This window comes from Salminus brasiliensis, chromosome 4, assembly GCF_030463535.1.
Source record: "Salminus brasiliensis chromosome 4, fSalBra1.hap2, whole genome shotgun sequence".
Lineage (NCBI taxonomy): Eukaryota > Metazoa > Chordata > Actinopteri > Characiformes > Bryconidae > Salminus > Salminus brasiliensis.
The window spans coordinates 32,577,137-32,720,769 of NC_132881.1; the positions used below are offsets into that span (position 1 = coordinate 32,577,137).

Sequence of the window (143,633 nt, forward strand, 5' to 3'; positions counted from 1 at the left end):
TCAGGGGACCTTTGGCCTCTTTTTTAATGCAAAGTAGGGAAAATCCCATGCAAATCCTAGGCTTGTTCGCTGGTGTCATTATGGTCATGGTTACTGTCACAGTCTTGATATCTACAGTCACGTTCATGCGAAACAAAAAGTCCAACAAGATCTTGCCTTCCCAGCGTATCATAAGAAGGAGAGCCAGACATCGCAAGCAATGGAACTTTCAGAACCCCTTCAAACCACAGAACAATGGAGAAAATTTCATGATGAAAGAAACTGAAGTTCCAACCGCAGAGAACATCAACTGTAACAACAACAGTGCCGGTGCCCGATGGTCCCCTCCAGCACCTCCCAGTGCCCCCTTGCCTCCTCCACTGCCTGGCTATTCCAGACCAGGGGATCGGTCATGGGCAGTACCCACTGTTTCTGCTGCTGTAGCTTCTAAATCAAATAGAAGGTCTTGCAGACATAAAGAGAACCCGGTTAACACTGCGCTGGTCTCTGAACTAAAGCTAAGACTGGAACAGAAGAAGATGACAAACCGGTACTAGTGCTTTAACTGTGTGTATGTGTTTGGGACATGTTTGGATGAGCTTACATTTGATGTCCAGTTGGGTTTAAGAAGCGTGCAAACTCCCGTGATAATCTAGTCACATATCACCTGAGCAAGCTTTGCTCAAGATCTGAGCCTGAGGACACAATTCCAGCTAGCAGGATTGCACTCCTGTGTCACTGCCAAGCATGCAATCTACTTATTGCATGTTTTCTAAGTCTTTCAATCTTGAGCCAGGGCAGCAGGTGGAGCCTGGCAAGGCTTTCTGACCCAGGCACATGTTCACGCAGGGCCAGTTGCTAAGCCTGCTATTTTAGCAGGCTGCTAAAAGTACCACCCTTTTACAGCTACAGTCTAAGGTAAAAATAAGGTTCTTTATAGTGCTAAAATTCAGTTATTTGATTGTAACCTTTTTTGGTGCTGTAGAGAACCATTTTAAGAAGAACCATTTATGGTACACAAGTGTTTTCTTGCATTGAAGAACGCTTTAACCTGACCAAGGAACCATTTACACATTTGAATGTTTCTTTAAATGGTCATGGTTCTAAAATAGAATTTTTGCCTTTGCTAGTGAACCTTTGAAGAAGCTGATTTTAAGGGTGTAGATTTCATCCAGAAATCCTTTCAACATAATTCCCAAACAAATAAGAATATTGACATGAAAATAAAAATACAAACACAAGCAAAACAAAAATAATCCAATAAAAAAAACAAATTTAAAATCCTTTGTGAATAAGGTATCTTAGATCTCATTATTGGAAAATTGGATGATTCTTCACAATGCCAAACAATTTACAATGATGTGCTGGTTTACAGGAATTTTGTTTTATAGAGACTTCTAGACATTCAGATGAGGTGCAATGGTGAATTATATGTGGCTTTGTTACCAAAAGGACTTGTTTTGTTTATAAGCATTCTTTTTTATATAAATATGTATATTCAAAATATCTCTGTTTTTGTGTAAATCAAGGTACGTACAAGGAAATATAGACTTCCGCTATGTAAAATAAGATGAAATCTATTGGACATCACTGTGTTAAATATCTGTTTATATATGATATTTTGTAAATAAAATCCTTTGGTGAATATTGATTTTATTAACATGAATTTCTAGCATAAGTTTTGAAATGCTGGCTAGACTGAGAATCACTGTATGTATGTTTAAACCCATCCAATACTATTCAGACACTTTTTTTTTTTTTAGGAAATACCACTAAAAGCTGCCAGTAGTTTACAGTGTATAATCAGAAGCATTTATAAACTAAAGAGGAAGACATTGTTGAACATACTCATTATGTAAGTGTAACTACTGAATTTACATTGGCCGATCAACCATCAGAATGAAAAACAATTTCAGATATGAAATCTGTTTTTAGTATGGCATTTATTTATTTGTACAATTTATTTGCATATTCCAAAGAACTGTATATATTTAAAAAGTTGGAGCTGACAGAAAGTCTGTTGTACAGGTAGGAAACAATAATGGTCAAATGACTGGCAGCAATGGCTGTCAAACAAAATCCGCAAAATTGAAATCAAATATCTAATTTGTGTTGAGTGGGAAACTTCTCTACAAGGACTATCCAAGCTGTGTGTGTGTGTGTGTGTGTGTGTGTGTATTTCCACATCTGTGTCAGCAATGGATTCAATTAATTAATTAAAAGGGGTGTCCACAAACATTTGGACATGTAGTGTATGTCTATTTAGCTACATAATCTAAAAGTACCAAATATATACAAATAATACAGGCAGAGGAGTTGCATTTAATTATTTAATAATTGTAATTTTAACATTTGACAGTCCTTTTGTGATTTGTGTGAAATTGCCAAAAAGCATAGCTATCACTCTTAAGCACTCCATTGCAAGACAAAGTACTTGCATAGCGAGACTATTATGAATTCACAGTGAAAGCAGCACTGCAGGGAAAAAAAGCACAAATGGCATGGAATTATGCCATGTTGGCAGTGAGTGGGATTACTGGGTTTTTAAGAGAGGATTACAAACTTGTAAAGTGCATTGATGCACCAGGATAAAAGAAAAAGCACAGCATTCAAAACAAAGATGGGCATATTTAGTTTGGGCTTCCAAGTAGTTCTTTGGAAACCTTTGGTTGAGGTTACACAGTTTTGAGCATGACATTATCGACGACCTCATAGTACCACTGACCACTGGCAAAGGTCATGTGAGGATTAAACTGGAGGCGTTCGTCATAGAAAGGCATCAAAATGCGTCAAAATTTTTTAGCGACTTTACCATAAAGGTAAAAGCTGCTCAAGTGCTTTATGAGGCTACTACTGTAATACTGAGCAGGTGAACAAATTGGTAAATCTTATACAGATTCCAGTACTGTGTTCTGCAGAACAGTACAATAAATACATGCCAGCACATTTCTGACAATTCACGTCACCCATCAGTGACAGCTATGCCTAGCTAAAAATAAACCCTTGTTTGTTGAAAGTGAAGTGTTCTAAGTATAGATTGTGGCAGAGTAAAGCACTGCAGGAGGAGCTGGGGGTCCTCAATGAGCCAAACCGAGAGAATTAATAGCGCATGGCTGTTGTAGCTATTTCATCAAGTGAACAATGGCTTGGCTCTCTCAGTATTTCCCTGAGCCAGATGGTTGTGTTCGTCATCACGTAGACATCTGACGCAGATCTACGCTGCCTATCCCTCTCCCTGCTGGACAACAATGTCCTACATGTGGACACAGTGTATAATCATAATGTAAATATATAAGACATGGTCAAATACAGATGCAGAACAAAATATACATGTAAAGATTTTTTTTTTCTTTCTCAGAACGATTAAACTGAGACTGAATGCTAAAATCCTCTTCACTGTTAAATACATTTTATTTCAATTCATTGTCTCACATGTTAAACTGTCTGTAATACAAGTGAATCAAGCTGCCAAAATGTCTCAGGCCTAGGAGACCTTGATCTATGCATTATTTGAATGTTGCACAGTGCATATCGGGGAGTCCACCAGAGACCTGTGCCCATTTTAAGAGATAAGGATTTAGGCAGCTATTGGGTACAGATGATATGGGACAGGCATCAAAAATCCTAATCTTCTTTTATACTAGTGCACTCGTATTGTATGCATTAAAATAAATCTGTTGCATAATAAAGCCCTGGCCCTAACAAACAGTGAACATACGCAAACGTAAATGCCAGGAAACAGCAATCACACAAATGTATCCCAACCTAAAACAAGTCAGTCATGTTCAGAAGAGCAGGAGTGCTCACCACTGCGTACAGAATGAATAAGACTTAACATGGGCTATCTTTTCTGGACACCTGTGTACCTTAGCCCAGCAGACGTTTCTGACCGCTGTTGTAAACTAGAAGATTGTTTACATCACATAATTATTACCCACATTACAGAACTCCATAAGCAGAAATCACTGAGGTTAAAACACTACAAACCAGTGCTGTCCAGGTCTGGAGTGTTGTGGTGGAATCTCACACATTACAGGTTAGATGTTCTGTTTTTCTAATTGTTATTTATTTACTTGCTTACGTATCCCAGGAGTGTTTCTGTACCTTTATGACTGATATATGTAAGTAATTATACATTTGTTTGTATTACATTTCAGTTGTAGTGTTTTGGCTGATTTAGTAGATATTATAGCACACATGTAAACTACACCTAATAATGAATGGGATAAATACAGTATTTTTCAGCACTGTTACTTGCAGGGTCAGACCAACAAACTGAAACTCTTTCAGCTCAGACAAATATATGCCCACAGTTATTACGCTGCACATATCAGATTTTTTGCGTCAGTGTTAACCATGGAAATCTTTTATCTTATCATGATAAAGTTTGTTATCATGACACACAGTAGGCTTTTTTTCTGGCCATTTCGTGGATACTATCAGTGCTTAAAGAACAGGGACCAACTACAGTATTAATTACAAAGAGTGTAATTAGTCCTGTTTATTTGGATGGAGTGCAGCAATTTTTTTTTGTATGCTACTGGTGCTTCTGTCAGAATATCACAATAAATATTGTGTATCCTGAAAATGTCTATGAATATTGTGATATTTTTACCATATTGCCACCCCACATTTCCTCTCATTGGCAGTTTTGTATTTGCTTGAATTTTAAATCAAATCAAATTCTGGGTTTCCATGATATGGCTCCCTAATGTCTTGCATTCCTCTGTTCATAACCAGGTTCAATGATACAAAATGGAGACACTGTAAACAGCAAAAAAAATTGTTGAAGGACCAGTAAGTGGTAAAGTGATATTCTTTGGCATAGTCATCATTTATTGATTGAACTAAAGGACATCTCAGTGACACAGCACATCTTATTTGCTTCTGTCTTGGTATCACTTCCAGGCATCAACCCCAAGTACAACAAATAAAACCACATGGACAATGCGGGGTGAAAGAATACAGGGAATTGAAGAGAAAAAGGGGTGGGGTGTACAAAACCATTTAGCCACTCTTCTTGCTAATGGGGATTACTTTATTTTAAAACCTTTAAAGTCTTTTCCTTAAGACAATTAATTGCATAATTGGCTACTTTCATGTTTTGTGAGGGTGACTGTGACTCCTACTAACTGTTAGCCATTCGCAAGAGTGTGTACAAGGGTGAGTAGACATCTTGGTAAGCTGCATAATTTTTGAAGTTTCAATGAGACTGTTTGTCATCAATGCACAGCTCTCCTCATGTGATTGAGAAAATTACCTGTAACAGTTGCAGAGCAGTGATCACTGGTCAGTGTGGTCAGCAGTCACATGCAAAGCTTTTTCCCACTCGATTGTTCATTGTTCAGTTCAGGGACTGGATCACTTGAGCATGATGAACACCTCACATGCTCAGAAACCAAATTCAGGTTGATTGTCATTAGTGGTCTAAGTTTCTTAGTGTGTGTGTGTGTGTGTGGAATCAGTAGAGCTGTGTTGTGGGTTTATGGTCAAATTTGCTTTTCTGTGTCCTGTCATCAGACCTCCTGCGGGTGTTGCGTCCCTCACCAGAATCTTTGCAGAGGCCTTCATCGCTGGCAGCCTGGAGGCTGTCAAAGGCCCCCTGCCCCTCATCTGGCTTGTGCGTTTCCTCTGCCCGCCTCCAGTTCCTCCACATCTCCATACCACGGTCGAAGCAGTGGAACTTCGTGTCAGTGGTGCAGGCATACATTCCTGCTGGCACAGCCAGCACCATGGCTAACACAATGACCACGATATGAATGAGTTTCTCCCGCTGCTCCATCTCGCTCATGTCACTGCCCGTCACAAACACAATGCACTGACCACTTCGGGGTGCTTGGTTCTTCAGAGTCACGCAGATGTCATACTTAGTGGCTGGCAGCAGGTCTGTAACTGAGTAGGTGTTGATACCTGGCCCGATGTAGATCAGCTCCTTTTTGGGGGTGTCGTAGCGGCCAAAGTGGATGGTGAACCAGGTCTCTGATGGTTTTTCCGTCACAGCATACCACTCAATAGTGATACCATACACAGTCTGCTTGGCAATACGGATATCAATGTAAACATTCTCCTCGGTGTCTGCAGCAGAAAAAGCTGGGGAACGGGGATGTGACTCATCAGATTTAACGGCCACCAAAATGCTGACTGACGCATTGCCGATGAAGTTGTTGGCTGTACAGGTGTAGACTCCACCATCGGCTAGGTGGAGGGATGGAATGACCAGCTCAGACTTGACTGTCTCTTCATCCACATGAGTCTGAAGCTCTTTGGACAAATGACACAGTATTTAGTCACAAAATTAAGCCAAAGACAAAACATGACTAGACTAGACATGACAAGCTACACACAGCCTCTGTTAGAGCTTTAATATAACAATGCGTCCCAAGAGGTCTATGTTCACATTACAATAGAAAGAGAAAAGGGGAACTTTTTTCATATTGACCATGTCTGGAAAAGTATCTATGGCTTTAGCAGGTTCTATACTAAAAATAAATAAATAAATCAATAACAAAGCTTCATTAATCAATTACATTTTTTTTGCTCAGATTTGGCTGTCCAGACTGTTCACATTCATTAATATAAGGCTATATGTGTTCACACATAAAGTAAACATGGCCCAAATCCAATCCTTTTCATCAAATGTGACACAGATATGTTATCTGTATGGCAGATCTGCCAGCCCAAATCTGATTCTGGCATATGTAGATTGCATACAGATTGATGTTTGATAGTCTGGACAGCCAAAATCCACATGAAAGACTTCTGAAAATTGGATCCAAACCACATTTGGAGGTTTTGGCACAAAGTCTTACCCTCTGCTGCTTTGCTTTTAATAAACCATCCAAGCAAATGTTCTTTAGGATATATCTAAGTTTTAAAAGTATATGGACAACATGAGAGTGAACACAAAGTTTCTTAAGAAGTGGTGGGGCATCCTAACTGAGAACATGGACTCTAGTTTAGAACTTTTAAGGGGCCGGTTTGGGTCCACGGGCCTATGTTTACTTCCTTTGGTCTACAATTTTGTATGCAAAGCCATGAAGCTATGTAGATGTCAGTCACTGAGCATGTCTTTAGTAGTCAGTTTCATTACTTTGTGCACTCTTCTAGAAAAAGCTTTTTACATTGTTTTGAAACATTTACATAACGTGGAATTTAACTTTAAAATCTTATTGAAATGGTTCTTTGAAGAACATTTAAGAGTGTGTGCATTGACGAGACAAGATAAAACATAGTTCAGCCGGGGTTAAACATGTTCCCTGATTAATTGCATGAGACATTTTGACCTCATTAGATCTTTCCCAAGGAGCGTCAAAGGGCAAAAGTCACATTCCAGTAAAACTTCACATCCATGTAATATTTACACGCAAAATAATTGTACAGGAAAGCCTCTCACCTACATTTCTCCATCTTGCTTAATACTGCACATTAAATGCCTAATTTACAGTGCAATATCTGCTCGTCTGTAAAGAAAACCTTTGCTGATATGTTGACAGGGAAATAAACCTTACCATGAAATCCTCTTAGTATCTTAAGACCATATGTCCACCAGACAGCTGGTTCTGGTCTGGCCATAGCAAAGCACGTAAGAGTGACGTTTGCTCCCAGCGGCAGGGTGATGTTGGTGGATGGGGTGGTCGCCACCGGTTTCGTGCACGTCTTCAGCTCGATCTCGTGGAAGAATTTGCCCGCCATGTACTCCGGCCCACTGCACGTCAAGTAGGAGTTCATCAGAATGATGGGTGGACTTAGCGAAGTGACGAACTCGACAAACCCTTTGAGGCGGCAGTCGCACAGCCAGGGGTTATCATGGAGCGCCAAAACCACGTTGGGGACCGCAGTTTCCCGCTCCGCGCTTTTGAAAACAGTGTCGTAGAGAGGCCATTTTAGGAACACGTCTTTAGACGTGACCGTAAGCTGATTGAAGGATAAGTCTAAGTAGGTCAGACCTGGCAAAAATTTCAGAGCGTGTTCAGGAAGAACATCAAGACGGTTATGCTTCAAGTCCAGGATCTTGAGGCTGGGCGTGTCTTCAAACGCTGTCCATGGTACTGAGCGCAGTTTATTGCCTTCCAGCCTGAGCTCCGTCAGATTGCTTAATCCTTCCAGGCTCTTGATATTGATTATAGTGATGTCGTTGAAGTTTAGCCAGAGATGCTCCAGTGACTTATAACGAGAGAATGCACTCTTAGGTATTTCAGTCAGGTGTGATTTCTCAATACGGATTTTAGAGAAATCTTCAGGAATATCTTCAGGTATACCTGACAAAGCTGTTTCCATGCACAAAAGAGACCTGAAAAGATCAAAGTAAATGTTTCAAAATGTGTATATACATATTTTAAATATACCGCTCTTTTATCAACTGGCTAATTTTGAGGCAAATTGGGGCAAATTTTGTCCTCACAGTTATGCCCAATGATTTTGATGGAGTGCTGTAATTTTTGATCCACACTTCAAATTTTATTTTGCTAATCAATTATACATAAGAAATCCTATACAAATATCTTCTAATGGATAATACATAAAGGTTATCTCACCAATAATAGGTTTTATTTGTAAAACTGCAGATTACATTGGAACAGATGCGAGTAAATTTTAATACAGTAAAAAGTAAAAACTTATTTGAATATAAAGAGAGTAGGTGATATCTTTTTAGATAGTTTAGATAACAAAGCTTGGTTCCAGTGACCTAAAACCAACATTTTTGTAGGAATCTTGTTTGTATTTATTCTTATATCAGTGTTTTAGTAAGCAAATAATCACTGCCCAGATAAGGAGCTTTTTCATCCTAATTTTAACAGGTTCTATAAACCTCTGTACAGTACTGTCTCTAGAAAGAAAAAAATAGGGCAACAGTCACATCGTTCTGCTTCAAGTCATTAGTCTAGTAAAGGCAAAAAGGACTAACCTTCCATGACGACTGGTCGTACAGGTGCATCCAGCCAAACACGGTACACTGCTTGAGTTGATGTGATTTATTGAAAGGAGCAACAATCCCAAACCAAGAGCATTACAAATGGTATCCATAGTCCCGTAAAAATCACATCCACTCTGCTTTTGTATAGGACATGTCTACAGGCACAGTCGACTAAATCCTATTAACAATAATCCTTGACGTGCTTCGTAAGGTAGCACGCACTGTTTACTCACTATTGAATGAATATATCATTGATTGATCAAGAACTATTCGTATAGTCCCTCTGTTGCTAAAAGCAGTAAAAGGGGAGTAATCTTAGTGGGAAATCGAAGCAAAGGCCGTGTTGACAGCAGAGAGGGAAGTATCGGGTATTTTGTTGCTGCGCCATTGCTTGTGGCCTACTTGTACCATACTGTCATTCAGTTTGAGGTCAAATCCTGAAATAACTCAGACTTTGTAAGCATTCATATAAAAATCTTTATTTCTATGTTATGAAACACACTGAGGTTTGGGGTATAAAACAAAGTTTACAAAGTCAAATTGTCAGGGTACATCAGTGGCACAGGTTATACATATGCTATTAAACTGAATACAGAAATGTTGCCACATCTAAAATCTCATAGAGTTTCATAATTCAGCAACATGATCAGAATACTGGTAAAAGTACAGTTAAATAGTTATTTGTGTTAGTGCAAATTATTCAGCTGTCTATTTAAAGTTGACTCTAATATATGTACAACCCTTAAGCTACATCGTTGGTATGCAAAGATGAATAAATTTTAATATACACAGGATGTATATACATATATACAGTACAATACATACAGTCAGTCAATTACTTATAACAATAGCAGTTTCCCTTTAAACTTGGATCAATATCTGAAAGGTCAGTAGTTTGTGTGTGTGTGTGTGTGTGTGTGTGTGTGTGTGTGTATGTGTAGTTTCGGGATTGCTCAACCACAACCCCACCACCAGCCAGATGGCTTAGTCTTTTAACTAAGTCCATGAGAATAGCAACCAAGAGCACAGCTGATCCAAAGAAGAATGACTCTTCCTTTTGTGCACGTAGTTGCTAACTCAGAGTATCCATATATGTACTTAGGAATGCTCAGCCAGGTACTGTTGGTACAGATTGTGTGCACTCAGATACTGTGGCTGAGCCTGGATACTACCTAGGCCGTGTGGTGGAGCAGTGGCTGAGGGAAATTGTCAGCAGAAGTATTCATTTGGCTGTCCTTCAATCTTAGCGGTGGACTCTGAGTCCAGACTGGACCTGGCTGACAGCAGTCTGTTGGACTCTTCTGGGTTCATTCTGTTCAGGTATTCCCCCTCCAGGCCTTTGGCCTTGGTGCTGGGGGACAGAGTCTCAAACGTCACGTACGAGTCCTGAATGTCTTTAGACTTTTTGCCCAGAAATTTCTGGATTTTCCTCTTAAGCGCCCCGCAGCAGACGATCACAGTCAGAGGCACGGCTATCACACAGGCAACCGTGATTACAACTACATTAATGAGCTTTTGGGTCCCATTAGCGCTTGCCGCCGCATCTGTTGAGAAGATTACGCACTGCTCTTTTTTGGGGATCAGGCCTTTTACGCACACGCAGGCAATGTATTTGGTTTTTGGAACCAAGCCCTCGATCATGATCCGGTTGTTACCGGGACTGACATTAATTCGCCGCATGTCCCTCTCCCCAAACACAGCATAGAGTACACTGAAGGCAGTGGTGTTCTTAGCCTTGGGCGCTCTCCAGTTCAGACACACCGTATAGTCTGTATCTCCAATCACTTTGACGGAGCGGACTACTCTGTCAGGGTCTTGCTGCAGGGAGGATGTGTTGGCTGCGAGGTTGCTCAGATTGGTCTCTAGGAGTCCATCAGGACCGGTTGTTTGGGCATTTGTCCCACTGTCTGCAGTGCTGTCACTGTCCATGCCTGGATAAGGGCCGGTGTAAACCACGGGGGCTACAAGTGCAGAGGCAGGGGAGGGTCTTGGAGAAACATATCTGGCGATAAGTTTTTCTTGATATGCTGCCTTCACAACAGGGCTCGGCTTCTTTCCTTTGGCTTTCTTGGCATTCACAGTTTGATTTTCAACCTTTGGTGCATCACTTATGATCAGAGAAATAACTGCCTCTGCACTCCCAGCATAGTTTGTCGCTTTGCAGATGTATTTCCCAGAGTCACGGAAGGAGACCGCAGGTACACTCAGAATAGACCAAACAATTCCTTCTTTAGAGTTTTCTTGCTGAACTGAAAAACAACATAAGAGACAAAAACAATCTGAGCACAAAGGCCGGCCAATTTTAATAAAATGCAAGCAAGCAGTATTGTGTAATCACATTCATTACAACAGTGAGCTCCCATGCCAGCTCTCTGTGTAATTATGTTGTATTAGTGCTGCAGGCTAATGCGCCTTAACAACCCGCCACTGTGCTGACTCACCTGTCCCATTCAGTGGCTTTCCATCTGCTCTCCTCCAGGACAACTCAGGGATGGGGACCCCGATGGTGCCACAACGCAGTAGCACGTTGTTGCCCACTGCGCTCCTGACCCGGGCTACAGCCGTATGAACCCTGGGGCTCTGGCATCGTCTCAGCTCTGCATCACTAAACAGAACCCCCGACAGACTCTCGGGGTCAGCGCACCTCAGTCTCGTGTCAATAAAGGCCACAGAGAGCGATGGGGACTTCTGGAACTGGACCAGGTCATACAGCCGGCAGTCACAAAGCCAAGGATTGTCATGGAGCCCTGTAGAAAAAAAACAATGGGAATTAAATTCACATTACAAATAATTACCAGGCCTGTGAGTATGTTGTTACACTACATGTGCTTGAATGTATACATCATCCCCACATGTGTATAAAATGCACACAGTTTGGTCTTTCCTTTTGATTAGTTTTTAACCAATAACATTTATGTTTTTTTCTGTGGAAAAAATGTAGAAAATCATGTGTAAATTCACACCACATAATGCAGAGCCCATCAAATATTATCCAATCCAATCCAATCAAAAACAAAGAAAAAATTATAAACACTAAAGCAGGGTTTGTCGAGTTGCTCACCAAGAATCATTTTTGAACTCTCTGCTCCTTGGACAGTTTTGATCGTCAACCAAGTAGCCAGGACCTCCGATGGCACCGTCAGCAGGTTGTTGCTGGAGAGGTCCAGGTAGGTTAAGTTTTTTATGTACAGTGTGGCCTCAGGCGGGACTGAGGAGAGCTGGTTGTTGTGCAAATCGAGGAGCCTTAGGCTCGGCATATCCATTAACGATTCCCATGGAAAAGAAGTGAGGGAATTACCATCCAGCCTAAGCTCCTCCAGACTGTACAGACCACGGAAACTGTCCGCGTTCAGGGACGATAACACATTGAAGGACATCCACAGAAATTCCAGATTGGAGAGGTAGTTAAAAGCTTCGCTGGGAATCCTCTTGATGGCTGTTTTTTCTATTCTGAGTTTGGAGGTGTCAGCGGGGAAGCTGGCAGGCACCAGGGAAATCTCAGGGTCATTACAAATCACACTCCTACACAAATACAACAGAGGAATGGATTTATTCATGATGAACGTGTACACTATTTACATGGCTTTATACAGTCTGGCAGTAAAATGTCAAAATGCATGCATGAAGAAGAAATACTATTGTTCAAAGTACTATTTTCACTACCACTAATAATAATAATAATAATAATAATAATAATTGTATGCAGATTTCATGCAAATAACTCCACTATTTGGCATCACTATGACACAATTGTGCAAAAGTATAGACAAAGGCAGTGAGAAATTTGAGATCAGCAACATTGTACAGTCAGGTTACTTTAAGTCAATTCATCATGTAGAAAAAGTTACTTTTATTTTGAACGGGAGAGCAGTGACACTCACCTGGCTCTAGATCCATCACTCAAGCTGTGGTAGAAACAGCTACACTGAGAAGGACAGGAGCTCCACACCAGCGGGAATTCGCCGGACACAAGCAAAAGCCCCAGAAGAACAGCGAGCATCATGGTTTTATCTGCTGCACTTCAGCAGCTAACCCTCAGAAACAGACTCAGAAACGAAGAAGCTTCCCTGCGCCTTTATCGAGATATCTGCAGCATGTCGTCGTCCCTCTGCCTCAGCGTCCCATAGTGATCTGCCTGCCGCCAGTCCCCCAGATAAAAAGGATAGAGGGGGATTAGTGAAAGGACGCGCGTTATTTTCATTTAGATGCGTATTGCATCTTGGAAGCCGATAGGCTAAGCAGAGACGTAGCTGTTTATAATAGGTCTAAAATACTTCCGAACTGCTCATAATGCATGATTTTCCCCATCGCTCTTAATCCGCCTCTTTCCATAACACACACACACACACTCCTTTCCAGCGCTATCGTGACAGTTAAGCCCATAATTTCGCTACATATTTCAGGACGTGGCTCAGACAGCACTTGTAAACAGAGCTGGTGGACATTAGTTCAGATGTGTTCACTGCTAGGAGCTTTAGATGTGGCATTGCCGGTGAAACTGGACTACACTACTGAACCAGGACAACACAGTACACTGTAACAGTACACTCTTCAAAGGGGTTCCTCAAAGGTTCTTTACCTATTTAAAAGCATAACAACTCACATAACCATTCGGGTGCTAGAATGGTTCCTTGCCTGGTAAAAAGGCTCTTTGCACTGGTGGAGAACTATTTATTGCTTAGAGCTGATGGAGTTTAGAATCCCAAACAGACAGACAGACAGACTGAAAGCTATTAACTTTAGGCTTACATGCAAAAGCTGCATTGTTCGGATGTGAACTCGTGCTCTACAGCGATATTGGAACAGATCCCACATCTCTCATTATAGTTCTCAAAGCCCTGTTGTTATCTGGTTTATAAATAAGGCATGTTGGATCTTGGCAGCAGTTTGGTCTGGACTGAAATGGGTTCCAGGATATAAAAATAGACTTAAGAACTGTGTAACAGAAACAGTCATACGAGGTAAAGGCATGCTTCTTCTTATCATTCTTATAATTAGATCCAACCCAGGAACTCCTATTAACATGCCTTCATTTTTAACTGAACTATAGCATGAGAACATACAGCCATAAAGACAAATATTATATTTCATATATAATGCAGCATACTCTTTGGGTATATTTTGTGCAGAATTGCTTTGACAGATGCAGTATGTGCCCTATGTCAACTCAGCACTGAAAAAAAAAAAAAACAATAATGAAATGCATTATATTTTTCAGTATTTTTCAGCTGTTTTTATTGTTTTTTTCTCTTGTAGTTTTCATCTTAATTGAAAATCAAGGGACAAAGAGACAGGGCCTGTCTAAAACATGGTCTACTTCTGTTTTTCTCATCTTTTAAAAGGGAAGGGGCTGACATTGACCATCGCATAATTTTATTGCAAATCCTTAATCAGTTACGTTACCTTTACCATAAAGCTCAAAGAGATTAAAAGTTTAGTAAGAGCACTAAAATAAACTTGTAAGTACACCTCAGTGACTGTTCAACTGGACCAAGAACCCTTTATATTTTTCTCCATATTTGCCAGCAGTGTCTACCGTGTGCTTTCTGTACACCGTGCTATAGATTGTGAAAATTTGCATGACATTTTAGCTTAGCACTGTGATTAATAAAAGCCTAAACCTTCCATTTAACATGTGTAGCAGTCAAGCTCTTTTCCCACAGCCAAACCAAAAGCTGTTTATCCCAGTTTATCTTTACAAGAACAACATGTACATGTACAGAATTGAAATAATTTCGTAAAAATATGGTAAATCATATACAAATAAAAAGTTATTTATAGCTTGCCAAGATACAACTAAGCATTATTGACATTAATGAATTTAGTCCAAATCCTATCGCTATATGTTATTTATTTATTTTTTTTCTACAAGCCTTGCATCCTCTTAAGGGCATTAGCACAGTTCTCTTTCATGGACAGAAGTATTAAACTAAAAAATTAAACTAAAAAAACAAATATTAAACTAAAAACAGCTATTTTTTACTTTAAACTATTAAATCATGTATTAAAGTTGTTTTCAGAACATCTTAATATACACTCACTGGGTTCTTTATTAGGAAGACTATATGGCCTCCTTTTGTTCTCTTTGTTTTTCAGAAGCACCTTTAGTCTGTGAATCCCCTCTTCTACCACATTCCAAAGGTGTTCTATTGAATTAAGATCTGGTGACTGGGAAGGCTACAGTCTGCACTGCAGCCTCGGCTTTCTGTTGTAGCCCATCCACCTCATGTGTTTGATGTGTTATGCATCCTGAGATACGTTTCTAATCCCCACAACTGTACAAAGTGGTTATCTGATTTACTATAGCCTTTCTGTGAGCTTAAACCATTCTGCCATTCTCCGACGACCTCTCTCATATCCCATAAATGGCTGATGAGTTAATTGCAAGAATGAATGAATGAATGTACAGGTACTTCTAATAAATTGCTTGGTGAGTGATTATCTGAATCTCACCCTGCGCTAGTGTGTGTATGTAAAATCCCCAAAACCGTTATGTAAGAAGTACTACATATAAGAGAATACAATGACACCCCCCTTCAACCATAAGGGGTTTCCTCTGCTTTCTCGCTAACTTGTTAGCCTATTTGGCCTTGGCTCTGGGTCATCTGAGAGAGAGAGAGCCATATTGGTATTGGAGGTCACTTTTTTGATGTTTTGGTGGCCTTTATTTTGATGGTCACTAATATCAGCAGTGTCAGAAGCTTTTCCTTTATAATCAATATATTTCTGTAAGATGTAAGGTGTGTCTGCCAGTTAGGGCTATCTATACTAACTACACTTGCATGATGTATGCTTTGCTTTGCTGGAGCACTCTATCTGAACAAAGTAGCTTTGGCACTGTAGTAACTTTTTGCTTTCCTCCTATTTAGCATTTCTTTGCAGCAAAGTGAAAGGAAGACTTCTTTATCTTGAGTTTTCCGTGTCACTGAGCAATCACACATGACCACATGTTAAACAGAAAATGCCAAAACCAGAACGTTTTACAGCTACAGGAACTTGGCCTGGTAGAAGAGGCTTTTGACTTAGCTAACAACTGATCATTTGTGATGAAGAGAGGGCGTAGGGTGAGAACAGAGCAGGAATTACACCGCAGGAATTTATAGACCTCATTTTGGTCTACATAAATCTGGTATGTTACAACAATCTATTCTGAATTCAATGCACTGAGAAAGAGTGCTTGTTTATAAGGCACATTCATAGCTTTTTAGAGACAGGTCAGAAAATCTCAAGGACAAATGGATCTATTCGTTAAGTTCAAAAGAAAAGTCTTCTGTTACAGCCTTTTTCAGCCTTGGCCAAATAACAATTTTTTATTTCAGTTGAGAAGTAGAAAACTATTCTATTCCAACATAAAACACAACACCTTAAGCAAATCCCAATACAGTTACCCTGTATTAAAAACAAAAAATATATATTTGACCTGTGCAAAGGTTTGGGACTTAACACCCCTTTGGGAGAAAACCACAACCTGCAAAAGTTTTTTGTAGCCAGTAAAATTTCTTTCATTTTTTGTAGTTGGATTTTCCTTTGCTCTTCTTTGCAAAAGATCTAACATCTAAGATCTATCCACTACATGTCTATGATGTTTAGGTCAGGTGAATTCCAAAAGCTTCCGTTTGTGCCACCGTGGATTTTAATGTATATTTGTATGATTTTCCTTTTGTAGAAGCCATCCTCTTTTCAACTTCAGCCTTTTAACGGATGGTTTTACATCTGCAGCCAGCATTTGCTGATACTTTGTGGAAGTCATTCTTCCTCCCACCTGTCCAATAATGCCAATGCCACTAGTGGCAACACAACCCAAATTGATAGAGCCACCCCATCATTCACAGTTGGCAAGGTGTTCTTTTCATGAAATGCAGTCCCCCTTTTTTCCACATGTGCTTTTGATGATTGTGGCCAAAGAGTGTTATGTGAGACCACAGGTAAGGCTTCCTTCTTATGATTGTACCATGGAGATAATGTATGTGAAAGCAGCGCTGCACAGTGGTACAGTGCACCGCCCTCTTGACACAGCTGAACTACTACGGTACTTGGCAGATTTTGGGGTTTTTTGATACACATTGTATGAGCAGTTATCTCATAAAAGGTTTTATGTTTTTCACACACTCAACTAGCCTGTGTCTGTTTAATAACCCAGTGATCATAATGTGTGGCTCATATTTGGCAAACACTGGCATCTTTTGGGATAATGCAGGCAAAATAACCATTTTTATTCATTTTTATCATCTTATTATTGTTGTTAATGCTCTCTATATGTGCCATATAACATTTGAGCAATTCCCTGTTACCTGACCCAAACATGGCTACAGTCCCAATGACCCCATTGTGCTCAGCCCCTCCCTTCTCCCCCCACCAGAGTTTCATATTGAGCACAAAGTCTATTCACCTGCAGTTTATCATTAACCCTTAGGCAGACTTGCACAATACCTAACCTCTGATCTGTGTTGAGTGATAAGCAATCAGTGAATTACTGCAAATCTACCATGTATGTTTCTAAGTCATACGGCAAGGAGTGTGTGAAAGAAACGACCCCCCCCCCCAAACACACACACACACACACACACACCGCCACCTGTTGTGCAGGCCTGTCAGGCGCAAAAGAACCAGAAAACAAGAATGTGATTTGCTGTAGGCTGGGCTGCTTCTCATCCCCAACGAAACCACGGAGGACACAAAGGCTCGTTGTGTAACTGAATGAGCGCTTTAGGCTCACATTGTGCAAAACGCGTATTAGGGGGCAATGGCTGATGCTGTTAGGTTCATTAAGAAATTCCTCTGCGGATTGAGGCAGGGAGAGGGCTTTACATAATGACGTGCACGCTTTTTTCTCGCGAAATGGCCCTTTAAAAGTAGGCTTCTTTTGGTCACCCCTGAGGCACAGGCTATCGAGCGACCAGACGGTGAATCCTGAGGTGTGCTCGCCCAGATATTAGCAACATGGTGACCGCTTATCCGCTGCCAGAGGGATTCTCTGAGCTCGATGTGTTTTCACTGGGATCTTGTCTACTCGTGGAGGGTAAGAACTGAACTAAACGACGTTCATGCTTCCAGTGCATCGGCGGTCTACATGCAGCTACACTGGAGATGTGCTTCGCGGGCTGAGAAGCATCTCAGCCGAGGCGAATTAGCTTAGTGCGCGCTTTGGCTAAGGCGAGAATGTCTGTACTGACCTTAAAGCTGAAATGTTGTGTAACTGTTGGGCTGTGCGCTCTTTAGAAGGAGCTCAGGGCGCTCTCTGAATGATACTGTTTCTGAATGTCTTCCTAAGGTCTCCTTGGGTTCCTCCTGAATGCTGTCACAGTTGTTGCTTTCCTTAAAATACGGAACCTGCGGACTCCCAGTAATTTCCTTGTGTTCAGTTTGGCTTTGGCAGATATGGGGATTTGTATAAACGCCACTATTGCCGCATTCTCCAGCTTTCTGAGGTGAGCTCTTCTGGTCATCGAGGGACCTTCATATCTCATATAGGAAATTAGGATGACATACAACATCAGGCTGTTACAGCGGATGACCTGTTGGTTGTCTTTCACATGTTGTGTCTAGTGATTGAATCAGCATGGTCAGATGTGCATTGAAAGCAGTGGGGAGTGCGGGTTTATTCTCAGGCGCCCATGTGATTAGACGTGATTAGAAGCAGATGCTGTGGATGGGTTGGGAGGGTTGGGAGATATTGCAATGAGAAGCTCTGCTGACATGCAGCATCACAATAATACAACATTGTCTGTTTAGACTTTTTGCTCTTTGCACACACAGGACAAATGTCCAGTCAATGTCCACTTAAAAATAAAGGTGCTACAAAGCGATGCAATAGAATTTTTCTAAAAGAGGCATATGTCTGGAGAACCGTTTACATTCACAACACTTAAAAAAAGATTCACTAAAAGAAACCCTTTGTAGCACCTTTACTGTTAAGAGTCTATTGAAGTGTAAATAATAGCAAGTCCCTGTCTGGCTAACTTTCACCATTCTTTGTGGTAAACCAAATCCATAGATACTGGCCCTATGGATCAGAAGGGTGCCAGACCCACGGCTTTCACGGATTCCTAACTGCCCTTTCCAGCATCCACTTCATTGCAGCCATTGCTTGGGACAGATACCACCAATACTGCACCAGTAAGGAGCAAGAAAAAATACATTTTTTCCATGGACCTGCAGTATACTGGATTTCCTTTTCCACCAGCTTGGACAACACAGGGTTAAAAAACTCTATCTGTCACTTCCCCTATTTACTGGCCTTTTGCTCAACATGACCACAAAGGCTTATCCTCAGGCCCATTCAAACACAAGTCTCTGGGAAATGCTGCTATTTTGAATTCGTCCTAATTAAGACTATTCAAAATAGAGCCATTGTCAACCAAGTGTTAAGTTTACCCACAGAGAGCATTCTGAATGCACATACTGTCTGTGTGTTTGTGCAGGAAGATTTGAAAGCCTCGTTCAGCCTTAAAATCTAGCAACCAAATGTAAATTTGCTAAATATCTGGACACAACAAATATGAATATACAGCCCTGGAATAAATTAAAGAGACCACCCTACATTACTTTTTTTTTTTACTTTTTATAGACAATGTGTTTAGGGAAGTTTTGTATTTTTTTATTGAAGCATTGTATTTCTTAAACCATGTAATGTAATAATGTAAAATTATTTGCAGAAATGACAGCTCAAATAATGCAAATAAATTATTATAATAATTATAATGTAAAGAAGTTATTATTAAAATTTAAACAGCACAGTACTAACATTTGAACTTATAACATTCAAAAATCACTATGGTGAAATAACCTTGACTGCCAATCACAGCTTTCATGTCTTGGCAGGCTGGTAGTTTTTCACATTGCTGTTTATGTCAATCATAGTCTGCAAATTCAGGTAACTCAGCTTTGTTTGATAAAATGCCTGGAATAAAATGGCTACCATACAAGTAGAGATGCAAATGTAAGAAAAAAAAAAAATTAAGCAGTCTCTATTTTTTTCCAGAGCTGTATATAAAATGCTAATATGAGCTAACATACCTACAGTAAACATTAGACAACTTTGTTGGTCTTGTAGTTACTGAAAGTACATGGGCAGCATGTTTACATGACCATGAATGCTGAATAAATGGGAAAGTGTCTGACTCGCTGATGTATTTCATTATTAAGGAACAAAGTTGCAGTGGAGCCGTGTCATCTCCCTGGCCATCTTCATCTGGCTCTTTACTGCTTTCTGGGCTGCCATGCCTTTGATTGGCTGGGGAGAGTATGATTACGAGCCACTGAGGACCTGCTGCACTTTAGACATAAGCAAAGGAGACAGGTATCTTAAAAAAACTAAACTATCTCTGTTGTCAACCTTAAATACACTATATGGACAAAAGTATTGGGACACCTGCTTGTTCACTGCTTTTTTCTAAATCAAGGGTATTAAAAAGGAGCTTACGCTGTCTCTACTGTCCAGGAAAGGCTTTCTACTAGATTTTGGAGCATTGCTGTGAGGATTGGATTGCATTCAGCGACAAGAGTGTTAATGTGGGCAGGATTGTGGATGCTCACCACCCCACCTCATCCCCAACTTTAGCTCATCCCAAAAGAACTAAATGAGGCGCCATCATGCCCCTCTAGCCCAAACCTGTCAGTAGGTTTGGTGCCAATGGGTTCATGTTTATCTGCTCCAGTGTAATATTTTCTTTGTAATACTTTTCTAAAGGTACTAGTCCATGTGTGTGTGCATTTGCACAGTACTGTCAGTAATGGGTGTGACTTAAAGTTGCTAAATGCATTTATTTGAAGGGGTGTCCACAATCATTTGGTCATATAGTGTATGTTCCATAGGGATGACTGTAATTGTCTGTGGGATACTATATTGTGCAGCTAAATAACAAACACAAGCTGCCACAGAAATGATAACAATAGTAATCACCATCATCATCATTACTATACTACTAAACTCACAAAGTTCATGTTACGATGAGTTCACCACATGCTATACTGTTGTGTCTTTGGACATTTAATTCATATTTAATCATATTTAAAAGATCATAAATCACTGCAAGATTGACCTATAAATCAAAGAACAGGATATTCACAATGTGACGCTACAGTATCAGAGTCTTATGATGTCATGTGCCCTTAATTTACCCCTTGTACATTTGTGTCGTTTCAATTAGAAACTATGTCTCCTATGTGATTCCAATGGCGATCTGTAACATGGGAATTCAAGTGTTCATTGTGATGTCCTGCTACAAATCCATTGACAAGAAATTCAAGAAGACAGGCCAGGAAAGGGTAAGCTGTGCTTTCTTATATACTGTTTCAATGATTTGATATATGAGAATGGCATCAAGATCCCTTAGTTAGTATAGGCTTCCCTCATGTGTTGCATAAACCCATTATTTATGGTGTTTGAGCTGAGAGACCTTGTGCCTCCGAGCACAAAGGCATCTCCACATTGTAAACAGTGAGGTCTTCATTGGAGCAGAGCCATTACGTAATTCTAAAACAGAATTACACACAAGCTGAAAGCCCTACCAAGTTATGGCTCAGTAAACATCCACAAAGTACCCTGCTAGTATATTGTTAATATTGTAAATATAGGCCCGGAAAAGAAAAAGGAAAAGCCCTAAAGCTTTTTTGTTTTGATCTGAACTAATACATTGGAAGTTGATGAACAGAAGTAGTTATCACTGTACGCTGCCTAACAATTCTACAGGTGTAAAAAGTTATGTTGTATTGCAGACCTCCATTTACATCTAGATGATTTATCATTTAGCTTCATTATTCCTTCCCATGGCCTAATGCACACGGAAAAAACACAGGACCTGAATGGCCCAGACTAAGTTCCATTGTATTCAACCTTGCTTTATTTCTTCCTTATCATCAAGTGTTGATTTTTAGTTCAGTCTGTAAAATGCATATAAAATATCAATGCAGTAATAATTTGATATCTATGATATATGATCAGATCATTATTATTTGGCATTAACTTGTTTTTTTGTTGTTTTTTTTGCATCAAAATGTTATTATGGAAGAACCAGTAGAAAAGCACCAAAATGATTTTTGGAGATTTGGTTTATGCATGAAAGTGACTGTATTTTATATATACATCACACAGTCATATTAGAATATTATGGATACCCCTGTTTTGGAGTGAACTTATTATAATGAGCCCATTAAAATGAACCCAGCTCCACTCACCATATAGGAGCACTTTGTAGTTCTATAATTAGACTGTAGTCAGTCTGTTTCTCTGCATACTTTGTTAGCTTCATTTTACCCCACAGGCCACCACAGAGGTACTATTTGAGTATTATTCTCAGCACTGCAGTGACACTGACGTGGTGGTAGCGTGTCAGTGTATGTTGCGCTGGTGGTACATGTGGATCACTCACAGCAGTGCTGCTGTAGTGTTTAAACACCTCAGTGTCACTGCTGGACTAAGAATAGTCCACAAACCAGAAACATCCAAACTCGTCCTGTGGGCAACGCCCTGTGAACCGTGCTAAAGGACCAGAGGATGACCGATACAAACTGTGCAGCAACAGATGAGCTTCTGTCTCTGACTTTACACCTACAAATGGGCCGGCTAGGTGGGAGTGTCTAATAGAGTGGACGGTGAGTGGATGCAGTGTTTAAACACTGCAGCAGCACTGCTGTGTCTGATCCACTTGCACCAGCGCAACACACAGTAACACACCACCACTGTGTCAGTGTCACTGCAGTGCTGAGAATGACTGACCACCCAAATACTACCTGGTCCAGGTCTAGTGTGCAATGACTAGTTTTAATCTTTCTAAAATGCTGGTCCTATTCTATTTGTGTTTTCTTGCTCTTCATTGTATTTTTTAGACAATGTTATGGAAGTACGTGTATCAAGTATCATGTCTGCATCTGATTTATATCCCCGGCTTGTGACTAAGATATCACATGATGTCAAGCCCCATGACTACACTGACTTTGCTTGCTTTCTGTGTGCAGTTCAATTGTAGCACTCCCCTGAAGACCCTGCTGTTCTGCTGGGGCCCTTATGGGATTCTAGCCTTCTACGCTACTCTACAGAATGCCAACCTTTTGTCTCCTAAAGTGAAAATGGTAACAGTGTCATTAAGCTTCAGTTAGTTCAGAAGTCTAATCTGTACTGTGTTAACCATGACAATTAGGCCTGGGTATCCAACTATTACTACTACTAACTATTACTATTACTACTACTATTACCATTTTTATTACTGTTACTACTTCTATTACTGTTATTACTACTATTAGTACTACTGTTACTGTTACTACTAATATTACTATTACTGTTACTACTACTATTACAGTTGCTACTACTGTTACTGTTACAACTACTACTACTGCTACTACTACTATTATTTTTACCACACAAATTTACTACTATTACTACTATTTACTAGTATTACTACTAGTACTAATATTACTAATATCACTAATATGAGAAAATACATTAAAAGAACACTACAACTACTACCACAATACTATACTACTATATTATTACTACTACTGTTATTATTACTACTGTTAATATAACTGCTATTACTACTTCTACACCTGTTTACTATTATTACTACTATTACTACAATAATTACTATTTTATTACCAATGCTACTTATATTATTAATAATACAAAATACATTAAAGGAATACTGCTACTACTACTACTACTACTACTATTACTACTTTTATTATTAATGCTACTCCTAATAATAATAAAATAATAATACAATGAAGGATAAAAAATACATCCAACTATAACAATACTACTACTACTACTGTTAGTACTACTACTTTTATTACTAATACTACTCTTAATTTTAATAATACAATGAAGAATAAAAATACTGTTACTACTATTACTTCAACTGATACTACTACTACTATTACTATTAATAGTAATAATAATAGTACTGCTGTTATTACTACTAATAGTATTGCCACTGCTACTGCTATTGCTAATACCACTGGTATTACTACTACTCATTTTACTACCCTGATTATTACTACTATTACCATTTTTACTACTGTTATTATTACTAGTTATCAATCCCATTACTGTTACTGCTGTTATTATTACTACCACTCCTAATAATACATTGTATACAATATGCAAACACATTAAAGGTATACTATTACTATCTCTACCACTACTATTACTACTACTACTGCTGTTATTGCTACTACTACAACTATTTCTTCTACAGTTACTACAACTGTTACATGGTTATACTAATTTATTTAAAAATGTGTATATGATGTATTTTAGAGATGTATTAGATAATGTAGATATTTAATGTTGTTTTATTTATTTACTCATTTACTTAATTAATTTATAAAATATTGTTGAAGAATTGGTATTGAAATAAATGTAAATTTGGAACAATATCCATTTCTAGTCATAACAATTTACCCATTTTTTTATAGAATACATAGTAAAAAAAACTTACTTACATAGATGTAAACCTTTTTTTTCTTCTGTCTTTCTAGATTGCTCCTATTGTGGCAAAGACCTCTCCTCTATTCAATGTCTTTGTATATGCTCTTAGAAATGAAAACTACAGAGGAGGAATCTGGCAGCTGCTCACTGGGCAAAAGATTGAAACTCCTTCCATTGACAACAAGTCCAAATAAACCAAGCACACAATAACTGTGTCTGATGTTATGGTGATTTCTGACAGGTATGACACATGCTTAAGCTCATGCCGTCTTTGTGATATTTTTTGCTCATTTCATTCATCATGTTTTTTATATCACTTATGAGATTGTTTCTGTGTCCAAGATAATTTGGTCTGTCATATTTAATGCATGTCATTCCATCTGGCATGAGTGATAGCTTATTCAGAAATGCATTTTCAACATAGCGCATGCAGCGCCTGCTTTTGACGGATCATGTCATTTATGCCGTCGTAATGGGCCGTGCCGCGGGAAGCACTTTGTTCAGTCACATAATACGGGTTACGACACTTCTATGTTCTGATTAAATAACAGCACACGAGTATTACACATGAGGTACGAGTAAAAAGCTATGCTGATATTTCGTAACTACTTATATCTAATATTTCATAACTACAGCAGTTGTGAAATAACGAAACTGATGTTTCATTATGGCAGCACAAATCAGAGAATATTAAGGTCACAGTGCAAAATGAAAAGGTTTTTGTCTAACTTGATGAAGCACAATATATTTCAGTTGTACCATTAGTCCATTTTTGTGGGCAATGTAATGTTTTCACATCTGTGATAGAAGAGTATTTTGTTTCCTACCAGGGGCCGTGCCGACTTATCCTGCAGAGTGTAAATCATGAGTAGCCATGAGATGATGTTCATGTTAAGCCAGAGACAGAATTAGACAAGCAACATTGTATAATCCCAGAAACAACAGTGCTTTTCATGATAACACATTCCCCCAGTGCTCAAGATTAGCAGACAGGCGGAGATTACGTACAAGACATACTGCAATTAGATCTGCTTTCCGCCCTGCACAGCTCCACTTCTCCCTCCCTCCTGCTCATGCTTCCACAGTCCATCTCTGAAACCACTCCCATATGTACAAATTACAGGATAGAAATAATATATACATATAAGTTGTGTGTGCTTGTCTCATTATGACTGTCCAAAGATTATATAAAATATGAAATTAGGATTATTTGCTACATGATTAATTGTAACAGGAGCAAACATAGGCTTTTGTAGTATACAAGCAGTAAAAAATAAACAACTATTGAAATAGCAATTACTACTAACATGCACAACAGTGTAAATTACAGTGCAAAACTACTGAGATCAAATCACTCAAAACCTCACAACATACTAACTTAGCATTATCTAATGATGTCATGCAAAAATTACTTTCTAGCCTTGATTTTGTCTAAGAAAAAGGCGTTCTTCATCCCAGACACATTCCATACTCAGTCATCTGCATTTCTCAGTGTCATGAGTAGAAAGATAAGACATTATTTGATTACTGGAAAATTGGCATGTGATGTAAAACATAAATGTTAGATCATTAATTCATTCATTAATGGGATTAATATACCCTAATATTGCAAAAACAGCTCTGGCTCCAATTGCAAGTCATTCTTGAAGTGCAGCAATCATGTGCTGAAAGCTTGTTTGTAACAAGTTGTAACACTGAATATTCATGCTTTTGTATGACTTTTGAATACTGTGTATATGGGCTATGTGTCTTTGTGCTCTGGACTGCTGTCATTATTGTTAGCTTTTGTAAATGATGATCATCTGTAATATAAGTATCAAACAACACTGTGATTAAAGGAGTGGTTGGACTGTGTTGATGCTGTATGTTGTTTATGAATTATTCCATTTTCTGAACATAAATGATGACCATTGTGCAGTCCAATCAAAAGAAAGTGCAGTAAAACTTTAACTTGTGTGAAGAAAAGCACAGCTGAAAAGTATTTGTGTGATTATGTGATAGAAAGAAAGCAGGCAAGCAAATGTTTATATATTAATTTGATACTTGATGAAAGTGCATTACATGTGATTTGTTGGCATGGCTGTGTATGCAGCTGGTTACAGTGCTGTTATTGTACTTCCTCAAGTGCATTATGATTTCCATTTGTCCCTGCTCATTTCGTGCCTCGTCAGTAACAGTGGGTTTCAGCGTCACTGCCAATAAATACATTTCTCTGGGATATTTTGTTGCTCTTTACCAGGCCTTAGATATCACGAAGGAATCCCGCATTCTCACAAAGACACCCGATCCTTGCCGCTCTGAACAATGTTTCTGAACCGAATGTTTCTCTGGATGTTATTTAACATTTCGCAACAGATCACTTTCACTGGGCCATCTTGTTCCTCAAGAAGCTGATTAAATGAAGGCCTTTCTCTCCAGAGTTGAGTAATGTTACATAACTCTTCACACTAAGCACATTTCTAGTCATCAGAGCACAGTGTTCTTCTAGATGATGTAGACGTGACATGAGGGTTAATAGACCTAACTAAAAATGGTCGTAATGGTCATAATCTGTGTGATGTAATTCCCTGCAGTCAAAATGGATTGTATAATAAAATGCAATCTGTTGTTTGAACATTTTTTTATGATCAGACCTTGAACTGATCATTTAACCCCAGAAACACTGTTCATTTTTTGATAAATATAACTCTAGTATCTAAGTTTATGGAAAAACAGGTTGAGTCAGGCTTGTCTTTGCCCTGAAAACAGTCTGAGCATGAGCTGGAGTGGATGAAGGAACTGGGCTGGATTTCTTGTGTCCAGCAACCCATGTAAGCTTCCAGATAAAATAAGCCTCTGTGATCATCTCTTGATCTTTGTGGCTGAAGGCCAAAGCACATTTGCTTACGGCATTTAATGTTGGGGAACTATTTTCAGGGTGTGTAATATTTACTCAGAAAAAAACATCTACTATATTTATTTCATATAAAGCAACCATATTACGACTATAATGTTGACTTGGCCCCCTATTCAAATCTGAATAGTGTTCAAAATAGCACAAATGCCTCTGCTGTCATAATGGACGATACACATTGATTATTTCTGGGTCTGAATAAAGTAAATAAGGTGACAAACTGTCTGACTAAATAAACAAATGAAGAAATGTCATTTTAAATTTATCTCAGAAACAAATGACTGTAAAAATTTGGTACTATCACACTTTATGCATTTATTGTGTGAATGCAAAATAAAATGAGGACTAATTCAGTTCTGAAGGCATGTTGTTTTTGTGTGTAGTCATGTAGTCTGGTCTCTGAGAAACACAGTAAACTAAACTATGTAAAAGTACTACTGCAACTGTGACTAATTGTTACACCAAATTTGAATTCAGGCCTTATTGACATCTTCAATGTGCAGATAATTACCCAGTACTTTCGTAGTAGGAAAGATGTCAGAGCTCTGTTTAGAAGATGACCTCGAGACTGCAGGTCAGTGTTGTTACTGTTACATTCGTTTACATTGGAAAGCACATGCTTGTCAGTGTTTTCAGCTTCAGGCCCCTGTTTAGACCGTGAGTCTTTTTGCTGTTTTTTTTTTTCTTTTTTTTGCTGAAATGAGTTGAAGGCAGGGGACAACATGCTTTTAAAATATGACAAATCTTCATCATCCCAGATGTCCACTTAAAATATGGTGATTTGTGTTTTTGAAAGAACATCATCAAGAGATTTTGTGGGGGCATTCAAGTCTCAAAACTCCCAGATTATACCATACTTAGATTCGAAATCTCTGGCATGAGATGACAAATTTGTCCTTTTCCTGATTTCCTATTTGCGTTTCCTCTCTCCTCTCCTGTCCTCTTCTCTTTTGCTGTTTTCATCAGCACTGCGGCTCATACATCAACACGGTGGTACACTGGCGAAATTCAGGTATTTACTGTTCTCCCTGGATTACAGAGTATAAACCAATGAGCACTTTTATATGGGCTTTTTAAGAAGATTACGCTGCAATATGGTATCTCAGTGTCAAATGAGGTAAACTTGAAAGGTGACAAATGGTGTGATACTACAAATTCTCCCCAGTGGCTATAATATCACTGTACAGTAAATAAAGGACCCTGCCTTGAACTCGTTGCCCATATCAAGACGTGAATAAGCATTATTATAAACTATGATCATTTGGCATTTTTACAGACATTGTAAGGTTTTGGAATTGAATCAGATTACGAGCAGTAATAGAACAGTTCAAAAATACAGAAAAAGATAAGAAATGTTCATTAACATGTACAGTACTACATGTTGAATTAAAAAGCTCCTTATCTGGGCAGTACATTTTTATTTGCTCAGTGAAACACTAATATTAGAATAAATACCAACAACAGTAATACACACACACATAAACTGGTGGATTTACATCACTGTGTCCACTTAAGCTATATCCAAGCTTTCCTCATGGGAGAGCTCTCATCCAAGCTCTCATCCAATGGCTGGTGATGGAATTGAACAAATACACACACTGGCTGGAGACCTCCATGAGAGATCTGGAACCAGGTTTTTTACTGTATTTATGATTACCTGCATCTGCTCTAATGTGATTGGATAATTAAGCCTTTAAAAAATGTCTTTGGACTGCCAATGGACCAAAAGTGTTATTACAAACTTCTATGACCGGAGAATAGCCCCACCAGTTTGTACAGAAGTCTATATAAGTCCAGTAATCCAGTAATAAGCCTTTCTGCATTAAGGGGTTAAAAAGAAACACTATTACTGACCAGATAAATGGTTTTAAATAATGTGATAATGTGCCTGAAACCTCTGCACAGTACTGTTTGTCTTTCTCAGACACTGTGAAACCTCTGAACGTTCCAGACATTTGTCTGAACATACCATTATAGTGTGTATTGTTTGTACAGGCAGTGAATCCTGGAGCTGCAGTGCTTGACTGAAGGCAGAGGAGTAATCAAACAGTGCACTAAAGCCTCATGATCAGCTGCCCTCAGGCCCCAGCTCAGAGTGAGGAATCAGCCGCACATTCCGTTATGTGATTAAAGTGCTTCCCCTCTCATATTTACAGCACATTATGTAACTTCCACCCAAGTATGCGTCAACGTTGTGAAAACTATGCCAAAAAAGTTAGTTTACGTCAATCTTAATCGTTAAAACCTGCATTCAGAACGACGTCACAGAGGATTTTGCATTTTTAAAGTCTAACTGATCTTGTAGATTGGTTTCATATCTTCAGCAGGGATATCAAACATTACTTTGACATCATTTCCTTACCTATTTAAAAGGTTTAATAATTAAAAATAATTAAAGCAGGCTAAAGACTCAACATTAAAAATATAAACATTTTATGTATTTAAATAAAAAATCACTGTTTTTAAAGGATTATGGACAGTGCGTAATCTGGATTAATGATGCACTGTACACGTCATTGCTCTTTATAGAACTCCCTGTTTTGGCTCATTTCAACTGCAGATACCAGGCCATGACCTGAAATGTGTTTAATCACTGTCCCATGGTGCTCAACAAACTATTAGACATCGCTTAATATAATTTTAAGAAAATAAACCTGTGCTTTAACATAAAAGCCAGAATGAGTAGAATCTCATTAAGGTTTTACTAAAAAAGGCAAAGACGGAATTTAGTGGTAATTTAGGTTGAGCCTTGAATGTGGGTCATTAATAATGATAAAAAATGATGCATTACTTTGCAAAATTGAAAGAATAAAGTCTTATAAATGATCTCTCCATACTCTCTATGACTATTAGAAATAAAGACTGAAAGTAACTGTTGTGTCCTACATAATTATAAACCTGACTTGGCTGGTTTTTATTTATTTATTTCATTAATAAAATTGTGTGTGATTCTTCATTAATGAAACTGTGTAATTATGAAGATGGACAATGTAATCCTTTGTTTACAGATGGTTCAGCCACATGGATTATACCTTTTTAATTAATCTTTGCGTGCTTCAGTTTCAGCACACTGAATTTCATATCTACCTATTGTGCCTGCAGTTTAGTAAGCAGCTTGTATATTACAGTGGTACTCGATATGCTATTTATTGGCTTTAAAATTCTTAATACAGCAAAAACACTTATCTTAACCCCTCAAATCCTAGGTGTGTTACTCTTTTAATAATCTGATTAATTAAAAGTCTATATCATATTATTCAGCAGCTAATTTCAATTATTCAGTTACTACAATGTAACTAATAGGAAAGATGTAGTAAAGAGTTTGGGCCTGTGGGCCTGCATATAGTAATATTATGTTAATATATTAAATTCTTATATTCAATTTATGTATGGTGAAATTATTTGAATTTACTTGCATGTAAATTTGATCATCATTTTAATGTTCAATGGACATGATTGTAATGGCAATATAAGTATTTTAATTATTTATTTTGGAGAATGAGTGTACAATTTTAAAAAACATAAATGTGGTGCACAATTTGGGGGGGGGGGGGTCTGGAATCAACACAGGATCAAAATATTGGAGGGTCAAAAGAATTGGTAGAGTTCCGTTCAATTTGTTGGCACTGACCTGATTTTCAAGCATAGTTCACATATTTTTAATGGGGTTTGAAAGGTCATTGTAGAAGCGTAATGTTAAACTGCTTAATCCTACCCACAAACACCTCCTATCTGTGTGGAACACAGTTGTGTCCAGGTTTCAACAGCCTAGCTGATGGTTTGCTGATGAATTCTAACTTCTAAGGCAGTATGATCCACTGTTGAAACAAAAGAGAAAACATCTGTTCAAGGAAGGTTAAAAGCCCAATATTGCCATTACATGTATTTCCATGATGAGTGTATGAGGGCAGTGTTGGAGTCAGATCGGAATGCAATCTCAGGAAAAACAAGGAAAACAGAACAGACAGAACCAATCAAGTGGAAGGGTTGAAGTGTGACGCATTTCCCTGCCTTCTCACCTCTGTGGCCGCAGACCAGAACGAGAATTAAAACCATATTATATCCAGTGAATCAAAAGTCTGCCAAGACAGACATAAAGGATTAGCATCAGAACGAGAGGGGGAGCAGGCAGCAGCAGCTTTGGCTGTACATCAGCAGTCATTATTGCATATCCTTTTTTTAGCATGTGATGCAATACTTTATATAAACTCATCATTACCCAACATAATACAACATTACACTGTACATAGTCTGTACAGTCTGCACACACTGTTACAAGTTACATTACAGCCATAAGATAATGACATGAGAGACAAGCACCGCCACAAAAATGTAATAATTGACTTCAGAAAGATATTATAATAACAGCGGTCATGCCTTATTAAGGATCTGTCATTAGTTGATGATTTGCACATGTAGGACTTAGCATTATCTTTCAAAATGTTTGCATTACTAGCATTTGGACACATTTTATTGTAACATGAACAGTAGAATGAATCTCTCTGACACACATTGTGTTGCTAGGACATCTGATCAAAAATCCGAACACATTTTATTCTTAACAGGCCATGAGGAACCCCTCCTCAAAAAAGCTTCATGGCCATCTTGGATTCTATCATGCTTTAAGCAGTGAAGAAGACTGTAGCTCTTACTGTTATGCAGGGAGCTGGGATTGAAGTGACAGTGAGTTGCTAAGCCTCACATAGGACTGCATGGAAATATTCTGGCTTTAAAGTTGACAGCACTTTTAGGGACATCTGCTGGTAGAAAGGAACACAACGAGTATCTTTTCCCAGCAAACATGCGTAAACAGCCAAGACATGTTTTGTATCCAAAATGTGCTTATTTAATAACTGAAGTGATGTAATTCATACACATACTAAAGTTTTTTTCTTATTAGCTGTGTTAAGCGTGTTGCTTCAGTGCAGAACTAAAGAAGCTCATTACAGACACCTGTATAACTGATAAGCTACATTTGGTGTAAGGGCAGACCTGTGTATATATATAAAAAGTAGCTAACCATTATTTTTATGTCATTAGTCTGCAGTCATCTTCTTCCATACAAGACAATGGTTAGTGACCCCAGGGCAGGGGGCCTCATTATTGGGGAAAACTGAGGAAAAACGTTGTGTCTCCACAACAAGTCAAGAGATTTCTAAACTGGTATTTCTGGAGAAATGTAGAATTGCAGTGCTGTCTATTAACCGCTAGATGCCAGCATTGCTCTGTAAACATGAAGAGGGTCTGACTCGTTGATGTTAAATGCTTTTACAGAAGATGGCGCCAAATCTTCACTCAGCACGTCCACGGATCACGTTCAGCGTTGAGATGAAATTACGCAATTTTTGTTCAGTATAAAACGTACGTTTTTATTTATAAGATCCAATTTTAGTGACAGTGTATCAGTGAACATCTTATAGAACTAGCCCATTCATCATTCATTATTGTCGCAGTTTCCTAAAAAGGCTAATGAAGACTAATGAAGGGAGCTGTCCGCGTGGCGGTGGTGCTGAAGCACAGTGATATTTGATATGACTTGGGATAGTTACATTTAACGTAAAATAAATAATACTTTTAAAACAGGTTAATATGAATGAGCCCTGATTAAATTCGTCAAGGTAATGCTGTAAATTGTTAATGAATTAATGAATGTATGGTTCACTGTTATATTCGTATTTGTAACAATATTGTCATATAATGAAACAAAATATCTCACGACATTAATTAATGATCATTAAATAATAATTGTTTTGTTTGGGTTTTTTTTGTTTTTGTACATTTAAAACTATTTAGAAATCGTGCTTGTTTATGTTTTAATAGGTGTCCAAAACGCAAGGGTGCAGAAAGTGTTTCTGAATAGTTTGAAGTGTCTTGCAAGAGACCATTAACTATAAACAAACGCCAGAACTGAGCTGTTAGAACTGAATAGTTATTTGACATCGAGGAGACTAAAAGTACTGGCTTCTGACAGACGAGGTGTTTAAAAGTAGCTTGAGGGAAAACTAGGTGTCAGGCCTACCTTCAGCAACAGTTAAACAAGGACACACGCGACCATGTTTAATTAGAAGACGGTTGAAGGACGCCTGTATTTCAAACCGTGTATTTATTTCTTATTGAAAAAAATAATGTTAATAACGAACAACGAACCGTATTACTGTTGCTTTTAGTGATTACTTTTAATTATATTTATTTCAAAACTCAGTAAAGAAAGACATATGCGTGTAACAGTAATAGCAAAAAATCTTCTCTTCTTTTTGTTGTGAAATCGCCCTCTTACCGTGTGAGTGTGCTGAAAGTGTGATTTCAGAAAATACATGATGATCAGAAAACAACCAGATGTGCTCTCTAACTCTAACAGCTGCGCGTCCGTTGTTAAGGTCTTCACTTATTGGCTTTCGGTGTTGGTAAGAACGCTCCTCTCAGCTTTTTTTGGGGCATCTTTAAGGAATTGTTTTTAAGAACTGGCGAACATTTGGAACTGACCTGCCTCTGTAATCACAGAGAGTGTCTGTAATTGACTGCACTGCCACGTAAAATTAGCTTAATAAATGCGGCTGGTTGGGGAACCACTGGGGGGCAAGCAAGCAGTGCGTCACATCCCTGGGAAAAAAAGAGGAGAGATTTCAATGGAATCAACAAACATGCGCGTGTGTCCCCCTACCAGTGGCCACAGTCCCGAGCCTGCTGGACTGAGATGATGACCTGCCTCGTAGCGTTACAGGTGAATGAATCCGCTCAAGTGAGAGCTTTTACCTCCCAAGCTTTTTAAACAGACGGCTCAGACCATGGAGGACGAACAGGTGATTTTCTGACCTGAGCGCGAGTTTTCCACTTCTCTTCGTCACCTGAATGACGGCGCGCGATACAATGAAACTCTTCTGGCCGTCAGCGATAAAACGCGCCCAAGTCACGAGAGCGGAAAAGCAATGAAGGACTGCAGCATGCGAAGGTAAAGCAGGGGAAAAGTTCATCATCTAGCCGAGGCTCGGCTGCTCAGTAAGTGAACAGGCGCACAGAGAAACCAATGCGCACAGGCGATCCACGGTCTGCGGGAGTGTAGCACAGTGAAGGGAAGAGTTTGACCGTTTATTGTGAAAGAAGAAAAAGAGTCAATCATGGCTACGGAGGGATCTGGAGGCTTGGCTCAGTCTGCCGCGGTTAAACTGTCAGAGATGGGCGAAAGAACTAAACAGTTAGGCACTGCTATCCAGGACCCCGACCGACAGCGGAGGATCATTCTAGTGATTGTCTGTGTGGCACTTTTGTTAGATAATATGCTTTATATGGTGATCGTACCGATTGTACCCGATTATTTAGCCCATCTAGAACGCCAATCAGAGCAGTCCCACCATGTTGCGCGCGCCAATTCCTCCGACAACAGCACACAACCCCACTTCCAAGCCGAGAACTTTGATCTGCAGGTCGGTGTCCTTTTCGCCTCTAAAGCCATTCTGCAGCTCATTGTCAACCCTCTGACAGGGACCTTCATAGACCGTGTCGGATACGACATCCCACTTTTAATCGGACTTTCCATCATGTTCGCGTCCACCTGCATATTTGCCTTCGCTGAGAACTACGCGACCATGTTCGTGGCGCGCAGCCTGCAGGGTCTCGGGTCAGCCTTCGCTGACACTTCTGGGATTGCTATGATAGCAGACAAGTACACGGAGGAGACAGAGAGAAGTCGAGCCCTGGGCATCGCCTTGGCTTTCATCTCCTTCGGCAGCCTGGCGGCGCCCCCCTTTGGCGGGGTGCTGTACCAGTTCGCGGGGAAGCGGGTCCCGTTCATCGCGCTCGCCTGTGTGTGCTTAGCTGACGGTATACTGTGTTTGACTGTGCTCAAACCGTTCTCCAGCCGGACTAGAGAGAACATGCCCGTTGGCACCCCGATTTACAAACTCATGATTGACCCCTACATAGCCGTAGTAGCAGGGGCGCTGACCACGTGCAACATACCTCTCGCGTTTCTGGAGCCCACCATAGCAAACTGGATGGAAGAGACCATGGACTCGTCCCAATGGGAGATTGGCCTAACCTGGCTGCCGGCTTTTTTCCCGCACGTTTTGGGGGTCTACATCACTGTGAAGCTGGCGGGCCAGTACCCACACTTACAGTGGTTCTACGGGGCTCTTGGCATGGTCATAATCGGGGCCAGCTCTTGCACTGTGCCAGCATGCAAAAACTTCGAGCAGCTCATCATCCCCTTGTGCGGCATTTGCTTCGGCATCGCGTTAGTGGACACGGCCCTGCTGCCCACCCTCGCGTTTCTGGTCGACGTGCGCCACGTGTCCGTGTACGGCAGCGTATACGCCATTGCGGACATTTCCTACTGCGTCGCCTACGCGCTGGGTCCGGTCGTGGCCGGAAAGATAGTGCATGACCTCGGGTTTGTGCAGCTCAACCTGGGGATGGGCCTCGCCAACGTGCTTTACGCACCGGCGCTGCTCCTGTTGCGCAACGTGTGCCTAATGAAGCCGTCCCATTCCGAGAGGAACATGCTGCTGGAAGAGGGGGCCACGGGGCTCTACGACACTATCAGGATGGAAGAACGCCAAGCCAGAAAGCACGGCTACAGCACCGCGGGAAACTGCCTGCCTGTGGACGAGAACGGCACTTTTGCTGGGAACTCGAGGTCGTACTCTGAAGAAGAGACGTCTGAACCTGAATACATCTAAACTCTCGTTCTCTCTCTCTCTTTTACACACACACATCACCCAGTGTTTAATGTTGGGCCGATTTCCCGGACACATGTTAAGGCTAAATATGATGTTTCACTGAAGAGCCCTCCCCAGAGTGTATAGACTTAAACTGTGTCTGGAAAAGCAGCCTTTAATGTTGTAGCCCATAGCTGTAGATTACAATCCTCTCAGATTGGTGGAAAATGTACAACCTCCAAAACTTAGAAGGTATATGATGTATAACTGTAAGTCATGACATTCTTATTACAATTAAAATGACTCGACATATTGCTTTTTTCCCCTTCGTTTTCTGGAGCAGACTGCAGGTCAACACCACATCTGTGACCATGTTCATAAGATTTTCTTTGAAGTAGCTTAAGCAGTGTAATGATTTATCCTCAATGAAACACATCTGTATTGTATCAGTGTATCAAAAACGCATTCAGGGATCTAAACACGGTGTGAATGCACATGTGGAAATGTGCGTCCGAATTCCAAGAAGGCTTAAGCTACTGCTGTTCCGCCAGGTTTTGTGCTGCTAATAACTAATATGCAATGTCACTTGACACTTTCATGGATTAAATGGATGGATCTAGTGTGTGTAGCCTATCCTGCGTCTCCACTGTCTGTGTCATATGTAGCCTGTTATATGGTTAGAGTTTATTTCTGGAATGCGTCCGTGTATATTATGAAACATAAACTGTATATAATGTGTATATCAGGTGTATATAATTAAAACATTATGCTGGAGACAACCTTTTCCTTGCACTCTTGTGTGTGCGCCCATTTCTTTCCACTATTACAGTCATTTTTGAGGAGCAACTGATTATAATTGTCCCTCACTGAAGTGATGAATATAATAACATGCTATAGCTTTTAATAACACGCCAAATATTACTTTCTGTGACATACATAAACCTAACACAAAGAAACAAATAAGCAGCAAAGAAATATGTCTTCAATGAGTTCAAAAATATAAACACATTTACAAGTTTTTTTTTTAGATTACCCTACAAAAGGAGGGGTCAGTAATGCAATGCTCTAGCACTGACCCCACCAACCCCTCATAGCATCCATATGAACCCAGGTCCACACTCCAAAAGACTATTTACTGGGAGAAGAAGATTAAATAGGAACACAAATGTTCATAAATCTCTAAATTGGTGAAATCAATGGAATTGGTTCATTCTCTGGGCAATGACCTGTAATGATGACCCTAAGCGCACTAATGGAGGACATCTAAGAGCAGGCATCATGAAGACATGAGCTGCTACAGCATCTTCACCATCCCCGTGCTCTCCTCTCAGTTCCTCTGTAGATGCCAATTTCAAAAACAGTGTGATCACGAACAAAAGGTCCGGACGTCCTCTACGAAACATGTCAAAAGGTGTAAACTTTGCCCAAAGACGAGGCGTTCAGTCTTTGTGAGGTGGGGCTGGAGAGGTAAAGAAGCCATATAACGCTGCCTAGTCCACGAATGAAGCTCGATGGGAGGAGCTTCGCCTTCCCACCTTGCAACTCTTGCGGAGCTTAAGGGGGATCTCATGGTTTTCAATGGAGAGCATGCGAGAAGTCTTCTCGAGAAGGGATTGTGGTTTTCATTAGCACCACTTTTCTTTCTGAGAGAGCTTTGAAGATCAGATGAACCTGGATAAACTTTTTTAGGGATCTCCAGATCTCCAGGACGCGACAGCAGCAGTCTGGTGAGTAGACGCATGGGAAAAAGTTGTTTCAGCATGTAGATGTAGTGTTTTTCTCTAGTGTCAAGTATGCAGTGAAGCTTTAGTGGAGCTTTCTTATTAAACTTTCTTATTAGCTATTTATGCAGTTCCTTTGTTTTGTGGTGTGTTGTGTAGCTTATAGACTGGGGTTAACATTAAATGTGTTGTGCAATATACTTATTAATGATTCTGTAAGCCAGTGTTTTATTTTAGCTGTTATTTTCGAAAATATATTAATCAATGGCATCACGAACCGCTGGTGAAAGGACACAGTCTCACAACAGGGCTCAATGTCTCCCCGATTATTTCCTCCAAAGTCTCCAGGGCACAGTGGGCAATCTACGCAGATTTCTCTCGCCTGATTGAGCTCTGCAACTTCGAGGATGCCGGTTTTGGAACGGAAACCATCTAGAGACCAAGAGGATCTCAGTGTAAAGCGTATATTCTTCTTTATCCATTATTCAGACAGATCTCTAAGCTTTAAAGAGTGTTGTTTAGAAGGCTCAGTGTCGTTACGCACATGTTAATGGGCATTTGCTTGTATTCAGATTCCGTCTAATTGGACAGTAGACAGTATTGTTGAAAGCCTGCACTACAAAAAAAAACGATACTTGGTCAGGGCTTTCAGATTTGATGAAGCTGGGGACTTAACGAGAGTAGGCACTACGTACAATGCAAAAGAATTTGAGCAAATGAAAGTTATTGGGCTTTCCTCCAGCACTACGCTTTGCCAACCTATGACAAAAAATGGCCTAAATGAATTCTTAATATGACCCGAAGCAGTTCAGGCATGAAAGATTTAGTACAAGCCTTGAATACTCTCTAAAAGGCAAATTACAATTACAGACACTCATTGGTTTATGGGCAAATGGCATGGGAGAATAGAGGAGAAAAGCTATTGAATTATATGTTTTCCCTAATGTGTTGAAACAGAAATGAATGATTCAGTGCTCTCAATAAGGCTCCAGTTTCATTTGTTCAGGGCCTGCCCAAGTTGCCAGTCCCAGCCTTACAGCAGACTCTGGACTTGTATCTGAAGTGTATGAGACATCTGGTTCCTGAAGAGCAGTTCAACAGGACCAAGATCATCACAGAAAAGTTTGGAACCCCTGGTGGGATGGGAGAGCTACTCCAGAAAAAGCTGTTGGAAAGGAAAGATGTTAAAGCCAATTGGGTAAGGCCTGTTACTGAATTAATTGGTTACAATTGTGCATATGGTGAGGTAATTCTTTGTGCTGTTTTAAGGTATTTCATGTGTTAATTTGTAACCTAGATATGATCATTTAATTTTATAAATTTGCTAGTCAAGCTAGGTCCAGCTTACTGTATGAACATCATTTTTAAGTGGTTAGGAACCTCCTTAAGCGTCAAACAAAACCTCCTTTTGAAAAATGTTTTGTCCTAATGATGATCCATCTTTCTTGATCTTAATCTTTAATGCCTTAAATGATTGGATGTTTTCCATTATTTACATGATTTACATCTATGAGATGGTCCATTCAACATGGTGCAGTGTAAAGCTGATACAACCGATACTCTACAAAATCCCTACTGGCTACTCAGCCAACATACTACTTCCGTTATAACACATGAACATAAAATATTCTCATCTTCTCAGGTATACGACTACTGGCTTGAAGATATGTATTTGAATAACAGATTAGCACTACCTGTCAACTCTAGCCCTGCTATGGTCTTCCCAAAGCAGAACTTCAGGGCTCAGAGTGACGCACTCAGGTATTGGACCCTGGGGCTGGAGCTGGGAGCACTTCCATCTTGATTTCAGTGCTTAAACCATTCTAACACTAACACAAAAGTCCAACACTAAAGAAGTGGAATTGAGATGGAAATGATCCCATCTTTAGTATTTTACACACCTTCATCTGTTAAACTGAATGCATCCATAAAAAAATAATAATACAAACATGGCATGTCTAGAAAATGTTTGGAACTTCATCAAAATTGTGCAAACGTGTCAAGTCTGTGTTCTGCATGTTCTTCTTCCATCAACTGTGCAGCTCCATATGTGTGGGTTATGGAGGGGCATATTATAACACTCAAGCTCATAGTCATCACACTATAACTGTTAGAATGTGTTAGTAACACAGGCCTTGACTTAATAACGCTTTATTCAAAATCAGAATGAGAAGACAGGGGGATGGAATTCATGGAAAAGAGATTGGTCTAAATTGATTGATCTAAATTGATTAGTCGAAATTGATATGAAGATGGCAAAGTTATTGCATTATCCTAGACTGCATATTTGGAAATGAGTTTGCCAAACTCTGCCGAACCTGACCATGAAGTTAAACATGCTTACGTATACAACTAGGGATGCTTTTGGCTTCATTCATGCAAAATATATATTGCTGCTGACCAATGAAAAACATGTATCTCCATATTTGTTCATTTTTAGTTTTCTCCATTGTTTGAACTATGTAGCTGCTCTTTACATTTTACATTGTGTAAATTGTAATTCTGGATAAGATAATCCTTTATTAGGGAAATTCACAGGATGAATGGACTAATAGAAATGCTCTAAATTACTTGGAATAAGCTATTTTACATTGACTTCAATTCAAAGCTAAAAACATATTTGCCTTCTCTTGTTCAAGGCACAATTTTGGAGATGTTTTTTCACTGGGCAGCAACAATATGTCATACTTCATGAATTCTTCATGAAATGAGGGCAGCAGATCCTAATCAAGGAATCTTATATGGTGTATTCTGAGCTTATGATAAAGCCATTCATGTGACATTTATACATGATCAAACCCATAAGTGAAATAATCTAGAAAACATGAAGATTTTCCAAAGGGATATACTATTTTTAAACTCACTATCCCACATCATATAGCGGTGATCATAGCAGTTGATTAATAGGGGCCTTCTCGGTGGGGCAATACAGGTATACAGTTTATGGCCAGGGGGTGCAGCTTCTGTTCAAAGATATTTCTTATAGCACTAACTCACTCCAAATCCCACAATTCCACACTGCGTATCTTTGCTTGCTCATTGCAAGATTTTATTCTGAGATATACCGTTGTTTTATAGTTGGATTACAGTTGCTCTTTCTTTTTTGTCCGACAGATTTGCAGCTCATCTAATTTCAGGGGTGTTAGAATATAAGTGTCTCCTTGATGGGTAAGTCCTACTTTGTCTGTTCTCTCTTGTCAGTAGCAGTGGCTGGTCTTTACACCCTGGGAAGCCTGTTCCATTCATTAAGGGTCTCTTGGTCTCCCTCTGTGTGAGTGATTACTCTTGCTTCTGCTTTGCAGACACGCCTTGCCGTTGGACTATGCCCGGGGGCAGTTGGCTGGGACTCCCTTGTGTATGGAGCAGTATTATAGGCTCTTCACCTCCTACCGTCTACCTGGACCGAAGACGGACACGCTGGTGGCCCAGAAGAGCAGCGTAATGCCAGAACCAGAACATATCATCGTGGCCTGTAAAAACCAGGTAAGGCCCCATTACAGGAGTGTAGAGGAACCAGGATATGTTTGTTCATCCATTTGGCATAGATGCAAGCAATCTACCAGGGGACTATGCCAGTGTTGATGTACAGCTCCCTTAGGCATTTTATTTTTTGTTCTACGACATAATTAATAGGCAAGGTCCTCAAACAGGTGCTCACTGTTGACTTAATGAAGATGGCTGTGAATCATTTTTATGCTTGAGATCTTTTTAATTATGTAAAAGACAATCGCTTTAAATGTCATAATCAAAAGTTACAGTCACTTATTAAAGAGCTGCACTTCTACTCAACATGGCTGTCAATGTTTTTATTTGATGTTATTTATACAATAATTCCTTTTTATACAATTATGCCTGCTGTTATTTTTCCAGTTTTTTGTTCTTGATGTGGTGATCAACTTCCGGCGACTCAATGAGAGAGATCTGTACACCCAGCTGCAGAAGATCAGGAAGATGGCAGAAAGCGAAGAGGAGCGCCTGCCTCCTATTGGAGTGCTCACCTCAGATGGAAGGACAGAGTGGGCAGAGTCTCGCAGTCTCCTTGTTAAAGGTCAGGTGTCAACTGAAGCTTTTTGCACTATGAAAAATAGGGATACCATAAAAGAGTCACATTTAATTCCCTATATATGTTTCAATTGATGGTTCTTCAAATGACAGAAACTGACCTGAAACATATAAACTAATCAAAGGTTCATTGGCCCCTTTCTATTCTACAGAGGGAATTTTCTATAATATTGTATAATAATATATAATAACCTTTTGGAATTTTCCTGGAACATTCATCCATGTTCAGTATTCTCTCTTGAGGCACATTCATGGACTGAGAACTCAGTTAAACTTTACAATAAGATACATGCCACTTGTTTGGATTAGAGCAACAATATAAAAAGTCCTGTTTGCACTTTATTACTTCACACTGTTTTGTAGTTTGTCCACATTGCTTATATAAAGATGAACTGTTTGCAGTTTCTTTCTAAAAATTAATTAGTTGACTTAAGCGGTTAATCTGAATAATTAGCCTACAGTACCAACAGAAAATGGCAAACATTCAACAACGAATACAGGCTCATCAAACACCAACGCATGCTGATTATGAGCATCTGCTGCAGATTCCACCAACAGAGATTCTCTGGATATGATCGAGCGCTGCCTGTGTCTGGTGTGCTTGGATGAACCTTGTGGCATGGAAATAAGTGACACAAATCGAGCCATGCTGATGCTTCACGGAGGGGGAAAGAATAAGAACGGAGCAAACCGCTGGTATGACAAGCCCATGCAGGTACAGTATCTACATAAAAAAGAGGCATATGAAATAAAAAGATGCATGTGCTTAATGTGGGGATTACATCTGCTGTTAAGATACTGTGAATGTCAGTTTGTGGTAGGTGCAGATGGATGCTGTGGTGTTGTTTGTGAACACTCACCATTTGAGGGAATCGTGCTGGTCCAATGCACTGAATATTTACTGAAGTACATGTAAGCTATGCAACATAAATTCTACTTTTATCATATTATTAGCATTATTGTGATATCAGTCTTTCAAATCCCTTTTCTAATTAATCATAACTTTTACAAAAACTGTGTATTATTGTGTATATTACTGTGTACATCTTGTTTCTGAAACAAGACATTCATGTAATCCAGCAAAAATATTATTTTTTTTATTATTTATAATTTGGTAAACATAATGCACTAATACACAGTACTAGTATTTTTTCTATATGGTGCATCTCTATGGACAACATACTCAGACTATACTATATTATATTCTGAAGCAAAGGACCTTAAATCCAGTTTTCAGTCCTGGACATTGTAATCCTTGGCAGGTTGTGACACTATGTGGCCAATCAGTTACATTAACTGTTTGCTTAACTTCCAGCAAGAACAAAATCCAGGACCGGTAACTGAATTCAAGGTCCAGATTTGAAGACCTGGCCTGTACAGTATAATATATATTATCACTGTCATGCAAAACCTTGTATCCCAATTTTCTTGATAATCTATCAGTTATTCTTAACATTGTGTCAAGAACCAATAGACCAGTAGAAATGCAAAAAAAAACTTTTTACACTGACTTCCATTGAAAATTGGTCTCCTGTAACATGGACATTCGAAGATGCAAGATACAAGGTTGTATGATATCTACAATTAACTACTCTACACTATATTATTCTATGCTATACTATACTTTATAATTCACAGTATAAAGTATAGTATGGCAGTGTATACTATGGTTTTTACAACGCATACGAATCGCTATAGCAATCGGTTAATCGAATAGTATCCACATATATTTAGGCTTTATCATTAAAGGTAGAAAGCGCTCTCTTCCAACGATCACTGTGATACATTGGCTGTGTGCATTTTAATTTTAGGCAATGAACATATTTGTTAAGACATAAATAATCCAGACTTGCTGACGCATAAATACAGGGCCGTTGATGTTTCAAACCTTTATGTTTTGCTTAGTCAAGCAATACTCAGTTATTCCAAAATCCGCAGCGAATCTGTTCTGTTCATAACGCCTGAAGGTCAGAGTCTTTGCATATCCTACCTCCACAATTATACCTAAGCGTCAAATGAACTCAATCAGTAACAAAACCTAGAAGAGAAAAACGTGGACCAGTTCTGGATTTGAGCGCCAGGTTTTTAGCTTAGGTCTCTTTGTTTGTGCAAATAAATGTCACACAAGTAATACAGGAGACTAAAGAAATTGCTATGTGTGGGTGTGTGTACCACTCTTAGGAGAGGCAGCCCTTCCAAGCTGGTGAGGGCAGCCAGTGTGAGTGAGCTGCCAGCCCCAAGGCGCCTTCGCTGGAAATGCTCGCCAGAAATCCAAGCATGTCTCACTGCCTCGGCAGACAAATTACAAAGGCAAGCCAACAGGACACTGACTTCTCTTGAACAGTAAAGTCAACATACGTGTATCTCAACAATCTGAAAGCTGTCATCTACATGTATAATGTATTACGTTTAGGCTTGTTGAAAATCTTGACATGAATGTCCACAAGTTCAGTGGCTATGGGAAAGAGTTCATCAAAAAGCAGAAAATGAGTCCTGATGCCTACATACAGGTAGCTCTGCAGTTTACATTTTACAGGTGGGTTTGCTGTGTATGACCTATATTCAGAATATATGCAGTGACATTAAAACACACCAGCACATTTGATTCCCACCTTTTTATTTTATGTATACACAGATGTCATGGAAGACCTGTGCCAACCTATGAGAGTGCGTCAATCCGCCGCTTTCAACAGGGTCGAGTGGACAACATTCGCTCTTCTACAGCTGAAGCCTTGGCCTTTGTGAAAGCCATGACTGATAAAAAGTCGAGTCTGACAGTATGCGATCACACATGTTCTCATGACATAAAACTGTTCTCAGAGCTCAACACCTAAATCAGCATAAACAGTTGAAAGTGATTCATCCATCAGAATAAGACTGATAGCTTATGCTTCAGCTCAAGTGATTGTATTGTACTATTTGTTTAGGATGCTGAGAAGATGGAGAAGTTACGGGATGCTATTAAGGCACAAACCAATTATACAATCCTGGTAAGTAAAGCTGAGGCTGCTGTTGCACAATTGCCTTTTTCTGCTTAACGAATTCATAGATCATCTTATGATAATATGTCTCAGCTTAAGTCTCGGCTTCACAATAACGTATTGCTTGTGCATGGGAACAACACTCTGTTTTCACAGGCTATCACAGGGATGGGAATAGACAATCACTTACTTGGACTGCGAGAGATAGCTAAGGAGCTCAACTTGGAGAAGCCAGAGATTTTCGCAGACGAGACGTACATCATCAGCAACCAATTCATCCTCTCCACAAGCCAGGTACATTGAAAAGGTGTAAATATGAATGAAACAGGGCAGGTTTTACTCCAAATAAAATGATCATTCATCATAAGAAATCACAACTAATGGAAATTACAGGACATTGCTTAAAATGTTTAACAGGATTCATTGGAATACCCTCTACATTGGACACTGCTGACCATTAGGTACACTTTAACGGTGTGATTTTTGGATGCAGGTTCCTACGACCGTGGAGATGTTTTGCTGCTATGGTCCTGTGGTCCCCAATGGCTACGGAGCCTGCTACAATCCCCAGTCGGACCACATCATGTTCTGTGTGTCCAGTTTCCATGACAGCCCTGAGACCTCTTCAGATATGTTTGTGAAAGCTCTGGTGGAATGCCTGGGGGAAATGCAGGATCTATGCCAAATATGCAACACTCAAGCCAAACCGTGTAACTCCACAGAGAGGACAGAGGATGCCTCCAAGGCAGTGAAGAATGGTGGAAAGACATAACACACCTGAGAAGCAGGAGACCATCTGGGGTTTCTAACATCACTTCAATTAATCTTTTCTACATTCTGGTGCATATTGTATTTAAAATATTTTGTCCATAAGTCAGTTCATGGGTGTATAATATATAAACGTGATGTTAATCTTATTATTAAGAAGATATTAAGTACACAAACCTACAAAGGGAACCAAAAGGGAAGTCTGTGCATTTCTAAAGAAAACAAACTGCACATTGCAGGTCACGGTTCGAGAAAATACCTTTAAACAACAGCACTGCAGAAATGTGGCCACTAAAAACTCCATACCTACGAAATCATACGTACATGTAGTGATTCATACTTACTGTGACCAACTCTATAGTAAAGGGTCAGTTAGGGCACTGTTTCTGAAACACCTGACTGAAAATGTTGCTATCAGTCAATACTAAGACGAATGTATTACATATAACTCAAAATTGCCACCACAGGTTGTCAACATAAGAAAATTTATCCTAGCTGAAAGGAGGGGGGTGCCTTAAGACTGACATGTAGATAATGCTAACCTGAGTCAATGAATCTACACGCTGAATGTTGTACTACTGTATTGTACTGTATTGTGTTAGAGTTCTAAAAATATTGTCAGGCTAAGGAACAAATCCTAACTGGCACAAGCTAGTAGAATATGTTCAGCATGTACTCACTCCATCAGTGAGGGAACTGTGAGTGTTTGGTCTTGTTTGAATGTTTTAACAGTTCTGTGTATTTCCTATGCAATATCAACTGCAAACATGCATTAGTTAACTGTAGCTCTAAATATAGTTTTAAAGTACCGTCTGTATCCAAATAAAGATATATATTAATGGTTTAAGATGCACCATGTGCACTCATACAGATTAAAATATTGGGGAAAATACTTTATTTTTCATGGAATTTGTCAGATTTATTGTCATGCATTCATATACAGAGTTCTGAAAATGTATCTGCAATAATGTAAATGTTATTTATGTATTAAATACTGTCACTGCAACATAAACACATTAATATAACAAACAAACGCTATGTCTGTATGTAGTCTTGAGCATTTTAAGCACTTTTTAAATATAGTGTATTGTACAAATATTATTGCTACTTATTTAGTACTTATGTTTTGAATATATATTTTAAATTATTTATTTGCTAATTATGAAATATCTGCTTGTACTTGTGAATTGTGCTCCAAGTGTTAAAATAGTTTTGTTTATTTAACAAACTAAAATATGTTATTTTTCTATTTAAATGTTTTCATTAAAACATGCATCAAAAAGAACACCTAATTGGCCTTTTTCTAATGTGTAATATTTAATTATATTTCTCTTCTTTAGATCTCTTCTTCTCACCTACTTTACCAGGCTTAACCTAGTAACTTTGTAACCACTTGTTGGGACCAAAGTGTGATCAAATGATCAGTTTTCCTCATCTGAAAATGTTATCACATCCTGAAAGTTTTATTATTATTATTATTATTATTACTAATTATTATTTTATTAAATGAAATGGGGAAGGGTTAACTCTATCCCTCAGCTATCAAATAAATAGGATGCTTTAAAAGCATGTCGGTAAAAGACTCATGTTGCTTACATACACAGATGTTGTGTTTAGATGCAAGAAAATCTATAGCAGGGTACAGGGTTTTCTTATTGTATATTTGACTTGCAATTTATTGCAATCTCGCCATAGTACATTCATAAAAAAGAATGTTTAAATCAGTAAGCACCTTCACATCAAGTGAAGGTTCATTAACTCTCTCTGCTCTCTCTCTCTCTCTCTCTCTCTCTCTCTCTCTCTCTCTCTCTCTGATGACATTGTGATCCTTCATATATTTTACTTAATGTTCATAGAAAATGTATGTATGTCAGGCCAAAATAAGCCAGCAATAAACTCCTAACAATTAATCTAGAACCTTTAATATGTACAGTTAAGACACTAATTATAATTTTATAGTTTTGTTTGAACAATAGGTTTCCTATAGCTGTAAATGACATAAACCATTGACTAAGGATAGAAAAAAACATTGAGATGTTAATGAGAACTATTAATTCTACTTAAATATAAATTGAGAACAGCTGAGCAGTACTGCTCTAGTCGGTTACTAATGAATTGCAAGTCATTGCTAAAACCAAAGAGCTTAGTAGGGACCTCCACTTGTGCATTATACATTTTATATAAGGTATTCAAATCTGGTACCAACTTTTTAAGGCAGATACTTCAGCAGACACTGCACATGGCTGGTCTATATTCATGCCGACCAAGGAATACACTTCTCCAAGACAGGCACGCAAAAGCTAGCCTAGCATCTGGAGAAAGAAGAAAGCTTTTGGTCACCAGTTCTGTGCTTGGATAAGCCAAAAACAGAGTTGTCTGGAAACACAGGGACATAGATTTCATTTGGTGCAAGAAAAGAGAAGCATCCAACCCCAAGAACACCATCCCCACGGGGATGGACAAAGGAAGCTTGTCAAAGTAAACAGCATCATGAGAAAAGAGGCTACACAAAGAATCTGGACGAAAACATCAAGCAGTCTGCAGGCAAACTTGGCCTTGGGCAGCATCTCAAACATGCAGCCAGAATGGTCAAAAAATGATTAATAGAAAAAAGTCAACATTCTGGAGTGGCCCAACCTAAATACTATCGAAAATCTGTTGAAGAAAACTAAAGACCAGAGTGATGACAAGGAAACCTTCCAAACTCAAACATCATCAGAAAAGAGAGGATCACAAAAGAGGAATGGGCCCAGTGCAGATGTGCAAAAAGCTTGTCAGAAATAATAAAAAAATTGACTGATTGTAATGGCATATTAACTGATTACTGATTACTGAGAAAGGGTATGAAGAATTTTGATCACACATTTTTCATTGAAATATAAAACAACAAACAGAAACAGTTACTCAACATTATATCTCAAGTACAGCGTCTTACCTAATGGTCAATGTAATTTCCATTTGTCAAATGAACATATTTCACTAAATATTACAATTCAGCATAGGCATACATCATTTTGGGCTCAACTGTATGTGGGCAGTTGTTGCCTTCATGTTGTATTCCTGTATAATGGGCAAGTATTGCTTAGTGTACATTTCCTCATTTTAAATACATACGACTGCAAAACAAATTAAAAATAAGAAAAGTATTTTGCCCCAGTTTTTACATAACATTTGACAAAGTGGAACAATTACAATTTGTAATTTAATTTAATTTAATTTAATTTAATTTAATTTAATTTAATTTAATTTATTTTATTTTAATTTAATTTAATTTAATTTAATTTAATTTTAATTTATATTAGACTGTATGAATACATAATAAACATCGTCGTAATTTGTATTTTAATTATAATATTATGTTATTACGGCATTTGACAGATTTATATCCTTAACATTAACACGTCTGTCGTTTCTTCTTCGATTGATGCCCCGCCCCCTTCTCTCGCATCACAGCCATTACGTCACGTGATTTCACTCCTCCCCAAATAAAAGATTCCTGTCTATTATTAAAATAAACAACTAGCTACTTACATTGTGTCCTAAAGAAACATGGCTCCTTATTTCGCCTGAGGATAACCTAGTTAAGTGTTAGTGCTACAACGGCTGCTGCTTTGTCCGGGTCCTGAAACCTCGTGACCCTTAGTTGTTGCTAAGGAAACAAGGCGCAGGCCAAATAGCCCAGATTTCTGTGTACTAGTCAAAGCAGAGCAGGGAGACCGGGCGCCACTTTCGTGCTGGAGTAATTAAAGAGTTTTAGCACAGGGATCTGAGATTATGGCTCAGACTTCTCTGGTCATTATTCGATATGGTCCCTACGAGTCTTGTGGCGTTGTTGACCACCGGACGTTCCGTCTGGAAGGCCTGCAAGGTGGTACTTTTTATTTGGTCGCTGAGCAGCGCGCGGTTTATCTTCTCTATACAGGCACGATTCACTGTGTGGAAATACAAGCATATTAGCTTTAGGACTGTTGTCCAGACCTACACCATTACCTGATTCTGCTTCTCTCTCTCTCTCTCTTTCTTAGCGGTTCTGAAAGGTTGTGGTCATTCCTGTGTTCTTGAGAAAACCCCAGAGTGGAACCAGGTGGAGCTCGTGGTCAACGGAGAATGCGTCTATGAATGCAGCCTCAGAGATCTGGAATTTGGTAATGACCCCACTTTCAGAAAAAAAATATTTTTACGAACATAAAAAGTGGGACATCACCATTGTAGGCTATTTTATTGGTTTGGGAACCAGCTTAACATTTTGGGTTCATCTGTTCATGCAAATGACTCAGCAAAGACTCAAAATATTCATCTTTTGCATATCATATGTAAAATAAAATAATAATAATAAAAAGCAAATCCTAAAAAAAAAAGAGTAACTTTACAGGAGATGGAAAAACATGAGGAAGCATTCTTAACTTTAAGTGTAAGTTAATGTGAAATGTTTTATTTCTTTTTTAATTTTATTTTGACAGTCACAGTATAGTTTATGTTAACCATTAAAGGGCAAAATGTACTCTTACATTTACAGCTCTTATCGTCACTGTACAAGACGTTAAGACAAACATCATAATTGCAGCTCTCCCACATACTGAAAATAAAAGTACAGCTGCTATAGTTGAAGGGTTGGAGTACTAATGGAAACAGCACAGTTTAATCTGCAGTAAAATATAAGATTTGCATATCCCTGATGAAGTTACATATTTTGCATATTTTATATCTGAGGGTAAGTACAGATATACAGAGAACATGCTTCTGTACATTTGAATACACAGTTACTGTTTATTGACTTCATTATTTCACATATTGGACTGTAAATATAATGTAGCATGTATAAAGGTAATGGATCAATTTTACTTAAAATTAAAATATGTTCAATCTGCCAAATTAATAGAGGTTGTGCTTTAAAGTTTACAAATGACCTCTTTGTTTCCTCAGTCATTTGAACAGATGTATACAGGGCAGTTTAGTTCATGATCTTCTGGCTGAAAGTGTTACTTTTCTGCTTTCTCTAGGTGGTGACGGACAACTTGATCCAATATGTCAAGAGGCCACAGAAGCAGTAAAAAATGCATACCAGCAACACCAAAAATGACCTACAAGGGTTTTTGTAGAACAAAAAAAAACAAATAGACCAGTTGTTTGTGATACTGACTTTATTACATTATTGCCAAGTAGCCTAGTATTTAGACATAGTCAAGCCTGCATTTTATGATGTATGTGGTAGTAGTCTGCAAGATGTTTACCTAAACTATGTAGAGTTTTTAACTCTTTTCTATCTTTACCTCATTTTGTTAACTATGAAGATATATCCTACTTAATTCACACACACACACAAACACTAGGCTAACTACTCCAGGTAATAAACTATAGAACATTCACCAATATACACTGCTCATTTTTAATAGAGACTTCATGAAAGGTTCAGTATTGCTCAAGTACACACATGGCGTAGCACAGCCTGCTTCACCAGTGTTTAGTTTTAATTCAAGTGCCAACAGTGCAAGTGTGCTGGTTTCTTTGGGTTATGAGATTTAGCTGTTCGGTCATAGATAAATGAGTAGCAATAAAATAAATATTTTTAATTCAATTGAAAGGATAGCGATTCCTTGTTGCTAAATCTCTGCAGCAAATGGAGACTAGTGTGACATATGCTTTCTGAAATGCGCTCTCTTTTCTTCAGTTATTACATCATCTTTGTGTCCCGACATGATGTACATTCCTGCTGTTAGACCTTCAAAATATCTTAAGAGTCCCAAAAGGGCGAGTGTATTTTGGTGGCAACAAAGAAGAATAATGCGCAGCCATAGAGAATATTGCTACTTGTCGCTATGCCATCTGTTTGATGTCTCAGGATGAAGCCAGGTGTGACAGTAAGTAGAGAGAGATAAGGGAATAGGAATATGGCTTAGTCAGAAGGATCTTGTGTTCAAAACAACAACTTTGTGAACTGTGATAGAGAACCCTAGTATTGACTGATCCCAGTGTTGACCTACAGTACATACACACATACATATATTCCAGTTTGCTGTACTATGTGCATTTATGCTTATCAAGGTTTCTTCCGTACTTACAGACATCTTATATTATGCATAATAACACTTTACATAATAACAGTGCTTACGTATGTTTTCTGCTAGACTGACAAATGATTTAAATAGATTGTCTAAATCTAAAAAAGTCTCAATATCGTGAATGTAGTATATCTCTAAAGAAGCTACATATGAGCAAGTTATTGTGCGTTAAGAGCGAGGCGTACGTGAGGTCAGATCACTACAGCTAAACAATGCTTGGAGTAGCATCAAAAGCTCCTTCCCTCAAAGGCATTGAGGTCAAATGCTGTGTCCATGAACCTCTTGAGCTCTGCCAGGTGAGTGAACTTGTTTCCTGTGGCAGGGGCTGCAGCAGGGTCGCGGCCAACATACCTGAGAGGGAGATTGAACACAACGTGTGTTGCTTTGCTCACACAATGATCTGCAGTGATTGCTGCTGGCAGTGGGTAAAGGAGCACACTCACCATATTGGTTTCTTGTTGGACAGCACAGTGAGGAAGCGTGGTCTTACATAGTCATAATAACCCATGTTCTTATGTTCTTCCTGACACCAGATGAGCTCCGCATTGGCATACATCTCAACTTCAGCTTTGATGAGGTCAAAGGGAAATGGTGATATCTGAAAATGTCAATATACACAAAATAGTCAGAATGTAGAGTTGCTGAATGCGAATGCTATCAGAACTATCCCACCAACACTATATGGGCAAAATAAATGGGACACCTGCTCATTCATTGTTTAACTTCCACTACATTTTTGAGAATTGCTGTAAGGATTTGATTGCATTCAGCGACAAGAGCTTTAGTGAGGTCAGGATGTTGGATGACCACAACCCCACCTCATTCCCAACTCCCAACTTTTAGAGAACAGAGAACAAAGTTCCACTGCTCCACAGTTTAATTTTGTGTTGTTTTTATATCCCTCAATAGGTTCATGTTTATCTGCTACAGTCCTATTCTATTGGCAGTACGTCTCTACAGAGACTAGACGAGCTGTGAATGTTGGCATTTGCACATCTGTGTCAGCAATGGATGCAACTTAAAGTAGCTAAATGCATTTATTAGAAGGGGTGTCCAAAAACATTTGGCCATATAGTATTTATTTATATTATTTATAGTATTTTCCATAATTACAGAATAAATTCTGCCAGGTAAAGGTTACACCAATCTCTTGAGATTCTTGTGCATTTTAGTCCAATTTTCCACAAATGTTTGTGTGAGACTTGAACCTCAGACATGACACTCTGACACCTGATTTAATATGGCAAGTGGACGTGTAACCAAGTATTAGAAAAGATTTGTTACAATTTTTTTTGTCCAGTGAGCTTAAACAATTTCAAATAAACACTATGTGCACTATATCTGATTATGTACTTGACTTTCCAAGATATCATTATGCAGAGCACATTGTCTAGAGGACGAAGACTGAACGTGCTGCACCCAAAATGTGTGAGCTCTGCCACTGAGAATTTCTCAAGCTATTAGTCGCACAGTGCTGCTGAATACTCGTCTCTGAACACTTGTAGAAGAACACTAACGACTCCACTTGCTGTGCAACTACATGGATATCTAGCTTAATCCATATGTTCCTTTACATTCCTTGACCATTATCATTCAACATCATCCCTTAAAAGTGTAACCAATCCCAATCACCCTGCACTCCCCATCACAAGCGACACATGGCCCTGCTCAGACTGGTTATAACCACTACTTTTGGGATAGTAGTCTTACCAACCAGTGTGACCTAGTGTACACAGAAACAGCTGAAGAGACAAAAGCTGGTTATTGACCGTTTTAGAGCATTTACAATTTATTATTCTAATAATTACAAGTATTAAATGTAATATATTTTAGACGGAACATTGAACTACAATTCAACATTAATACTACTAACCTGTTCCAGTCGAACAATTGCAACTGTCTCTTCTAACTTGAGCTGTTTTCTCTCTTTTGCCAGCTCATAGTAGACTTTTCCAGTGCAGAAGATGACTCGCTTCACTTTGTCTGGATTTTTCGATGCAGGACCTTCATCTGGTATGATTCTTCTGAACTTTGTTTCTACAAAGTTGACAATTTTATTTCTCCCCATTTTCCTAAGAGGAAATAAGTGTGATCCGTCCAAATGGGACAACATTTATCATGTAAAGTGATTTCTGACCCACCTGTGGTCATCTCATCAAAACTTGAGCGGGCCTCAGGGAGCCTCAGCAAGGACTTGGGAGTAAAAATGATTAGCTGAAGATAAAAATAAATTAATTAATAAATAAATACAGCCTGGTGTCAATCATACTGGGACAGACCTGTCACTCCTACCAGTTCAACTTTCAGAAAAGTGTAGTGTAAATAAACTTCTGACAGCTGTGAATCCAAACAAAACAATAAATGAAGAGGACTTTAGTACAAAGCAAACAGCAGCGTCCCCAGACGGCCCACTTAATTTGCTCAGGAAGAGATTTTCTCATGCTCCACAAAGCACTGCATTTATCTGCAGCTGGGGAACACTTTAGACAATTACTGTAGCAGAAAACCACAAGTGTGTGGGGAGCATCCAGAAACTTTAAGTTCAAGCTGCTACATCTCAAGTTTTATACCCATCAGAACTATCCCCATTCCTTCTGTTTATTACAGTACCTTAAAACTATGGCGGCACTTCTCATGTGGCTATGAATAGAGCATTTGGGATTAAAATGGCAATTTATTTCAACACGTTCCTACAAACAAATATCCAGATAATGCTGTGACTACACATCCACTGCCAAAATGAAAGCTACAAGAAAACACGCTAATGAGTACGCAGGAGAGGATGAGGGTCTATGCTTACCGGCTTTCTGAACGGTAATAAGATCTGCCTCCTCAGCACATGAAAGTAGTTGGCAGGTGTTGAGCAGTTGACCACGATCCAGTTACAGTCGTAAAGCTGTTGGACCTCAAAGTCTCCAGTGAATTCCTTAATTAGAGGTAAATAAAACATGTCCAATTAAAAGTGGTAATTAATAATACATCACACATTGCACTCCGCATTGAGATGTATTCCATAATGAACACATTAATAATCTTTCACAGAATTTAACACATTTTTCTGTGACTTTCCTGAAGTCAAGCCACAGCATTTTTTTGATCTAAATCCTTTAGTTTCAGTACACCAGTTGAATTGTATGTTGTTTGTTCATTTATTATTTTTTATTATCCAGTCAGTTCTCTCCCTCATTTTAGTCCTCTTTTTAGCATTGTACAATAGCCAATGGCCTGGACGTAGTGTTGATCATTCCGACCGTAATTCAATTAGTCAGATCACTTGGCTCAGCTTACCAGTAAAAGCTGGCTCTTCATGCCCCAGCACTGCCAGTTTTGTTTTTTTAAGTTTTTGATATAACAATATATACAAATTTTATATCAATATTATACCAATATTTTTGTATATAACAATATATACAAGTATGATTGATTGTTTATAGCCATCTAAATCCATTTCTGTGGCATCCATATTTCCTTACTCATTTGATAAATAATTTTTAAAGACGATATACATTAGATGGACAAAAGTACTGGGACACCTGTTTAAAAAGAAAAAAATTAAAACTGTTTATATTTTTGTATTAACAAGAAATTATTAAAGGATGGCAGCTGATCCATCTGTCTGCAGCATCTAATGTCAGAGAAAGCTCAGTGAAGTAGAATGAGTGCAGTAGATTTATGCAGTTTGGCCTATATTACCTAATTAACAGCCTTGACTGGTTACAGAGAGAGAATCTTTTCTTTCACCCAATGACAGAATGATCATTTGCAAAAAATGGATTCCCAGACAGATGACAGTGGCATCACTCTGCATCAACTCTACCTTCCACCTTAACAGTAGAGAACCTGCATGAATTGAAAAAAACTGTCATGGACTGGTTAAAATTCTGTTCAGTGCTACTTCTCAAAAAGGTCCTTCCTCGTTTATTTATAGTAAGTCCTGCTCGTGCAAGTACTGCCCTTGGGAATGACAGTTGAGTACCAAAGCAGAAGACCTTTACAATGGTCTCTTTAAGCATTAACTAAATGGGTAATCAGGGGAGCTCCAGCGAAGCGCTTACAGGTCAGAATCTCTGTGGCCATCAGCATGAAGCATTATAGAAGGGCCCACTCACCGGATAGCGATCAGGGTCATCCTTGCTCATCTGCAAGAAACGCTCAGGCCGTGCTGACGAGTGTTCTGGACCCTGGTAATCACACACACGTCCATCACGTTGCAAGTTAGGTTAAAGAATTATGGTCTCATTTGCAAACGCCCTGACAAACCTTGAGTCATCACTATTGATCTCTATACAATTACTTTGCCTTAAAGAGTAGACTGAGGTAAGAAACAAGGCCACCCTTTTTGGTTCAGCAAGTCAGAACGGAGCTGATACAGCCCACATAATTGAGAACTCTTAAAATAACAACTGCAGCCTTGTAGCTTTGCCGTGGCTTAGTGGGGCAAAGTCAAAAATAACCCAGCGGTAACCTTTAATAATGCATGATATTATTACACAGCTGTCAAACATGATTTCATATGCGTGTAATATTGTAAAGGCTTCAGTTCTAAATTATGTACAGTGTCAATACATGCTTTTTCTTATATGTACTTTCAAAACCGATGATAAGGTCATTAGCGGTGCTTCTCATAAGAATATGACCTGGGTGTTTTGAAGGAAACAATTCAGACGTTCCTTAAACCTGCATGCTTGTGGTCTAGCATGCATTCTATGACACTATGTTTGCACTACCTTGTATTGATAAAATTAACATAATAATAATAATAATAATAGCAATGGCATCAGTGAACTGACCATTCCCTCCATGCCATGGGGCAGAAGTAGGACGATGCCATTGTTGCGGACCCATTTGGCCTGGCCTGGACTGATGAACTGGTCGATTATGCACTGTGCTGTGTTGTGGAAGTCCCCAAACTGAGCCTCCCAACACACAAGGGCGTTAGGACTAGCCATAGCAAACCCCAGCTCAAAACCTATTACAACACACATACATCAATCACATTACACAAATAATACGAAGCAACAATCACTTTTCCTTTCCCACTGTCCAAAAGGTTCTATGAGATATGTCGTGGTTCCATAAACAACCGTTTTTGTAGAAGAGATGTAAATTGTGAAATTTAATTGGGCCTTTTATATCAACTCCTTCAAACCTTTCCTCACTCATACATCTCTTTTACAAAAAACATTCTTTATGGAACCAAAAATGGTTACTCTATGGCATCGCTCAAAATAATCCTTTTTAGCATCTGTATTATTTAAGAGTGTAGTAAAATACCTGAACTAAGGTACTATGGGACTACTAAGCATCAAATATCAGATTTCTTTTTTTTTTCTCAATATAAAGAATAATAATAAAAAATATATATCCTACTTGGATTTGCAAATTATAAACTGTATGTAATTCTACACGATCAATAATAGCCATGACATTAGCACCACTAATGGGTGAAGTGAAAAACATTGATTATGTATCTACAGTGGTATCTGTCAAAGGGGTGGGATATATTAGATGCAAGTAAACAGTTAGTTCTTAGAGGTGATGTGTTAAAAAAAAACAAGAAAATGGTCAATTGTAAGGATGTGAGCAACTTTGACAAGGGTCAAATTATGATGGCTAGGGGGACTGGGTCAGAGCATCTCAAAACAGGTCTTGTGGGGTTTTTCTGATATGCAGTGGTCAGTACCTGCCAAAGGTGCTCCAAGGAAGAACAACCAGCAACAAGGTCATGGGGTACCAAAGGCTCAAATGCCTCACCTCACAACTTACAGGACTTAAAGGATCTGCTGATAATGTCCTGAAGGCAGATACCACAGGACGCCTTTAGAGGTCTTGTGGAGTCCAAGCCTTGAATAGTCAGATTTGTTGTGGCGGTGCAAGGAGACCTACTTAATTAGGCACAATAACATTAGGTGCTAATGTTATGACAGGTTGATGTACATAAGAAATAAATGAAAAGTTCATAAGGTAGCCTACTGGATAGTATTACACTTTTGGAAGTAATGTAATAAGGTCAGTATCAGTGCCAGTGTTGACCCAATTGATCAGATCAGTGTATTACTAGTTAGAGAAAAAAACAAATTAATTGACAATTGAGCACTAGTGGTTTCTCACCCAAAACTCCATACTCAGACAGGGAGCTGTTGCACACAGTGTAAGGGGCTTGGTTCGGCCATAGATGATTCATTGGAACACAAAAACGTTTATCCACTTCCTGGTCATGCAGGACATGATGACGGTGACTGCAAAGTCAAAGGGCACAGTCAAAGAGACACCAATAGCAGGGAAAAGGAATAGAAACTGCACAATTACAGTGTTATGGTGTGAAAATGTGCCTTGCCAAATGCAAGAAAATTGAGTAGTACACTTCCTTGCAGAACCTTCAACCAATTTAACTGGAAACCTTTCTGTGCAAGACCTTTCAGATTTTCAGGGGTCTATCACAGAGCCGGATTATGCACTCTCCTCTCTTCACCTTTTCTTCATCCTGCCACAGTGTCAAACCACAGCCTCTCGCTCTTTCTCTCCAATCAGAGTTAGAGATGGAGAGAGGCAGAAGAAAGGGAAAGTGATAGGAGTTAAGACTAGAGACGTGATGTGTTTTGCTAGGTCACTCGGATGCGATGTTTAAATCAGCCTTCAAGCCCGATGCAATGAGACAAGCATTTAAAATCCCTCAAACATCACGGTAATGATGCTGCTGGGGTGCAGCCACAGTCAGACTCCAAAGACTATGTGCTTATTGGATAACAATCCAATGTCAGGTGGCTTCAGAGGGAGGGAGAGAGAGACTAGAGTTTAGGAGAGAGAGTTTAACTAGATAGAAGTGACTTCACAGAGAACTGAACATGCTCCATTGTCCTTTCTGGTTACGCTAAACCATCTAATATTATGTAATAGGGAATATATGGTCCTGGTGGCCCTTTAGCTTCTCTTCATTGTCTTCTCCTCCATTAGGCACACATGGTTCTCTCAAAGAATGAATGAATCTGAGTAAATCACATTGTTAGATAACAGTGTGAAATGAAGAGTGTAGCCAAGCCACAGCAAAAAAAAAAAGAAAAAAAAAGAAAAAAAAAACACAAAGAGGGAATTAGCTCAAATTGGAGACTGTTTGCTGAGTTCTTTTAATCACAGCTGTGACTCGAAAGTGGCTCTTTGTGCTACAGAGCGTTTGCCCTATGGGGTAACCGTGGAAACACAGAGACTTGTGGAGGTAAACACGATCTCCTCCCCTTGGCTACATCAGTCAGGAGACCGAAGCACAGGACGAATACATTCACAACCACAGCTGACTGAATCAATTACTCATCGCCATTAAGTCTCTAGGTAATGACTGTAGGAGCAGCAGACTGGAGCAAGGCGATATGTTCCCTCCCCTGGCCTCTGCAGGAGGCTGGCAGAAAGCAGGGTGGCACAGGATGCTTTCACCAGCCCACAGACAGTGCACATCAATAAACAGGCTTACGAGACAGCATCTGTTTTCTCTTGACTAACAGTTTCTCTTGGAAACATTCTGCCCTAAAGCCTGCATCTGCTGAAATGAGGATAAAACCGCTGGATAGAGTCCATTCAGGAAAACTAGACGTGGAGCAGTAAATGATGCTGCATGTGGTGCAGTAAACTGGGGAGAGAGAATTGTGGTTAGCATGTCTCTGGGACTGGCATTCTCACTTAGAGGCAACGACAACAAGCTGGCTGACAGAGTCCCTCTCACAAGACTAAATGAACAGACGTGGAACTGTGTGTGTGTCTGTGTTTTAGTCCTGCTGTGGGGTGTCGTCAAACGGGTTTCCTTCAGCGTCAAAAGAAGCAGTACCGTGACAACACCATGTGGGCATCTATCTCACTCCCAGGAGACTCTGTCTGAGACAGACTGACGTCACCTGTCACTGTACAGACATTAAATGAAGCTGCGCTGCAGAGATCCTTTACAGAGAGAATGTCAGTCTGCCCGTTCTGAATGAAAAGGCGGTTGGCTCGTTGTTTTCTTTTGCTTAATGGAACTGATGATGGAGATTTCTGTCCTCAAGGTACAATAAACCTATGCTGGCATATATGTTTTTCTTTTGTGTCACCTTAAACTCTCTCCTTCAAATCTCAAATGTAATGAAAGTGGCTTTACATTTTAAGCAAAAATAAAAGCAGAGCTCCTGAGTGGGTTAACCACACACACACTGATCAGCCACAACATTTGTCTCACTGACAAGTGGAGTGAAAAACATTGATTATCTTCATCTGCAGTGGTGTCTGTCAAGGGGTGGGCTATATTAGACATCAAGTAACCAGTCAGTTCTTGAAGGTGATGTGTTAATTAGAATCTGAGACACTTTGACAACGGCCAAATTGTGATGGCTACACAACTGGTTCAGAGCATCTCCAAAACAGCAGACAGGTCTTGTATGCAGTGGTCAGTACCTACCGAATGTGGTCCAAGATAGGACAACTGGTGAAAAGGGGACAGAATCATGGGCATCTAAGACACTGATGTGATCCACTGAAGCCCCAGCTCACAACTTACAGGACTTGATCTGCTGATAACATCTTGGTGCCAGACACCACAGGATGCTTTCCAATGATCTGTTGTGGCAGCACAAGGGGGGACCTACTCAATATTAGGCAGGTGCTAATGTTAAGGCTGATCGATGTTGGCCGTATCGTTGTGATGTCATGGACATCTATGGCCAGGAGTGTAATAGAACATAACTGGGCCTAAGTTTCCTGGCCCTCCCTCTCCACCATCACTAAGCACAATGCTAGGCAGAAGGTGTGCGTCTGTTAGTTGATGTTACAGAATTGCCAGTAAGCGTTGCTTAATTCACGCTGTGTAAGTGGCAGGTCGGAAAAAAATGTGGTGGTTGGCTTCCCATGGCATTTTGGGATATGAGGAAACCCCGGTAGTTGATTTCTAAATCACGTTTGGTCTCCACAGGACTCTTTCAATGTATATTTATTTAGACATAACGTAAAGGTTTTACACTAATTAAATATACAAGCCAAAAACAGGTAAGAAACCTTTATTTTCAAGGGTGTAAATGCTGCTGCAGCCTGTTTGCATTCCTACCTGAAGGTTCCTCTCTCCACGTCCTGTCCACTCAGTCTCACATGAATCCCATCTTTCAGCAGAGAGCCAAAAGCCATATACTCTCCCAAAGCCCAGTCCACTGTCCGTTTGCTAACCATGTCAGCCCGGCCTCGTAAGATCCTTGACACTCCTGGAATATGACAAAAAAATCTGACTGTAGAATGAAAGTAAATCATAACATTTCCAAAATGATAAACATTCAGGTATATTCTCTTATTAGTCTTATTTACTACAGATAAAATGCTGACAATCTTAAAAATAAAAGTGCCTGAATGGTTTTCGACGATTCCACAGGATAATCACATTTGACCACCCTAAAGAACTTTATATGACCATGTATTCATATATGTATGAACCTCACACATTTCATTTGAAAAATCTTAAAAGAATTATAATTTATCAGGAAACCTAATGTGGTTCTTCTGTTGAACCACTTTTTGCCATATTTATTTTTAAGTGAGTATTAGTACCAGCTAACGGCTCCTTACCACTAAGACCATAACATACAGCTTCCCACTAGAGGAAGCTCAGGCGACCTGAGTAACAAGCAAGAAACCACTCCAGTTTGGTACATTTTTATGATAGTGTAAAGTCTTTAAAGAACTTCTAACTACAGTTCATCAGCTTAAACTAAGGTAATATTTATGCACTGGTCATACATAGTAATTTAATCCATAGGGGAAATGTGTTTATTGATGGGGAGTTTTTTTTTTTTATGTATTGACTTGTGACTGCTGACTTAGCAATTTGTACTTACAGAAAGTGATAAAATAAGGATTAACTGAAATGATTTGGAGGTTAGAATGATTTGTATGTGTAGTTTAAAGCAAGTGGGCTGAAGCGAGCTGCTTTAGTTTAATGGTCCCTGAGTGCACCACATCTTTTCTAAGACCATGCTCAGTGGAAGAGTGCTGAAACACTCCAGCCTGGCTGCAACACCAGACTTACAGCGAGCGTTGCTAATCATCCACAGCAACACTATCACCATACAGCACTCTACATTGGGTGAAGTTATTATCTGATGAGCATTATCTGATGGACTGAATAACAGAATCTGACGCTCACCACTGTGAATGGAGAAGTCTTGCAGAGGGACAGAGCTGGCAGTCTCACCAATGTGCTTCAGGTCCTCCTCTGGTAGTCCAGTAGGGGGATAGCTCATACACTTGGGTTCGCCTTCAACTGTGAAGAAGTCTGAACAGAGAAGCAGATCAATAAATATTAATAAAAACCACTGCCAAATACTGCTCTTCAGTTTATCATGCATATGGATAAAAGGAAACAGCTGTACTTGGCCAGGGTGAGTCGAGCCAGTGGCGGATGTGTAGTATCTTTTCATCTTTGGAGCTGGTGTATGCTTCTTCACAGATTTTGTCATATTTAGCCACTTCCTCCTGTAAAGGGTTACCAGTATTCATTCATATGTACTGTTTCGATGGTGTACAAACATCACCTACTTTTAACCATCTTTATTAAGAAACCAAAGGATTGACACATTTGTGATAAACGATCCATTAGAAATGGCAACTACAGTGTTCTGGTGTACAGAAAACAGTGAGCTTCAAGTCACAATTTGTTCTCTAAGTGAATTCCCCTGAGCTATGGCAGTGAGTGGAAAGTGACAGGGACGCAGTTGTAAATAAAACGAGCTGTCGCCGGGCCAGACAGAATGTCAGCTATACCCGTTGGAAGGATGGCTATGTCCAAGCTTTGTGGTTCCTACAGCAACTCTAACTGGAGGTGGGGGGGGTAAGGGGCTGATATGAGTTTGTGGGAATAGCAGAGCCAGAGTGAATGGGTGGAGCACAGTACAAATGTGGCATCAGCAGAGCGAAAAGACACAGCCTGAACAACTGAAAACAACCTCCATCAACTGTCAGGATACACGCACCCATGCAAAAGGGACATCACTCACTAATGATCTGTAAAAAGACCTGTATGAACGAAGGTACAGGATACACATAGACTAGGCTGAAGAAGTGAATTAGAATTAGAACTGCTATGATATGACAACATATTTGCAATATACAGTATTAGAAAGACAACAATCTTGATGGACATAAATCAAGCCCTGGGTTATACAGTATTATTCTGACAGTATTGTATATCAGTATCACTCAGTTACAATCATCATACAAAGTCATGTGAAAAAATAAAGTACACCCTCTTCAAATTCTATGGTTTTATGTATCAGGAAAAATTCTAGGCAGGTCTTATAATTAGGTAAACAGAGATGAACAAAAACACATTCCACAGTGTCATTATAAGTACACCCCTACACCCCATGAATCAATGACGTGTAGAACCACCTTTAGCACTAGAAGTATTGGCTTTTTCTATGACTATCAGTCTCTCACATCATTCTGGAGGAATTCTGTCCCACTCTTCTACGCAACGTTGCCTCAGTGGAAGTTGCTGCAACAATTTCTTCTCAATCGGATCATTGTCGATACGTTTCCTCTTTGGTAGTGTGTTAACACTATATAGAGGTGGTCACACTTGCTGATGATCTATTAATCAAGGTCATTTGATTTACCCTCTTCTTTCGTATGGAAGCAGTAAGGTTGTAATTCTTTACTGCTTTTGCATTTGGCCTAGTTTTTGTTAAATAAATAATGAACCTGTGTAATCTGTCATGTGTTGTTGTTCATGCATTCCCCTGGTTTTAAGACCTACTAAGGACCGGATGTTTTTTATGATGATGATGCTGATTATTATTATTATTATTAATAATAATAATAATAATAATAATAATAGCATACATAATAATAATAATAATAATAATAATAACAATATGTACTAATATGTTTAATCATAGAATTAAAAGATTTTGTACTTTGTATTTCATATTCTATTTTATCCCAAGACACAAACCTCAAACTCCTGCAGAGTAACCACTCCCTCAGAGATGAGCTTATCTGCATATTTCTTCAGTACATGCTCTTGCTTGCGAATCTGCTTGTACATTAGAGGCTGAGTGAACATGGGCTCATCCATCTCATTGTGCCCAAAGCGCCGGTAACACACCTGCAACATACAATGATCATTTATGGAATTATGTGCTGACCAGCCCATTGTGTATGTTCTACATTGTGTACCTTTACAGATGCATGATATATAAAGCATGCTCACAGTTTCCAAAAATGATCATGTCTATAAAATATTGTACAATTGATTTGAATTTGATTACAATGCTAACACCCAAAACAACAACTCTTTGTCCATGGAAAGGATTCATCTTCATCTTTACCTACTTCTGTTTAAAGAAAAGAGTATTACATTTGGAGTGATATTACTGAAGCATCTTTGTTCTCCTTTCATTAGGCAGTTCTTTAAAGCAGTGGTTTCCAACTCTGGTCCTGCACATTTTAATGGTTTCCTGCTTTAAAAGTCTAATCTTTGCTCAGGAAGAGCTTGCTGATTAGCTGGATCAGGTGTGTTGGGAGCATGTTAAATGCTAAACAGGGGGCAGGGGGTCCTCTATCCTTATTCTTCGAAAGAACGTGAACGAACCTCGAAATGCATATACAAACCAGGAACCATTTAGGAACCTTTTTAAATATTGATAATCCAGATAATTTGCTATTGCCTAAACTTTTTAACTAAGCTATTAAATAGCTATTTAAATTGAGCTATTAACATGACATCACTCTGTTAGTGTGCGCTATGTACAGCTAGGTTTGTTATAGGATTGGACGCTAAGTAAAAATTTCTTTTTTATATAGCACTTTTCACAATAAATGTTGTCACAAAGCAGATTTACAGAGACCTGGTTCCGAGCCTCTTTTGAGCAAGCCAAAGGCGACAGTGGCAAGGAGAAAACTCTCTCATATTGAGAGGAAAAAACCTTGAGAGAAACCAAGACAACCTTAAGAGGAACTAAGATGGATTGGATCGGATTCATTGTTTCTTTCCTCCAGTATCTAATTCCGTAGATTCTGCTGATATCAGCTACATACCGATATGCCATCACAGTGTTAGGAATGCAGCTCACTTAAGACTTTGCTCACCAGGTCTATGACCACATCCTTGTTAAAGGTGCTTCTCCATTCTGCAGCCACTCTGCACACATGCATTACAGCCTCAGGGTCATCAGCGTTGACATGGAAGATGGGTGCATTGACCACGCGAGCCACATCAGTAGGGTAAGGAGAAGAGCGTGCCATTCGCGGATCAGTGGTGAAACCAATCTGGTGACAAAGATAATCAATATAATACATGAACAAAAGTCAGAAGTTCAATTTGTCTGTAAAGACAGCGCCTCATTTCTGAGATCTGCTTTCAGTATCTTCAGAAATCAGTCACAGTCTTCTATGTGCCATTCACTGAAAGATCGGAATCTTTACCTGATTGTTGACAACAACGTGGATGGTGCCCTGAGTGGTGTATGAGGGGAGCTCACTGAGATGGAATGTTTCATAGACCACTCCCTGACCAGCAAATGCTGCATCCCCATGTATCAGAATAGACATCACCTAAGAGATTGAAAGGGGAGAAATATTAAAGCATCACATAGTGAAAACAGGCGACCACCCTCAATGAATATACAGATGTCCCAATACTTTTGGCCATATAGTGCATATATATACATAACTCACAGTGAGTGAATTATATCTAAAGTGCAGCCTTCACATGGTGGTTTGATTTAACACAGTGACTGTCAATACCGCTCTTCTTCACCCTCATTTTTACAATACACACTAATACACACACAAACTTACCATACACATCATGCACATAACATATGCGCATGATATTAGATATTATATTTCACTTCTCTTGTTCTCTTATCACTTATTTCTATATGCACACTGATGAACATATTTATATGAATTAAAAAGCTGTTCTGTTTTGTATAGATTCACCAAATGTTTTAGTGACTGATACATCCTTAAAAACAGGGGTCCGTCCTTCAATAAGAACACTGTTATTTTACTGCTCAAGTGGTTCTTCCCTATAATATCGATCTAATTGTTTAACAAGAATGATTCGTTTAGAAAAGTCTAGCAATAGTGCTAAAGTGCTAATACCTCTGGTTCAGTCTAACTTGTTGGCTATGTGGCAGCTTGCCCACAAGACCTGTTCTGATATGTGAACTGGAAGTAGCACCTGTGATACCCCAGCTAACTGCTCTTTTTAGGCAGCTCTTGTTTGGCTCAGAGCAGAAATAGATACATTCTTTTCAGGATTTTGCTCACTTGACAGCCCCTACCTTCTTCCCCTCAGTGTCTCCTCTGTAGAACTGTTCTGCTTTAGTTTTGCCCTGCACTACAGGGTCCACTGCCTCTAGGTGGGAGGGGTTAGCCATGAGGGACAGGGTGATGTCCTTATCCGTCTCCCTGTTGATCCGTTCGTGATACATACCCAGGTGATACTTCACATCTCCTGAGCCCTGCAGGAACAATAATAATTCACTCTGTCCATACTAAAGAACTGACTGATTTTAGGCCCAAACATTTTTTCATAATACCTCATCTGCAGCTTCTAGTTTGGGATCAAACTGGCAGAAAATCTGATCCAGATCTTTCCGAACAACATTAGCCAGCACGTTCAGGCGACCTCTGTGCAGCAGAGATGGTGTTATTGCTGTTGATAAGAGCTTGTAAACAAGGGTGAGAATGAATGAGTAGAGGTGACACAGGCCTACCTGTGGGGCATGCCCATGATTACGCTCTCAATACCAGCTGCACTAGATTTGTCAATGATCATCTTCAAGGCAGGGATTAGGACTTCACAGCCTTCTAGGCCAAAGCGCTTCTCTGAGGACCATTTACGGGCCAGGAAGTCTTCAAACCTGCATAATCAGTATGAGTAGGTATAACATCAGAGGCAAATGAAATGAATTGCTTAGAAAAATTATATCTTTTTTTAACAGAGATGACCAAGTGATTTTGGGGGGCAAGGGAGGCCAAAGTACAATGTTTGTGGTGGGCCAAGTTCCAAAAAGTAAATGATTAAAGATTAAAGACTTTTTGTTACAAAATATGGACAAATATTTTATAATCATATATAAGGAAAAATGTGCATGGGGTTTGGGTAGCAAGGGGTACTTCAGTGAACATTGGAGAGCTCCCTGCTTTCAACAGGCTCTTGGTTTAACTCACAGTTTCCCCATAGTAAAATATTATAAAGGAGATGCTGAAGCCCATTGAGACCATTACATCAATCATCACTCAGTCCAAATGTTGCTACACTGTTCTACTTTTCAGCACTATTCTACTGTTCAGCACATACTCACCGTGTTGAGCGCACCAGCCTGGCCAGCAGTGTCCTCTTCTCTCGGTCAGTAAATTTCATGATGCCTGGACTCTCAAACTTTTGTCTGATCCACTGACACTGCTCTACATTATTGATGAACATGAATTCCACACCAATGTGACCGCAGTATGAGGTCTGCAATAATACACATATAAGCAAATATATACATGTAAGCAAAACTGCTCATAGAAGGTTCTCATAAACCAGGCATACACTACACAGTGATACTCATAAGGTCTACGGTGCCATAGCAAATCTGCCATAGCATACAATGCTGACAATTCTGTGAAAGTAGATCCAACAAAAACAGACCTTTACCTACCTCAAGTCTGTGAATGATTTCCCTGAGCGGAAGTGTGGTTTCCTGACCTCCAATAAATGTGGTTGATGGTAACTGAAAGGTCTTGTTCAAATCAGATTCATCCAAGCCGTAAAACCCTTGTGCATGAACATCAAAAACATGATTATAAGAACATAAGCTTATTAGCAATAATTCATTCAATGGAAAATTGGAGACAGGTAATCAGAATAGTTTAGATAAGGTCTATCAGTGAGACTGGGACTGCTCAGGAGGGAGGGGGGGAGCACAAGAGGAGACAGATGCATGTAATGAAATTAAACCACAATGCAGATAAAGAGTGCTCAGAATATAGGCCGATATCAGATGCCCCGCAACTGGAGCTGGTCTGATATCTGCTTTCATTAGCTGTGCGGAGGCTCCGTGAAGCAGTATGACAAAATATGGTGTGACACACATAAAGGGTGTATATGAAGGGGGGAAAAGAGGTATGTTTTGAGGAGTCTCTTTAGTAGCCATTACTCTCCTCTTTCGATCTGTTGTGAGAACATGTCCTACATCCTTTTATTTTGCTGGCACTAAAAGCAATAGGGCATGACAGGAGCAAAGGGGAAGATTTATGGTCCCTTACCTCAGATAGCATTAACCCAGGCTTGCACTTCAGACTGGGCCACAGTTCTAGCACAGGAGCCCCTGTCACTGTCTACGACTGGGGAATCTGAACTGACTGAATGAGCAATCTTCTGGGCTGCTTGAAACCAGTCTAACCCTTTTTTCTCCACTGAGCCTGCAATACTTACTGAACTCTATTTAAATAACCTTGATAAGATCTCAAATCTACATTATAATTATCATTCTATATGCCCCATTCACTCCGTGAGGCACTAAGAGTCTAATTTTCATGATTCAATTTCTAAACCTTAAGAGCAAGCAGAAAGATCTACAGGATGTTCCACAGACCATATCATACGCAGCAGTGATTAGATCTTTGTATTCATATTTTGAAGACTTCGTCTCCCTTTGAATATGAACAGCACAATCACAAGAACGACAGCTGTGATCACACTTGACCAGTGCATAGGTTGCAAATGTTTAAATATTAAAGCATGGATGGATACATCCAAAGGTCAGTTTAACCAAATTAATCAATGACTTGCTTGCGTTGTGTAACCGTTCACAACCTTCAGTGTCATTTTAAAGATATAGCCCTAAGGAGGGCATTAAGAGCACCGTTTAGCTTCTACCAACTGGTGTTTAAAATGCAATTAGGCTGGGACCAAAAGAAATCTCCACTGGCATTGCTTTTAAGCCAACTATTATGCAAATGTGTGGAAAAATGCTGAATATCAAAGCAAATATCAAAATGACTCAAATGTTTATAATTAGAATGAATACATCACTTTGAACTGCTTAAATGGACATTTTCTAAAAAATATATAACATGTAAAGGTACAAAGATTCAGGCACCCCAGGTCAAATAACACATTATGCTGATTAGGGGAAAAGTGAAAATAAGTAAATAAATCCATTACAAGAAACTTAAATGTACAAATGTTCTGCATTTTTCAGACACACTTTCTATTTCATTTCTGAATAAACACAATGAAAAAAAAAAAAAAACAAGCCTGGTTTTGTCTGACTGCCATTGGCTGTGTAGAATCATCAATGGCACCGTGGTTGCAATGCTGGGACTGTGAATTGTGTTCAAGGTAGACAATGTGAATTTATTTACACTTAGACAATCAACAACATGTAGTTTGACTAGTGGTGCCCAAGTCTTCGTCTGCAGAAGACTTGATGTAACTTGCTGATCTTATGTTATGAGTGGAATTGCTAACAATGATTAGGTGGGCATAATTTTGATACATAACTGCATTAATAAAATGAATGAACCCCTCAGGGACCCCAATCAATACCTGAGACTCCAACAATTCTAAGCTCTATTTTTCATTATAAAAATTAACTAGAGAGACAGATAGAATGATGAACAGATACAATAAAACAGCCAATCGAAACTCAGACATCAGTGGTGGTGAATGTGAAGCGTTCATGTTCTAATATCAACACACTGGCCAGACCTAGCTAAGTCAGTTACTGACCCCACTGCACACTGCTTACGACTGCGGCTCATGTCAGTGCAATTGCTAAACCCCTGCAGTTATTACATGTAGGACACACCACAGTATCTTATCTTATCTTATCTACTAAAGTGAAGGTGTGTGTATCACTCAAAAACAAAAGTGCCTGACAATGTGCCGTACACTGAAGTTGGTGTGGCAAAGGGCTGCAAACAGAGGATACAAAATCATTATGAATAATTTGTAAGGATCTGCCGCAAGCAAGGAACCGACTCAGCACACGTCTTCAGAACAACATTCTTTGTTAAGTGGGACAGGGTAATTATGGCCAAAGGACAGTAAATGAATCAACTATTCACAAATAGGGAGACGTCTGGAGCTATTAATAACTACAAAGACAAGCACTGTTCCATGTATTAATAGCGAAGGAAAAGAATAAATATTTTACCAAGCTTGTCAATGGTTGTTATCAAGTCTGAGGGGACAAAAGAATCAACGTCAGCTGTAAGGATTCCAAGAGGGTCCAGCTGGGCCACGTGATGACCACGGATCTGCGGAGTGAGGGAAAAACTAGTGGATTTACACTGAGCTCAAAACACTAATGCAAGAGTAGTAGCAAATGAAAGACTGCTGGGTAAACTAAAAGACAAGATTAATAAATCCCTCAGATACTCCACTTAATTAATTAGAAGAAACAGGGATGACAAGCATATAACTTAATAAGCAATTAAGTTCAATTAATTCCACGATTTGAGTAACACACATGAAGATGCAAATTGTATAACATTCCCTTAGCTGCAAAACTTAACAACTGGAATGGTCTTTCACACAAAAATGGACATAATTCTGCAACTGTTGCATGTTTTTAAATCCAGTAGGAACAATGAGGTGCTCAGAAATCCCAGCAAACTTGCAACACACACAGCACAGTCAGAGGTGGTCCTTTTCCATTTTTGAATGAGGTAAAGGGGGCTGACAGATTGTGCAACAGTGCTTCTCTTCTTATCCCTGTACACATGGGACCCCAATCTTCAACCAAGATTAATATAAGGTCTAGTCCATAGACATCTGACTCACTGTACCTGGTAGGCTCTGATTAGGTTGTGGACGGCTAGGTGATCCTCCACCACTTTCTGGGACATGGCAGGTGTCTGAGACAAGGCTCGACCCTGGAGAAGAGTGGACGGACGCCTCTCTTCTACTTCCCCTGCTGGACTGATGGCCTGGGCATTGCGGAAGTAGGCATCCCAAGACTACGGCGAAAAGAGATCAACATGCAACATACAAACATCCATTTTACCATGCAAAGAACCATTCAAGCAACCAACAGTTCTTTAAATTGTCATGGTTCTATACACAACCACTGGCTTTACTAAAGAAACCTTAAAGAACCCTTTTTCGCAAAAAATGTAGTGTTTGATCTGAAATGCTTTGAGTAAACCATACATAGGTGACACTAGACGTATGTAGGGGTGAAAGATTACTGTACCTTATGAACATTTTTGGGGTCCTCAAGCCAGGCGTAATACATTTCCTCCACATAGCTGGAACTGAGGGCTGACGGTAACGGCTGAGCCGCACCAGAGGAACAGCCTCGGCAAGGGTTAAAAGCTTGTCTCCCTGGCCTGTTACGACTCAACATCCACAGACCACTGCCCCGCAGGACACCAGCCAGCGAGCGAAACTGACTCATATCTGCTCAGTCTGAGAAAGAATGAACAGTATGAATGATTCATTTATACTTCATATAAATACCTAAATAGCTAGCTAGATACACTATACTGGGACACCTGCTCATTCATGGTTTCTTCTAAAATCGTAGGTATTAACAGAATTGATCCTGCTTTTGTTGGAGTAACTTTCACAACTGCGCAGGAAAGGCTTTCTACTACATTTTGGAGCATTACTGTGGGGATATGATGGCATTGAGCGACAAGAGCGTTAGTGAGGACAGGATATCAATCACCACCCCAACTCATCCCAAAAGTACTGAATGGAGCACCATCATTCCAGTGAACACAGTTCCACATCTCCACAGTTCAATGCTGGGGCCTTTATACCTATCTAGACCATGCCTGGCATTAGACATGGTGGCAATAGGTTCATGCATATCTGCTCCAGAGAGTCCTATTCTACTGGCAATACTTCTCTACAGGGACTAGACAAGCGGTGTGTTTGCATTTGCACACCTGTGTCAGCAATGGGTGCAACTTAAAGTAGCTGAATGCATTCATTAGAAGGGGTGAATGCAATCAAATCCTTACCTTCTAGAAAAGCCTTCAGAAAAATATTGAGGCCAAAAGGGTACCCTATAAATACGATTGATTTCAAAATAAAAGTTGCATAACGTCTTCAAAAAACGTTTTATTTTTATATATATATTTAAAAAAAATAATAAAAATAATAATAATATATATATATATATATATATATATATATATATATATATATATATACATATATATTATTTTGTTTTCTTTTTTTTAATTTCTTTTTTACCTTTGCTAATTCTTATTGCAGTTTTCCGTCTCTACTAATGCTGTCATTTTGGAGGTACGAGGGTTTTTATGTGACAGTGGCGATAGTGTCTATATAGTAGCTAGCTACATAGATACCTAAAGAAAAGCCAGATGTGTTATTCCTTCAAATATTACATTATTTTATTGTTTGTGAATAAGAGTAGCTAGCTATATGTGCACATCCGTCGTAGCGTATCCTACGGGTTCATACATTTTTAATTGCCATATCAAATTGCAGTGAAAAATCGAGAAATCCCAAAATGGTCAATGCTATTTTTTTTTACTCTCGTTAACTCATCAGGTAGCTCATGGCTGGGTGTGAGAAGGGAAGTATTTAGCGGCTCTTCCTTCGTTGTATAGCAATATATCTATTAGCTATATCCTCCTCGTATATTTCTCTCATTAACAAGTTAGCCAGAGTGCTAGCATTCACCGGTGCACAGCAACATCCCTCTACACAGTCCCTGCTGCCCGAGTCAGTCCAGCAACACGACCACACATTTCCTCCGTACCCTGGTTTTCTTATTTTACAGGAACCCGTGTTGTCCTTTGCGGTCTCCGCAGTGCCTGCTAACAGCCCTGCATCTCCCTATCGACTTGTCTCTTGTTTACAGCTCTTAACAGCTCTGCGACCGTCGCCCGCAATGCAGACGGCGATTCAGGAGCAGGTCGTTCTCTAATCTCTATTCCTTAAGAGAAACTTGTCACCTTGGGAGGTAATGCGAGGAACCAGAGGTCCGTTTCAGCCCCGAGTTCGAGCACGGCTCATTGTCGTTTGATTCTAGGTCGAGTTCGTGTCTGTGTCCGCTAATCCCCCAACGTCAAATCCTCATAAGCCCTCAGGCACCAAAGGAGAGCGGTGCATTAAGCAGCCCTCAGCCCGCCTGCAACAACTGTAGTGTTGGAGTGCAGTACAACCGTCATGATACAGGCCTGTACCTGAAAGCTGTTCCGCATCTGTGTTGAGACGGTGTGTGTAGGATGAGGGGGGGGGGGGGATGGGGGATGGGAGGGACCACGTAGTAACCACGGTGTAGTGCCGTACAGCAGTAAAGGACAGGGCTTATCCTGCATAGTGACCATGGTCTCATGTTGCAGCTGCAGGAGCTCAACCCACAGCAAGGTGTTAGGAAAACTGGACTGGTTCAACAGAGCAGCGGTGTGAAATGCAGCCCAACTAATCTCATCTATAATCTAGCTACGTTTATTATTACTGGCTCTTTTAATCTGCTTCTTGTAAAGCGTTCTGTTCAAGAGCCGTAAAGCTCTGTGAAAGGATAGACTTGTTTTTTTTTTTATTATTATTTATTTTTAAGCAAGGAACAAGTTAATGATGGACTTCCTTCTTCTCTCAAACAGTTGGTTTCCATCCACATCCCACTGGTTGATGCTGGAGGCTGGGAGTATTCATGTCAACTGTTGTAGAGCTGTAGAGGGTAAGCATTTTGTGATCAGGCATAAATAATGGGTACAGAGATTAGTTTCCCTAGCCACAAAAACCCAAAACCCAAAAGCCACCACCCCACCCCACACTTACGTTTGTGGTCAGAGGTTTGTCTTGGTGGTATTAGTGATTTCTGGTGTAGAGTGTACAACATCCATCTTACTCTCTTAGATTATTAATTCAGTTGTGCTGAAAATGGGGCAAAATGTATTTTACTTGCCAAAGCCACAGCCTCGTAAATTCCTGTTAGTGATCATGATTGACTACAGCGGTAGCTCCTATGTGATTTGTTCAACAACAATCATGGGATTGATCAACACAGTACAATATGGGAAAGATGCAACCTTTCTGAATGTCTGGGACGTGCTCTGGAGACATTTGCGAATTCAACTGCAGATTCTAAGATCATCAGTTAATATACCCGAAGTGCAAGGTATTGGAAGATGTAACCACTTTGCCGAAGCCTGGAAGAAGACACAAACAGCCATCCTCAGCTTAGAGGGAAATTGGGTCTGGATGTAAGGAACCCAAGAACCACCAAGACACAGGCCGGTCATGAACTGTCTGCATTTCAGCGAGTTTCACATCCTCTTGGATGTGAATCCTCAAGGGAAAGGATTTAAGATAGGATGGGAAAGATTGGATTGTTTGGCCACACTGAGAAAAGGCATTTTGGAGGAGTACAGGTAAGGAGTTCAACCCTAAAAACACTGTACCAACTGTTAAGCATGGTGGTAGTAGCTCTGGGGCTGTTCTGCTGCCAGGGGAAATGGTATACTGCACAAAGAGGGCGGATTAATGAAGATGGACGGCAGGGACCCCAAACACAAATGAGTGATGGTTGTGGAAATGGATAGAGCAGGCCAACATTGTGGAATGGCCTTCCCAAAGTCCTTGAACTCTCCCAGTTCAACAGAGCAGAGTAGCCATATACTGGCCCAAAGCTTGTTGATGGCTACCAAAAGCATCTGGTCAAGGTACAACTTACTGAGGGACATTTAATCAAATACTAAGTGTGCCGTGTGTATATTTCGGACCCTGCAGGTATACTTTTTAATCTTAAAACTTCTTGGAACTTGGTACATCTGTCTATGCACTGCCAACTATCATAATACACTGCAATAACAAAAGTGTCTCCCAATCATTGTCCCATAGTGTTCCAGTCCTTCATAATTTAATGTTTTCCCTGCTCTCAGTGGTGGCTCAGCAGTTAGAGCACTGGGACGTTGATGACAGGGTTGTGGGTTCTATACTGTTGGGCCCTTGAGTAAGACGCCTTAGCCTCTCTTCTCCCTGGGCAGCACAGCAATGGCTACCCACCGCTTCAGGCATGGGTGCTCACCGCCTGTTTGCGTGTTCACTGCACGGATAGGTTAAAGGCAGAGGCTAAATGTCCAACGCAAATGGTATGGTTTATCTTGTCTCATCATCCATGCAATAAGCTAATTACCAAGCCCCTCATGCATTTCATTGAGTGTGCTTGACCAGTACAGCAGCATTAAGAACCACAGACACAGTGTAGATTGTTGCCCTTACTGCAAAAAACAGGGCTTTCAATCCATTCCTACACCCAGGATTTAAAGGCCCTCTTTAAAAAAAAAACAAAAAAACATAACAAGCAAGGTCAGGCAATTATGAGTGAAAATGCCATTTTGGTGCTACAATTCCAGCTTCTGACAAAGATGGAGTTAGGAGCCTCCCAATACTGGCATCTTATTAAAAGCATTCGTTTTTAAAATGCCCCGCTGGCTCTGCCTAACACACATACGCACGCGCACACACGCTTGTGAAATTACTACCTTTTTGGCATAATCACTTTAAAACAGCAATGCAAACAGTGATGTCCTTGTTCTCTGTACCATCAGTTTTTTGTTGTTGTTGCAGAAGAGGTACAACTTGCCTAATGTATTTCTCTGACATTTAAATTCAATTACAGTTTGACCCTCTGATGGCATCACGATTCGGCGTTCGCAAAGATGTAAATGCATCCATTTTGAAACGTTTGCAAAAAAATAAATAAATAAAAAAAGGGCAGCTGCAAACAAACCTGCTGCTTGTATCATGCCTTTAAGAGCCTAATTACTAAATTGTCCACATCCAATTAAGGCCAATTAGAAACAAAATGGAGGTCATGATGATGAGAGCAAATAACTAATCTGCTTAAGGAGGTCAAAAAAAAGCAACAGTTATGAGTAACAGGCCATAATGTAAAGGGTCTGACTCACTGGTAATGTGCAGAACACATGGTAATGCATCCTGCTCCTGCTTTCCCACCTACTCCTAGTAGTGATAAATGAGCCATGTCAAACAGTCATTGGTGCTTCCCTTATGAAACACACAAGCGCTGCCTGCCATCTCAACAACACAAGTTAAACCCTACAATTACAAACTAAAGCCACGCACGATTTTTCAGCATGATTACACTGATATGTAATAACTGTCCATGAATAATTAACGGAATATTCCATAAAGGGAAAACAATGTTCCAGCTAACCGCTATTAGTCTCCTTACTGATTACCTGACTGTGCCGTAAATAAGCCTGTGCTGCCTTGTCTGACACAGCAGCATACATCAGATGTGGATGATACACAGGTCTGTTTATCTAAATCTTCAGGCTCAGTTAATCCTGGTTAATGCGACAAATAAACACGAACACTTTACAATACATTGGGGGTTTTATCAAATTCAGCCAGTAATGGCCATGTTTGGTAACTCGTGCAGGTCAATTTAATAACAAACCTCACATTTGAAATAACACACGGATGATCACATATCCTAAATGGTAAAATAAGGAGGAAAAATTATCCTGCATTGGTTGGAAAGTTTCTTAATGAACCATTTAATTATTATTAATAAAATAAAGCATACAACAGAAGATAATTACTACCCTTAAAAGGGATTTGAAAAGAAAGAAGAAAATTACACTGTAGAAACCTTGAGCATAATAAATGGCTAAAAAAAATTACATGGTGAGATGATAAATTAGCCCGCAGCTTAGTATGGCAACAGTATCTTTAACTTGAAGATATAATGTCTTTCAAAGGGAAAACCATCCAGCAAGCAGTTACTGTATTTCCTTTAATGTGGAAAGTTCACAAACTTGAAAACTCAGTGACAGCACTATTGTTCTCATCTTAGTATGGCAAAAGACATCATGACTGTAGTTCAATACACCTCCATAAACCAAGCGTGATGTGGAAAATCAGTGTCCATTTAAAGTTCTCATGCATATAGTGTTACACAGTTCAACATACTGTTCTGAGTCTGTATTAGTGCACCACTGACAGTCAAACAACCAAGGCTAATATGCCCTGATCAGCCAATCAGCCATAAACTAAACATTTCAATCCATGCAGTAACTTTGGTCACAAGTGTGTCTGTCTGATAAAAGGGGAAATGCAAATAACCAGCAACCAGGATTACTATTGCTATATTCTCAGGCCACACACCATATATAGTGATCTGTGACTTGAGACATATACTCACCAGCTGGGGAAAAAATGGCATACAGTACTTCCATATAATCACATCTCAGGAAATCACCTAAAAAGATCTCTTGCTAAAGAAGAAGAAAGCACTGAGGAATAAAAGTCAAAAGATATGCGACTTCATGGCAAGCCAGCATTAATGGCTGTCGGAGAGACAAGAGGCGACTGCAGTGGACAGATGGCTGCTGCTGCTGGGGCCAGGGCTGGGCTCTGGCACAGGATCTGAGCTGATCTGCTCATAGATGAAGCCATAAAGACTGACATCAGGCCTCAGACTGTGACTGCTCTTACACACCACATTGAAGTACTGCTTCAGGATGCCGTACAAAGTGCCTAGAAGAAAAAAATAATAATAATAAGGAGAGAAATGTGAAGAAGACTTAAGAATCAACATCTGGGATCATTGATTAATCAGAGCACGACAGCACCACCAATTTTGCAAATGCACATGTATGAGGACTTGATAGTGGGTGATAGCAGAAACTGCTAATGTTGCTTGAGCAGGACAGTTGTCAGGTCTAACTGTGCGTAATCACAGATGTACAGCTGCTAGCTTTCCTACAAGGGGTTATAAGCATTCTTTAGTAAAGGTAATGGTTCTATATAAATCCATGGCAACTTGAACTCTCTTAAATAAAGGGGGTCTAGAGGTCAAACTGTATTTCCTTTGGCATAGCTGAATGAGAGTTTGGTACATGGAACTGACTTATAATGATCCAATGTGTCCTTCAAAATAAATACGGCATAACAGGGTTGTAAATAATCTGTTAAACGACATTTGATCCTTTTACACCTCAACCAAAGTCACATACTTACATATGTATTTGATACAAACATTTATATGTCAAAGAGCAACCTTAACTATACAATAAATGCATTTTGGCACATAAATGTTTCTTTATCTGGTAAAGTAGTTTGTATACACAAGGAAAAACTTTATAAAAAACTATATAACCCTTCTTGTTTAGTGTACTGCCCATTATATAATCTATTCTAGGTATTTGTCTACATCCACACTACACAGTGACTGATTAGTGAAATTTCTGGGTTTGGCTGTTAAGACTATTTAAAGAACTTTGCAGTAAGAAATAAGCAGCAAAGCAACAGCAATATAATATTCATTTACATTATTTGTGAAATATTCATACTCTTCCAGAGGGAGGACTGAAGTAACCTAACCTAGATCCATTCTTATTTGTGTGCAAATATGTGGTCTATATAGCAATGCCTATTTAATCACAATTCTGATCTTTAGTGCCTCCAAGGCACATACAGCAGAGTGTTGTCACTTGGGATGACTTGAAAAACACTTTGAATGTGGAAATGAGCTAAAAAGCATGCAAGGTCTGCTGATGGAGAAACTGCAAGCCTAATTTTGGAAAGCTCGTCCTGGTTACACTGTAGGCCCAAGACTGCAGGGGAGATGCCATGGAAAGAAACTGTCCTTACCCACGGTGACGTGTCCGTCTGTGAGGAAGGTGTGCAAATCGTGCACATCTCTCATGAGTTCAGCATCGCCAAATGTGAAGTAAGCTACATCTCTGCCCGCCTTCGCTGCTGCCATTAGTTGCAAGAGGGCTGTAAATACAAAACCACACAGAATTGAATAAAGGAATAAAGGACCTAAAACTATGCATCATGCCCTTAGGTGCCCTGGCTGAACATTTGCATGTAACTGTTTAATCTGATAAATGTATTATTTAGCGGAATTGTTCACGTCTTTACAGATAATCCACAGAATGTGTTATTGAACACATACATTACTTAAGAAATAACGAGAGACTGGCTCTTATTGTTGTCTTCAGCTGTTAGCTGTTGCAAATATGACTGACAGCTCCATTTTTAAAAGGTAAACAATCCATGGCTAACATTCTTTATTAAGGGATTCAATCTTAGTCGCACAGCATCAAACAGTCCGAGTAGTCTTTAAATAATTTAGGAGGTTGGATACAGCTCACTGATTAATGAATAATACTCTAATGAGAGTGGCTACTTACAGTGAGTAATCTGTAAATACACCTCTCCTAATATGGAAATAAAGCCTTGAGCATAAATTGATAAAATGCATTATTATTACTAGGGATGCACTCTAATATTGGCAATATCGGTATGGGACAGATGTTAAGTTGACCAATATTTAAAACCGATGTACATACATACATTCACAAAAAAACAAGGGAGTGCTATAGTCCTCTGTAATGCTCAGTACAGAGGCAGCTGTAATCCTGATTTCTACAGTTTATAAATAAAGCATTGGCAGAAATGTTTAAGTTAATTGTATAATTGTTTTCCCCCCAGAAATGAAAGTCCTGTACTCATTGGATAACTCAGTTCCGTTATGACAGAACTTGATTATCCACAAACACTTATTTAATACCTTGTATTTATGTACAAGGATAGACGATGCACTTGCATCATCACAGATTCAATGTTGAAGCTGAACAATAAAAAGAGAGCACAAAATATTATATGTTTTAATTACATTAGTGAGAGAATGGAAATCACACACACAAGGAAGCCCCTACCTTAACGTCTGCCTGTGGAAAAACACACAAAAATGTGTGCACAAACACACACATCTGAACCTCAACAAATAGGGCAATCAGGTCTGGGAGGAACATTTCACTGAGGCTCCATCTATACAGAAGAGCCTCTCCACAATTCTAAATACGCAGTCATTAACTATAATATGGTCATTAGCAATGGGGGCGGAAGTATTGACTGTGAATGCAGATTCTAATGTGTTTATACTTTGATTTCATTTTTGCCAATGAAAACATGACTAACATGGCGTTCGTAGAAAATACAGACATACTGAGATAGGACAATAAGAATCAAGTACCTAAGGTTTAAGATTTATGCACTGATCAGGAGCTAAGCAGCTAAAAGAGGCAACTCTAAAGGTGCTGTTAATGAGCTCTCAGTCATACTTGATGAAATGATTTAACATAAAACAACAGGTGGGTTTTTATGTATTCCACATTAAGTGTTGAAACATCTGCTGCTTCTTTTTATGAAGTTAACTTTAATTAATCCAGCATGGCATGAGCTCCACTACCTTTGAGTCGTGTGTCTCCACCAAATGCGCCACATCCCCAGTTTCCGGTGGCAATTGCTGAAAGGTTCTGGGTGTCAACACCAGGTCGCACAAACCCACAGTACGCCTGAAAAGCACAAACATTAACACAGAGCAAGTGTAAGCGGCAGCTGCCTGTGGGAGTAACCATGGGTACATTTCTAAGGAGGTACACAGGCAACCCTAAATGATAAACACACAAAAACACACGGTACTAACATGACTAGCATGATTCATCACTCCAGAGAACACGTCTCCGCTGCTCTAGAGTTCAGTGGCAGCGTGCTTTACACCGCTGCATCCAACGCTTTGCATTGCACTTGGTGACGTAAGGCTTGGATGCAACTGCTCGGCCATGGAAACCCATTCCATGAAGCTCTCTACGAACTGTTCTTGATCTAATCTGAAGGCCACATGAAGTTTGGAGGTCTGTAGCGACTGATTCTGCAGAAAGTTGGTGACCTCTGCACAGAATACGCCTCAGCATCCACTGAACTCGCTCTGTCATTTTACGCGGCCTACCACTTTGTGGCCAAGTTGCTATCGTTCCCAATCACTTCCACTTTGTTAAACTACCACTGACAGTTGATTGTGGAATATTTAGAATGAGAAACATTTCACGACTGGACTTGTTGCACAGGTGACATCCTATCACGGTACCAAGCTGGAATTCACTAAGCTCCTAAGAGCAACCAATTCTTTCACAGATGTTTGTAGAAGCAGTCTGCATGCCTAGATGCTTGGATTTATACACCTGAGCCATGGAATTGTTTGGAACACCTGAATTCAATTATTTGGATGGGTGAGGGAATAATTTTGGCAATATAGTGTACATAAAACTGAATTATTGGGATATACACCCAACTGCCACAATATTAACACCCATTTCTAATACGGAGTATGTCCCCAATTGTTTAATTATTTATTTTTTCCCAACATCATGCAGCCCCAGACCGGACCTCCATGGATTGCATCAATGAGCCTTGAGTGCCCATGACCCTACAAAGATCTGAGCTGGACCTGCCTGATGTATTGAAGCTGTTCTGACCCAGTTGTCTGGCCATCACATTTTGGCCTAATTTTACTGCTTTCAAAACATCACCTTCAGGAGCTCACTGGCTACTTGCCGCCTAATATATCCCACCCCTTGACAGATGCCACTGTAGATGAAGATAATCAATGTTTTTCACTTCACCTGTCAGTGGCGCCAATGTTATGGTTGATCGGTGATACCAAAGCAGACTGTAAAGAGAATGCTGATTTTATCTGTCCTTACCACAAAACGATGCCAGAAAGAAGAAGCCAAACTGAGTTGAGGTACCTAGCTAAAGCTGTCCTTCTCATCTGACGATTCTGCACTCTCCATTGTAATGATAATTTAAAAATTAATGGGGAATTTATTTCAATATAAACAAACAAGCAACTGTGGTTTGCTTTTAATCACACAGGACACACAGCGTCAGATTAGGAAAACTATGTATAACATTAGGAAAAGTATGTATAATATATATCAAGACATACATCACACACACACACACACACACACACACACACACACACACACACACACACACACATACACACACAGAAACATAATCTATATCTAGAATAAAGCTAACAGTTAAATAAATAGCTTCATATCAGAGAACTCCACTAACCTTGTTCAGTTCTCTGGTGATTTTGTCAGGATGGAACTGCTCCATGAAGTGCCTGTACTTCAGAGCATCCAGGGCCACAATCTCTGTACACCTTCTCTGCCACCCATCCCTGAGCAGGAGAGAGACAGTAAAAGGAGTTGTATGATTTAATTCAATGGATAACAAAGGGCCAGAAGATCAGACCACCACACGCAAGCTTTACACATGAAGGGCTTGATAATCAGCAGAGCTGAATCAGGGCAGTCAGAGCAGAAAAACGCTGAACTGTACAGTGTAGCAATACTCCAAGAGCAGGACTGAGTAATCCTGATCTAGACAAGTCATGCCTAGAGAATTACAAATAGGAAATACAAGTTTTAAGGACCACAGAACTAGTATGACCAGTATTCTAACATCATGCCTCTACATGAGGTTAACCTTGAGTTTAAGTTAGTTTGACATTTTAAAACCTTGCGCGACATGACATGGTTCATTTTCATTGCCATCTTCTTTGTCATTTTGAGCACACTGCCCATCACATGAAGACTGTGATTTTTATAGCACTGTAAAGATTAAATCAATAGTGTATGATTCCAAAATACAGTATGTTTAAACACCCTTCAGAGGGCAGGACACAAGGCTTCTGCAACTGTGGATACTAGGTTAACATTCTCACATTTACTACATACTGAATGAAGCTAATAGCTTTGTCAAACATACATATAGGTTACGAACATTTAAAACAATACCAATGCATTGTTTTGTGCAGTACTGACACTTCAGGTCACATCCACTTTAAAAATAAAGGTAATACAAAAGGTTCTTTGAGCGATGCCCTTGAAGAACCACTTCTGGTTCCGTAAAGAACAATTTTTGTGAAACACCTCTAAATTGGTTATGAACCTCAACATTGACTTCTGTAAACCTTTACTAAGTTCTTTACACATCTCAACACACAAGAACAATTTTTTTATGGCATCGCTCAAAGAACACCTTTGTAGCACCTTTAAAGAGTGTTAATACACTGCACCTATTATTGCTATGTAAAGGTAATAAGGGGTTTACACAGAATTACGATTTTAATTACTGCATTTGTATATTTTATTATTTGTATTTTATTATTTGCAAACAAAATTGAAATAATAAGTCTATGCTAATCTTAACTTTATTTTAAAAATGCTTTTGGTATGACCAGTAAAAATTTTAATACTTCTCCTAGTTAGACATTTTGTTATTGTGGCAAGATTATGTGGTAATGCTTATTCTGTTATATTGTATTTAATAATTGTTTTGTTTTGGGGTTTTTTTTTAACAAGCATTTTAAGAATGCTTAATATATATATTTATTTACCTTGGCGTTTCATCCTTGTGGCTGTCCTTCCATTTGTAGCTCTCTGCATAACCAGAGTACTTACTGTACTGCTCCGTGCCTGCAAATTAAAAATAAAAAGCAAAATGAAAAAGAGAAATAAACTTGACTATTGTGTCAATATAATCTACCAGCATGAAGTGGACTAAAAACCTCTAGTCCCTTCACCACCAAAGCATGGCACTCAAGAAAACAGCAACAGGCAGGCAAGAGGGAACACCAAACTGCCTTCCCAAGTTTACAGAACCACCACAGGCTACCAGGCTGAACCTTTAGTGTCACTGTTTGTAAGACAGAGAAGAACAGAAAGGACAAACATTAGAAGACAGAGGAGAATGTTGTAGTTTTTAATTCTCTTCTGTTGCATCACTGGAAATCTTCTGATAGCGCTGCAGGAGCAGATGTTCTTTGCTACGGGTAGGTCAGCCGCTTTGTGCATCCTCTTGTCTCTAAGGAGCTCCAGGCTAGACAGCACAAGAGCATGTCTTTCATTACCACTCATTAGTGTCTGCAGCTGCTTATCAAACCCAAATAAAGTCTAGTTACTAGACAACTAAATCAATGTGCCCCCGACATCTGGAGAAAAAAATTCAGATCCTACCACCCGAACATAAAGCAGACCTACTGTGTAGATCCAAACATCCAAAGATTAAGGTGCATATTAAGTAAGCACATTTTCATTCACATAGTATCACCATTCAAATGGTACTGCAGTTGGATCTTGTCACTATGGCTGCATACTTTGAAAAGGGAGGAAACAAAATGGTGGTAAATGAAAGATCTGAACAGGCGATGCTCCAGACAGTGATGTGATTGGCTGCTCAAGCCACGATTCCCTACAGCAATGTCAACCTTCTGGATACCACAGCAGAATCAGCATTCTTCACCTTCATCCAATTTGCGGTCATAACCAGCCCGAGTGGCATCCAGACAAAGAGCAATCACAAGATTAAAATGCAGCCATGCTCCCAGAGCTCAAGCTTTCCTGCCAGCTCCAGTGACGCACTAAGAGTGCATTAAGGACCCTGTGTCATGACGCAGCGTTTGTGGAATGTGATTTGCTGTAAAATCGTTCCAGGGGTCAGTGGTGACCTGCCTAAAAACGCACACCACAATGAATATTTCGTTTGTTCTAATGGCTGTGATGAAATGGCTGGGTCCATTAGTGAAGCAGGGCTAGCCATCATTCTTTATGTCAGTTGGTAATATAGATAAGTATCAATATGGGGAGGGAAAGCAAAAGGAGGATGTAATGGAGAGCAAGTAAGAAGATGGAGAGAGAGTGCTGGAGAAACACAGATGCAATAAAATCTTGGGGTTTTGAATATTTTGAAAATATGGCCTGCAACTACAAACAGCCAGGCCTTCAGCCAGCTAAAGATTAGTGAGTGGGAGAGGACATGGGTGGATGAGGAATAGCTGGCTCTGCAGGTGCAGGAATGGGTAAAAGCCCCTTATACCAGAGCCCAGCCTCTTCACACGCCTGCACGCAGCGGGACATGGACGAGTGCAGCCAGCCATGCAACTTCTCCCACTTCACATTCTCCAGCATAGATATCATTCATCTTCTCCCCTTGGCATGATTTCAAAGCTCGCCCAAGTAACAGGATTAATCAACTGGACAACTCTGTATCTGAGTCTTTCTCTCCATCACCAGTCTTAGTGGTATTACATGAAGACTGATTAAGTGTCTCTCAAGGGGGCTATAAACACTAACGCAGGAGGCGTCCACAATATAAAACATTTATAAGACAGCTCAATAGAATAATTAACAACAGTTTAATGCCGAATAGTCTAATGTCAAAAAAGATAGTGTAACTGATGTAAGTTGTAAGTAAAGATGCACCAATCATGATGTTTTTATGGTCGATTCCAAATTCCTTACAGCTAAACTGTCTGAAGGACAATTTTTGCGCCGATAAACCCAATTTTGCTTTCCCTCAAAGCTCACACTTAGCAGACTACAGAGACACTGATATGAAACACATGGTCCTAACAGGTGTACAGGTGTGTAAGCACTTCAGACTAAGCCTTCAGAGGAGCATTCATTCTCCAAGAAAGCACAATCTACTAACATGATTGTTATTAGCTAAAATTATAATACATATTTAAATGAGTCCTAGTAGGGGTGCAACAAAGTACTATTTTGACAGTTGAAAAATCTATTGAAACAAATAATTGATTGTTCGGTGAATGAATTTAAGATTAAACAAGCGTGTCTTAAATAATTTCTAATTAGCATGTGAAACATGCATGCTGGTGTCACCAATTAATCCAGTATTAAATTAGTTGGCAACTAAATTGGCCATCAATTTAAGTCGATTTGTCGTTGTACCACTTAATCCTAGAATCATTCTAGTAAAGATTTAGAATTTGACTTATTGGACCAAAACATACCCTACAACAAAAAAAACATGCATCCAGCTTAACAAATAACCAACATGCTAACAGGCTACTGTGGTAGGCAACAGATAGGCAACAGATTGATTTCCAGTAAAACGGAAACATACAAAGTAGAAGAATGTGTGTCAAATTTGAAAACTGTCAAACTTGTTCCATAAAGTTCCATATAGTACTTAAAAGGGTGCTTTAAAACATCAGTGGACTCCTATTTTGGCACTAAACAGAACAATTTTACAAAAGGGTATAAAGAATCATCAACAACTGCATCGCTCAGCATGGCAGAGATGGGACTCAGACACAAGCAGTCATACAATGTGACCGTGATCAGCACATAATTGTTTGTTTTTGTCATTTTCCCTCTCTCTGTCTCTCTCTCTCTTCTCACTGTCTCGCTCTGTGTGAGCAGCAGTAGGAGGAGGATCCTACAGGCACCTGGATGGGGCGCGGATGCTGTGGTAAAAGATTGATGTGTTTGGGTTAAGAATGATGCAGGATACTAACTCACAACCTGGGCTTCTCTTCAGAGCTGCCGCTCAGCCAGCGAGCAATCTCTACAGGGACAGAGGATGAGGGAGCGATAGAAGAGGGTGGCTGATTTTAGTGTGTTGACTCAACACAGTGAGTTGGAGGGTGAAAAATAAGGCAATTCGGCCGAGGAGAAATGAGGAATAACAGGGCAGCCTGGAGTGAATCAATGTAATGGATTTACGTTCAAATTGGAAAGGAGGGGGGGGGGGGTTGGAGGAGGATTGAATGGAACCCAATGAATACATAGGCCTCAGTGAGGAATGGCAAATAACTTCCAAAGGGGAAGAAAAGGGAAAAAAAAGACAGATGGTCAGCTCAATACATGGCAGGTATGGGACGGGACAGGACAGTGGTATGGGATAAATACTATTTTCCAACTTGATCTAACTAGTATTCTCAGAACAAACCCTTACCTGAATGATAGTGCTAGTGTAAAATGGCAATGATATTGCACTTTGAAGAACTGAATATTTGCATAATAATTATTAGAGGGGGAAAAATGGTGGGTCAAATCAATCAAACTAATGGACAAAATAATTATAGGAACAGAAGGAGGGGAGGAGTGTAAGATTTGTGAATGAATGAAAAAGACATTTGCTGACCTGTGATGATAAGGCACTCGTGGTGATCCAACGCTTCAGTAAAAAGCCGTGAGACAATAAGCTCTGGATTAATGAGGAAACGGATCTCCTCCTGTACCAGTCCGAGTCCTGTTACTCCTCCTCCTACCATCCTGTTAGCAAAGTCCACCTGCCACACACACGCACACATGCACAGTAAGCTCTCGTTCCATAACAGCACTGGTAGAAATGATTAGCCATTAGTTTGGGAAAGAAAATGAGAAAGCACTTAATTAAAACAGCTGTCACCTAATTGCTACCTCATTTTAACAGCAGTTGAAATGAAATACTGTTTTTAATGAAATACTACAGACTGAAGTGCTAGAACACTGACCAAACCCTTCCAATCAATCGGTCAATATTCCAGTAGCTATTACTATGATCTTGTTAGAGCTTGACATATTTGCCGGAACTAGTTGGGACCTGACTATTCAAGTTTGGTTAGTTGGTCGGGTTTGAACGTTTGGTCTCAAATATTTGCCAGGTTTCTGTTGGGTTCATTTTTCACAGTTGAGCTATTTTATAGCCGTCTTCTGCCATTAAGGCATACTGACTTGCATCACTGCACCTTTAGGTCTCTTTTCCGTAGGTTTATTATCTGCTGTGTTTCCACACCAACAAAACCACTTACTTTGATTGTACTTGTGCAGCAACAAAGATTCTATCCCCTCATATCCAGCAGGAGAACTTCGCTCCTTTCATTGGTTCTAAAGCACTGAACAGCGGAGGAGGCTAATGCACACACGCTATAGATAAGAAATTTGTTGCTCATTTAGCTAAAGAGATTTTTTTTCTTAATGTGACTTCCAATGTCACTCACCACATTATAAAATAGTTATTACACATAAGTAGTTGACAGACAGCAACAGCTATTAGATCAGATTGTGTACCACTATACATACGCACACACCCACAAAGTGATTTGAATGCAGCATTTTAAAGAAACTGAGCTCTATAGTCAGGTAGGTCAGTTATAAATTGGGTTATAAGATATTTAACTCACTATAACGTTTCTGAAAATTGGTCCCGAACAAATCAGTTTAGAGAATTAATAAAGACACAACTATCTGATCATCGGCTGATGGTCAGCAAAACGGTAACGGAGGGCAAAAAAACTCCCTAGTTACTTGAATTCTCTGATGAATATTTGTGTTAATGGAATTTAAATTAATTTTGTGTAGCTGAAAATCAAGCTATTATTAAATTGGCTTTTGACAAAGAAAGTCGGCTAGGCAGCTTAACATTTTTGTTATGGTGATTTAGCAGTGACCAGCTTGGTTCGGTCACTGGATGGTTGTGATGGGGATCATAATTTCAGCCCTGATTAAAGCGCTAATCTCAGTCCCCTGCAGATCACTGTAGTGGACATTCTGAGCCACGGTAACGTACATCCAGCTGCATCTCTGAGTAAGCAGAGTAAACAGAAGCAGAGGAGCTGGTGTGAAGCTGTTTTGCAGATTGTCAGGCCAGGCTCAATGGCCCACAGCCTCCTCAGTGAGAGGAGGAGGGAGGATGTCAGGCTGCCAGCTGTTCTCGCTGATCAGGTCACTCAACTCGTGCTTGGGCCATGAATCCTCTCCTCAGCGCCACTGACAGCCTGTCAACCCGCCCCACCCTTCCGGAAACATCCGTCAATCCGGCCAGCGGGACCTCAGACCCGCGGGACCTCCCAGGGTTGCTCATGTGTGTATGCATCAGCTGTCATCGGGCGCCCAAATGGAGGAGAGGTGAGAGAGGCAGGCAGACTAGCCACAGCACACATACTCGCTGATTGGGCTAAGGGTGTGCCAGCAGGGCCATGGTCAAGCCACGGGGTCCACCCAGTTTCAATCAGCCAGGAAAACACTTCAGCTGATTTGATGCTTTATTTCATCACTAGGCACTGTGCTCATACACAGCTGCCTGAGCAATGTACAGTTCCACAGAGAGCCCAGGGAATGTCTCATACTTTGGGCAAGATGTACATGAGCAAACACATACTGTACCCTAATGCAGTCACAGGATGAGCTCAAAATGGTCCTAAAATTGACATTAACTTTACTAAGGATGTAGTTGTAGTCCTGCAAACTGTGAATCAGACAGTCTACTAATTTTGTCTACCAGAAATTGACTCACTTTTTCACAATAAGCTTAAAAGTTTTAAAAGGTCCAACAAAACAGATGCCTTTAGCACATTTGAGAGACAGAAATTTTAAACAGAAAATTCAAGTTAACTGAGGAAAAAAATAGCAGTGTTTATAAAAGCTCTCTCATCAGAAACATTAATACGGATTTCAGCTGCAATAATTCACATTAAGTGATAAGCATCCTTCAACACTGATACATCTGGTCCTGAGAGTTACATCAGTATTCTTTCAAGAGGTGTTGGAGACATGCGACTTCTGTCTGCTTTTAAGAGGCAGAGAGAAATCTGAGCAAAATTGACTGCCAAAAGTGTGTTAGCAAACTGAACAGTATTAACCGACATAAATTTACATTTATTTTAGCTTTAGAGATTCTCTGACTACTCAAATCTTACTGCCTAGCACTCTGAAAATTAAAGCAACTGACGCCCACAGAGCAGGAGGATTTTAAAGCATTTTTAGCCAGCCGTTTCTTCAAGTCATGAAGCTTCTGGCCACAATGAGCAAATGTATGCTTGGAGAAAAAGTTTTGAATTTCATGAAAATAACAGTTTTTAACTGCTAAGTGTGTGGTGGATTGAGGATGCCTTGGGTTTGTGTTGCAGCCAGTCGCAGAGGAAACATTTTACTGGTGTAGGGAAATAAGGATGCAATTAAATTTCAAATTAAAATTCTGTAAGCACATGGTCTGTTAAAAAAAAACTCTGAAGATAAAACTGATGGCCTTTACAGCAGAATAATGATCCTAAACACACCTCATAATCCACATAGGGGCTACCTATTATCTTGTTTAAAAAATATTAAAGAAATGTGTCATCTTTCATTTGATATGTTTTGGAAATCACAGCTAGCTTTTCTTGCTTATGCATTCACAGTACCAAAAAGGTGTTCATTTTTGCATGCCACTGTAAATTGTGTTTAGGCTTTAAGGTAGGTTTAACACACAAGATGAATGAATCCTATTTGTACCTTTATCTGGAGCATAAGGTTTGGTAGTCCCAACATCAGGGATTCGTAACTAGAACTGCAAGATGTATTATTTCTTTCAAGAGAATGACTCCTTCTTACCTGAAGCATACCATAACCCTGATCCTCAATGGTCCCCTCACAGGTAATATGAAGACGTGTGAGCTGAGTAGTCAAGCTTAAAAAATAGGGGAAGAAATGGTTAACTACTGATAGGAAAATACAAAGTACCTTAACTTAGTAAAGAAACAGGGTCAGATATAAATGTTTCCAATTCAGTGAGATACATAAAAAAAAAAAAGGATACATACAAAAAAAACTGATTCAATTATTAAAAAGGCAGCTCAGGCATACTGCCCAGGATTTTAAGTTCCAAGCAAAAAACATTTCAGTGGGGAGTTTTCTAATAAGCTAAAAAGACAGGCTGTTCGACCTGACATAAGGCTTGAGAGTACATTTTTACTTCCTCCTTCTTCCTTCACTCAGCTTCCAGGCTACACTGCCCATGGAAGCAATTGGTCTGAGTGTCTACACAGTGCCATGCTTCATTTATCAAGCGAAGAGCAGTTTGAAGGAATGATCTCTCCAACTGCACAAAATGTCACAGGAGTTCAGAAAACATCTCACATTGAAAAATCATAGTGTGAAAACACTAAAATGTTATTTTATTGAAAATAATAAAAATGTTAAATTCTCAAGTAGGTAAGTACCTTTCCCATTTAGGAAAACTGTTGAGGCTTTGTCTTGTAAATGTCACCAGGCCAGTCAGTTCTAGGGGTAAAGCAGTAAACATAGAAAAGCAAGCCATGTTAATTCTAACAGACTCTACCACTGTACTTCAAGAATCGAAAGGGGTGCACACAAATAACAGTACATCTATGGACAAATGATCTTCAGTGTCAGTCTTACTTGAAGTGGTGATTCTTCTGAAATAGCACAGGAGAGTTTTGAGTTTCTCAATCTTCCGAGAAGAGGATCCCTCAAACAATCTAAGACGTAATCGAGACACACAAAGAGAAACATTCAGAAACTCCAAAACAACTCTGTGACAGATGTGACAGTGAGAGGGTAATGTCTGCCTGGTGGCGTAGTAAGACAAGATCGGTTCAGATGACCATCCTAATTTAGAGGTTCTTCCAGCATAGAACGGAAACACAAACTTCTCCACTTGAACACAGTGCCTTGGCCCCCACAGACACGTGAGTTAAGTGAAGCTTTAAGGCCGATCCAGCTCTGCCACTTTCCCTCACTCCTAAGCACGCTTCCCTCAGTCAGGACAACAATGACAGGGCTCATGGCCCGAGGGCTTAGCGGCGCACTTGTGTACCACTGCACAAAGGACGACAGCCAGAGGAGCATAGTCCTCTTTCCTGAAGAACCATTAGAGCTGCTGGTCCCAAATAGCCAGTGTTAACGTTAAAGCTGCCCCCCTGCCCCCTCCTTACATGGCTTTCTCTATTTAGGACACTATAGTCTTCAAGCTAATCATGCACTTGCATTCATCGTTCCTCCCACTCAACTTATGAGGCACAGAAAGGGGAAGCGAAAAAGGAAGGGGGGGGGGGGGGGGGGGCAAATAAAATGAGAAAAGGAAAGCCAATGCACTAAAAGCCCTTCAGGGAGAAAGAGAGAGCTCGTTTATTAAAGCCAATTCCTACATGGCATTTTTTTTTTTGTCCCTATTGGAGCCAATTTTGAGTACAGCAACTCCGAAGGCAATCTGTCTTTGGTGTAAGATAGCTGCTGGTATGACAAAGAGAGCCTTTTGGTATAATTCGCTGCCGTTTGGTAAACACAAATTGCTTAGTAATATGTATAAGCAGTGTTTAAACATGACATCAAGACTTGCTTTTATGTATTTGTCAAATGTCAAGACACAAGCAACTAAATTAAAAAAAATTACTATAATGTTTTAGTGAAAATTATGCTGGCACACGTAATACATCTAAAATATCAACCCTTAAATGAAACCCAGTCACCCCAAATCTTGTGGAAGAAATTGGACAAATTTTCACAAGAGGCAATGACGCGGTTTCAAAAACCATGAAGTACATGTCTTAATTTCCATGAGTTGACATGCATATGTTCAGATTAATATAAATATGTCTTTAAGAGCCAGCCTATCTGTCATTTCACGGAAGGAAGACCTTGACAGGTCTGCCAAACAAGCAATCTCTAAATTGCCCAGTGCTCGATTGCGGCAGAGCACGAGCGGATAAGTAAACTGATGGACAGTCACTCAATTAGAGTGGGCTGAACTATAACGATCCACATGTCTGGATTCTCTGCTGTCTTACCAAAAACTTGTTTTCTGCTGGCTCGCTCCTGCCACAGGGCAAAATAGGATGCTGATGCACTGGCTGAAGCTTGTGTCCCTTTGCTGCGCTCATCTAAATAAGCCATCTGACTTAATGCTGCAATCACTCAGGCAATCACAATTCAAACCACTTTAGCTATCTCTAGCCAGGGGAGATAAAGCCCAAAACAAAGGACTGGCTATAAATGTGAGTGGAAAATATCGCAGAGTGCCCAGCCTTGTGGGAAAAACATGGTTACTTGAAGGAACATGGATGATGGGAAGAGTCAAACATGATTTTACTGTTAGCGATATAAACAGCTCCATTTATGCAAAGACCAGTGATTCCTACAGGGCCAGCGGATATATGTGAACCGCTACTTTGTTATGATGATTAGAGATGATATTAAATTCACAGGGAAAAACTGGTTAATGTCCAACACAACATGTGCAGGTACTGCTGGTATCGAGTACTATTACTGCCATAACTACATTTTCACCTTAGTGAATTCAATCAGTTTCAATATTATTGCCCCAGCAGAAACCACTTTCCAGACATGACCACCTGACATAACGTGATTGAAGAAAATTACTGAACTTCTAATAAGAGTTCAGCAACAGCCAGGCCCATGAGCTGAGACTGAACATTGTCAATGAGCAGAAAACTTCAGTAGAGGAAGTGAGATAGTCCAGAAACATATTGTAGATGGATGGCTTCGTACATCAGTCAACCTAGCAACACATCTGTTTGCTTCAATTAACCATTAAAGGCTTGAGATCAGTGTTGTGCCACATGAGCAGCTTTAGTGTACAGCTACAACACTAGAGAGGAGGGAACCTCCTACACATTTTATCCTACACACAACAAAACACAAAAAGGAAATCCATCAAGTGAACAACACAAGCATGGATCATTCAAGTCGACCAAGGACAAATAGTGCAATTTTAACATCTGTGAAACCAGCTTTTAAGACATACTATTTTATACCTTTTTGCTATGCTGTTCATTTTAAATTATTGGGTGGAGCAGCACAGCGCTCATTTCTAATGATGTTCCCTAAACATGACTGCCCCCTAATGGACACTAATTGAATATTTATATGCATTAATTACATATCAAATGAATTCAAAAGTAAAACTAATTTTATAAAGAAAAAAAACCCAATTTATTTCCCATTCAGTTTCTTTAATGTGTGTAACTGAGAGTGACAGTTTTTTGATTTATCTATCTATGCTCATTGTTAGGTACTCGCACTCCAGTACTTCAGGACAAAATGCGCCGTTAAAGTAGTGGAATACACCATAAAGGTTATAATCTTATACTGATGGGCTGAATTATTACCTTTTATATAAGCTTTTGAGATGAGGTACCATGTAATCTAGGAGCAAACTAAATATCTTCAAAAGATCAATACTTGTATCTTCCAGTGCATAACAGCTTTCAAGAGCAGTGATACACTGATGAATGTTAAGAAGAGGCAAGTTACCTGTAGAAATTAATCTCCGGATAGTTGGAGTACTCAGACTTGCGCGAGTTGCGTCTGGGGAACGTACAGAAGAAGGCGTTGGCCAGCAAGCAGGCAATTTGTTCCTGTGACATGGTCAGGGACTGATTCATGTTCATCTTAAGCAGTGGGATTGGCTGCAACAAAGTGAGGGGGGAGCAAACATAATTAGTTTAGTAACTGACCAAACAGAGAGGCAAAATTACATTAAGCAAATGGCCAGGAGTAATTAAAGTGCTCTGCTGGATTCTACCACAAGCCAGTAGCATGCACCCAGTTGCATCCATCTTCACTGATTGGACTTAAAGACCCTCTTAGGGGCAATGCAGACGACTAATCAATACAAGCATTAATAACAAGTGCATAAATATAAAGTGCTATTAAACCAGAAAGACTTTATATGATCCTTATTCAATCAGCAAATACCAGACACAGAGTTATCTGAGGATGCTGCAAAGACTTCATTTATTTAGAGTCCTTTCTATAAACAAATATATAGAAAACAAAGCCCTCTCTTAATGAAAATCATGTACATGGTCCTGCAATGTAATTTAAATAGCCTTTCCTATTCTGTGTGCACGAATAGATTTTAGAATCATTCGGCTCATTGATCCATCATCTCTAATATGTGATTTCATCATTTACTCAGTTGATATACAGTAGATGTTATATACACTAGTACTGGCTTTACAGTGAAGGAAAGCACTGACAAAGCCGAGAAGATGTACTACTCCTATCGATCTGTCTGAAGCCGTACAGCTCAGCTCAGCACACACTCCCATTAGAGTGAGTTAGCCAAAACATTTGGGATAAAATGGACCCATCCAGTGAGAGTGGATCTTGCTTTTACTGACAACAGCAGCTAAAAGGTTTTTGCTGCTTCTGTAACTGATCGACAGTCACCAAGAATTTGTAGGAGTGAGATACTCTAGAGGGAGATACTGTAAACAATGCCGCATTCTTCTTGAATTCATGAATGTAGTGTGAATTAAAAGAAGTGTATAATGAGCTCCAAAAAGGGGAAAAAGTTCTCAGAAGTTCCAAAAATGCAGAATATTTAAGCATTTGGCAAATAATCCTTGGGAAGCAGTTTTAAAGCCTCTCATATGAGCGCACACGGCAGTAAAATGCTTGCCGGATGGCTTCCTTTGGCCTCCATTAGCTCTGCTCCTAATGAGGCTGCTGCTGCTGCAGATGTGGTGGTGTCCTTTCCTAAGCCAGCTCCTTCACCCAGCAGCCCTGAGAGCCTGTTAACCTAGAACACCTGCCAGCCACTTTCATCACACTCCCTCTGTCGAACCAGGCCCACATCTGTCCCAGTCCAACATGTGCTTTTTAATGAGAGGAAAAATGCAGAAATACTGCAGGTATTGCATAATTTTTCATCTATTATCTACTTATACAGGTATGTGGTTGTGAGACGTACCTGGGTACAAATCTTAGGGGCACTCAGGGCTAACGAGACCATTTTTGGCAGGATGACATCAAACAGATATTGCACTTCAGAATGCTCTAACCCCTGTGGATAAAAAACGATGTGGTAAATTGTAGTCTAATTAAAACATTTGATTCAATACAATACAGCGCTATTTAGCTATGATACCATACATTTTTCAACACAGTACACAAATTTTATCTTTAAGGTCAGAATACAACTTCTTGTTATTGTTTTTTATTTGACGTTCTGCATATTAACACAAGAGTATACACAACTCTACTTGTATTCTACACGGATTAAAAAAAAAAGGTTCTCCAATAGAACTTTTTAATGCATGCTGCACCACCATCCAATGAAATATACCTAATTGATTTATAAAAAGCTGAGCATTGATGCATGCATTACATATGCCCACCCCGTCCACTTTACTATGACAGGATGCACCCAGATGATTTTTTGACAGTGGTTTTCATGGAAGATTTTAAATATTTGACATGAAATTCGAAAGAGACAGGTGGGCTTAACTACAATATGTATTAAAAATCATTTAATGCACCGTTCACAACACATTCTTTGCAGGTTCATTTTGTAAAACCTTTAATATTAGGTGGACATAAACACACAACAATGTAGATCTTCATATACCTTGTGTAAATGAACTGAGAAAAATAAATCACTACAATAACACCATATTACAGTTCTTATTTTTACATGTCTACTTATCGCAGTATGAGGTATGACAAATATGTCAATGAGGGAATACCCTGATGATCACTGTGCGTAGTGGCAGTGGGTGAACAATGTCAGCTGCAACTGTGGGTACAAATTCAAACCCAAAGCAAATGTACAGTATATAATACAAGCTGTGTACACAAAGTTATGAAACATGACAAAATAATGTAGATGTTTTTGCTCAACTATACCTGTCAAAAAATATTATCCTGACGCTCCTTTTTCATGGCTCTATGGCCAAAAGCAACTAAAACTGAATTCCAGGTCTCAAATAAACAGTCTACCTCTTAGAAAAGGGGAAAAAACAATATCAAAGTTTCATATCTGGAGAGAAAGAAACGAGTCAAAATCTAGTATACAGAGGTCAAAAAACATTATTGTGCAATATCAAAGGATCTCCCAATGGGGAATGACATCACAGGAGTGAAAACAGGAAGAGGGGGCGTTGGACAGCTTTTAGTTCAATTTTGCCACAGCTAAAATACGGTCAAGCGCCCACGCCATACATCTCAGATGAGACGAATAGCACCGCTTAGCAATAACCAGTCTCATGTTGAAGAAATTCAAGCCGCACTAGCTGACTCAGCAAACCAGGACGTTTTCTGCTAAAACAAATATGCTGCTGTTTTATCATCACAGAGATTTACAGCATAGTTATTTTCAAACATATTGGCTGCGATCGTCCTGGCGATCAGTCACCAGTCTCATTTCATCAAGGTTACTGGGCATGCTCTGCTGATTAAATGGGGTTCCTGGAACAGATGCAAATGGCCGAGAAGCTGAAGGCGGCGTAGGGCGCTTCTGGACAGGAAGCTCTGACTGACAATTTTGCCAAGAAGCATTTATATTGCTGCAAAGAAGACCTGACTAAACACCGTCATAAGTAATGACCCAGCTGACATCATAAAGCGCTCCTCTGGGCATAATGAATTAAACAGGCCGACAGGGCGACCGGGACCGCGCTGAAGTAGCAAGAGTTAGGGCTTTCTAAATCAAAGCATTCTCGTTTCCAAACCCTGCCCATGCAGCTCTGAGAACTGACTACACTAACGCACTTCCCTTGTGCTCAATCACCTTCATTCTCTCCAAATGATTCAGCAGGAAGATGGGCAAAGGCATCAGGAGGCAAGGGAAACTGTCTCAGAAGCACTGCACAGTCAACATGTGTTTTAAAAACTGTTCAATACCAAAATGCCTTTCTCTATAGAACAATGAGACTATGTCCCAGTCCAATCCAGTGGCATATTTTAATGGATCAGGTATTTCAAGCCTATTTTAAGCCTGATCCAGTTCCGATTTCTTGTTTTTACCACGGAGCACACTTAAAGCATCAGTAACACTATTCCCAACCTGCAGCAGTGAAGGGCATTGTCAGAATGCAACAAAACTGCACTGTGGAAGCTATTTGACAGTGGAACATGATAGCATAATATATAAAACTATATGAAGCTATCGCTGAAACGCTCCATTTTACAAGCGGGAGAACCGTAAACATCACAATCAGAATCAAGAAGAGGAGGCAAACACAAAAATGCTATACCATCACAGCGCATGCACCACACTATAAATTATTTACTTCATATCAGTAGGCAACAAACAACAGATATCAGTGTGATTCTCCACAAACACACACACACACACACACACACACACACACACTTGACTGCAGGGTTTTAAAGTAATCAGGAGCTAATCTATCAGGTATAGATAGAAATTATAAGATAAAATATTTAAATGGTAATTTAAAAACAAGTTGTCCATCAACCATATCAAATCAGTACAAAACATCATATTATGTGAACTGTGTACTAAAACGAAGTGATTGTAGCTGCTGTCCAATGAAAAACATGTATCTCCAAAACAGCAACTTTATAGGAGAAGGAAAAGCCCTTCTTAACTTTCAATGGACATCAATGTAAAAATATTCTATTCCAAATCATTCTGAAGCATTTCTATTGGTCCGGACTTATTTATACAGTGTACAGAGCAGCTACAGGAAAAATTAAGACACCTGTTTTTCATCAGACAGCAGCATTTTACTTCAGTGTTTATTAGCAGCACATCTTACCTAAACTGTGCTACTTATACAAACACAAAGCTCAGATTGTACTGCCCGATATTCAGCATTAACTGGAAACGAACGTCTTTAGGGACTATAGTTCAGGATTTCCATAGAGCAGCAAAAAGGTGTGGAATGTATTCATAAAATGCTTTATAAGAAGCAGAGGGCTTTCCACAGGGCAGGCACTGTTGACATTTATCAGAGGCCACCTTGCTGACATGTTCATTTCAGCAGCGCTTTCACAACAATTTACTAGACAGGCCCTAATTTATTTATTTTTTATTTTTTGCTTTTTTCCATAGCCACTGCACCTCAGTTGTCAATCAAAGGGCTCTGTGACAGTTACTGTATTTGAGTCTTGTGAAACCGTACCACATTTAATCAAGTCCTCAAGTCTTTAGATTAGGGTGTAGAGCTTGGCATTTTAAATAGAAACCCTACAGGCATGACATAACAATTTAAGATGGCAAATATGGGTGTATGCACGAGTGTGCGAGGGAGTGTATGAATGTGAGAGTGACTGCAAAGGGATTACAAAAGCTGCCGTATACGCTCTATATATGTGTGCATAAGCTGTTTCAATGGTTTAACCCTATCACAGTGTGGAGTAAATTAATGATCTAGATACCAACCATCTCTTTCACAAAAACCTAAGAACACAACTTTTATCTCTCTAAATTAAGATAGCAGTGCCCTCTGTTGATTTGACAGAGAACTGAGGATTTCTAATTGCAGCCGCTTTCCATCATGAAGTTTCTACTGATTAATTGTGTTAATATTACCATGCAAATGAATATTACAAGACAAATGGCAATGTCAGAGAGCACATGTTCAAGTGTTTAAGAGCACCTGAAATCAACCTTTCTTCTTTAGTTCATGCACTTGCTCATTTCATATCATTTAAAATACTGAAGAATTTTAATATAATTTAAAATTCTTGTTTTCCTGCAATTTTCCTCCACAATGTAATGTTCCCCACCAACATCTTTAAACATCTTCCATTGTTTGGCTATGTCAGTATGTACCAATGGATGGGGGAAAATATCATGCTTCACCTCATGCTTCACCTCCCCCACCCATCACCCTCTCCCATCACATATCAACCAAAACACACTGAGTTAGCTCAGAGACCCTCTCGATTCATTACGTCACAGTAAGGTATAAAACAAGACCTAACAGTCAGCGACAGAAAGAACATTTTCAAGGCTCTGACTGGCTTGGTTTAATTTTTTTTGTAGTAGCTCTGATCTTGTTTCATAGTGATTAATGACACTGACTGCAAACTATGTATATCATAAATCTGTGAAAAAATATACATTAGGTACACATTTGATGGGGGGAAAAAATGTTTAAAGATTACGAGTCATGACTAAGAGGTCATTTTAGAAATAGTGCCATTAATGTTCACCTCATTAGAACAAACTGCACTTTGCTAATGACTTTGATTAGGCCCCTCACAGATTTAATGGCTCAGTTTAATTAAAGTGGATGGAGCCATAAAATGACACTGCTAGCTATTGATCTACAGACGGCTGGCGTTTCCCAATAAAGTTATTTTAAGGAGGAAGAGACACTGCCGAGCTCTTGGCATCAGCACACGACTTGATTAATGAAAATAACCAGCAAGCACAGAAATGGCTCCCGACTATTAATCTATGATGTAACCTCATTCTCCAACTTCCATTTACAGCACAGAGATAGTCTTTTCATAAAAAAGCTGATGGTATGCTGTTGATGAGTCTTCCAGTATATAATTACAATCTGAAGAATTTAATCATTTGAAGCTGTTCTGATTTGGGATTTAAATGGGGTTTCTTAAGTGTTTTTGGCATTGAGAACGTATTGCTATTCAAGCTGCAAATTTCATAGATAATGTTCCATTGAAAAGAAGATCCATCTTCTGTAAGCACCGCTCCTGACAATCAATAATCGCAGTAAATAATACTGAGATTAACAAGAAGCTTGGGACCCAAGCAGATTCCATCAAGACTAAAGCAGACCACAATATCTTTGTAAAACTGAAGGCAGCTCCAACTGCTTAGAACTTTACGCAATCTCATTAAATATAATATAAACTAAACCTTTCCTTAACTCACCTTCCCGTGAAGATGATCCCAGGCCAGGACCTCTGTGAGAGTGAAGCCCATCTGTTGAGTATGTTTACTGGCAGTAAGCAGGTAAACAGCCACCCCCTCCCCTTTGCCAGCTGTTGCTCGTCACACCGAATGCCCACCTCTGCCTTAATTGGCTGGTGCTGGATGCCAGGGAGACCCCAGGGATCAGGCACCAGAAGGGCCAGACGTAGGCTGCCGGCTACGCAGCCACTCGGAGGTGAGCTGCTCTGTCACTATGACTGAACAACGCAACGTTCTTATTGTGGCACTAAATGAATGCCAGACTGAAACATCATCAGATACAGTCTTTAGGCTCACATTAGGTAAAATCTCTCAAGCTAGTCATCCAGTGACACAGCAATAACCACCTGCATGCCTCATCACTATGTATGCACTACTTCTCTGCAATAACACAGGGTAGAAATAAAAATAAATTCAGCTCATTAATAAAATTCAAGAGCTTTTCATCTTACACTACTATTAGTATTTAAAAGTCACCAATCCAGACTTCGGCAACATTTACACAGCTACTCAGTTCATGTAAGCTTCAGAACAATAAGATTTTTGCGACCTACACCAACTGATATGGTTTATTAAATCTAATTTAATATTGCCAAAAACAAACCAATTGCATCATGTTTACTTACACAGTGCTTTCCAAGCTAATATAATTTAAAAGTTGGCATTTGTTGATTATTGTGATTGATCTGCACCATGTTTCATTCTCATCTTTTTCCCAATACCAACACATTTTCTGAGTAAACTAAGAGTAAAACTATGCAAGAGCATGGTCTACTTGCGCCACTGTTGTCTGGAAGAGGGTACCATAGCACACGGTTTGTTTCACAGAGCCATCATCCTGCTGAATAGACAATATCTGCTCGTTGCATTAGAACTCATAACCTAATGGACAGTAGCACCCGTACGACATCCATACAACCGCTGCACTCTACTGCAACTGCCATGTAACAGTTCATATCAAACTGCACACTACCTACTGATAACCCACTCATCTCTGTGTTTTCTCCAATGTGGTGTATTCAGAATGGATATGTCTTACTGTACATTAGACTGTGCATTGTAAACATCATAGCACTGCTTTAAAACGAGCACTTAAAAAAAACAAAAGAAATTCACCCAGCCCCAAAAGTGTATCAGCTATAATGTGTACAGGGGCTGAAAATGGTTTACCTTCTATTCACTATTTAAAAGAAAGTTTATACACCGTTCAGACATGACATTAAAACCACTTGCCTAATATTGTGTACACAGCTCTGACTGTCAAAGCATGGACTTCGCAAGACAGCCAGCATGAACTTTTTTGCCGTTTATGCTACATTAGCTATTCTGTAGCATCAGACCAAAAGAGCTACCTTGGAGTATTTTTAGTAGGTACCATCCACCGCATACCAGGAACACCCCACAGTTCTGCTGTTTAGGAGATGCTCTGACCCAGTTGTCTAGCCATCACAAACTGATCCTTCAGTCGCTCATATTCCTACTTGACCCTTTTTTTCCCCCTCATCTTCAAGAACCAACTGTTCACTCACTGCCTAATATATTTCTCCCTTAACAGGCAACAAGATTATGTTTTGCACATCAGTGCAAGTTATGGATGATCAACTTAGATGTACAGGTTCTACTACCCACCTTATAGTTACACACCCACATGCTAAATGGCAAGTTACCATAAAATGAAGGCTACTACTTACTTCAGTGCAGAGAACATTTAAAGCCGTGAAGTCCCATCTCTTTGCATGTGCAGTGTTGTAACTTAGTATTGCATCCTGCAAGATTAAAGTTGCTTTATTAAAAAAAATAATTGACCTAATTAATTTACTGAAATAATTGTGCTTAGGTCTGTTACTGTTATTACAAAACTGCCTGGCCACCATTATTTAAAGTGACTACAATAATAACACATAGTTATTAGGCTTCATAGTTGAATGTGTATACTACAAATTACAGAACGTGACAGAACGCATTTACATCCTTTGAATTGAGGCAAAGGAAAAAAAAAGCAGAAAGCCATATTAGACACATTACAGGCCTTGTTTTGTTTTTTGCAGTTAAGGTACAACGTATATAACTTTGGTCTTGTACTTCCAAAGTTATCTACAGAACAGAACCTTCATTATTTAATCACAATGACTTATGTGAGCATTAATTGCAAACATCTGAGGATTGTGACAAGCCTGACTACACCACTAAAGTACAAATAACCAACTCAAACTTAATTCTCATCTAGTTCAGCATATTACAACAATGCTGCCATCTTCTGGCGAGGTTTTTAACACCCTCTTGAACATCTTGTTCTTGTGGCTCAATTTGTGCACTTGCTCTACATTAGCACAACATATATTTCTAAAAATTACCTTAAAACTCACCCGAATGTCAAGTGAACTTTTGCATCCACTTTCCAAAGCAGACCGAATTAACTCCCATCGACTCTGCACCCCACTTCCATCCTGAAACAAAGTGGACGTTACTTGAAACCAGTATTAATCTTAAATAATGCCCCACTTAGTTCTCTCTCATAGGTGGCAAGTCAGTATAAAGCACAAGTCACCATTAATCTGTGTGTGCAATTCCAGGCAGCATTTAAAGTAAAGCTCTAAGAGATACCTCATTCTCCACAGGAAACAGGTTCTTTTCTGAACACGGCATCTTGACAGTCATATCATCCCAGGCATCTCGGAATTTGCTGGGGTATGGAACAGGGACCTCACCTTCTTTGAGCAGGTCTGTCTATAAAGATATTACAGCTGATTACACTTTACAGATTTATACCTGGGAGTACCAACATCACTTCCTGGAAATCAGTTACTCATCTACAACAATTAATATCATAAAACTGCACCAGGAAGCAATAACAAAAACCACAGTGATGTATTAAACAGGTAATAGCAGTTAATAGGGCACATTCTAATGTTATTATTTTGCAAAAATAACAATATAGCATGCTCTGCTACCCAGTTTCCTTTGGTTTCCTCAAAACACATTGCAAATTGGTAATGTGGAGATTTTCCTGGATTATCCATTAATGTTTTGTTATAGATGCTAAATATAATTTTTCAATAATAGATAAAGAATAGTGTCCATATAACCTTGGCAACCGGTGAAACACTGCAGGTTTAAATTTCACCCAAGTAGAATCATACTAAACAAATATTCAGCCATTTCAACTCTTTAACCTGAACCCTAAGTGACCCATTAAAGTGTTATCAGGTGTATGGGGAGAGCATTGGTCTAACACAGTGCCGAGAGACTGATAAGACCCAAACTGACAGACAGCCCCAGGGTAGTGGCTGAAAATGTCACAGCATCACTCACCATAGAGCACAACTTACCCTGATTAGGACTCTGTGGTTGTCTGTTGCCCTGAGGTGTAGTAGGGGCTGACCACACTGTGGCATCCTCTTCAGCTTCTCTATAGGAGTTCCCAACCACTTCTTAATACTGCATGGTAAAGGTGCTGGCGAGGGATCACTGGAGAAACGTAATCAAAAAATGCAATCACACGATTATGCTTTTAGCTATGGACACATGTAACCAATTCATTTGCCGAATATGTGTGTATGCACATTTATGCGTGTGTACCTATGAGTCTGCAATTGTTTTGATTGGCTGCCAACAGGATCTTCCTTACTTTTTGGCAACAAAGAACTGAAACTAGAGTCCTGCCCATCGCAGTCATCAGTTTCCATGGCCGTAACCTCAGGATTCGCACTGAGACCCTCTGGGTTTACAACTGCAGGATTAATGGAGGGACTGGACTCCACAGATGAGCAGGACTGAACACAGGATGCCTGAGGCACTGTGCAAGAAGGAACACTTTCACCCGAGTTGTTGTATAGCGAGGCTTTGCAGGTTGGACTCTCCGGGCTCAGCATCTCCACATCAGCTTTAGCACTTGGGTTTATAGTTAGGCTGAGGTCTGTCTTTGCCTTCTGTGTAGATGTGGTAGGTACTTTGCTAAGGTTCACATCAGGTGAGTTAGATACAGGAGCTTTTTCTCCATTAGTGGACTTTTTCTGATTGAGAGCATTATCACTGATGGTGCTATTTTCCTGACTCAGTCCATGCACCCCTTTTACATCAATGTTGGAGTTTGGCAATGAAACACTTCCTTGAGTACTGTCCAGCTTGGGGTCACCTGAATCTTTGGATTTTTTTGGAATTTCAAAAAGCTTGTCATTTTCCTTCACACTTGACGGACACTGATCCTTTTTATTGTACTCGAATTTATGAAGATCATTTTTTACTCCATCAACCTTCACATCGCCCGTGACATTGCTGTAAAAAAAAGACAAATAGACAATCTTATCAAAGGGCCAAAAGGACAAAGCTACAGCAACGAAAGAGGTAAAACAAGGGGTAATCTCAGTGGGTTACCGGTTTACTTCCTTGCCAGTTCCGTCCATATTCGATTCCTTATTTGACGTTAGCACATTGGTGGCCAAACTACCTATGTTAAAGAGAAATCAAGGTTACTTCGAATTAGTCCCTATGTACTATATTAGAACCTGTCAAACCCAATGCAGGTGAATATGAAAAAGGAAAGTAAGTAGAAATATGTTGATGAAAACATACCAATTACTTCACGTTTTAATCATTAATGAATCAGGGTCTTTAATGAGTCTAAGGACTTTACAAACCTCGATGATTGTGCTGATGCCCCGGTGACTCTGTGCTGGTGCCCTCCTGCTCAGTTTTGACACTGAACGTCTGAGAGAGCTCTGGGAGGGTGCTGGGACAGTCGCTTTCCAACTTCAACCTCTTTTCAGTAACTTCAGTAGCGTTATCTGACAAAGCGGTCATTCTCTCATGGCCAGCTGGCTACGGTCCATCTCTTAGTGGGCCAGTATCTCAGGAACAGCTAATGCAACAGAGTTGGGACGATCACTGAAGCGTTACTTGTATTTCTATACAATTCTACACACCGTTAGCCAGCTAGTGCTAGCTTTGTTAGCTAGCTGTTTAGCGTCCTATTTAAAGACTGTAGCGTGCTTTCAGAGGAACATCACTGTGGGAATATATTTAGGGTAGGGTTACCAGTTGGTGAACTACACTTCGGGCAGCTGCAGTCTGTGTTTGACCGCTACCGAGCCCGTCTGCGTGCTTTTGTTTAGGACAAGCTCGCTGGTTAGCGGACCGAGCTAGCGCGCTACTCAACACAGACACTTGCAGAAAAACCTATCCACCCGTCGCAATATAGCATACATACGTCTCTCGGGTGCTTTGACCGCTGTAAAGAAAGGTCTTCTGTCTTTTTCTCTTGTCGTCTTGCACTAATACCCACACAGAAGAGTCTGGACGGCTCCTTTAGTCCGAGTCCAATTGTTTTACTTTCAGTCTTTCAGACCTCGTTTTCCGGCAGCCGAGAGGAACCAATCAGAACGGAGATTCCCCACAGTGGGCGGGACCTACTCCTCAACCGAATCAGCGACTATGGGCAAATCCCAAATGGCTTCACACTCCCTATCTAGTGCACTAGGTTGGTCGCGATGTTTTTTTTTTTTATTCTAGCTAAACTAAAATCTTCTGGGCAACAAAGGATATGTGTCCAATAGAGATCATGCACAGGTATCCCATTTGGAGTTTTGGGGTTTTTACATACAGTATAATGCTGTGGGGTAGTACAGATGGGGGTAGGAATTACTTTAAGATTTAGCTCACCTTCTGCTGTGGTTGCTCAGATCATGAACCACTCACATTTACCATCTCTTGTATTTTTTTTTTTATTATTATTTGTATTTATTTATTCTGCAAGCCGTAGTGAGAGAAGGTGAGAGCTGACCTTTGGAAGTTATACAGAAAAAATAAAATCATAATACTAATATAATAATAATATTTGTTATTTGCCATGTCGCAACATAGAACCTCTTGTAATTATGAGAAAATGTCTTATTATGTTATTATTAAGATATTATGTCATAAAAACACAAAATAAAGAAATCGGTTTTATTAAATATGTCAGGGTCATTATAGTATGCTACCAAATAGGCTAGACAGGCCAAATCTTCAAATAACTTCTTCAAGTCTTCAAGTCTTCAACAAGTCTTCAAACAACTGGCATAATAATAATAATGTAACTTATTCTATTTTTATTTTATTTTTTTATTTTATTTTTTCTTTTGCACTTTTGCACTTTACTTCATTAAGTTAAGGTTTAGTTAAGTTTAAATGTAGATTTTTATTGTATAGCTTGATGTGAGCAGACTGTCAAAAAAGCATTTCACTGCAAGCTATACTGTGTATGACTATGTACGTGACAAATAAAATTTGATTTGATTTGATTTAATAACTAGCACATCCTAGAGCAGCCAGCACAGCACCTAGCACACATTAAAGCAGCTGGCACACCACCCGGCACATCCTAAAGCAGCTGGCACTTCAGCTAGCAAAAACAATATCAAGAGATCATTTTCTTCAAGGAAGATTATTGAACAGAGAGACCAGGGGCGAAATTTCCCAATAAAACCCCCGCAACTTTATTACTATGTGAGCTCACGCGCAGCTTAACGAGGAACCCGACGTGCAGTTCAGCACCTTAAAGCCAGGGGTCGCTAATTCTCGGGAAAAGGATCCACATGAATAACCAAAGTGCGTACATACGCGGACATAGTGTGAAGCTGCCAGTTATTCTTTACAGTGTGCGAGTTTCAACAATTTCATGATGAATGGCTCAATAGAAATGTTCCAAAATGACTTGGAATAAAATCTTTTTACACTGATTTACACTGAAACGTAATACTTTTATTTCTTTGTATGTTCTCAATGAGGAGCGAGATGAACTTCAGAACAAATGATTTCTATAAGGACGCAAAATAATGAAGACAGCAAGATTTTCTAAACATAACATCTATTCTATAAAAGATACAGGATGATGTGGGGAATCAGCAGACAGTAACTGTGCAGACAAGATCAGATCATTTAATATTTCATGTGAACCCTAATGTGAAAATACTGACTATATATTGATCATAATATATATAATATTGATCATTTTTTGTTTATCTATGTTACACATACACACACTCATACACAATACTTTATAAACACACCTGCAGTGGCCACCCAACCCCGCCTTTTAGATATATTTCTTGTTATTATTGTTATAAAATGACTATTAAACTGTTATTAAAACTGCTATAATTTCTAAAAGTTGAATGAGTTTTTTCTTTTTTCTTTTTGAATATTATACAAATGTTAACTTTATTTTTATATAATATATAAACATAAAGTCATCATCCAAGTAGTGGTGGTGGTGCTGAAAAAAAAAGACCAAGACAGATCAGATAGGTATTTTTATAGCAGTGTTTTTGGCTGTTTTAATAAAGGGGTGACACCTAATGGCTTTGATTTATGTAATCACTGGATTTTAAATTGTTTTAAAATATAATATTTATGTAAAATATGTGTGTTTATCACCTCAGATACACGCAGAAGCATGTAGTCTCCTCATCATTTAAGGTGGAAAGACAAATTCCACAAAGGAGCTAGAGAATAACTTTGTTTACATTGTAATAAATCAGCACTTTCTGAATTTGATAAGAAATGCTACACTGAGGCTGTGTGAGATCATTTACATTTACATTTATGGCATTTAGCAGACGCTCTTATCCAGAGCGACATACAAGGTTATTCATATCACAGAGGTAGGCCAATGTAGTGTTAGGAGTCTGGCCCAAGGACTCTTATTGGTGTAGCGCAGCATAGTCACCCAGACTGGGAATCGAACCCTGGTCTCCCACATGGTGTGGTAGGTCACTGGCAGGTAGTGGTGTTATCTGTTGCGCCACACCAACCACTACTAGATCAACTGTTTTAGCGAAAAATGTGGGAAACAAATGGCCCTGGTGAGCAAGGAATATAAAGGAGCTTAAATATAAATGAATTTTAAAAGAGCAGAGAGCTTAAATCAGAAGAAATGATACATTTGTGTTGATTAACTCAGTTGATGATCACTGTGTTTCTACAGAGGTGTGCTGGGGAAGCAGCACCAATTCTACTGGTGGGGCCATGCCAACCAGGGACCAGCCACCGCAAATCTTACTGGTTGCTTTAGGATGTGTCGGTTGGTTTGCTGGTTTCTTCAGTATGTGGTGGTTGGTGTGTCGATCCTATTCATTTGTGCCAGTTAGTGTGCAGCTGCTTTAACATATACTGGTATATTGTGGTGAGAGATGGTGTGCTGGATGGTGTGCTATATAGGGTTGCAAAGGGGTGGAACATTTCAGATAAATTTCCAGTAAATTAACGGTAACTTTCCATGGGAACTTTAGCTCGGGAACTTTGGAAATATTCCAAAATGTAAACATTCCATGGAAATTTTGGGAACCTCAAGAATATATGTGGATGTATTGGAATTAATAAGAAATATTGAACAATTTTGAATTGTTCAAAAATGTTTTTTTTTTTTTTTTTTGTCAGCAGCAGACATGAAGGCATTCCAATACAAATAAAGAATAACTGACACATAGCTGCAAGCAGAACCTTAAAAAATGCTTAATTCTTTCACTGAACAATCAAAAAACAGTCAAAAGCGCATTCTAATGGTCTTTAAAATGTTAAATAGATAATTTGCTTAAGGATGTACCAGTTGGTGTGCCAGCTTCCTTAAGATCTGCTGGGTGGTGTTCTGGCAGCTTAAGGATGTGCTGGTTCATGTGAAGGCTTCCGAAAGATCTGCTGGTTGGTGTTCTGGCTGCTTAAGGATGTGTGCTGGTTGGTGTGCCATAAGATGGGCTGGTTCGGTGTTCTGGCTGCTTACAGATGTACTGGCTGCTGTGCCGGATTCCTTTAGATGTGCTGGTTAATGTGCCAGCTTCCTTAAGATGTGCCGAATTTTCCGTTGGTGTATCGGCTCACTAAAGATAATCCGGTAGGTGCTGGTTGGGGTGCTGGCTTCCTTAAGATGTGCTGGTTGGTGTTCTGGTTGCTAAATGATGTGCTGGTTGGGATGCTGGCTTCCTTAAGATGTGCTGGTTGGTGTGCCGTTTTCTTTAAGATGTGCCGGTTTGTGTCCTGGCTGCTAAAGGATTTGTACTGGTTGGTGTGCCAGCTTCCTTAAGATGTGACGTTCGGTGTTCTGGCTGCTTAGGGATGTGCCGGTTGGTGTGCTGGCTTCCTTATGATGGGCTGGTTGATGTTCAACATAGGACTCTTCTAGCCTATATGCTGAACAAGTGCTCTCACATAGGACTAAATCTACAGTGCAATAAACTGGATGAAGGCTATTTATGTGTTCAAAGATAACAACCAAATAAACCACACATGAAGCAAGCTTCCTTGTAATTGTGTTTGAACTTGAATCTCTTGAATTTATTTTCTTTGATATGGCTTTGGTAGGTTTGCCTACAATGCAGTGCGAGATTGTCATATACACAGTGCAGTATGCAGGAACTAATAGTCCTCTGTGAGTCAGTATTTTACATTGCTTAAAGACAGTGAGTGGATCTCAGAAAAAAAAGATCCCAAGACTGATCTGATTACAAGACTGATTACAACAAACACTGAACCCTATTGTACTGATTGGATACATATTTTGCTGTGCTTAATGCTCAGTGCTAATGTTCGTATAGCACTTGAATTTGTGAATATTATACATTGTGTTTCTGGCGATAGAGTAGTTAAAACTACAGTGAAAAATTAGCCACGAAAAGTGCAAAACTGGTCACTGAACCACATTGTTAAACACTGTTAAACTTCATTAATATAGAAATAGAACATTACATTTTAAAAACTGAAATATGAATTTCAGTGATCCTGTCATTCCTTGCCGGTGTACTCCAAGCTGCAGTCCTTTGGTCTCCATTTAGAAAGGCTTCACAATTTTCATAGAAATGTAGTTCTGGAAAAAAAAGAAAATCAATGATTTCATTTGTAAATCCATCAAACATACATTCATGGAAATACACCCAGCAATAAAGTTAAAATTACTTACAGGTAAAGAGTACAGCAGGATTCCTAAAAACAGGAGCACTAGAATAAGAATGATGCCTCCAATAAAGAGCCATTTGAATCGGCGCCACACAATGAATTTCATAGTTTTGCATGGATTCGTGAACCAAAGGAATGACGTATCTGGACGGCTGTAGAAAGAAATCAATAAAAAACAAGATTGTCAGATCAAACAATCTAATATCCAGTTTACTCATTTCGAATGCTGAAGGTAATCATCTCTCACTTTGGTGGTTCCAGTCTGGGGTTCATGTTGGGCTCGTCTCTTCCTTTCCCAGCAGGCCTTTCTTCCACCTCTTTCTCTTCCACAATCTCCAAAGTCATCTCTACTTTACCCTGACATATCACAGAGATATCAGACAGTACACAGCTGTTATCAACACAGTATAGAGTGCATATTCCCAGTATCTCCATTTTTGCCATTTTCACTTTTTGACATTATGTTAATCTGGCAGTTGTTCTTTGCATTGTGGTAAAATTTCAATATACATGGACCAATAGAAATGCTCCAAAATTACTTAATAGAATATTTTTACATGACGTACATGACATGTAGATGCCAATGTGGCGTTTTTTAAGTGAAAGTTGTACTAACTGTTTCAGTAGGGGTGATAACTAATTTCTGACCAAGGTTCTGCCTGATAACCAGGAGGTTAGGGTGATTCTAAGGGTCAGTGACTGACAGGGGGCCTAAAAAGGGGGCACAGTGTAATATCTTTTAATTGGGCCCAAAACCCCTATATGTTTCTTCTGAGAACCCCACAATCTGGGACAGCAGGTGTCTGTTACAATAAATCAGTTAGGTGACGTTGTCTTTTGGCTTAGAGCTATGCTCTACTAAACCACCATCATTACCCTGCAGCCTGTACTGTACTAATATCTTGGGAACCTGTTTTTTTGGTAGCTGGTAGTGATGGTACTAATGCCTACGCTTATCTAATACAGGTCGCAGTAAGATACAAACTTGCACATTTGTATGCTTTTATGTTTTTATAAAATCATCACCCAGGAGTCCTTCAGACTTTTCCTACACAGGACAAGTGGTTACCAGCTAAGGCCACCTTTCCATTATTTTCTATCTACGTGATGCACTGTAGGACTCTTCACTCACAGTCAGAACTTTTTTGCCGTCCTCCTCCATGGCACAGGGCCACCAGCCTCTCACAGACTTCTGTGCGAAGAGTGATTTGAGAGGGAGGTTCTTGCTTGGTCCTTGTGTTAGCATGTTAAGACTGCACTTCTCAGGGGTTTTGGATGGAGGGAGGAGGTGAATCAAATCCAGCTCTACTGTGCCTGTTTGAGAAAGATAAACAAAGCATGACTCATGTATTATTCTTTGGCAACACACCGCTCAGACCACCGCAAAGCCTCTGGGGAATTTCATTATAATATTTAGAAATCATTAGAGATCATTATTGGACTGCAGGTATTTCATGCTGCTAGTGTAATCCAAATATATTTCATTATAAATTATCATTTCTTAAATCTCTCAATTAAGCCTGCCCTGAAGGGATTGGCACACATGAGAGTGCAGTGATACACTAGTACATATCACTGTTTTTCGTGCATGTCTTAATATTAACATCCAGTCTAATACAAAACATAATAGCTCATATCTTATGGCTCCATATTTTACAGAGAGTCTGGTTGCTATCAAAGCCAGTGTCAAATCAATGCATCTAGCAACAAGCTAGTACACTTAGGCCTCAATGGATACTGAGTGTAATGCAGAATAATCCATATTTACCTAAATAGTCATCCAACGAGAATTTGTCATTGTCCCAGATCTGTATAATGAATTTGGGAGGAATCCTGAACTCGGTCTTGTCAAGATTCCAGAAGTGCTCCTGGGGACAAACAGATTAAAAGATTCAAACCTTAATTAACACATCCAATCTAAACACTCCAGCACATATGGTGTAATGACACAGATACATGGTTATTTTCTTTGTTAATGTGTAAAAAAGAGTTGACATTTAACTTCTGTAACTACTCAGAGTCTGCAATCCGATTCTTTTAATGAAGCAGTGTGACGTTGTACTGATGTCTGATATAGGTTGAATAACCTGATATGCAGGATTACTATTCCTATTCAGTTACTCTCTACCACTCAGCAGACTTCATCTACTCACTTGACAGCACAACTTAAAGAAGTGTACATACTTTTCTCGACACAAGGCACAGCTGTTCAGCTGGCAGGTAGTCAAAGCCAAAGACAAATCTCCAGTTGAAATTTCCATCTCCATCAAGTGACCTGTAGTGGACATCTGTTTTTTGTTTGTCCTCCTCCATACCTGGCATCCACCTGGAGAATACATATTTAATCAAAGCACTGTAATATGAATGTTCTTTGTTTTAGGACATTTAAGTTACATGCAGAAATTGTACAGCAGAATTGGCTGTTCTGTATAGCCCCTTTCAAACATGCTAGTTTACCCTGGCAATTAACTACTCATGAAATGAACTGCTAATAGGCTTAAGTGTAAATGGGAATTGAAATCCTGGTGATGTCAACATGGCAACCTACAAAGATAAATAATATCTTTATTTAATATATTTATTAATATCATTAATTTTTAAGAGTGTACCTGCACAAGACCTAGTCCTGGAAAACAGAACGAGTTTCTGTTCCTCAAGAGGGCTTGTGTGAACAGAAGCTCATGTGAGAACAGAAACTCATATATTACCAGACAGTACCAACAATATCTAGAGTACAGATGGTAAAGTGTAACTGTTTTCTTTTACAGCTGAGTGAAAACTCCATGGGTGTTCACTTTGTGCAGGATTAAGTATATTTATGTATAACAGACATGGTCTTATTATTTACCCCTTCACATAGATGTCACTCATTCGTTCACCAGTAATGCTGGTTTCATCCAGGATGACATCAGTGGTGTTCCAAATGACTGCCCGCAGGAAATACCTGTAACAAGGTGAGGAGTAAAAGGACTGACCTATGAGAATCATTACTGTGCCAAATAGGAGATTCAAATAGGAGGGAACTTGATGTAAGGACACATTGGCTTAGCTCTTACTTTTTGGCTTTACGAGGAGTGATATCCACTGGAGGTCCAGGGAGGCCGTGACTTTTGGGGAATACGTCCACCCACATCTGAATTCTTCCCTTAAAAGAGACAGGCAAAATGAACTTTAGATAGATTTGGACAAGAGACATGAGCAAGTGTTGTGACATCTGACAAAACCACTATGTGCTTTCTGAACATGCCCAGGCAGGAGCAGTGAGACAGGACTCACCTGGGATAGCGTGGGCTGGTAGGAGCTGTGCAGGGTTCTGGTTTCTACATGCTCAGGCACCAGGCCCTGCTTCCGCAGAACATGCAGGCAGATACGCTCCTTAGCTGGACCCAGGTGCTGATGCAGTACTTTGCTGGCCTCTAGCAATGCAACGCCACACAGAAGCAACTATTTTCAGTACCTTATCAATAACACCATTTTTAAAGTGGTGTTTTGACACAAATCTAATTTCTACAATAAGAAGAATATACAGTGGCAAAAAAAAGTATGTGAACCGTTTGGAATTGTATGGTTTTCTGAATTAAATTTACAAATGTCAAGTGACAAACATGCCTAAAATAATAACACAAAAAAGTCTGATCATTCATGTCTTCATAGAGAACAACCATAAAAACCTATATAAAAAGTATGTGAACCCTTGAGTTAACCCTAGATCTCAAAAAAGCTGACTGGAGTCAGGTGTTAGCATACCTGGAGGCCAAGCTATTAATTAAGCTATCAACCAGCTATTAATTCCATGGGTTGACTTACTTTTTCCACTACCACTTTGAATGTTGAATGAGTGTGTTTAATAAAGACCTGCAAGATTATGTCTTTTTTTGTGTTATAATTTTAGGCATATTATATTTGTTAATACACAGATTGTATTTTATGACAAATTAATGCAGAAAAACAGAATATTCCAAAGGGTTCACAAATATTTTCTTGTCATTGTATATTATCACTGATGTGAAACACCAGAAGTTACTTGTGGGACAATAGTGCCTCCTTGTGGAGAATCTTCAGCCTGCTAAGCACACGTAAATGAGCGAATGTTCTAAAAGCCACATGCATGTAGTTGTTCACGTCTAAAAATGGGCAAATGTACAGACTTAAAATTTAGACTTAATAATGTAAGCTACTGTTGTTTTCAACCAAACATGTATTGACTAACTGAATTCATTTGGATTAATGGAGAAATAATGCAGATAATGTAAACATATTAATTAACATTTTTGAACAAACCATTATCTTAAATATTTGTAGTGGGTTCAAGAAAAAGAGAAGTGCAGTTGTACCCAAGTCCTGGAGATTATATTCCCGTCCTGCAAAGGAAAGTGAACTGCCATCATCTGCAATCTGTGGAGGAGGGACCCCTCTCAGTCTGGCGAGGTTTTGAAGTATCTGAGATGGCTTCAGCTGGTCTCTCCACTGGTTCACTCCTGAACTGCATATAATAAGGCATATCTCAGAATATTTAGACTGCATATATTTCCATATCAGGCTTAAGAAATATCTCTGTGAGTGAGCAATACTTACACACAATAGGTCTGTGAAAGACCACAGTGCGAGCTAAATCGAGAGAGGAGGCGATTCTCAAGGTCAATAATTGTGTCTCCAACCTTCTCATCACGGCTTAGCAAGTCAAAGTCATAGACGCTGATTTTCAGATCTTTGTCTTGTGGCAGGAAGCAAGACATTTCAAACATTCTGCAACACACAAACATGGTACATTGGATGCTGTGCCCGTAAGCAGGGGTGAAGAAAGTAAAAAGGCTGTGCTTAGGTGAAGATACAGGTACTCCATTAATGAAATATTACTCTATTGAGAGTGGAAGTATATTTTATTGCTATTTGAAGAAAATATATCAAATGAAATAAAAATGCTCTGTGTAACCCAGACTAGCAAATCTGCCCAGTATTCATAAACTATGTGTGGCTTATGACAGCTAATATGTCATACTGGTTTTGGAAACAATGTTTTAGCTGTATCAGTTTCATTACAGTAATATGAATACAAAGGAATTGACAAAAAAGAAATTACCAATCTTGATACTGTAGTTAGTGTACTTCCTCTAGGAAATGTAACTCAGTAAAATATATTCATTTAAAGTAATACCTGATGAACAAATGTTGCAAAACAATACTTAAGTGTTGTAGCAAAGTGCAATCACACAAGTCTTTTCCCTCCCAGCCAAGTTCCTTATTTCATGTGTTTCACAAGGTTACACCCATATTTCAAGTACCATACAACAATTTCTGACCTTCCAAACTCAGGGTTTAGGGTGTTCGGTTTGTAGTTATCTCTGTCATCAATAGTTTTTTTCCCCAGAGTGATCTTGATGTAGGGATCACACTAAAAAAGAACCAAGAGTATATGCACATGACACCATCAACCAAGCCAAAGGTTTTGTGTATCATACAATATACATTCAGTGTTCTCCAAGTCCTCACCATGCCATTGCTGTCTTTGGGCTGTAGATCAATGCAGCGCACCACATAGATTCTAACCACGCATTCCTGTGGTCCACTCTCAGGTAGCTCTCGGAACTGCCGCGGAGGGGCTATGATGTCAGGGTCATCTGACAAGGGGTATATTCTAAATGATCCCTGTACACAAGTTCAGAGGTTTCTGTTAAAATTAATTGTCAGAACAATTACTAGGTGATACAGCTGGACTGTACTTGCAAGTGTCTTCAAGGCTTTAATGTTAAGCTCTCTCGCACTGACAACAAGGCTGACAAAATCTTTTTGACACTAACTGTATTTCTATTACAGGAAGACCATATGTTTTTTTTAATCATGAAGTAACTGGTTACTTCATGTAACAGTTACCACTAGATGGCAGGCTAACATCGGTTAACATTGCTGCATGACATTTGCTCTACTGTTGCCATTAATCACAGCTGTTCAGGTTTCACTGAGAAATCTGAGAAATTCCAACTCAAAGTGGAGCAGGGAAACAGAAAACCTGCCTTAAACTCTCCCACCACAGTGGGGTCATCCTCATCCTCATCAGTCTTTCCTCTGTGCAGTTTAAATGTGTTACAGAAGTCTGTCAGGCCATGGAAATCTGGCATCGCCTCAAGCTCATGATCATAGACCTGAAATACAGATGTATTCACTGTAGGTTATGTTTAAAATGGCCCCAAACATGCATTATTACTCTTACTACATCTATAAATTGTCACTGTCAAAATGCCAAAACAGCACATTTACAGGAGAAGGAAAAAAGCTTTTTAACTTTCAATGGAAGTCAATGTAAAAGATTTTACAAAAGTTATTCTGGAACATTTGTAATGATTCATTCATCATGACACAATATAAATAAAAACTGCAATTACATGTCCAAATGTCAAACATTAAAAAAATTAAGATATTTTAGCACGTCACCGATGATATATACAATTGCTTATGTTTTAAACTGTCCAATAAACTTCCAATAATATTATTATAGTACCAGGGGATCTCAGTTTATTTATTAGGGACCCACATGTAGAGGCATTGCTCATCTGCAACCCTTTTAAACTGTTTTTTTTTTACTACAAGTGCAACCATGATCCAAAAACTAAACATGCACAGTGCTACACAATTACACACATAGAAAGTATATAAAATGACAATGACATACAATGACTCTCTTATCTGCTTATCTGCTAATATTTAAAGATGTTTTATTTTAAATAGTTCTATTCAATGTTGTCGGTTAGGGTTGGGTTTCCAACTTACTGCTAAAGTGGAATAACCCTTCTGAAGATACGGGCCACACTTCTCATGCTGTCCAATAGATGCATAGAATTTACTCCACCAGTCCACAGTCTCCTCCAGCTAAAATAGAGTTCACAAAAAACCCACACAGACACAGTTTGATTTAAATAGTGCTGTAAACCCACCGCAGATTACTTCTGATTGAAAGGTTACTTTTGTTTGACCATGCCGATTTCAAACTTACCTTTTCTGCATGCTGTAACAAAAGAAACAGAACAAGAAATTTATAGGTCTGTAAATGGCCGTAAATTGTTCCTTTGCCTAGTAAAAAGATAAAATGCATTTAAGAGTGGGTATGTGCTACTTTTCAAGTACCTGACCATCCAGAATTTGTCTTCTGTCTTCCATGTCAATAATTACATCTCTAGGGGCTGCTGCCATCATTGCCACTGAAACATAAAACTTTATAATAAATAAAAATTCTGTGACTGTATTTTTGACCAAAATAACATCTGCAAAAGAACTGCAACAGATATTTTACCTCTGGCAGTCCTGGACACTTCAGCAGTGTCCATGTAGGGATCGCACCTGAACTCTTCCAGAGAGTCTATAGTGCACTGGCCAACAATGGGTTTCCGGCCAAATGGCCTATGGTCTATCACTTTTAGTACAATAGGAGGAGTGTACATCTCTTCTTTGGGGAGAGGCTACAGAAAGAAAAACGTATATACATAAACTGCTTCTGTAACTGTTATACTTGAAGCACTTGAAGTTTTGTGGACTTTACCACTTTGAGGAACAGAACTGATCCTGGGAAGTTCGGGTTTTTCTTGATGTTTTTGATGACGCCAGTCTGAACAGTTTGCCCCCCACATTCCACAATGAGACTGGGGGAGGATATAGCAGCCATCTGATAAGTCTTCATGTTCCTCAAACCCCAAGCCAGGATCTATAAAGTGCACACACACATACACATACAGACCCACACACTCAGGGAAATGTTTGGTATAGGTAATTGCCTCTTCCTTTCCTGCTGTGTCTGCCTTACACAGAGGGGATGATGTGGATGATGCGCTTGACTGTGTTACCTCAATGGCAGTAAGCTGCACCACAGGCCTGATTCCCTGAGGCACCATGTACAGCGTCTCAGCTCGTCTGGGTGGAACCAGGGGCATTTCAGACTCATTTGTCTGGACATAGAGAAAAGGAGCATAGCAGTTCATTTGAGACTAACAACATCAGAAGTAAACTGCTAACAGGAAACAGCAAGACACCACTTTTATAAAATGTGTAGTTCTTAAATGGGTTTCTTGAACGGAAAGCCCAAAAAACTATGATTGGTTGAACTTACTATATGATTGACCTCACTCTACTACAGAAACATTTTGTTTCCAGCTCTGCTGCTCTCAGGATCATTTCTTTGAACTGGTCTGGACCAGTTTAGTTATTTACGATCCCACTAGGCCCCTCTCAATATTATGAATGCCCCCACCCCCCTTTCTCAAGTATGCGACTATTCTCCCCATATTTTGTACAGGTGTGTATAATAAATTCAGAGACTGAGCTTCAGTCCATGGCTACAGCAAGGCCTCTGTAGATGAAGGGCAATGAAGCAATCATAATAACATACTTTATCTTTCAGAAGTAGCTCTGCTGCCACCAGCATTTCTCCAGCACTTCGACCTTTCATTGTCACAGGAAACCAGAGCAGCTTTGGGGTCACAGATGAGCTTGGTTTTAGCTTGACCACTGGGGGACAGGCACATCTGCCCATGGCCTCATCCTTTCCCTACAAAACAGCAGAGTTTAAACACAATACAGCTTTCGTCCTATTAACAGAAATGGCTTTCCTCCTATTTAGAAACACACAAACTTATAGAAACACTACTCTAGCACTACGTTTCTGATGATTCATTAACACTACATCTGAGTTAGTATGTATACCTATAGTCTGGTCAATGGCAGCTAAACTTTGTACTATAATAAAGCCCCAGGTTAAGTAGATTCATACCACTTGGTCGCTGTCGAAAATCTCCAGGACAACACTTGAGGGATTATGAGCGATGGTCTGTGGGTCTCCGTAGATTTCAATGTCATTAAAGATGAGTGTCTGGTCCCATGTGGGGTTGAGGTTGGCCTTAATGATCTCTGTGGTCTTGCTTACATGGAGGAAAGACACATGGCAGTAGGGATCTGTAGGAAAACCAAATGCAAATGACCAAACAACTACAGTGCTAAGCATACACATTAACATAGCATGAAAAGCAGTGGTAAAGGTTACAATTCATCCTTGTTGTGGTACGTTTCTCACCTGAAAAGCTGTCTTTGTCCATGGGAAGAAGGTTCCTAGCCTGGTAGACATACACTCTGAGATGGTACATGTATGACGCTGAAAGTGTAATCACAACACAGTCTATTTTTTAGGAGTTCAACAATGTTACTGTCTACACAATCTGCATAATGTTCAGTAATGAGTAAAAATGGAAGGTTTGTTTTCTCAGAAATTCTGGTGCTTAAATCATTCTTCCTCCTACACCAGAACTTAATGTTAGTTGGCTCAAAGAGCTTTTTTAAATCTTAAGAGGAACACATCTATTGCTGTAAAACCCCTGTGGGCTGCCCTCCTGATGTTTGCTATAGAGATTTGGAATTATTTCATTATTTAATCAGTGCCATTCAACAACTGAACTGGCACCTCTAGATGCTGTTTAGTGCACATTTTTCTACAGGTCCAGACTTCCTCTGAGGAAAAGGAGTGGTGCGTGGGAGCAGGAGCAAATCAACAGCAGAGATCAGTTACACTGGGCTTTAATTAAATGGCACGAACTACTTACTGTTAAAGATGCAGGAAACTGTGGGTGTGTTGGCACCGAAAAGCTTGGCTGCATCTTTTTTGCTGGTTTTCTCATCAATATCAACCCCCTAAAAAGCAAACACAAAGACTCACTGGGTAAAATATAATATCTGAGAGTCACTAGGTGAAAGAAAGCCATTGTGTGATACAACTTTCAAACTTCCTAAATAAGTGATCTGTGTGGCTTCAGTGAGGTCATCCACAGCCACGCTGTCCTCACCAGTGCCCCCTCCAATTTGAAGATGGCTGAAGCGCCCACACTGTCAGCCGGCGCCATCTTCCTTCTCCAGCGCCTACGCCGGAATGTATCTGAGGAACGTTCCTTCCTGTGGAACTTCCAGCCAATCAGAGAGGAATATTCCCAGCCATCACCTAATTCCTTCTTCTGTTGGGACATGAAAGAGAAATAAATAAATAATAACTTGAATAATAAAAGTGTGTATATACTATCTGCAAGTATATGACTCTCAAGGTTCTTGAAGCAGTGTGTAGCCCTGTGGTTACGGGTGTCCAGCTATTCGATTTGCTCGCACACTGCTATTACTATTCTTAAATTATCACCACACTTGTTTTGATCATAAGGTGTACCCTTGAATGCAGTGCTGTGACCTCTATGATTCAATAACCACTGACTGTTCTAAAAATGTACATTGACATTACTGATGACTTAAGTCACCTCTGTTTTCTGGATTCAAACTACACGTGAACGTCATGTGAACCACAGACAAGCAGAAATGTGACACCATGATGATGCATGACAGGGCATATTAGATCATGTGTTCTGAGCAATGGCTTAATTACAGGTCCTCACCTCTATGGTGGGGGTGTTTGCTATCTTCTTGCGTGGCCGCACCAGTCTCTTCCTGCGGTGGATATGGTACATCTTTTCTGCTGCTACCCAGGAGCTGGGCTTATCATCTGGAGGGATAGTGATGCCATACTCCCAGCCTGCCGAATGACAAAACCACATTACAAACCCCATTTATCTAATACATCTCATGTCTCCTGTCTTAACCCTATTACGCCAGTGAAGGTGGCCTTTCTGCCTATTGCTCCATTCGTAACATGGTTTCTCAATGCTGTTTACATTTGCACTCTCAAATATAATGAATATACAAAGAAAGTTCCAACTGCCAGTGGAAACATGCACAGGTACAGACTATTTGGGGCAGATTCTAATAAGATGAAGTGGTAAAGAGGTAAAGGGGACAAGGGGGTAAAGGGGCAGAGCTTTTAAGAGTGATGTCACTTTCTCTAACCTTTCTCATCCACAGCTCTGTTGCTGTCAAAGCTCCATTCCTCTTGCCACTTCCATCCTGGCGGACACTCAATCTCATTCGGACTCTGGGCCTTCTCTCCATTCTGCACAGCACAAACACTATCACTCTACACTATTTCCACCCTGCAGAACACAGCTTTGCTTAAATGCTTCATCCATTGTTCAGAGAACAGGCTCAAATTACAGCACCTGCCCATGTCAAACTGTCAATGACAAGCGACATGGGGGAAAAAACATAAAAAAGTGGTGTGTTTGGACTGGAGTCTCCTGGTGAGAAGTTTTTAGACTGTTTTTATACAGATAAGGAAGATGACTACGCACTTAAACACTGGTATGAAATTGTGCTTTTTTCCAGTGCTATAATGACAGTGAGGAAACAGTGAAAGCCTATCAGAGGTCTTTTCCTGTGTGGTGCTGACAGTCCTCTCTTCCTCACCACGTCAGTGTAGGGCTCGGCTGCTGGCTTCCACTCTCCACCTGGGAAACGGCTCTGGTTCTCGTACACCTCGTCTGTGAACTCTGTGTGCCCTGCATCGGCCTCTGTCAACAGACTGATTCAAAGGCACATACACACACAGTTGTTTTCATAGCATGTCAGGACATGGGGTCAAACACGGAGTATGAATAGGGGGTATATTTTATGAGTGGGCAACAAAGTACTCTATAACATCTGAGAAATACAGCATTTGTAAATGTACTGTAAATTCTGGACATCGCACAATATAAAGAGCAGCTGTTAGCAAACAGTGTAAAAACAAAAAAGTTGGGAAAAATAGTAATATGACAGCGATGACACACAACTATCTATATATAATAAGAATTTTCTAAGACTAACCCATACCTTAACCACAGCAACAAAAAGATCAATATTCTGTCCTGTCAGTCACCTTAAATAAACAGCATCACGATCACTGTGATGCTCCACTGACTGTCATAGAGAGAATAGGTTCTCCATCATTGCTACTCTGTTCTCAGCACGCTGTCAATGGCACTATGTAACTAGCGATGGCGCAGACAATATAAGCCTCTCAAGAACTACATAAAGCTGCATAACTTAAATCATACTTATGTAAAATCCAGTACAATTTCTCTACCCCTTCAGTCCACATGCTTCTTTCACTTCAGATGCCAGTACTATAGCTCAACAACAACACAAAAGCATGTCCTTTATGGTGGCTCAAAGCATGAATATGAATGTTTCCGTAATGCTGCTTTAATATTTTCTGGATTTCCAAAAACCCTTGTATGTTACCTTTACAACTCAAAAATGCAAACACCAAAAAACACAGCACAAGACACCCAGCAACTCTAACACAAACATCCATTTCCAAGGTGTAACTGTATAACTAAGATAGAATAGTCTGGGGTCAGAGCTGAGCACTCCTGGTGTGTTTATGATCTGAGCAGACTGTATAAACACAGCAGCCAGAGACAGAGAAAGAGAGAGAGAGAGAGAGAGGCTGGCGGACTGAATGTGTATAAACCGCAGGCCAACTACAAATTTAAGCCAACGGCCTCCATTTCCTCTGATTGTAAGCTGGATAGCATGAACAACGTCTCAGGGAGGTCTGTCATGCCAGCGGAACCCACACATTCTCATTTACAGGATGTTTCTAGCTGCTGAGTCATTATTTAAATGTCAAAAACAACAAATTCCTGAACACATGCATAATACTCTCTCACTTTTGTGTGTGTGTGTTTTGCCGTTATCACAGCTCACCAGCGCTCAGGGTCGATGTACCAGTCACCCTCCCACTCCCATCCACGAGGGGGCAGAAAGCACTCCTGCTTCAGCTTTACCTTCCCAGTCACATCAGAGAACTTGTGTCGGCCCACCAGACCTGTGGTGCCCCATTTCCCAAAAACCTGAGCCTGGTTCTCATACTGTAAGAATGGGATCCCAGAGAAAGCATATTTAAAACTCTGTTTTTGATGGTTCTTTTTACAGAATTGACACTCAAGGTGCTACAAATGGTTCTTTTAGTGATGCTGTTGATAAACCACTTTTGGGTCCATGGTTCACATTTTCACCCTACGAGGTCCCTCATGGCATTTACATGAACCCTGCTTACATTGTTTTCCTAATTCCTAAAAAGTGAATCTATATGAAAACAACAGCAATAACTTTAGATATCAAGGGTTAGCATTAAACAACATTTCACTAAATATCTGTTACTTTGAACTTTTACTAGATCCCTCAAACCACAGATCTCAAACCACATCTTCTATCTAAACCTAACCTTAGCCCTGGTCCAATCCTATCCCTAATGATGCAGATAATCAACAATTTCTATATTTGTAGATAGGGGACTATAGGGGACCATGAAATTAAAACAGGACTCAACCACACCATTTCACATGATTCAATAGTGTAGCACTACATTTCACAATGTTAGTCATGAACCAGCATGGAAACATTACCATTTCAGCAAAGACGCTGAACATTCCCTCTGCAAAGCTGTTGAACTTCTTCTCGTGAGCTGACAGGCCCAGCCAAACATTCAAACGCAGCTGAACAGGAATCTTTACCCCTTTGTTTTTATCCATTGGGTACTGGAAACAACATGTCAGAGTACTGAGCGGGTGCAGGCTTGCAAAGTCAGGCAAACATAATCTCCATAGAGATTAATGGAAGATTTAAGCAAAAAAAAAAAAGTAATATGTTCCTTTAAAGGAATGAAATCAACTGTTCAGTTATATGTGATTTACCTGCATAAAGATGGTCTGTGTCTTGCCACAGTACTTTCCAGTAGCCTGATCACCATGGGTGGAGAAGAGCACCTGATTGGCTGGAATGCGGGCATAGGCCATACGTTTCTCTCCTCTCAGCATCCAAATAATGATGTCAGGCATGCTGTTCTGAGGCTGCAGCATGAGAAAATACCTCAGTATAAACTCATATTTATAGATATTTTGGTAAAATGCATGACACAACCATTTCAACAAACCATTCTCTGAAGAGGGTTTTGGAGCCTAAAGATGTAAGTATAGAATGCTTCCATTGCCAGCAAAGTCTTGTTTTTATTGTATTAAAATGGTCACTTTTTCTTTGTTTGCAACAATGTAAAGCTGAAGAACAACTTCATGCATCCTTATGCAAACATCATGTGATTTCAGAAGTCAATGGCACTCAAAGCTTTCAGGTGTAACTCAGCTTAAAGGGATGAATATTTGATTTACAGTCCATCCTAGGTCAAAATGAACCTTTTTTACATTGCTAGTCAATGTCCCTGGTCTTACAAAACCATGGAGTCATTACGTCATTTAAAAAACAAGCCATGACATTGGCACCACCTGCCTAATATTGAGTAGGTCCCTCTTGTGTGACCACAACAGAGCTGATCATTGACTCCACAAGATCTCTGAAGGTGTCCTGTGATATCTCTCACCAAGGCATTTAATTTGCTCATTTGTCATCACTTTCAAGAACTGACTGTTCACTTCTTGCCTAATATATCCCATCCCTTGACAGATGTCACTGTAGATGAAGATAATCAATGCTGGTCACATTACCTGTCCGTGGTGCTAATGTTACGGCTGATTTGTGTATAAAGACTTTCTAAAGGGTTTCTGATTGATCATAATGTTAGAATACTGGGAAAAATAGAATTGTTTTAATAACATAACATCAGAGACCCGCCCCCATACCATGTTTTACGCAAAAATATGTCAAAGTACGGAAAGTAAATGAATTATGGTCTCTAATTCATGTTGACTATAACAATAGACAAAGTGTCAAATGATTATTCGGGCAAAACCTACTCTTCATACTAATGAACGATGAATATAGAGAGTGCTGCAGAATATACCCAAAGAGTAAGTAGTTGTTATTTAATAATTAGTTGGTAATAATAATTGAAACTCTAAATTGACCATAATAAGAAACAATAATGAAAAGCATAAAAATCATAAAGGCAGTAACCTCGTCCGCGATCTGCTGTAGGCGCTCTAGCCACTCCTCTATGTCAGGCAGCGTGGTTTTAACATCGGTGGCCTCTTCTCTCATGCGGCGGGCTGCTTCCCTGATGCCAGCGATGACACGGTCTCGTAACTTTTTGAGTTGGATATCCAAAGCTGACAAGTTAGCCTTGCCCTCCAGATCTGGTAACTGGAAACTAACAGACACAGTGCCAGAGTTCACATCCACTGAACAGCCGCAAAGGAGGCTATAAATAAGATAATGGTTACTTGAAGAGCTTTAGGGGATGAAGATGTCACATAGTGCCTAAACATGTTCTAAACATTTACATGGTGCTTTTGGTGTTTGTGGTTTACCTGGTGAGATCTTCAATGAGCTGGTTGATGAGTTTTAGCCAGATTTCAGCTAAGCGTGTCTCAGAAACCTTAGCCAGTATGGCCGTTTTCAGTGAGGTAACACTGGCTTGCTAGCGAAGACAAACAAAACACAAAACACAAACTCTCTAATGTAACTGTTATGCACTAAACAGACCATTCTGTGCAGGGCTATACAATACGGACAGAATTTCATATTGCAATTATACTGCAAAATATTGTGATTATGGTATGACTTGTTTTCCAAATGCTGAACAATGTAAACAAGCTCTTTTCCAACTGGATGGCCTGTATTGTGTCTCATTCAAAAAGCAGTCTATATGGACTGTATGGACTGGGGAGTGAATGGTACAGTTTAAAAACTTTACATTTTGACCATATTTACAGAAAAGAATGTAAATACTGTTTATATGGGCTTAGTAAAGTTGTTGATGCCTGGTGAGCACATTGAGGGTGCCTGAATTGTGATGGAAAACCTGACACTGTGTCCACCTCTTTTGTAAAGAGACATGTAGTGTAACATATAGCCACCAGCTTGCCCTTGCGTCTGGCATATTTTCTGTCTTCATCTGTTTGTTTACATATGTCATGTGTTTTTTAGCTCATGAAACTGTGCATGTTTTGGTCTTTGTCCCTGCCCCCTTTTTCCCCACCTTTGCCATGTATTGCTGTTTTCTAGCCCCACCCCTTATAAATCTCTGCCTGGTTATAATTCTTATTCTTATCCACGTCTGCAGGTTTCTATTCAGCTTGCCTTGACTCTGCATTTAATTTAGTTATATTAATTTAGATTCTGTCTTTGTTCTGTGTGTTTGCTTTTGCTAATTTTATTTTCAATAAAGCTCACTTTCAATCCTTTCCAGCTTCCTACCTGCAGTCGAGACATGAAGTTTTTAGTTTGCAAATGGAGAATTGTATATCATTTTACATATCATAGCCCATTTTGGCTCTAGTGTAAAAGTGGAACACAGACAACTGGACCACTGACTGAGTGACTAACACTGACTGACTGACTAACACAGCTCTATACTATACTGTCATAATTATATAATAACACGTCCTAGTAAACCTATTCATCAACCTATTCAACAGTGTCAGTGTTTAGTGTTTGTTTTGATCCTACAGGTTGACACAGTGCTCTAACTGCGCTAGTATGTCTGAAGAACATCAGCTTCTAGCTTAAGGAGGTAGCAGTAGAAATACTGAGTGACATTAAGTAAATTCCACACACAAATTGTGACCAAATTTGTTAATATTAGTTTGTGTAATTCAGTAAAAACATGTCAAAAAACAGATTCTGATTGGCACTTTTTGTTTTCTTCCTGTTGTGCCTATAGGTCAGTTTCAGTGTGGTTTAGGAAGAGTGGATTTCTTTTAATAAGCAGCTGAACTCCATTAAACCACTGTTAAGAACGGGGATTCTTAATTTATTTGGCGGGTCAGATTAGAATCAGGCTGGTTCTGGCCTGCGGGCCACGTTTGCCACCTCTGTCTTAATTAATCCAACCCCCACAGAAACTCATCTGGAAAGTCTGAGGATGATTAGGACGCTTACAGCACATAAAACATTTAATGGTTGGTTTGAGAGCTCATTTGCATATTGCAGCCTTCTGCAATACATGCGTACAAAGACCAAAATCACGAAACAGCAATATGGGAATATTATGCAGTATAACAAAAATTGTGCGGCCCTTGTTTTATGCACCACAAGATACATAATACGCTGCATGGAAAAGAAACTCTGTAACTTACCAGCCTGTCTGCAATGAAAATAATAATGTTGACTGAATCTAAACGATGACTTATGTCCTCCCAGAAGGAAGTGAGGATAACAACTGGCTTTGTGTCAGCCCAGGGCAAGTAATAGTAGCGATTTCCTGTGACAAAACACAGACAATAGGCATTTGAACATGCCCTAGGGTCCCCACATACATGTCACAGTTGTTCCAGTACCCATAATTAGCCTCTCACCGTCAAACACGGCACAGCTGTACTGAGTGGTGGAGGCCAGTGGTTTGCAAGTTGAATCCATTTTGTTGCCATAGTTGCCAATGCTGACCTCAAACTGAATGGGTTCCCCAGGCTCCTGAAGCATACAGGCACTGTGGAACACTGCACACAGGGAGTACTTCCTCTTCCGCTGGTATTTCTGCTCACACAGGGACATTTCACCATATTTTACAATTACATACACATTTTGAAAATCTCCCGCTTCATGAAATGACTCTGAGTATTTCTGGAAACACATCTATCCTTTTTATAAATGTGTCAACATTAGCTTATCATTTCTTATTTATGTTCATGTTGATGTAATATGTTTAATTAGTCTGTTTTAAGTCTGTCCTACATGCCGTTACCTGTGCTACTAAGATGTCGTCATTGGAGAGGTCATCCACCTTCTTGTCAACTTTGTCATCCAGCCGAGTGGAAAGTTCAATAAGAACCCTCCCTCTGTAGGCCACCCCCTCACCCTGTGACACACATGCTATTACACCACCTTGACTACAGCCACAATGTTTATTTTGACAAAGCCTACACATAAACCATTTCAAAGACTGCTTTGTGTAAAGTGACAGCAAATCCTAATAAAATCTTAAGGCACGCTCTTGCAAAATATCCGCCATGTGATTGCCCTACACAATCATTTTAAGTGTAGGCTTGGCCAGAATGAACTTTAACAACTAGACAGACAATACCTGGAAACACAGTACCTTGGATGCATATGGCACTTACCTTTCCTAAATTGAGTTCCTCATATGGGTCAGGAAGATCAGAGAATTCTCTCAGACTCCCATAGAGGTTTAGGTAACAAGGGCCAAAAGCTGGGAGAAAGCCAACCTCAGTCCCAACACTGTCTACTGAAAGGAAGAGGTCTGGATGTTAGAGAAAGCAAACTACTAAATGATCAATGGTAAAAGTGTAAAAGTGGTGTTTCAGATTTCAATATGTACAAAAGAGAAACATTTAAGCTACATTATATCAGTGTAGAATATTCTCATCAGAAAAAAACATTGTAATGTTTATCAAATCATTTTTCACTGTTATGTTGCTTGGCAACCACAACCGACTGTTAACAAACCTTAGTGTTTGACAAGAGAACTAAAAATGTTTAATAAAACAAATCAATAATTACACTGATAATTAAAAACAGTAGATTTATACAATACTGTACCGAGTTCTGTAAACCACAAAAAAGTTTTTTACTCTGCTTCATCACCAGGACTAAAACACCCCATAATCATGGTAAATTCTCTGTAGCACATGACCTCTTGTGGTCTCGCAGAAAATAGAAAATCTTAAAGATGAGTACCATCAACTGCTGGATTCACTCCATTTTCAGTAAGTGACTCTGCTGAAGAAAGAATGTACATTTATACAGGATGACATTATCATATGATTATATGATATCATATTATCATATTACCATATGATCCTCATAGACACAGACAGTGAAGATACTTGAGCATTTGATTAATCAAATCAACTTGGGTATTATGAATGTTTGCCGTTGCTTGTTTTAATGGATCATTACCACAGTTTACCAGTTGCGAGACAGAAAAAGGGGAACCTTACCTTCAATTTCCCCACCAGAAGATGCTATTTTGGTCAGATTTAAATACGTGGTCCCAACAGCGTCATTGCTTGAGAAGCGATCCCTGTCAAAAGGGAAGTAAAATGACAAAGTGAGGCTGAATATGATTTAAGAAAGAGGAAGGCACATACATATACATATACACATACACACACACACACACACACACACATATATATATATGAATTGGGAAATCAGGAGCTTACCAGTCAAACATAGTAAGTTTGATGCGCTCACACATTGATGGAAACTAAAAAATAAATAAATAAAACATTGGCAATGACTTGCAATATGTTCCACTAAGAACATTCATTAAGCTGTATCATATCATCATGCTTCTTACCTTAACCTGCACGTTTATCAGCTGGTTCCACTCTGGATTCGCATTCTTCTCAATGATCTTTGTGCATAGCTTGAAAGGAAATGAAAAGCACACAGGAGATTTATCAGAATTCCTCAGCTAGCACTCTAAACAAGACTTGGAAACTGGTGGGATCTTTCCAGCATTGCTAGTCATGATATGAACGTGCAATGTACTGGTGTACTAGTACTACTTGTATCATAATTAAGAAAATAAATAACATTAGTTACCCTACACCCTCTGTCATGTAACAGGGGACTAGGACAACTATGGTGACTGTGTTGAAAGTAGATCAAATATTCTCTCTAAAATGACAGCCATTGGACATAAAAATAATATGTATCATTCACAGGTTTACCTTTTTGCCAGCAAAGTTAACTTCCAAAAATGGGTCCACAAGGTTTTTCTTGTCACCCTCTCCTCCAAACAGGTTCTTGACTGACTGGGCGAAGGCATCATCCACTAGACAATCAGACAAAATACACAAACATCCACGGTGTCAGATCCTCTGTATACAATGCTGTAATAGGGCTGCTATTTGCTCACAGTATATTGGAAGGCTCACTCTGTGGCATGTCCTCGGCGCGGTACACTTTGAGAGCGAGCGTGGCTGATCGCAGGGTGACTCCAGCAGGCAGCAAAAGGTTGCTCTCAATGTCATCTTGTTCTTCACTTTCTTCCCTTTTTTCCACCTGCAGCCCCAAAACACAGATCAGTACAGAGACAGACTCACACTGAAAGTGGTCACCTGAAGTGATGTGATGATATTGTGATCAAGTGAGGGGGCAAACGAAGATCTCCAGAACATTCATACATTTAAATGTGAAACTAAATGAACAAGAATTGGCATATTCTCATGGAACTGAATGCCAAATATATTAATAGTGAAACTGCTAAAAACTAAAAATGGGCAACATCATTATCAAGAGTAATAACACACATGTATTTCCTGATGTATATTCAGTCTCATAGTCATATTAAAGGAAAAAACTAAAAGAATAAAAGATGTTTATCAGTTCAATATTTTTAACATGTTTAAAGTTTCCTGCAACGATTAAAATAAATAAATAGAAAAAATATATGCAGATGTACCGGAGGTTCATCTCCAGTTCCCATGATGATCATGCTGACTTTCAGGTAACCTCGAGCTCCTGAGCTAGAGTCATCTGGGTCACTTAGCAGCAGCCATCTCCTCATGATGCTATGAGCTTTAGACATTACAGAACAGGGTAAACACAAATGGTAAAAGACTAATACTAATAATGTGTAATTATTAGTGGCATGAAGACATTTCTGCAATACACTTATCTGCAAAGCAGAACAGAATTTAAAGATCTTCACATACCAGGCTCATCATAAACATAGCCCACATCCAGCTGTGGAGAGGAATAAAGTAATTGCAGTGAAATTAGTCATACTGTAGAATTAACACACAACAAATGCATTGTTCTCTAGCTTCTAATGAACATTTTTTTGTGTTACAAATTGTTACCAATAAACATGAATTTAAAGCTGTAAATGGCAGGTAAGTGCATCAAAGATTACCTTAAACTCCCCCAAAAGACTGTCTGATCTCAGAGAGAATGAGTTATAAACCTAGATATAGAGAGAGACACTCATTACAGTCTGGTTATTAATGACTGCAAGCAAAGCTTTCTCTTTCATGAGACATTACAGATGGTCACCTTACCCGGATGTAGATGTTCTCATCAAAAAGCTCTGATGGCAACATGTTGACATTGTAGAAGAAAATCTGTAAGAATATTAATCAACATCATAAAAGTGTCCATCAGCACGTTCTAAATGATCAGAGCCGCAACTTAAGTTTTCCCCGGTTAGCAAATCTGATATCGCAACAGTTTTTTTTTTTCATCTTTAACCACCACTGCAACAACTTACCCACCATCCGACCACTAGGTTAACCATTAGGCCTAGTTCGAATTTAGATCAGGACCATATGTGGCATGGCCATGCCCCAGTTGTTGCACATTTGCTTGAATGCTGGGTCAGAAGTGGTTTAAAGGTGGTTGTCTTGCTATTTGGGGTCGTACATCACATCCCTGTTCTATTCTTAGACAATAAGAGCGTAATGGTGGCAAGGTGCACAGAGTTCACACAGAAAAACTGTCTGTGAGTGGGGATGCCCCTGTCACAACAAGGCTCGCTAAGGAAGATCAGAGAAACTCACTGAAGCAACTGGAGGAGGCCAGAAGTGTCAGAAGGAGAGGAAAGCACAGAACCAGCAGCTTTATGAAATGACAAGGGCAGGACAGGGTAGAGCAGAGCTGGAGAGCAGTCCACAGAAAGCCAGTTAGAATAAGACTCTTGAGAAAGGGACACTGCAGCAAAATGTGGAGACTATATCAGTCTGAAAAGCTCTGATTTGTCTAACACGTAGCCTGCAGTGATTACTTCTATAGTTAAATATAGTGTTTTATGCATTTTACTATGAAACAATACTGACTGAATACTAATACTATATTGACACTAAGACATACATTTGCAAATAATACTGACTGAAAATGTTGTTCCTGGATTCTCATATAGCAACTTTTCTGTTTTTTGTTTTTTTTTCAGATGACCCCTTCAGTAAGCATTTTTCTATGCAATATAAAACATGGTCAAATATAATTTTGTAAAAATACATACATACTTTACATATGTAAAATTAAATACTGGATAAAAAATGCAATATTCATTTGAGGCCAAACCACCATACCTCGTCGAAGAACGGATTGTTTCCTCTTCTGATTCTTGTCCTGTGTGTTTGCCCACAAACACTCACTTTGACGACTGGTTTGATGTTATTGCCCACCAACTGCCGTCCCTCTATGATTCGGATGCGGATCTAACATTCATGCAATTAAAGTAAGGTATGTTACCAATTGAAGTTAGAGAGTCAGTAAGATATGTCAACACTTAAACTGTGCATAAACACTAAAGAAAGGCATGCCTGGAAATCTTGGAGTTTGTTAGCCAGTGCTTTCTGACGCTTACGCCCTGTGCGGATCATCTTTTGGGGAGGTTTTCCAGGTTGCCCGGGTGTGGGTGTCTCTCCAGGAGCTCTTTGATCTCCCCAGTCTCCAGTATCTTCATCAGCATCAGTTCCATCTTTCCCAGCAGAGGACACACCTATAGGGAGAGCAACAAACAATGGTTGGAAAAAAAGATATTCATTTAATTTAGACTACACAATTAAATAAATAAATTATTCCTGAAAAGGTAATGGCTAAAATAAAGTACACTATAAATAATATAAATGACGAGGGCTACGTGTTAGGGGTGACTGGGTACAACCTGATTAACAGGTTTAAACAGAACGTGCTTTTGGTCACTTTTCTGCATTCTCAAACATTCCTGTGTTCTTCATTGTTAGTGTAAACAATGACAGAGTGAACAATGAAATAAAAAAAATTAAATGTGTTAGGTTACGCCCTCCTCTTGCCTACTGAGTGATATTAGAAATGCCATGGCTGTCTCACAGAGTGTAGTTCCTTAATGTTTTTCCGCATGTGTGTTGTGTCACTGATTTGCATCAGTCATTTCCATACTGCATGAAAGCACACTGGTGCAGTGTAAAGCAAACAACGTTCTGCTCATGCTCTTGCAGTGCACTCCAGATCCAGTAATCCAGACCAGCCCAAACAAATGGCAGCTGATCATAAGCAGATAAAGCAGAACGGCACGGATCTTATCTAACATAAGGGAAATTCATTTGCGCAATAAGGATATAATTCCATGTCCTGACTAAATTTGGTGAGATGTTTTGTGCAAGCAGAATTTCAAACATATTCAAAATAAATCAGGGAGTCAATAGTAACAGCAGACTTATAAGTAAGAAAAATAAAGAAAAAAAATAATAAAGTGACTGACCTGATTCTCCAGTAAGGACTTCACCATCAACTTGGGCATTTGGGTTAGGAAGAGCACCAGCAGGAGGTTCATACCCAATTACTAAACTGATTGTCGCCTTAAAAAGAAGAAACCAGAAACATACTGCACATCAGTACATGTCCACCAATGTATATGTTCAAGTTCTGTATGACTCAAAATCCATATTTGTGATATAGTCTAAGTGGCAAGCTGATATACCCCTATATCTTGTTTCTTCTCATTCATGAGAGGAACATTCCTCGAAGGTAGAGACCTGGTCTGACCACTGGCCAGCTCCCGGAGTAAGATTTTCGTAGAGCCAATAAATCTGTAAAACACAAGGATAGGAACTGCATTAAACACTTGGTCCTAACGCACAGTGCATGATGTGTATAAGTATTTCCCTACAGTTTTGGAGTAATTTATAGTCATTTACACCACTGCTGTAAACACAAATTGTGCTAGGGGCACTGCCTAATGGACACATGCATTTGTTGACAAGCTGAGAGATACAAAATTAGCATATGAAGTGAGTATCATGTGAACTGATGTCGTAGAGCAATATTACAGGATATTTACATCCATATGACATATGGTAATGCAACGTTATGCAGTTATTGTGAGAGGGGAACAGTGCCACTAAATAAACATAATGCAATAGCCAGAGTTTTGGGCCTAAAGTGGCAATGACAGAGATGCTCTTCTCCCTACTACAAACATCAAACTGTAATTGATTTTAGGGTAACACTGCTACATAATGTTGCTTTAAGCTCTGGTTGGCAACAAACAGGTTACATTCTTGAATAGTAAAATGGTAGATTATTCAGTCAGGATTTTTTCAAGTGATCCAATCATGAGCTCCTCCATTGTTTAGGACTTTACAGGGAGAACTGAAGCCCTAATGTTTCAGATTAATAGTTTGCCATTTGGGACCTAAAGGTCTCCAAAACTGGATAAACTGAATGATATGACTGCATTAATTCTAGCCATACTTGAAGGAATTTCAACTATGTTTTTTTTTTCAATGTGGTTAACAAAGCAGATGAGAGAATATAAATGTTTGGTTGACCTAATCCCCCCAAACGAACAATATTTAGTGTCACTTCTCCCTCGCCTCCTCCCTGCACACTAATGGAAAACTCTGAAAAAGTCACTGGCTCCTCTTACGTAATGGTGAGTCACAGTGAAACAGCCCTGGCAGATAAGTCCATGGTTGGCTCAACGGATGTCAATCAACATTTCAACATCAACGTGAGCCACAAAGATGTGATTGAGCAAAAAGAACAATGAATAACACTTTTCTGTTTTAAGAAAAGATACAATCTTAATGAAATATACCATCTCAAGTAGGCTTTCAGGGGTCAGACAAAAAGAAATGGTCATGCTTTGTCTTCCTGTTCAGAAACCTCCAGTGCAGAAGTTCTGTACAAAATGGAGCTACTCAAAGAGGATACAATGGTAAAGCAAGCCTGGAAGTAATTAGTCTGAGCCACAGACATGAGTGCCAGGCAGGGAAAAGCACAAGCAGCAGCCTGAGAGGGCGGAGCCCCCCAGCTGAAGGCAGCTCTGTAGCAAGCTCTGTTGCCAAACACATTTTCAACTGTGCAATCAATCAGTGTTGAAAGGCTTAAAAATTCTTACCATTACAATTTTGTTGGCAACAAACACCTTTTGTTGACAGTGGTGTAGGGACGACTTAGTAATAAACAAAGTAAAAAAGTAAAGTAAAAAAGAAGTGCAGTACCACACCTTTTTAATGTCAAACAGCGCCTCCTCAGTTACTTAACATTTGATCAGTTACTTCTGGCCCTCACAGGACTGTTTCATAGGGAAGCTGGCACAGTAATGTCTCCTACGATACGTCTCTATCACAACAGCAATAATGTGCTTGTGTAAACATATGACAAAGAAAGGCTGACAGAAAAAGAGTGAGGTGCCAGAGAATGCATTTGCTATGCCAGACACTAGACATAAATTCATTCAACTTTGTTCAGGTTTGTCTGTGAAAGCTTGTATTTACTTGGGAAACCAATGACCTCACTTTTACCCAAGCCAAACTACTGCCGAGTTAAAAAGGTTGAGTCGAAAGACTATTTGGGGCAGATTTTAACAATGAACCCTCAAGACTTCTGTGTCTATTGATTTTCAAGAATTAGAAAACCCATGCCTGCCATTTTTGTTTCATTTTATGTTATAAAACTTTGCTTATGTTCAATCTCAGCAGGTATTGCAGCACTCCATTATCCATTCTTACATTTTGACTTGAAACAAAAAGATTTGTTTTTAGACAGCCAAACAAAAATGGTATCTATGTTATTTCCATGGTCCCTAGGCAGATACAGTCATGCCAGGTTAGGCCTTCAGAAGAACAAATGAATGCTTCATATGTCCAAATAACCATCAACCTAAATATTCAAATAAGTAAATAAATCATTCATTTATTTGCTTTGTACTTTTTACAGCGGGTGTTGTCATAAAGCAGCTTTGCAGCAAACCGGGATTGACCCTCTTCTATTTGCTAATTGCGACAATGAGAAATTCCCTCAGAGCAAGAGGAAGAAACCTTGAGCGGAACCAGGACTCAGAAAGGGAACCCATCCTCCTCTGGCTGATACTGACTAATACAACGAAACATACATGACAGTAAGTCCAATTGCAGAACATAAACTAGGCAAAATGTAGAATAGCGGAAAAAAGTTGAATAATGGAGAATTACAACTGATAACTAATGGGCAACACAGAGAGAAAGAGAATGGGAGTTTCTACAGTCCATGGAGGCTAAACAGTCACAGTCATAACTCAGCAGCATTATCCTGTTGTGAACAAACTGAACGGAACCTCATTAGGCACAAGGTGACAATCAATCCGTTTGGATTTCCAGTGGGTGGGATTCGTTTCCTGGTTGGAAATGTAACTCTAAGCCTTCACTGGATGTGAATATGAGTGGTAGACTAACCAGCTTTCAGTCAGTTGTTGGGAAGTAAACTGCTAAACAGGTTATATAGAGTTGTTGTGCTAAAAGTGAAAGAGTTATTGTTGAGGAGTTATAGTTATAGTTAAAGTCATTTTGGATGTATTTGCCAACCTTATATTTAAGCTAAAACTGAACACATTTCAGATATAAATATATGTCACACGTCTACAGAAGCTGCAGGATCTACACTAGATGTTGGGCACATTTTCAAATTTCTTGGATCCAGTGTAAAATAAATTAAAGTAAACAAATAAGAAAAAAAACACTTAATCTATAATTAACCATCCATTATCAGTACCTGACCTAACTATTGCACTACTATATCGATTCAATGTTCAGAAATCTAGTGCCTAGTGTAAGGCCTTTGCAGAAGGCCTATAGGGGGAGGGATGCTAAAAGTTCTTCCCAGCTTCAGCTTCAGCTGCATCCAAAGCAATGCCACTGATGAAGTGATTAGCTTCATTTAATTAGCTTATTCCAGAAAGTGACACATAAACTGAAAACTATTGGAAATTTGCATCATTTTAAAAAGGCCAATGATGCCTAGATTGTGTTGACTATTGAAGGTTAACCGAAAGTAGAGAAATTATTCAGGACAATTTTCAGGTAAAGTCTAAACGGGAGTCTAATGCATTTTACCGAATCGATGACAAATAATGGATTCTGGGCGATCATTTAAATAAAACCTGCACAAAGAGCACAAGCTTGTTTTTTTTAAGGGTTAAACTGTAACATACAAGGTATGTAAGGTACAATATATGTCAGTGTCTTTTACAAGCTTTAAATGTCGGTGTATAGTTTAGAACACCCCCCAAAAACATGACACCCATGGCCTGACATAAAAAGGAACTAGTTATCCTTGAGCACTTGATTCCCGGTGTATTTACTGAATGATTTTCAGTTGACACAGACCTTCAGTTTTCTTACTGTGTTTAATCTACAAATTGTGAAGAAGAAAAATGTGACACAATCAGCTTTACAAGGTGTTCACACACTTATCTCATCAAGTGTACATTCAAATACTGTGACAATCAGCTTTTGGCTTCAGTGAACAGAATAATGAAACCATGCGGAAGAGCCGCTGTGCTTTTAACGGTCTCAAAACATCCACATTCCACATTCTGGAGCAACAACAGATATAAATTACAGCCTAAACCACAGAGAGTCCAGATTAAGTTCTCCCTGCATCTTGTCTATCTGGAATTCTGTTCAACTCTAGGAGTGAATCCTCTTTTTCACAAAGCAGTTGTTAACTTTGACTTGACCGCCATGGAATTCAGCACATTGGAATCCCCAGCACATATGAAAATCTTTGCCTGTGTATACTTTGGCAGTCTTACATTCAACCGCAAATCAGTTGCAAAGGAACAGAAGGGATTCCACACTTTTCATTCTGGCAACAAATTCCATACTGGAGATATTTTTAGACTGTTTAAAAGGGAAACATGAAGTTCAATCCCAAGTGCTCTTATCTTACAAACTATGAGTCACTTCTTAACAAAACAAAGCTCAAACACCTCCCCAAGGACCCCTGCATATCAGAAGCTTAGATACGACTACAAGGATAAAGTTGCTACAGAGAAGAAGTGTATTTCAGGCAGTGTGTTCTAATGAGGAGCACTATTACCCTTCTCAACAACATTAACCATCCACTGGAAACAAGTCTTCACACGTACTTCCACATTTCTCGCTGTGTGCTCTAAGGCTAGTCACTGCCCCCAGACAATGGAAAGAAACCTGAGTCTGTGTGTGTGTGTATGTGTCGTCTGGCAATCCCTCCAGAAGACAGATTTTAGGAATGACTCAATGTGGAAAGCTCATTACAGGAACAGGCTATTTGGGCAAAAAATTCCAGCACAAGGGAAAGCCCTCGTCTTCAAACCAGCGCTGCAGATTACAACAGGCAGCTTTGGCCACCATTTCTATTTAAAAATAGAAAGCCTTCACACCAACCTTGCCACTGAAATAGCATATTAAGCTAAAGTAAGTCTTATCTCAGCACCTGAGACTAAGCCAAAATAAAAGTAGGGTAAAAGTAAGCGAAAGAGCAGAGCAGAACTCTGTTCTGTGCCTGTTCCACTATGCCTCAAGGGTGAATACCACCTCTCCTCTTACACAGCATGACGAGTACAGACATGACAGACGGGTGTGGCAGTGGGTGATGATTGTACAGGTTATATCTCCTCAGAAGCTGATGTTAGTTAACTCATGTAGTTCTCTCATTGTTAACAGTTATTTGTGTTCACTCACAACCAAACGACAGAAAAATTGAAAGCAATTAAGAAGCTAAATCTGCTTCAGGGACTTTCACTCTCAGCAGAGTGAAGGTAGGTAATAAGCACCTCTGAAATGACAGAATCACGTGAAGCCCCACCTTTTTCACCCTAAAAAGTCACTACGCCTCACAATCTGCTGCATTTAACATCATATTACTCTGCATGTCAAAGACAATAGCGAGTGATTTTGCCCATTTGTGACCCAACATGCTTATTAGCGTTTAATAGATGTTTGTAAGAGCGTGATACATAAATAAATGCAATGTACGTACTTGTCCTTGCCAATGGTCTCATAGTCCTTAACAACCACTTCCACGAAGGAGGAAGAGTCCAGAGCTGAACCCTTCAGATCAAATTCAATGACCTAAAATGGCAAAACGCAGAGACTTGTTTCTTTTTTGCTCTTCTATAGTAATTTTCTAAGTAGTATATTGCAGAGCATTATTGTATTGTACTGACCTCATTCCACACTGGATTCAACTCATTTGAAATGGCCCGTGTTTTCTTTTTCTCACCTGAAACAGTGAAAAATAAATGAGCACAAACAAAAAGATGCAATACTTTAGCCTGTAGTGCAGTCCTCCTTTATTACCTGACAGGTAGAATTGCAGGAAAAAAGTAAGTGAACCCTTTGGAATCACACCAACTACTGAGAAAATGTAAACTGGTAATTATCTAAGACACAATTATAGACAAACTCGATCAAATTAAACTAACAGCCTAACATAAACAGCCGTACTGTCTGTGCAACTGACTGAGCATATTAAGTAAACATCCACAGTGCAGGCTAGAAAACGTAAGTGATCCCTTTGACTGAAATAATCCATGGATTCTCTTTATCAGCAATCACCCCCATCAATTATTTGCAGGCTAGAAAAAGTAAGTGAACCTTAGCGTTAATGACTTTTAAAAGCTAACTAGCAAAAGAATGTTTCAATTAAGAGAATGAGATTGGAAGTGAATGTTTTACAGATGCTTTCTTCATTAAATAATGGCATACAAAGCCTGCATGTTCAAAAGAACAACTGATTAGTGCAAACCATGTCTCAACACATCCAATTTTCTGAAGACATGATATAGAGACGCATGAGACTGGAAAAGCTACAAAACCACAGCTAAAGACCTGGGTGTACATCAATCCACAGTGAGACAAACTGTTTACAAATGGAGATTGTAACTACTCTTCCTGGGAGTGGGTGTCTTCCTAAAACCACTCCAAGAGCACTGTGGCAAGACCTGATGAGAGCTGTGCACGCAACGAATTCCAATTAGAAATAGAGATTAACTAAAACACATTTGCAGGGAGCAATGACCCACAATTCCTCCACAACACTGAGCCAATCTTTTTTGCAGCTACAGGAAAGGGAGGTGATGAATGTGATTGCTGCTAAAGGGGGGTCTACAAGATATTACATTTAGGAAATCACTTACTTTTTCTAGCCTGCACTGGGGATGTTTGCTCAATGTACTCAATTTACTAAATTTTCTTAGTAATCAATGCAAAAATCTAGGTCATTCCAAAGGTTTCACATTACTTTTTTTTTTGCAACTGTATGATATACAATAATAATAATGAGCTTCTCAAGGTTTAACGTAACTTAAACGTTCGTAAAAGATTAGTTAGATACATAAAGACTTCTCCTCATTCTATGGGACTCCGCTAGGCCTTGGCACCATGTTTCAGAAGTCCGCCTCAGATTATCACCCCATCCTCTGTTTGTAGTCTCAGAGAAGCCCAGTTTTGAAGCAATTTTAAATGCAGTGAGCTTCATATTCCGTATGCTTTGACTCTGTGACTGATGTAAAATTCTATAAAAATATTTTCCTAAACCTAATTGGTTCACTCATGTGTATGTATCTAATGGCCTGTAATTCCATGCATAAGGAAAAAAAACTAAACTTTTGAAAGAAACAGTTCAGCAAACGATATGATTTGTTTTCTATTTGCACTATTTAGGCTACTTAATGTTTGAGTCTCAAAAAAAAAGCCGCTGTCAACAGAACATAAAAGCATTAATGTATGAGTTAGAAACACTGAGATTCAATCACTGTCTATAAACGTGTGGAAAAGCGAGTAGTTTTCCCATTCCGCTCCTTATAAGGAAGTCTACTGTTCCTCACAGTCCCGAGGCTTCACACAGCCAGCATGAAAAATCCATGAGAAAGTCAAAGTTATGAGAAAGTCAGTAAATGGCAAATTCTCCACAAATACAACCTAATTCGGTCGCGATAAGTGGTCGACCTGGCCTCTTTCGTTTTGGGCATCAGTTCATGAGCTAATCCTGCAACAGCAGGGCTACAGTTTTCTCCCTCTGGATTTTTTTTCCAGCGGAACTGAAAGTACAGAGATAAAATGACGATACACTCACCTTTAAAAACGACTCCTGCTATCGGGTCTGGATTACCAAGTGTCTTTTTAGGAATCCCTTTAGCACTCTCAACAACTACCTTCAGCATGTTGGGAGTGTTGAGGGTGACTTTTCGGAAGAATTAGACCCCCTCTCATGGGTTGGAGGACCAGCCGGCTGGAGGCTGCTGATAGAGCGCGGTGGCGGATGAGAGGAGGGAGCGGAGTCTGGGGAAGAATAAAGGGCGTCCACCCTTTCAGCCAAGTTAGCTACTCCTCACAGACTCGCCTAGTTACCGTGTCTGCAGATGCAGAGTGGGAGTGGGAGTGCTGGGGTTGAGTAGCTCTGTTTATGTGGAGTTGCCACACACTGTGACTACAATGTTAAAACATTAAAACGTGGTATGAGTTTGTGTAGGTAGCGCTCGGCAAATGGTTAGCTAGTAAAAAAAAGTAGGCAAAGGTAAAACCAGCCACGAATACAAGCAAACGGGAGGCGAAATCCTTGCGGTGCTTCAGCGCCACCATGCGGCCAAAAACGCACGTAAGGCAATTTTAGTTAAAAATACATCTGATATATATACTTATTAAATATACGTAAATACATACTTTTATATACGTATGTACTAATATTTATATACTTATATAAATATTAAATAAATCAATGATAAGGTGAGGAGGCTTAAATATGTTGTCTTCTGTGCTTCTCTTGTTTGTTCTTCAGCCACTGCTCTAATAGATTTATCTGATTGGAAAGACAAGTAATAAGTTCTTTGTACTCATTTTTGTTTTGTTATAATTAAAAAAAAATGTTTCCAGCATTTATTTTTATTTATTTATTTATTTTGCTGTTTTCCACACTTTCAATTTCAAACGATTAATTTTTGACAGATTCTCAAAAGAGCCCAAAAACATCAGTCTGTGCTAATAGATGCTGGATGTATTAAAATGCTCTATAGACAAGATGCTCAGCCCTGGTCCTGGAGATCCACCACCCTGCAGAGTAGATCTGAGGAGGTAGGAAGTTGGTGGGTAGCTCCTGTAAAACCTGCTGTGCTTTTATTGGAGTATCAGCATATGGTCAGTTAGGGGTTCTTAATTCTGGTCCAGCTAATGAAGGTCTTCAGGAACATCTGAATACTGAGATTAGTGTGTTGGATTGGAACTCTTGGTGGTAGATTTCTAGGACCAGGAATGCAAGTCATTTGACTCACTGAGACACGTATTTTTGTTTGAAAAGTTTTAAAGTTTCATGCAAAAGCATATGTTAATGCTATTTATCTGAATCAGGTGGGGAGGTCGAGATTATTCCCACATACACCATATGGACAAAAGTATTGGGACACCTCATTCTTTCTGCTCTGACCTTACACGCCCCAGCCACTTCCTATTCCAACCCCTGCCATCCAGAAAGAGGTACAGGAACCACCAGATTCAAGAACCGTTTTTTTCCTGGAAAACTGGCACACCAGCAACACCCACCACACTTTGCACTTTATCTAGAACTCCCACTACTGTACATACGCTGTGGAGTGTTTCTCTGCATCTGAACACCAAGCTGCTATACTCATACTGCACTGCACACTTTGTTTACAAATGTGATGCTGTTTACAGCACCAGACCTGGTCCACCTCAGCATACACACCTGAACCTACTGTACTCTTCCATTTACAACATCCTATTGTAATCGCTCACTACAAGACTTGGCCTAACAGTGTTTAATTTACTATACAACACTGTATACGTATAATCACAATAAAGTTGAATAAAGTACTGGATGGAGCACCATCATTCCAGAGGACACAGCTCCATTGCTCCACAGCTCAATGCTGGGGGGTGTTAAACCCCTCTAGCTGACGCCTGCCATTAGGCATGGTGCCATGTTGATTCAGGTTCATGTTGTCTCCAGGAGTCCTCTTCTATTGGCAATACTTCTCTACAGGGACTAGACAGGCTGTGTAGTGTGTGTGTGTGTGTGTGTGTGTGTGTGTGTGTGTGTGTAATAGTTAGCTCTATTACTAAACAACAACAAAAAAAAATATTGCAGAAGATCTAGCATCCAGTTGAAGCCTGGTAGTGAGACTACAGCCTGTAGAGTCCAGATATATAACACGTTGTAAATTATTAGTGAGATATGTTCACTTAGCCACAGTGGTAAAAAAAAAAAAAACCTTCATCATTGCTTATAATTATAAGCAACACATTATGTCAACATGTCAAAATGTGTAAATATATACATTTAATAGCATAAAGGATCAGTACATTAGTACAATTTAGCACTTTTTGCAGTGACAGTCATCACCCAGTAGATGGCACTAAAAGATAGCCTCTCATTTCAAGCAAAAGACAAAATCTTGATCATTCTGTGTCAGTGAAGTAGGTTAGAAGAGGTTTTTTCTCTGGTCTTCAAACCCCTAAAGACCAGAGTCCATTTCTAATTCTAATTTACCTCCCAACACACCCAAGCCAGGTGATCTGTGTTTTTGCAGCCGTTGATTACCTGAGTTCTGGCAAGTTGGGGAGCTGCAGTAGAACAAAGATAACGACTGGCTGGAGGCCCTCAAGGCAGGTTTGACAAAGGCTAAGATGATCTGTGGTCTTTAATGCTTTGGTCTAGAAAAGAATAGGTTCTGCTTGGAGAACAAGGACCCTTTAAATATAAATGATCAAATATTGTAAAAACTAGCATCTGTAGTTTAGACTACTCACCATGGGAGAACTACAAAGGACTTATGAACTCAGAAGAGTGAGAATAATCCGATTTATTTTCATATAAATTTGATAAGATGGAATAATAGTATAATAATGCGCTAATCTGTTTGTGCACCTTTAAACAAAAATCAACATGTACAGCCTGAGAGATTAAAGGCATCAATAAAACAGCAATTTCTGCTGATTGACTTTAAGGCTATTTTATCAAGTGATGAAACAGCTTTTTTTGTTCTCTTAATAGAAACATCCATTGTGCTCTCTGACATACCCAGAAGATCCAGACTCAGAAACAATTTCCCCTTGTTCTCCATCTCTCTCTCTCTCTCTTACTCTCTCTTTCTGCTTCTCTCATGGGTACTGTGAAGTCTTTTATCGCGGAGATAAATCGAGGAGAGCTTGTTCTCCACTTCTCTGTAACGAGGCTATGAGGAGAAGAGAAGAAGGTTGCTCACCTCACAGCCCGTTTAATCTGCCTGAAAGCTCCAAGTGCCTTTTTAAGAAACCTTGTTAGTTTGAGGGCAAGACAAACAGTTGTCAGTAACAAATGTTAAAAAATCCCTGTGGGCACTTTATCTACATGGAGGTTCAGGCCAGAGGCCTTCTTATATACTTTAAAGAGTGTAAGGTGCCTTAGTAGAGCATACAGAAGTTACAGGCCAATCTCTGTCAGTTCATTCCTGTACCTACTAGAGCTGAACCATGTATTGTTTGTGAATCACTACTGTGAAATTGGCCTATGCGATAAACATATTGCATAAAGTTCCCATCCAAATGTTTATGGACACTCCTTCTAATGAATGCATTCAGCTACTTTAAGTTGCTGACCAGATGACACACACAACTTGTCTAGCCCTTGTAGCAGAGTTTTTACCAATACAATAGAGCCCT

The 143,633-nt window shown here is 39.5% G+C and overlaps 10 protein-coding genes across 16 annotated transcripts in view; 5 read left to right on the forward strand and 5 right to left on the reverse strand.

Annotated features, from left to right (window-relative positions):
* cdhr1a (cadherin-related family member 1a) overlaps positions 1-777 on the forward strand; it is a 15,326-nt gene extending 14,549 nt beyond the window's left edge. For both annotated transcript variants that reach the window (XM_072676961.1, XM_072676960.1), the window contains one exon: positions 1-777. This exon is cut by the window's left edge and continues 7 nt beyond it. In XM_072676961.1, coding sequence (XP_072533062.1) covers positions 1-536 — 536 coding nt within the window. In that variant the 3' untranslated portion in view covers positions 537-777.
* Positions 778-5,440: 4,663 nt separating this feature from the next.
* On the reverse strand, positions 5,441-9,003 carry lrit2 (leucine-rich repeat, immunoglobulin-like and transmembrane domains 2). The gene is made up of 3 exons (XM_072676962.1): positions 8,885-9,003; positions 7,488-8,269; positions 5,441-6,240 (listed from the first exon to the last, which is right to left on the reverse strand). Exons 1-3 carry the CDS (start codon positions 9,001-9,003, stop codon positions 5,441-5,443), a joined length of 1,701 nt encoding a protein of 566 aa, XP_072533063.1.
* A 414-nt stretch (positions 9,004-9,417) lies between these two features.
* Positions 9,418-12,951, reverse strand: lrit1a (leucine-rich repeat, immunoglobulin-like and transmembrane domains 1a). Its single transcript, XM_072676963.1, has 4 exons — positions 12,775-12,951; positions 11,955-12,415; positions 11,335-11,640; positions 9,418-11,142 (listed from the first exon to the last, which is right to left on the reverse strand). The coding sequence occupies exons 1-4, from the start codon at positions 12,894-12,896 to the stop codon at positions 10,103-10,105; spliced, it is 1,929 nt and encodes a 642-aa protein (XP_072533064.1). The 5' UTR covers positions 12,897-12,951; the 3' UTR covers positions 9,418-10,102.
* Positions 12,952-17,466: 4,515 nt separating this feature from the next.
* Positions 17,467-26,174, forward strand: rgra (retinal G protein coupled receptor a). Of its 2 annotated transcripts, XM_072678071.1 has the most exons (8): positions 17,467-17,912; positions 18,165-18,321; positions 18,888-19,009; positions 20,039-20,192; positions 21,043-21,160; positions 22,850-22,963; positions 24,371-24,561; positions 25,151-26,174. In XM_072678071.1, exons 1-7 carry the CDS (start codon positions 17,834-17,836, stop codon positions 24,512-24,514), a joined length of 888 nt encoding a protein of 295 aa, XP_072534172.1. In that variant the 5' UTR covers positions 17,467-17,833; the 3' UTR covers positions 24,515-24,561; positions 25,151-26,174. The 2 variants fall into 2 exon arrangements, with proteins under 2 accessions (XP_072534172.1, XP_072534171.1); XM_072678070.1 differs by having other exon boundaries at positions 24,371-26,174.
* An 8,154-nt stretch (positions 26,175-34,328) lies between these two features.
* On the forward strand, positions 34,329-36,062 carry slc18a3a (solute carrier family 18 member 3a). The gene has a single exon (XM_072676964.1). The coding sequence runs from the start codon at positions 34,329-34,331 to the stop codon at positions 35,886-35,888; it is 1,560 nt and encodes a 519-aa protein (XP_072533065.1). The 3' UTR covers positions 35,889-36,062.
* Positions 36,063-37,530: 1,468 nt separating this feature from the next.
* chata (choline O-acetyltransferase a) lies at positions 37,531-45,576 on the forward strand. The gene is made up of 15 exons (XM_072676965.1): positions 37,531-37,594; positions 37,930-38,043; positions 38,595-38,786; positions 39,231-39,349; positions 40,703-40,756; positions 40,891-41,071; positions 41,459-41,636; positions 42,196-42,365; positions 42,462-42,562; positions 43,832-43,960; positions 44,064-44,186; positions 44,286-44,427; positions 44,578-44,640; positions 44,788-44,925; positions 45,125-45,576. The coding sequence occupies exons 2-15, from the start codon at positions 37,996-37,998 to the stop codon at positions 45,401-45,403; spliced, it is 1,917 nt and encodes a 638-aa protein (XP_072533066.1). The 5' UTR covers positions 37,531-37,594; positions 37,930-37,995; the 3' UTR covers positions 45,404-45,576.
* A 3,523-nt stretch (positions 45,577-49,099) lies between these two features.
* On the forward strand, positions 49,100-50,980 carry c4h10orf53 (chromosome 4 C10orf53 homolog). Its single transcript, XM_072678077.1, has 3 exons — positions 49,100-49,267; positions 49,425-49,544; positions 50,400-50,980. The coding sequence occupies exons 1-3, from the start codon at positions 49,174-49,176 to the stop codon at positions 50,477-50,479; spliced, it is 294 nt and encodes a 97-aa protein (XP_072534178.1). The 5' UTR covers positions 49,100-49,173; the 3' UTR covers positions 50,480-50,980.
* Positions 50,539-72,661, reverse strand: ogdhl (oxoglutarate dehydrogenase L). 2 transcript variants are annotated; one of them, XM_072678073.1, is made up of 23 exons: positions 72,633-72,661; positions 70,664-70,878; positions 70,257-70,427; positions 69,623-69,725; positions 67,121-67,236; positions 66,779-66,933; positions 66,188-66,334; positions 66,011-66,101; positions 65,753-65,932; positions 64,887-65,015; positions 64,551-64,730; positions 63,415-63,567; positions 61,832-61,934; positions 61,606-61,734; positions 60,520-60,670; positions 57,570-57,697; positions 56,249-56,427; positions 55,568-55,639; positions 54,259-54,384; positions 53,600-53,672; positions 53,332-53,495; positions 51,902-52,056; positions 50,539-51,809 (listed from the first exon to the last, which is right to left on the reverse strand). In XM_072678073.1, exons 2-23 carry the CDS (start codon positions 70,865-70,867, stop codon positions 51,686-51,688), a joined length of 3,033 nt encoding a protein of 1,010 aa, XP_072534174.1. In that variant the 5' UTR covers positions 70,868-70,878; positions 72,633-72,661; the 3' UTR covers positions 50,539-51,685. The 2 variants fall into 2 exon arrangements, with proteins under 2 accessions (XP_072534174.1, XP_072534173.1); XM_072678072.1 differs by having other exon boundaries at positions 72,402-72,656.
* Positions 72,662-75,794: 3,133 nt separating this feature from the next.
* parga (poly (ADP-ribose) glycohydrolase a) lies at positions 75,795-104,877 on the reverse strand. Of its 3 annotated transcripts, none has more exons than XM_072678074.1 (19): positions 104,723-104,877; positions 104,154-104,374; positions 103,891-103,963; positions 103,096-103,791; positions 102,846-102,984; positions 102,121-102,243; positions 101,883-101,963; positions 101,208-101,282; positions 94,576-94,668; positions 93,132-93,286; positions 90,258-90,337; positions 90,059-90,119; positions 89,451-89,526; positions 86,242-86,389; positions 82,691-82,769; positions 81,361-81,469; positions 79,685-79,790; positions 78,076-78,204; positions 75,795-76,959 (listed from the first exon to the last, which is right to left on the reverse strand). In XM_072678074.1, the coding sequence occupies exons 2-19, from the start codon at positions 104,314-104,316 to the stop codon at positions 76,763-76,765; spliced, it is 2,583 nt and encodes an 860-aa protein (XP_072534175.1). In that variant the 5' UTR covers positions 104,317-104,374; positions 104,723-104,877; the 3' UTR covers positions 75,795-76,762. The 3 variants fall into 3 exon arrangements, with proteins under 3 accessions (XP_072534175.1, XP_072534177.1, XP_072534176.1); XM_072678076.1 differs by having other exon boundaries at positions 104,798-104,829; XM_072678075.1 differs by having other exon boundaries at positions 104,154-104,877.
* Positions 104,878-108,795: 3,918 nt separating this feature from the next.
* On the reverse strand, positions 108,796-140,266 carry myofl (myoferlin like). Of its 2 annotated transcripts, XM_072678079.1 has the most exons (54): positions 140,056-140,266; positions 138,146-138,201; positions 137,959-138,050; positions 132,656-132,764; positions 132,437-132,533; positions 131,517-131,695; positions 131,283-131,411; positions 130,254-130,316; positions 130,109-130,159; positions 129,909-129,939; positions 129,656-129,771; positions 129,129-129,255; positions 128,922-129,025; positions 128,546-128,614; positions 128,409-128,452; positions 128,184-128,266; positions 127,921-127,962; positions 127,344-127,468; positions 126,968-127,081; positions 126,582-126,759; positions 126,363-126,487; positions 124,593-124,702; positions 124,240-124,432; positions 123,027-123,182; positions 122,739-122,870; positions 122,038-122,201; positions 120,754-120,868; positions 120,298-120,400; positions 119,850-119,986; positions 119,259-119,423; positions 119,019-119,106; positions 118,496-118,573; positions 118,196-118,377; positions 117,815-117,973; positions 117,273-117,374; positions 116,972-117,133; positions 116,726-116,891; positions 116,560-116,633; positions 116,429-116,440; positions 116,206-116,304; positions 115,452-115,580; positions 114,931-115,086; positions 114,741-114,832; positions 114,016-114,186; positions 113,775-113,923; positions 112,717-112,856; positions 112,497-112,585; positions 112,289-112,384; positions 111,625-111,766; positions 111,209-111,308; positions 110,573-110,754; positions 109,688-109,797; positions 109,445-109,592; positions 108,796-109,351 (listed from the first exon to the last, which is right to left on the reverse strand). In XM_072678079.1, the coding sequence occupies exons 1-54, from the start codon at positions 140,141-140,143 to the stop codon at positions 109,316-109,318; spliced, it is 6,159 nt and encodes a 2,052-aa protein (XP_072534180.1). In that variant the 5' UTR covers positions 140,144-140,266; the 3' UTR covers positions 108,796-109,315. The 2 variants fall into 2 exon arrangements, with proteins under 2 accessions (XP_072534180.1, XP_072534181.1); XM_072678080.1 differs by lacking the exon at positions 116,429-116,440 and having other exon boundaries at positions 127,921-127,959.
* Positions 140,267-143,633: the final 3,367 nt, after the last annotated feature.

Excerpts from the sequence above, each read along its gene's own strand:
- lrit2 (XM_072676962.1), bottom strand. The coding sequence starts at position 9,003 with ATGGATACCATTTGTAATGCTCTTGGTTTGGGATTGTTGCTCCTTTCA. Across the intron at positions 8,270-8,884 it reads ACGACCAGTCGTCATGGAAG|GTCTCTTTTGTGCATGGAAA; the intron begins GTTAGTCCTTTT and ends TGATCTTTTCAG. Across the intron at positions 6,241-7,487 it reads GATACTAAGAGGATTTCATG|AGCTTCAGACTCATGTGGAT; the intron begins GTAAGGTTTATT and ends ATTTGTCCAAAG.
- lrit1a (XM_072676963.1), bottom strand. The coding sequence starts at position 12,896 with ATGATGCTCGCTGTTCTTCTGGGGCTTTTGCTTGTGTCCGGCGAATTC. Across the intron at positions 12,416-12,774 it reads AGTGATGGATCTAGAGCCAG|GAGTGTGATTTGTAATGACC; the intron begins GTGAGTGTCACT and ends GTATTTGTGTAG. Across the intron at positions 11,641-11,954 it reads GAGTTCAAAAATGATTCTTG|GGCTCCATGACAATCCTTGG; the intron begins GTGAGCAACTCG and ends TTTTTTCTACAG.
- rgra (XM_072678070.1), top strand. The coding sequence starts at position 17,834 with ATGGTGACCGCTTATCCGCTGCCAGAGGGATTCTCTGAGCTCGATGTG. Across the intron at positions 20,193-21,042 it reads GACATAAGCAAAGGAGACAG|AAACTATGTCTCCTATGTGA; the intron begins GTATCTTAAAAA and ends CGTTTCAATTAG. Across the intron at positions 21,161-22,849 it reads AGAAGACAGGCCAGGAAAGG|TTCAATTGTAGCACTCCCCT; the intron begins GTAAGCTGTGCT and ends TTCTGTGTGCAG.
- slc18a3a (XM_072676964.1), top strand. The coding sequence starts at position 34,329 with ATGGCTACGGAGGGATCTGGAGGCTTGGCTCAGTCTGCCGCGGTTAAA.
- chata (XM_072676965.1), top strand. The coding sequence starts at position 37,996 with ATGCCGGTTTTGGAACGGAAACCATCTAGAGACCAAGAGGATCTCAGT. Across the intron at positions 42,366-42,461 it reads GGTATGACAAGCCCATGCAG|TTTGTGGTAGGTGCAGATGG; the intron begins GTACAGTATCTA and ends TGTGAATGTCAG. Across the intron at positions 42,563-43,831 it reads GAATATTTACTGAAGTACAT|GAGAGGCAGCCCTTCCAAGC; the intron begins GTAAGCTATGCA and ends TACCACTCTTAG.
- c4h10orf53 (XM_072678077.1), top strand. The coding sequence starts at position 49,174 with ATGGCTCAGACTTCTCTGGTCATTATTCGATATGGTCCCTACGAGTCT. Across the intron at positions 49,268-49,424 it reads CCGTCTGGAAGGCCTGCAAG|CGGTTCTGAAAGGTTGTGGT; the intron begins GTGGTACTTTTT and ends TCTCTTTCTTAG. Across the intron at positions 49,545-50,399 it reads CCTCAGAGATCTGGAATTTG|GTGGTGACGGACAACTTGAT; the intron begins GTAATGACCCCA and ends TGCTTTCTCTAG.
- ogdhl (XM_072678073.1), bottom strand. The coding sequence starts at position 70,867 with ATGAGTCAGTTTCGCTCGCTGGCTGGTGTCCTGCGGGGCAGTGGTCTG. Across the intron at positions 61,735-61,831 it reads GCTCGACTCACCCTGGCCAA|ACTTCTTCACAGTTGAAGGC; the intron begins GTACAGCTGTTT and ends TTCTCTGTTCAG. Across the intron at positions 54,385-55,567 it reads ATGACCCTGATCGCTATCCG|GAATTCACTGGAGACTTTGA; the intron begins GTGAGTGGGCCC and ends CCTCTAATTAAG.
- parga (XM_072678074.1), bottom strand. The coding sequence starts at position 104,316 with ATGACCGCTTTGTCAGATAACGCTACTGAAGTTACTGAAAAGAGGTTG. Across the intron at positions 101,964-102,120 it reads TGTTTCCTGTGGAGAATGAG|GATGGAAGTGGGGTGCAGAG; the intron begins GTATCTCTTAGA and ends ACTTTGTTTCAG. Across the intron at positions 78,205-79,684 it reads TGGAGACACACGACTCAAAG|CCCTCTTGCAACTAATGGCA; the intron begins GTAGTGGAGCTC and ends TTGTATTTACAG.
- myofl (XM_072678079.1), bottom strand. The coding sequence starts at position 140,143 with ATGCTGAAGGTAGTTGTTGAGAGTGCTAAAGGGATTCCTAAAAAGACA. Across the intron at positions 138,051-138,145 it reads TGAATCCAGTGTGGAATGAG|GTCATTGAATTTGATCTGAA; the intron begins GTCAGTACAATA and ends TTGCCATTTTAG. Across the intron at positions 114,833-114,930 it reads CCAAAGACAGCAATGGCATG|TGTGATCCCTACATCAAGAT; the intron begins GTGAGGACTTGG and ends GTTCTTTTTTAG.